The sequence below is a fragment of the Loxodonta africana genome, chromosome 14 (assembly GCF_030014295.1).
Source record: "Loxodonta africana isolate mLoxAfr1 chromosome 14, mLoxAfr1.hap2, whole genome shotgun sequence".
In the NCBI taxonomy this organism is placed as follows: Eukaryota; Metazoa; Chordata; class Mammalia; order Proboscidea; family Elephantidae; genus Loxodonta; species Loxodonta africana.
In genome coordinates this window covers 44,765,548-44,909,726 of record NC_087355.1, presented here as the reverse complement: position 1 = coordinate 44,909,726, position 144,179 = coordinate 44,765,548, and the positions used below count along the sequence as shown (strand labels likewise).

General features: G+C 41.5%; 1 protein-coding gene across 1 annotated transcript; it reads left to right on the top strand.

The window, feature by feature from the left end:
* Positions 1 to 36,724: 36,724 nt before the first annotated feature.
* CDH17 (cadherin 17) lies at positions 36,725 to 106,939 on the top strand. Its single transcript, XM_064267665.1, is given in 19 exon segments — positions 36,725 to 36,952; positions 55,580 to 55,612; positions 57,224 to 57,322; positions 68,676 to 68,810; positions 71,042 to 71,180; positions 73,560 to 73,718; positions 73,823 to 74,022; positions 75,420 to 75,563; positions 75,565 to 75,609; positions 75,824 to 75,974; positions 79,829 to 80,044; positions 84,162 to 84,238; positions 86,248 to 86,439; positions 95,097 to 95,341; positions 100,261 to 100,391; positions 102,138 to 102,377; positions 103,787 to 103,903; positions 104,039 to 104,152; positions 106,329 to 106,939. Coding segments are annotated over 19 exon segments (2,766 nt in total). The 3' UTR covers positions 106,430 to 106,939.
* The last annotated feature ends 37,240 nt before the right edge of the window (positions 106,940 to 144,179 follow it).

Here is a 144,179-nt window from a genome sequence, read left to right as displayed (position 1 = left end):
TCTTTTGTGAGTTTAAGACTTCATGCCTTTTTATCTTTTGTTGCCAGCACCATCCCTTCCTGCTTCTCCAGATTGCAGGCAGGCATCAGTACCATTTCATAAATTCCAGTGTGCGAAAAAGAGGGCAGTCGTGGTTCAGTGGTGTCATGGTTTGAATTGTGTCCCTCCCCCCCAAAATCTGTCAACTTGGCTAGGTCATTACTGATTCCCAGTGTTCTATGATTGCCTACCATTTTGTTATCTGATGTGATTTCCCTGTGTGTTGTAAATCCTATCACTATGATGTTAAAGAGATGGATTATTGGCAGTTTCACTGATGAGATCTACAAGATTAGACAGCGTCTTAAGCCAACCTCTTTTGAGATACAGCGAGCCGAGAGGCATGGGGACCTCATACCACCAAGAAAGCAGTGCCAGGAGCAGAGCGTGTCCTTTGGACCTGAGGTTTCTGCACAGAGAATCTCCTTGACCAGGGAAAGATTGATGACAAGGACCTTCCTCTAGAGCCGACAGAGAAAGCCTTCCTCTGGAGCTGATGCCCTGAATTTGGACTTGTAGCCTACTAAAACCCAGTAGACTGAGAGAATAAATTTCTCTTTGTCAAAGCCATTCTCTTGTGGTATTTCTGTTATAGCAGCACTAAATAAGTAAGACAAGTGGTAAAACTCATCTTCCACGCGGGAGACCTCGGTTCAACTCCCAGCCAATGGATCTCACCCACAGCTACCACCTGTCTGTTAGTAGTGGTTTACATGCTGCTATGATTGGGTGACGCTAGGACAACTAACCACAAGTATGCAAGAAAGCAACGGCTGCCCACCAGGACCCACCAGGGCCACGGCTCTTCTCAGCACCCCCACCAGCTCCAGATAGAGGGCGTGAATGACTGACAAGAGCTCCCTCTGTGTTTTCATTCCAAAACATTGTGCATGTCTACAGGGTGATTTGGGGCCCTCTGAAGACCAGATTTGGGACGGCACAAGTAGAGCTTTGCTGGGAGCCTTTCAATGTTTGAAGGCAGCTTTCTAATCCTCTAACCTCAAAGACTTGCTCTGCTTCCCAGGAGGTCAGGTTTCGGGGTTAATGACCCGCATGCTGAGGGCAATAAGCTTCGGCCAATGGAAATGGGCAGCGGGAATGCCCCTGGTACAGAGGGTGGTACTTTCTGGAATTCAAACCAACAGGCAGGAAACTGGAGACCTAGGGCCCAGCCTCAGCTCCTCCACAAATGTCTCGTCACCTCTGTGCTTCAGGGTTTTTTCTTCTATAAAGTGAAAGGGGTGGGGCTAAGCCAATTAATGCAAAAACAAACATTTACTGGGCTTTGGTTATGCAACCGGCTCTGTTCTAGAGGGAGGTGACATTATATAAGACATGATCTGTACCCTTGAGAAAAGAATTTCTGAGGCCTTTTACCTGGTAAGATAGTGGTTAAGAGCTATGGCTGCTAACCAAAAGGTCATCAATTTGAATCCACCGGCTGCTCCTTGGAAACCCTATGGGGCAGTTCTCTTTTGCCCTATAGGATCGCTGTGAGTCATAACTGACTCGATGGCAATGGGTTTGGTTTTTTTGGTTTTGCTGCTCTAACATTCTATGAGCTTATAACTTGGTGCAAATGGTTAAAGTGCTAGGCTGCTAACTCAAAGGCTGGCAGTTCTAATCCACCCAGAGGCACCTCAGAAGAAAGGCCTGGCAGTCTACTTCTGAAAAATCAGCCATCGAAACCCTGTGGAGCAGTTCTACTCTGACACACATGGGGTTGCCATGAGTTGGAATTGGCTTGACGGCAACTGGTTAGCTTGTGGTAGCTGGTGAACATGCACAGTGTGCTTTCACATTATTACCTTGCTTAGTCCTATGCCCATGTTGAGAGATGTGTTGTTATTCCCACCATGTGTGGGTCAAGTGACTTGTTTAAGGACACATGCTGTTTAGAAGCAAGACCCCAGTAGGCTTGTTGTGGAGAGATCTCATTTACACAGGTAGTAGTGTCTCCATTTTATATATGAGAAGCCTAATGCTTAGAGAGGTTAAATGCCTTGCCCAATGCCACCAGGCAGAGAGTGACAGGGGCAGGATTCAAATCAAGTCCTTCTGGCTCGAAAGCCCGGTCATCCCACTGTCTGCCTTCTCTTCCTGCCTTGTGATTTTCCAGACTTGTAAGGTTCAAAGGGAGGTTGACAGTTCACTGGGTGTGACTGGGTCCAGGTTGCTACTTAGGGTAGGTGGCTAGAAATTGGGGTCTTAACTGCCCCCTACATGTTGACCTCCAGGCCCTGGTTTTTAATTGTCTTGCAAGCAGCCGTGATAAGCTTAGTCTCATCAGTTAGCAACAGAAGTGTGTGGGCTGATCAGAGGCTCTGAAGGGACCTTTTAAGGTAGCCAGCAGCTTGGGAACAGTGACAGGTGGAGTCCGCAGAGCACTGGGATGAATCCGCAAGCTGTTGGGGGTCCAAGTCCTGTAGGCCCCAGCTGGTGAAGTCACCCCCAGTGACAGAAATTAATGGATGAAGGTCACCGCCTCCGCAGAGATGGGCTTGAGGCAGGCGTGTGAGTCACCACAGTGGCAGAGACTCAGAGACCTGCCCCTGAAACCTGAAAGCCGGGACCAAGCTGTCTCCAAAGCCGCCCTCCCATAAAATACATGATTCATGACCATAAAAGCTCTTCACAGATGTGAGGCACAAAACTGGTTCAGGGTGTGGTTCAGTCTGACCTGCCTAATGCCCTGAGAGAAGGCCTCTGCTCAGCTGTAAGGATGACGTTCTCTGCCAGAGCGGGAGGGAACCACAGCCTGGGGTCCTTCCAGATGCCATTTGTGAGATGTGCAGATATTAAAAAAAAAAAAAAAATTTATAATAGATAGCAAAAAAACCCGGAACAGATAAGGGAATAATGAGCTTAGTTGTCCTCTTTCCCTGCCCCCTGGAGACCTGGGGAGAAAAAAAACCAAGTCTGTTCTCTTGGAATTTGAATGGGAAATCAGGTGGTAGAGCCTATCTTTTTCTATCCCCTTCGAGTAAGTACAGGAGTCCCTGGGTGGTGCAAACGGTTAATGTGCTTGGCTGCTAACTGAAAGGTTGGAGGTTCAAATCCACCCAGAGGCTCCTCAGAAGACAGTCCTGGTGATCAAGTTCCAAAAAATCAGCCACCGAAAACCCTGGGTGTCTCCATGAGTCACGTTGCTGTCAGCTTGGCCGGAAACTGGGTTAACTGGTTCAAGGAAGCAGGATTTTTTAAGGGGGATAGTTCCAGTTTACATAGACTACCGTGGGGCAGTTCCATAGTGTCCTATAGGGTCGCTGTGAGTCGGAATCGCCTCGAGGGCACTGGGTATTGTGACCCTGCAATGGCAGAGAGGGAAGGCAGGGTTGGCCTCTTCTCTGTTCCTGATGTAAACTGGTTCGTTGGGATCCCAGCCTTTAGTGTGTCCGTGCCTTGGTTTCCCCTCCTGTACAACACAGAGATGCGGGCAGTGGTGATTCTGTGGTAGACTTCCTGCCTTCCATGTGGGAGGCCCCGTTCATTCCCAGCCAACGTACCTCATGCCCAGCCACCACCCAGCTGTCACTGGAGGCTTGTGTGCTGCTATGATGCTGAACAGGTTTCAGGGGAGCTTCCAGACTAAGATGGACTAGGAAGAAAGGCCTGGTGAGCTACTTCTGAAAATCAGCCAGTGAAAACCCTAAGGATCACAATAGTTCCATCCACTACTGGTCATAGGGATTGCTCAATTTTGTTGTGCATGGGGTCACCATGAGTTGGGGTCCAACTCAATGGCAGCTAACAACAACAACAAAATAGAGTCAGCTGAACATACCGCTGTGTGTGAGGCTTGTTCTGAGCTTCTGAGCCAAGCACAAGCTCTGGGGAGGAGCCTTTGCCTTCTTCTCTCTCTCTTTTTTTTTAATTGTAATGATAAACATGCACCAAAACATACAGCAATTCATAAATTTCTATGTGGAGAATTCAGTGACTCTGATTACATTTTTTAAGTTGTGCAACAATTCTCACTATTTTTTCCAAATTATCCCACTACCGTTAACGTACATGGAGCCCTGGGGGTGCAGTGGTTAAGAGCTCAGCTGCTAACCAAAAGGTCAGCAGTCGGAATCCACCAGCTGCTCCTTGGAAACCCGATGGGGCAGTTCTACCCTGTCGTATAGTGTTGCTATGAGTCAGAATTGAATAGACAGCAACGGTTTTTGGCTTTTGGTTTACTAACATACATACATGCAATGCACTCTAAGCAAAAATGCCCTGCTTCTCCCTACCTCCCGCCCCTGGTAAACACTCATTACTTATGGTTTATATATATTTGCTTATGTAACATAAGTGATATTGAAGAGTATTTCTCCTTTTTTGACTGACTGATTTCATTCAGCATAATGTCTTCTTGGCTGTGGCATGCATCAGAACTTCATTCCTCTTTCTGGCTGAGTAATACTCCATTGTATGAATATACAGCATTTTCTCTCTCCATTCATCACTTGATAGACGTTTCGGTTGTTTCTACCTTTTGACAATTGTGAATAGTGCTACAATGAACATTGGTGTACGTATGTCTGTTTGTGTCACTGCTTTCAGGTCTTTTGGGTATATACTTAAGAGTAGAAATGCTGGGTCATATGGTAGTTTTACGTTCAGCTTTTCTAAGGAATCTCCAAACTTTTCCACAGTGGCTGCACCAGTTTACATTCCCATCAGCAATGGGTGTGTGTTCTTGCTTCTTCACAGCCTCACCCACAAACACCTAATTATTTGCCACTTTTTTGATTGTTGCCATTCTACATTCTGTGCTAAATTTGATTACTAGAGGGGTAGGGAGGGTTAATGTGACCCTGGGCTGGTTTTCAGCTTCTGACCTGAGGGCCGTGACCTACCCGGTAAGGAACGGCAGCGTGGCTAGAGGAACGTGAAAGTGTGGGCTCCTGTGGAAAACAGTATGGAGGAACTGGGGGAAGCCAGTGCGTTAGTACATTGAAGTGGAAAGTCCCAAATGGCTGGTTGGGATAGGGGTATTTGGATCCTGGGATTTCAGGTCATTTTCCCAAGGCTTCACATAAGGTCAAAGTGAAGTGGAGCACCCATCCCAGGAAGCCTTGGGGTTTGGAGTTTCAGGAATAAGTGTTCAGAACTCTGACCACTTAATTATATGTATTCAGAGAGCTCAAGTCAGACAGACCTGGTTCCACCCTTATCTGATGAGTCATCTTGGGAAAACTGTTAACTTTCTAATCTTCAGTTTTCTCTTTTATAAAATGAGGGTAATAAATATTTCCCTGGAAATGAAGTTCTAATACATGGATGAACCTTGAAAACATGCTGAGTGAAGTAAATCAGTCTCAAAAGGACAAATATTGAATCATCCCATTTATATGAAATATCTAGAAGAGGTAAAAATACAGAGCCCAACGTTTATTGGTGGGAGAGAGGACTCAAGGCTTAGGGGACACTGAGCTTCTGTTAAGGGTGACGGTATAATTTGGGAGCAGATAAGGGTCATGGTTGAACAACATGAGGAATATAATTAATGTCACTGAACTGTACAGGTGAAGATTGTTGAAATGTCGAATGGTTTGCCACAAAAACAAAAAACCCTACCTTTTAGGGTTGATGTGGGTGGAGATCAAATGGAATAATACCAGCATACTCAAAGGTCTACTGTGGTATGTTTCTGAGTCCTCGAGCCTAATACTGTTATCTTTCCTTTTAATGTCCCACAGGCTTACTCTAGACCCATTCCACATTGTATGGGGTGTCTGGATCTTCCCTCTTTCACAGCTATCAGAATTCTTGGGGAGATTTTTTTTTTCCTGATGACTCCTCACTCACTTCTACAGAATGTTCCACTCCTCTCTGCATCTCTCTGGCTGTGACTGCCGTCCTCTCACTCACCCTGCCCATAAACACAGTCCCTTTTTTATTCACTGGGAAAAGCATCTTTAACTAGGGTGTTGTGTTTACTCAAGATCTGGGACAAATGGAGGGTGGTTCCACGAGTTTTATAGCACAGACAAGGCAATAGCTTAAAACTGAGTATTACACATTGCCTTTCTAATATCTCCCAGCCAGTCCACTGGTCACCTCACTAGCAATCTGTATCAGTTAGCTATTGCTACATAACAAATTGCCTCCAAACTTAGCAGTCACAATTCTGTGTATTAGCAATTTAGGATTAGCTGGGTGGTTCTTCTGGTTTTAGCTGGACTCTCCTCTAGGTCTTCAGTTAGCTGTGGGTTGGCTTTGCTGATCTTGGCTGAACTCTCACATGTCTGGGGACTTTGCTGGGACACTTAGCTCTGGTCCACGTGGTCTCTTTACCTGCCAGACATTCTAGGTTTGTTCACATGGAAAATGAGTGGAAACATCAAGGTCTTGGAGGCCTAGACTTGGAACTCACCCTCTGTCACTTACCACTGCGTTCTCTTCATCAAAGCAAGTCACAAAATTAGCCCAGATTTGAAGGGAGGGGAAACAGGTTCCACCTTTTTATTGGAGGAGCTGCAAAGTCATATTGCAAAGGGTGTGGATACAGGAAGGAGGAAGCCATTTTTTATGAGCAATTTCTCCCTTCCTATTACACTTAGGAAGTGCCCAGTACGTTGTAGGTATTCACCAGATATTAGCTATCATTATTGCTACTGTTGCTGTCATAGTGTCGTGATGAGCAGCTTGGGCTCTGATATCAGAGCACGTGACCTCTCTCTGCCTCAGGTTTCTCATCTATAAAATGAGAATACTTAACATTTCTACTTCCTAAGTATATACCTACCTCATAGAATTGTCATGAGGGTGAATGAGTAAACAATTGTACTTAGACACGTAGTAAGGCTGCTATAAACTATGGTTCACATGTAATTTGAAGTCCCTGGTGGTACACGTGGTTAACGGGCTCAGCTGCTAACCGAAAGGTCGAAGGGTCAAGTCCTCTCAGAGGTGCCTCAGAAAAAAAGCTTGGCAATCTACTTCAGAAAAATCAGCCATTGAAAGCCCTATGGAGCAGAGTTTTACTCTGACACACATGTGATCAATACGAGTCAGAATCTACTCGACAGCAACTGGTTTTTGACATGTAGTTATTGTTTTATTCATTTACATCCCACGATTTACTAACCAGGTGGTATTCACCCCCAGTGAGCATTCACTTTGGTCCAGCTTCCAAAGCAAATGTGAAGACAACAGATAAAGAGAGATGGTGGCTCAGCTCTTCCCAGCCGGGGCATGCCAGTGTTGGAAAAATGCAGAGGGATGATTCCATGGCTTGGGGGAAACCTCAGCTCTGCCAACCCTAGGTTATAAAGAAAATTCTCTGGCAAACTTGGGCATTCCTTTTTTTTTCCAAGTTGAGTTTTCTTTAGCCCAAACATTTATTATAATGGAGGCAGCCTTGAACTTGTGCAATTACTTGAGAAGTGCGCAGTTGGCACATATAGCTCAGCTCAGGTGTCCCAGAGACAATAGATGTGAACAAGGATGCAAAAACCTGCTGTCAGAGGCCTGGGCCAGGTCCGACCGAGTGCCAGCCCAGGGAATAGTCAGCAGCATGTGAGAGGGTAGGGGCAGAGGACACCAGGGCATCATAGACAGTCAGAGTCAGCAGGAAACAGAATCTTAGAAGAACTGAGCACATCCAAAGCCATACAACTGGTGATGGGTAAAACTCAGACTAGGGGCATTCAAGGGACTAAAACTGTCATTGTGTCCTCCCCTGTGCCAGGCTTTGCGTTGGGTCTTTATCATTACTTAGTTATTTGACATAACTCTAAGAAGTAGGCATTATTAGCTCCATTTTGTAGTTGGGAGAACTGAAGTTTAGAGATTATGATATCACAGCAAGTAAGCAAAGAGTAGCTGCAACAATGACCTTGAGCATACCAATGATCGTGAAGAAATGGCACAGGAGCAGGCAACGTTTTCTGCTGTTACAACATGAGGTTGCCATGAATTGGAGCCAATTCCACTGCAACAATCAACACAAAAACAAGAGTCAAACTACAGCACAGCATATACCATAAGACACTATAAGGAATATTTAAGACACTGGAACGACATTTTTAAAAAACCTCTGTAACATTTCTGTTTGCCTTGGAGCAGACTACTTATCTACCTGCAGAAGCTGAATGAGATTTATCTTCATGGTTTAAAGAAAAAAATCCCTCAGAAAACTAAATAGCACTTCAATTTCCTCTTACCTTATTCATTGATATGGGGAATTAAATTAGAGCTTAATTTAAGGTTTTAATTTCTGATAGAGTGGAAAAATTCCTGAAAGAAGCTAAAACTTGATGTGACCTAAAAGAAGCAACACAGTGTAGGGGAATGAGCGGTGGTTAAGAGTCTACTAGGTTAGTGGTTCAAATCCCCCCAGAGGCACCTTGGAAGACAAACCTGGAGATCTGCTTCTAAAAGGTCACAGCCTTGAAAACCCTGTGGAGCAGTTCTACTCTGCACATATCAGGCTGCCATGAGTCACAATGGACTCAACGGCAACTAACAATGACAACACGTGATCTAACATTTTAAGTAACATCCTTGGGTTAAAACTTGGCCAGTTCAGTAAAAGCCACATATTGGGAAAATCATAGAGGAAAGATATGGCCGATGAAAAATTCTAAATTATAAAATATTTAGAAAACGTGCAATTTTACTATGGTCTCTATTATAAACCAAAGTATGTGATACTATTATGTAAAATAAAATGGAGGAATAAAAAATTATAAATCTCAATGGGCCTAATAATGTCTCATAAGCACACAGAAATTATGCAATTAAATGCAGTGTAACAAAGTAGTTAAGTTTTTAGACTTGAGAGTCAAACTTCCTGGGTTCAAATCCTGGTAGTACCACTTTACTAGCTGTGCTACCTTGTGTAAGTTGACTTAACCTCTCTGGCCTCAGTTTCCTTATCTAGAAAATCGTGATCTGACAGTATCTATCTCATAGGATTGCTCTGAGGCCTGAACGAGTTAATATGCTACTATCTTCTTCCCAGTGTAGGATCCTCTTTGCAGGAATTCTTGTAAGGTTATCTTATTGCTAGTGAGATGTGTTTTGAAATTAAGGGAACCACTTTCCTAGTTTCCACTCATTGTCTTTGTATTGAGCTGCCTTGGGTTACCCCTCGGCATCTTTAATTTAGTACTTGCATGTAGTTAATTTGGCTTAGACTGACTAATTCTGCATTGTTTTTCAGACTAGCCATGATTTTTAGAGCTCTGGCAAATGTGCATTGGCTGACTGTTCGCAGCAAAAGGCACTTAGGAGGGGAAAGCAGGTCGATCTGTGCCACTTTCACAAGTATAGGTACAGAAGGTGGCCATAGCAGATGGCTCACCCTGGATGTCCCAGTTGGGTCACATTCCATGGATTGGTGTGTGACTTTCAATCATGTCTACATTTGGAATGCCTGTGGCCCTGTCATGCAGTCAGCCCCTCACCCACACGGCAGGTACTGTACTTAAGTTCTGTATAGTTTAGTCACTGGACTTAAACAGAAATAGGATTTTCTTTGCTGGCTTCAATGTACGGAGGCTGAGGGCGCAGGGAAAAGAAAAGACAGACCACTTTCCCAACCCGAATCTCTGTATAAACTTTAAAAACAAACAAACAGCACCGGTGCTTCTATTACAACCATCTTCGTGTGTTATCTCCACCCCAATGTTTCCACCCTCTGAACGCTTAGCCATAAACAAAGGCGGTTCTGAACATGAGCCAAGGACAGGGCTTTCCAAGGGGGCCCCAGAGTGGGTTACCCAGGGAGCTATAAGGGGCCGCTGGGGATCAAAGAGCAGCCTTGCCAATAGCTGCCTGCTTATCAGCAGCTCTTTGGAATAGCTCTGCCACAGACTACTAGCAACCGTTAGTCTAAGCTTGGGGTTGGCAGAGAAAAGGGACCAGATCATCTGTAGTGAACAATTTCACATTTTTTTCAGCACACCAAAGGTTCTGCTTCTAGGTATGGCTGGCATCTGCCTGTCGCCCAGCCCCACAGCACCTTCCTGTAGAATCGAAGCTTCTTTTCAAATTTATAATCCCTGACAGGGGCAAATAACCCAGTAAGCACAGGCTTACTTGTGCTTACTTACCAATCTGTCCTTTCACTACAGATGATCTGGTAAGTAAGGTAAGCACTGTACTTACCTTGTCTATTGGATAATCTGCCTCTGCCTGCTTGAGAGCCTTTCTAGGGCCCCAGTAAGAATCTCCAACAAGAGAAGATTGTCAAGGGGGTGTGGAGGATTGTGAACTGTGGGCTTTTGTCTTGCTAGCAAAAGCACCTCCAAGCCTGTTTAAGGAGACCTGGTGGTGCAGTAGTTAAAGCAATTGACTGCTAACTGAAAGGTTGGTGGTTTGAAACCACAAGCAGCTCCACGGGAGAAAGATGTGGCAGTCTGCTTCCATAGAGACTTACAACCCTGGAAACCCTATGGGGTTGCTAAGAGTTGGAATTGACTCCATGGCAGTTTTTTTTTTTTTTTTTTTTAAGCCTCTTTAGAAGGTGGGGTTGTGGAACCTTGCTTTGCAGTCTATACCCTTGGGTGTATATCTGTGTGAGTCCTCTCTTCATGGCTCCTCTAACCAGAGAGAACTAATCATGGAACAACATGTAATATAACACTCTCACTGTCACCTGCAAATCTCAAAGGTTAGTGCCAGCTTCTGGAATAGGTTTCTTCTGTTACAAATATTTTCTGACCTTCTTGTTTCCCTTACTGTGGGGAAGCATAAATAGAAATCAAAAGGGATATGGAAGTCAAGAACTGGTGTTCAAATTTAGATCCTGTGATCTATCAGTTGATGGATGCTGGGGTAATTCACTTAATTGAAAAGGTTTTCTTCATTTGTGAAATGGGGATATAGCAATATCTACCTCAGAGTTCTGGCACAGTAGATCATGTGATTGTAGGATTCAAAATGGTGGATGCTGGTCCATTCAGGTCACTAATGCTTGCCTGTTGCTATCATGCTGATCAGGTTTAAGTGGAGTTTCCAGACTAAGACAGACTAGGAAGAAAATCCTGTTCATCTCCCTTAGAAAATTAGCCAGTGAAAACACTGTGGCTCACAACAGATTGCTGTCTAATACAGGGCTGGAAGATGAGTACCCTAGGTTGGAAGGCACTCAAAATACAGTGTTTTCAACAATGGACTCATGCCTAACAATGAATGTGAAGATGATGCAAGACCAGTAACCATGCATTCTGTTGTTCATGGGGTTCCCTTGTGTCAGAGCCAACTTGATGGCAACTAACAACAACAAATATGGTAGATATTTCACCTATTTTATTAATATCTCTAAAGGTTTACATAGCTGCATTGGCTCAAAAAACTTAAGAAAACAAAACAAACAAATGAGAAAAACCTCTTATCATTAAGGTAATGGAAGAGTGGCCCTACATTTGAAGGAAACATATTCAGACATAGGCCATAAATGAGAGAATGAGAGTAAAAAGCTGACGGGCAGAACACATTCAGTTTAGGCTTGCTTAGCATGTTTGTAGTATGTTTTGAGACCAGTCATTGGCTGAGAATATTTGTAGTATTTGTTGAGACCATTCATTTGCTGAGAGTTTGCAGCATTCATCGAGATGACTCATTGGCTGATAGCATACGGTTTAGTCAGCCATGCTTGCCTTCATTGGCTGAGGACCTACAATAGCATTCAGAATGTGAGAAAAAAGTATATGTATATAATACATAAACAGTATATTGTAATATGAACCTGTAGCTTTAGGTCCAAAGAGTATTATGATGAATCAGCAGTGAGTAGGCCAACATAAAAAAAAATATGTATGATGGAGGTCTGGAGAACCAAGAACTTACCTTAGACTGGTTTTTTTCAAAGTGTCTTGTGCAGGAAGAAAATATTAGAACTTTTATTCATATTTTTTGTATTATCCTTTTGTAATTTTTATATTTGTGTATGCTTTATAATATATAGAGTATATTTGTAGAATAATATATATGTGTATATTAAAAAATTTTTTTTTTTGTGGAGTCAATTCCGACTCGTGGGGACCCTACCTATTACAGAATAGAACTGCTCCATAGAGTTTTCTTGGCTGGAACTTTACAGAAGCAGATCACCTTCTGCAACACTGCCGGGTGGGTTCGAAGCGCCAAACTTTAGGTTAGTAGTCTAGCACGAACCATTTGCATCACCCAGGGCAAATATGTGTGTGTGTGTGTGTGTGTATGGTGGCACAGTGGTTATATGCCCAGCTGCTAACCGAAAGGTTGACATTTCAAACCCACAGGACGCACCGCAGGAGAAAAGACCTGGCAATCTGCTCCTGTGAAGATTATAGTCTAAGAAACCCTATGGGGAAGTTCTACTCTCCTATGGTGTCACTAGGAGTCAGAATCGACTTGATGGCACACAACAACCATATATATATAAAATTAAAAAGATAGATTTTTCAGGGGGTATACTAAAAATTTTTAATTGTTAGTGGTGTGCAATAAAAAAAGTATAGACCTCTGTGTTGGCAGTTATTGATAAAAATTCTTCTACAGTTGCATGTTGGGAAACACTGATTCCTTCTGGACATTCCACTCAGCAATCACAAACCTCCCTGGAGCTCAGGGTGGCATGTCACTCAGGGCAAGGTGTGGCTGATAGATGACAGAGGACTCACCAAATGTGCCAGGGACTCACTAAATTCCTCCCCAGAAATGGATTGTTTGAAAGGCCTGTCACCAGATCATTTTCTACCGTATTCTTTCTAGTTCAGTTTAAGTCTATCCTCTCCGAAATCTTCAGTGATGAAGTAAGTATGTATGATGGAGGAACTGTTGTTTGTGGCAGAAAAGCCAGCATGGTCAGAGGCTGTGTTATGCTGGGTAGACAAGTGTTTTGGTTATATAGATTCCACATAACCACATGGGACTGAACGATTGTCAGGTAAAATTAATTCAATACGATATATTCAATGCTCTTCCTCTTTGGAATATAATTGCATCTTTGATGAGTCATAAATCTCTGCGGTCATCAGTGCTCATTGTATTGTGTTTTCTAATCAATAGGATGCTAAATAAACGAGCTTTTTTGAGTTACTTGCCACAGGGGAAAAGAACTGCATTTGTCTGTAAAAATACTGTACGGGATTATTTGAAAGTAATATAAGGTGATGGAAAAAAGGAGCTGTGAAATATACTTCCTCTTAACTCATTGCTCCAGCATCTCTGAATGCTTTTGTCCTGGATTCGCTCCCAGCATAAATGACTAAGGCGAGAGTTGTCTTCTGAACTCACTTGCCTCCCCTAACAAGGAAGGGTGTTCATTGTTTCCTGGATGGTGCTGTTGCTTTTATTTTCAGGGTTAGAATTTTTGCCCAGGAAATGCAATTTGCATACCCCCTACAGTGACTTCAACCATTGGTAGGCACAAACTGCTGCCTGTGGCCTGCAAAGCCCAGAGAGCAGAGAAAGCTTGTTTAAAAAAAAAAATTGTGGTAAAATATATTTAACAGAACATTTGCCATTTCAACATTTTTTATATGTACAATTCAGTGGCACTAACCAATGCTCACCATGGAAGGAGCCCTGGTGGTGCAATGGTTTAGCGCTCAGCTGCTATCAGAAAGATTGGTGGTTTGAATGCACCGAGCAGCTCCGTGGGAGAAAGACCTGTCAATCTGCTCCTGTAAAGGTTACAGCCTAGGACACCCTATGGGGTAGTTCTACATGAAGTCACTGTGAATTGGAATCGACTTGACGGCACCCAACAACAACAACATTATGCTGTGCAACCACCCATTTCCAAATTTTTTCATCCCCCCAACAGAAGCTCAGTGAATACTAAGCAGTGACTCCTTCTTTCCGCCTCCCTCCTATCCCTGATAACCACGAATATACTTTGTTCTCTATACATTTGCCTACTCTAGATATTTCATGTAAGTGAGATCATACATATTTGTCCTTTTGTGACTAATTGCACTCAGTATAACATTTTCAAGGTTCATCCATGTTGTAGCATGTATCAGGAAAGAAAGGGTATTGTAGGCATACTGACCTACATTAGAGGACAAGGTTAGCTGTGTGACCTTGAGCAAGTTATTTAACCTCTCTGAGCCTCCTTCCTCTTATCCGGAAAATTGTAATAATACCTATGTCCTGGTGGTGGAGGTTGTGAAGATTTAATGAGGTAAGTAATATAAAATGCTGAGTACGTGGTCTGGAAAGATAATTCACAAATGGCAGTGAATGTAATTACAATACAGTCATGGGCTCAGATTTCCCTACCATTGGAAACTCAGGTAGAACTCTCTAGAACCCATAATCATACTGTGAATGGCTAATGAATCACCATAATTTGTGTGATTTCTGAAGCAAGTCTCAAGTGGACCATCCTTCCTCCTCCATGCACCTAGGGCCCTTCCCCCAGGTCATCTGCCCCTCTGTCCGCATGTGCTATTCCTGTTTCACTCTGCATCACCTGGGCATGAAACCCAGCTCAGATGAGAGGTTTTAAATTATTTAGATACTAACAAGGTAGAACAGCTCCCATGTTTCAATATCCACATTTTAATACTTTTCCTTCCAGGTCAGGAGTCTTCATTTACATTTCTTTACCCATGAGCATAGCCAAGGCCATGGAGAGGTGGGGAGTGCATTCAGCTCTTCAGGTGAATTAACAACCCTCATACGTGCATCAGGCTAGGCACCTAAGCTTGTGAGGTGCTTTGCTAAGCACCAAGGGGCGTCAGAAAAAGTTCCTTCCAACTTTGCCTACAGTCTAAGATGGTCAGCTGTCTGAGTACCCAGGCAATATGACCAGAAGGAAACAATAAGACTAGCTAACACTTGTGGCATCATGGTAAAGGGAGAAAGATTGAAGTCGTCAAGGATTTCATTTTACTTGGACCCAAAATCAACACCCATGGAAGCAGCAGTCACGAAATCAAATGACATGTTGCACTGAGCAAAGCTGCTGCAAAAGGCCTTTTTAAAATGTTAAAAAGCAAAGATGTCACTTTGAGGACTAAGGTACGCCTGACCCAAGCCATGGAGTTTTTAATCACCTCATATGCACGTGAAAGCTGGGCAATGAGTAAAGAAGACCAAAGAAGAATCGATGCCTTTGAATTATGGCATTGGCAAAGAATATTGAATATACCATGAAATGCCATGGACTGCCAGAAGAATGAACAAATCCGTAGCGGAAGAGGTACAGTCAGAATGATCCTTAGAAGTGCGAATGTTTGGAGATGTTATCAAGAGGGACCAGTCCCTGGAGAAGGACATAATGCTTGGTAAGATGGAAGGGCAGTGAAAGAGGGGAAGACCCTAAATGAGATGGACTGACATAGTGGCTGCTACAATGAGCTCAAGCATAGCACTGATTGTGAGGATGGTGCAGGACTGAGCATTGTCTCCTTCTGTTGTAGATAGGGTCACTATGAGTCACAACCAATGCAATGGCACCTAACAACAACATTTGTGGAGTGTTTGCATAGGCAGGCACTGTGCTAAGTGCTTCATATGGATCTTAAAATTTTAATCCTGGCAACAATCTTGTGAGATAGATAGTAATACTATTCTCATTTTGTAAATGAGGGGATTGAGCACATAGTGGTTAAGTACCTTGCTCATGGTCATACAGGTAGGAAGTGGAGGAACGAGTCATCTCTACACCTCACATGTTAACGCTGTGCTATGCTGCCTGTCCTCTAGGGACCCTGTCCCTACAGGAGAAGAAGATGTAAATTAATACATACATGGAAAATCAGGTAATTATCACATAAGAGGGACAAAGAGGTCAATTTTATTTATTTATACATTATTATATTTTACCTATTTCCAAAAGGATTTGAACTGGCTTATAAGGCAAGCCAAGTGTGTAAACAATAGCGTCTCCCAAACAGGGCATAGTCTTTTATGTCTTCTTACTATTGAAAACATGATTTTACTTTGAAATGATCTCTTTCTTTTCCATTTGGCAAATTCCTTCTCAGCCTCCAAGGCTCAGCTCAAAAGTCACAACTCAGGCAAGCTCCTTTTGCCCCTTGACAGAACTGCCCCTTGCTGCAAGACCCTGTGGCAATGTCCCTTAATCTCTTACTTGCTGTGTAGCCTTGTGATGGTGGCTATCACACTGGCCACCACCTGGAACCTCCTCCGGCATGTGGGCAATCTTTTATGGAACTCCCCCTGTGCATAGGACAGGGCCTGTGGTGATGTAAGCTCTCAATATACATGAGTTGAATGGCTAAGAGAATTCGGAAGTTTCTAAAAGGGATTTATTACAGGAACATTGAGCAATGCAAGAGGCAGTATCACTGCAATGATTGTATGGAAGATGCAGAAACACTTTCTGGAGGGCCATTTTTTATGTCTACCCTGGATAAAAGCAAGAGAGGTAACATTCGAAGGTAACTTAGTAAAGACTCTTCCACCAGGATCTAAGTTAATGAGGCCCATCCAGGACATAGCTTTCTGGTGATTAATTTGATTCAAGGATAGATGTACAAAGCCCAAAGGAGTATCTTTAGTCAGATACCAAATGTCTCAACCAGACTATGTGTGAGACTTGGATTTTCTCAATTTAATGTTTTTTAAAAGAATATTTCAAATATAAGCAAAGTAGAATACCCGAATGAGCTCCTATGTACCATCATCACCCATCTTCTGCAGTTATCAATTGGTGCCCAATCCTGTTTCTTTTATGCTTCCCCTGAACCACACTACCCACCTCCCAAGACAAATCCAAGATAGCAAACTACTTCATCCATAAGTATTTCTATATGTATCTCTAAATGACAAGGACTCTTTTTTTAAAAAAACTGAAACCACAGTCACTATCATACATAAAATTTGACAATATTAGAATTCCATAATTATGTCATTTTTCCTTTTGTTTTTAAGAGTTGCTTCTATCAGGGCCCAAAGAAGGTCCAAAGATTCTCTTAAATTTCTTTTAATCCATAGGTTCCTTCTATTTCTTTTTTTTTCCATTTCAGTTTATATTATACAGTAAAGAAACTGAGTCACTTGTCCTGGAGAGTTTTTCACATTTTCTATTTTGCTCATTGCAACCTCAATGTATCATTTCACCTGTAACCTGTTCCACTGACTAATGTTTTCTGTAAATTAGTTGTTAGAGCTAGATTCCAGAATCAAAGGCTTGATCTGATTAAGGCATAATTTTTCAGTTCTAATCCTGCACCAGTAATATTACATATTTCTATCAGGATGCACGTACTGGCCAGTTCTTTCTTTTTTTGTGATGTAGCAGCCGTTGCTCCATTATTTCAGTAGGTGTTTGCAAAATGGCAATCGTCTTAGTTACCTAGAGCTGCTGTAACAAAAAATACCACCAGTGAGCGGTTTTAAAGAAAAGGAATTTATTGTACCACAGTCCTGGAAACAACAAATCCAAATCAAGGCATGCCTCTAGGGAAGGACCTTTCCTTGTTATAGCTCAGGCACTCCTTGGCTTGGCCTCTTCCGCTGTGTGTTTCTCTCCGCGTCTGTTTTCCTCTTTTTTTTTTAATATTTTTCTACAATGCTCTTGCTCATCTATATTCTTTCTTTTTTTCAATTGTACTTTAGATGAAGGTTTACAGAACAAACTAAGTTCTTAATGAACAGTTAGTATACATATTGTTTTATGACATTGGTTAACAACACTATGACACGTCAACACTTTCCCTTCTCGAACTTGTGTTCCCCATTACCAGCTTTCCTGTCCCCTTCTGCCTTCTAGTCCTTGCCCCTGGGCTGGTGTGCCCCTTTAGCATCATTTTGTTTTACGGGCCTGTCTAATCTTTGGCTGAAGGGTGAACCTCAGGAGTGACTTCATTACTGAGGTAAAAGGGTGTGGGGGGCCTATTTTCTTTTTTTTTTTCCTCGGAAGGGAGTGACCTCATTAAGGTAACATAAGAGAAATTCTATTGCCAAACAGGGTAGTGGCTGCCTTGTTTTCCGGGTCTTACAAGTTTACAACTGTTCTACCACTTGTTTTAGTGGAAATACTTGAGTTTTTCTTCTCTGACAGGTTTCTGCCTTACATAGGTTCTGGCTTCCGAAGGTTTTACTATACATTTCCCACCCCAGACCAGACCTGGAATCAGCAATTAGTCCAAGCAGGCTTGGTTCCTTTGTGGAAAATAATATTTACAGATCAGAAGGCGGCTTTAGGGAGCCCCCGTGGCGCAGTGATTAAGAGCTTGGCTTCTAACAAAAAGGTCAGCAGTTTGAATTCACCAGCCGCTCCCTGGAAACCCTATGGGGCACTTCTACTCTGTCCTATAGGGTCTCTATGAGTCGGAATCAGCTCAACAGCAAACAGGTTTTGGTTTGGGCTACTAAAGACATAGTTGTTATTTCTAGGCTTTTTTCAGTGGAGGGAACTGGAGAAAAAATTTAAGTGAAAATACATCATGTGTTCACATTAATTTAGTATTGCAGAATTTTTAATTAAAAACTTCATTGAATTTATATTTATCTTCTTTCGTCTGCCTAAAATCTTGGTTCCAAACAATATGTATTAACATCATTACTTATTTGCTTTTCTATGTATGTCTCAGAGTAACAATATCAATAACACTGCTAACACTATGATTTCTGAAGATAGTTTAAGCCTTTTTGGATTTCTTTTTGTCCCTAAGATCTACTTCTCTAGGGATCTGCAGTCAAATTACTGTTTTAAAATTACTTGGTTTAATTCCTCTCAGTGGTTATACTACCAAAGTTCAATTGTTTCATTTTGCTTTCAATTTTTAGGAATTGCTTTATTTTTATTTAATGTTGCTTTACAATTATACATAGTATTTACATGGTTCCAATGTCAAATCTACAAAATAAATTATATTCAGAGAAGTTCTAACTTCTGTTCCTATTGTCTAGTTTGTTCCCTCCCTTCCTTTACGGTAACTATTTAAACAAATGTGATTGATCCTTCTATTTTTTAAAGTATAAGCAAATACATACACACATATATATTTGTATGTGAATATAATTTATATACATACAAACATAAATATTTGCATCCCCCTTTCTTTGGTACTTTGGTAATGTATATGCTTCTTTTAGTACCTTGCCTTTTTCACTTAACACATATCGTGAAGGTTGTTCCATAACGGAATAATTCTCATTCCTTTCTAGAGCTTTGCACTGTTGATTGAGTGGAGGTACCACATTTTATTCAGCCAGAACACTATTGGTGGGTACATTGGTTGTTTCCACTTTTTTGATAATATAACTAGTGCTGAAATAAATAACCTGGTACATACATACATCTTTTGGTAATTTTTTCCAGCATATCTATGGAATATATTCTTAAATGCAGGATTTCTAAGACAAGGCATAAATAGAGTTTTGCTAATATTGCCAAATTTCTCTCCATGGGATTGTATTATTTTATGTCCCCATTAGCAATGTATGAGAGTAACTGGTTTCCACAGACTCTCTAACAGGGCATATAGTTTGAATTTTTGTTAACCTGATAAGTGAGAAATATAAAGTTTTTGGTTTACGTCTTTCTTTTCATTAGTGAGGTACAACATTTTTTCCACATGGTTAGGGGCCATTTGTATTTCTTCCCTGTAACCGCTGTTAATATTTCTTGTCTACTAGTCTGTAATTTTTTCTTTTTTGTTTCTATTTTTAGAAGCCCTTATTTATTAAGGATATGAACCCTTTCTCTGTTATATGTTGCATACAGTTTTTCCCATTTTATCAGTTCTTTTTTATTTTTCTCTTGGGGTTACTTTCCATAAAACATTTTTTAAATGAAATATTATTGTTTATCAGTATTTTCATTGTTGCATCTGGATTTGGAGTTGTAGTTAAAAATTTTCTCATCTCCTGGCTGTGGAGGAATTCACCAATGTTTTCTTCTAGTACTTGAATGACTCCCTTTTTTCCACACTTAAATCTCTGATTTATTTGAAATTGATCCTGCTGTGCAGTGTGGGGAATGGATCTTCCTCCACATTAATTCAGGTTTTGCTCAGAAATGAGTGGCATCAGCCAGGCAAAGACTCAGCTATTTGGATAGAAACTGCAGTGCAATTATTTTGAAGAGCTGATTGAAGCGGGCAGCCATAGACACAATCTCTTCAACTTGCAAACTTCCATGATTAAGAGGCAGAAGCAAAAGTTCCTTAAAATTATTTACCACAAACAGATGATACTAGAAGTAACTTGGAAGGTGATACTTCAAACTTGTGCACAAATGGACTTGGAAAAAGTCTCCTAAACCCAACCTATTCATCAGTAGAAAAACTTTGAATGCCAGTCAGACAGAGAGCAAAGCTGACATTCTTGTTTATGAATTGGCCAGTCTGACCTTTATTCCAGGTGGAGGAAAAACCATGCCACCTCTACCAGAGTTGACCAGAATTCCAAATAAGAACACTTTTTTTTTCTAAGACCCTAATTTAGATACTGGGGATGGGTGGGTAGTGTGGTTCAGGGGAAGCATAGATGAAACAAGATTGGACATGAGCTGATAACGCTGAAGCTGGGTGATGATTACATGAACTCATAGATTATTCTCTGTAATTTTGCTGAAGTTTGAAATTTTCTATTAAAAATACTAAAATGAGAAAATTCAAGTCTCTCACACAGACATAGTCTGGCTGGGACATTTGGTATCTGACTCAAGATACTCTTCTGGGCTTTCTGCATCAATCCTTGAGTCAAATTAATCACCAAAGCTTTATCCTGGATGGACCTCATTAACTTAGATCCCTGTGGAAAAGTCTTTATTCTGTTACCTTTGAATATTACATCCTTTGCTTTTATCTGGAGTGACATAAAAAATGGCCTCACAGAGAATGTTTCTGCATTTTTTACACGTTCACTGCAAAGGGATTACCTCTTACATTCTTAGATTTACACACTAAGATTGGAGGCTTGATCTGTTTCAAGTGCAATGTTTTCAGCAAAAGCCCTTCATGAGTAGTATCAAAAAATTCTATCAAGAAGTACATAGTGACTTTTTGCCTCTCTTTTTGTGATGTGGCACCATTAATGATCTGCCCAGATCCATTATTTCAGGAGGGGTTTGTAAAATGACAATATTCTAAGTCTATCATTTCTTCTTTTATTAGCTGGAAGCCTTCCATAAGAGAAGTCTTCCCTAGTAACCCTAGAGTTTCTCTCCAGGGAGCATGACAGACATGATTTAAACCTGGAAAATGCCAAGGAAAGCTAGCCTTACCAGTTGCCTTGCTCAACCTCACAAGCACCTCAGTGACTCTAGGTGGCTTCTGAAATGCAGAGGACTGCCTTTGGACGATACCATTTGGACGAATTTCTATAAATATGCCCCTGAGAGCATAGGAGAATACGAGTAAATAGGGCTGTCTACTTAAGCATTCGAGTTTTCTCATAGCAACAATGCTAGTTTGGGCATACGTTTTTGAGTTGTTTTTTTAATTTTCATTTTTGTACAACAGAATTGGTTGTATACTGAAGCCACTTTTTGTTGTTGGCAGTAAAGCTACTGCAAGGCCAAGTGATGAGAGAAAGATTGTGGCTATGGTGTTCAGGGTAGAAGCTGTGACCAGGACATTCTAACACACCAGGGGTAGTATACACAGTGGAAAGGTCTTGAGTCAGCACATCTGAATTCAAATCCTGGTTCTGCCTTGAGCAAGACATTTGACTTCTCTGATCCCCAGTTTCTTCAACTGTAAAATAGGGTTGGAAATTGTGACCTACCTTTCAGGCTTGTGCACATTTGAGGTAACAGAAGCCAAGTGCTTTGTCAGAGCTGGGCACAGAATAGATAGATATTAGGTAAATAGAGGTCATCAGAGTAACTATTCAACCATTAGAGTAAACAGTTAAGTGAGAATTGGTGCCTATCCCCAAATCCTGTACTGTATCAGTCAGGGTTCTCCAGAGGATATACGTGTGTGTGTGCACAGAGAGAGAGAGAGAGATGGGTTTATTTTAAGAAATTGACTCATGTGATTGTGAGGCTGGAAAGCCTGAAATCTATAGAGTAGACTAGAAACTCAGGCAGAATTTCTATGTTACAGTCTTGAAGCAGAATTCTTTCTTCTCCTGGGAACCTCTTTTTTGTTCTTCAGGCCTTCAACTGGTTAAATGAGGCCCACCCATATTATTGAGGGTAATTTCCTTTACTTAAAGTCAACTGACTATTACTGGTAATCACACGATACCTTCACAGCAACATCTAGACTACTGTTTGACCAAACAACTGGGCATAATAGCCTAGCTAAGTTGACACATAAAATTAACCATCACAACTACATAATCACTTCCGGTGGCAAAATAACTTCTGGGACCTTCACTACTTCTGGAGCAATCAGATAGGCTACATTTGAAAAGTGTGCAAGCTCTGCAAAACATGAAGGCAACTAGCTAGGCAACCATCTAGTCAGCTGCCAGCAGAAGTTGGAGTTCCCACCATGCTCCCAGAAGCCATTTGGTGAGAAACTATATGTCTAAATTGTGTTTTTCTTGGTGTCTAAAAGCTAGTCTCAAGGTCTCTCACTGAACTTAACTGCATTTTAGTTCTTTAAATAGAAACATATAAAGATATTTGAGCTTAAACTTTCTGTGGCTTCCTTTGTAATAATGTGTTAGCAACACCAGGTTTTAATTTTAGTTTTCTAGCAGTCTTCGTAATACCACAAAATAGGGTGATCAGCCTTCTAGTTACTCAGGCTCGTGACAGGCTAACTGCTGTCACTTCCTCGTCTGAGCATGGATGGAAGAGGGATGGGAAAATGCTCTTAAGGCAGGTGCAGTAGAGCTGGAAAGCTCTTTAGAAAAGTAATTTATAAGAAATGTTGGGAACTCCACTTCCCACCTTCAATCTATAAGTAGCTTAGGTAGCTTGGTACCATTTTCAGACAAATGGGGTTCACAGCTCCCTAACAAGGACCCCTAATCCATCTTAGCTTTTTTGTTCCCTTGATTGGGCAATGGCAGGTATGAGCACAGAGTACGGGTTGTGATATTGAGGGCCTAGTCTAAGATTTCCAAGTCCATGTTGGTGACAAATATGAAGGTCACAGAATTGTGGTGGGATTTGGATTCAGACTCCAGTTTGCCAGATTCAGAAGTCAGTGGTCGTAAATATTGTATCTTAAAGAATACCAGACTAATCTTGTTAGGGAGCTGAATAACAATGGGGAGAAATAAGTTCTCCCCTCCTGTGTCAGGCTTAAGAAATGTGCCACTGATACTGAGACCCGTGGGACAGACTTCCTGGTGGTTCTCCCTACGTTCCTTTGCTTCATTACCAAAAAAGAAAAGAATTCTGTATTCCAAAAATATAAGAAAATTAATTTTCAAAAGTCCAAGGCCCTTGTAGATCAATGTTAAATTCCGGAACGAAGATCAGCAAGTCAGCATTCTTGTACTGGGAGCCCCATCCGACCCGCATCCTGGAGAAGAATTTAGTCACTGAAGGGAGGGTAAATTTTAGTAAACCCACAGTCAGGCATAATTCAGTTATGGCTGGGTCAAACAATATTGGTTGGCTAGGTCTGGCTTGTCTGAGCTGAGCTATAGTAAAGCTGTTGTTGTCAGTTGCCATCGAGTTAGCTTTTTCTCATGGTGACTCCATGTACAATGGAATGAAATGTTGCCCATCCTGTGCCATCTTCACAATCATTGGCATGCTCAAGTCTATTGTTGTGGCCACTGTGTAATTTGAGTGCATTCCAACCTAGGGGGCTCATCTTCCAGCACTATATTGGACAATATTCTGTTGTGACCCATAGGTTTCATTGGCTAATTTTTGGAAGGCAATAACTAGACCTTTCTTCCTAGTCTGTCTTAGTCTGGAAGTTCTGCTGAAACCTTCCACCATGGGTTATCCTGTTGGTATCTGAAATATTGGTGAAATAACATCCAGCATCATAGCAACACATAAACCACCACAGTTCGACAAACTGACAGACGGGTTGTGGACAGTAAAGCTAACCACTTCCTTATTAGCTTGGGAGAGTATGAACTTCCTCCAGACCAACTTAAAGAAAGCGACTGGATACAAGTCCAGTCAAGTGATGTTACTGCTCTGTGACAAGGACGATCAAGAGGTAATATAAGAGGATATTAACTGGAGAAGAGATTTGGGTAGAAAACACTCTCTGGGATAAAGTGGCTGGTGTTATCAGTTAATGGAAATGCCACCTGAGCAGGTTTCTTAGCTGGCACAGGATTCCCAGTGACGGAAAGTTCAGAAAAGATAGAGTTGGAGGTACATCTGGCAAGAATGTCATTAGAGTGGAAGTATTGATATTTTGGCTGTGGACCTGTGAGTTGATCAATTTACTTAGCAGACTCAAACCAGCCCTCTCTGGTGTCTGTTCCTTCTAGGTAAGTGAAGTGGGGCAGGATACATGTTCAGCAAGCTTTTACCGGAGCTCAGCCTAGGTTAACAGGTAAGCACTTTGATTTTTTTTTTTCCTTTTAGTCAGAGTTGGATTCTGGATTCCAAACTTGAAGAGTCTATTTATATCTTCTTTGTTCTTCAGCTTCCTTACTATAAGTAATAAGAATAACAACCTCATGGGATTGTTGTGAAGATTAAATGAGATAATATATGCAGAGCAATTAGCAAAGTGTCTGGCAGAGGGTAGCCATAAGTCAGCAGTTCTCAACCTAGGCTGCACACTGGAAGCAAGGGGAACTTTAAAAAATTATTGCCATCAGGCTCCTCTGAAGACCAATCAAATAAAAATCCCCATGATTCTATGCAGCCAAGGTTGAGATCCACTATACTAAAAAATTATTATTATTTTTTGCCCAGAAAACTCTTTCAGGAGACAGAAAAGTTAATATAATTAGAACACTTTGGTGGATTCTGGTTAACTTCTAGACAAGTTCTGCATTGTTAAGTACTGTTGACTTCCTTTTGTATAAAGAAGTAACTTAGAAAAGGCACAGCCACCTCTGTCTTATAATTCCTGTTGGATATAATCTTAGTTCTAGACAATTTCCCTTGTTTCTCATGCTTGGAAACAGAAATGGGAAGATATGGGTCTAAAAATCCTCATGAAGCTCTTCCTTATTGGGATGCTGGCCCATCAAACCATGTACAGGTGAGTAAGTGGGACTCCAGCGATTCGATTAAGGATCCTGTGCTGGGCCTCCTTCTGAGCCTTGTGACAAGGGAGACTTGGAGGTGCCTGATCAGTCATTGGTAAACCTATAGACCTCTCCTAGCATAGGGCCTCCATCCTTCCCTCCTTCTTCCTCTGCATAGTAGGCTTCTCCTGTGTACTGGCTGAGGCCGGGGAAGTAAGTGGACTGCAGCTGTGAGATTTCAGTTCTTGTGTTTCCTCAAATAGCAGTGGGAAAATTCCAGTTATAAGATAACAGGGATTTTCCAGCAATTCTCCTGGGTTGTTACTGGGACAAGGCTTAATGTTATCCTGAGTGGGAAGACCAAAAGGAGGAAAGTGGCCTCTTGGTCTCCTGAGTGATTAGATTTAGTCCTGTAGAGAGAAAATAGTCTCCCCTTTTGGGTGGGTGATGAGGTCAATGGGTTTATTTAGTATCGAACTGGATGAGCTGAAACCCTGTGTGAGAGACTGAGGGGCCATTATGGTCACATTGTCCTTTGTTCTTCCTTCTTTGCTCAGGGCAAAGGTAATCTTCATGTACTGAAATATTCTTATTCACATTTTAAAAAGTAAAACAAAAGAGGAGATCAAATAATAAATATAGTAAGTAAAAACACATATTTAAAGGAAAAGGAATAAAACAATTTAAAAACAAAACAAAACAAACACCTTTGATAATAAAACAAATGATCTGACCTGGAGTGACTGGATTAAAGTGACTGAAAATGTTTAGCTTATGTCTTGTGCAGTCATATCAGGGTGGGATTGGTTGCATGGAATAATAATTTTTCATTTTCTTTTTGGTAACAGCTTTATTGAGATATAATTTGCATTCCAAACAATTTACCCATTTAAATGTACAATCTAACGTTCTTCAGTATACTCACAGAGTGGTGTAACCTATCGTGCAATTTTAGAAAAATTTTATCATATCACCCAAAAAACAAATTCTGTACCCTTTAGCTATTATCTCAATAACTCCATCATTCCCAGCCCTTAAAAAAAAAAAAAAAATCCCTTAGCAACCATTAATCTACCTTCTGCCTTTATGAGTTTGCCACTCTCTGACATTTCATATAAACGGAATCATATAGCATTTCACCCTGTGGGTCTGGTTTCTTTCACTTAATATAATGTTTTCAGGGTTCATCCATGTTGTAGCATGCATCAGTACTTCATTCCTTTCTATGACAGAATAATATTCCATTGTGAGTGCTAACTACATTTTGTTTATCTGTTCATCAGTTGATGGACGTTTGGGTTGTTTCCACATTTTGGCTATGAAGAATAATGCTGCAATGAACATTCACATACAAGTTTTTGTGTGTACATACGCTTTCATTTCTCATGAGTGGATACCTAGGAATAGAATTGCTGGATCAAATGCTAATGCTAGTGAACTAGATGTAAGCAAAGACTCATGTTGGTGAAACCTGATAACAAATTAAAGGAGACAGACAGGTCTCAGAAAGCTGCAAGATTACTGTAGTTTCTTGGAATTTAAAGAAAACCCAAGGTCAAACAAAAAGTTCAATGGACTGTGAGAAAATATCTAAGGGAAGAAGAGCATTTTGTTTGTGCCACATCCAGGCTTCATGTACAAAATCAAGCCAACTTCATCGTTGTCTGGGACATTCCTGCAGAAATGAATTCTCCATGGTGGGGAAAAAATTAACTTCCATTGCTGAAGAACATTTACTGGCAGATAAAGCACAGGATCCCAAGTCAGTGTTTTTCATAGAAGAGTCCATGTGATTACCTGTATCAGAAACGTGGATCCCTGGGATGCACCCCAGACTGACATACTGAGCCAGAATCTCATGGTGTAAGGGTAAGGCCCAGTTTTAATAAACTCTCCTGGTTTAGAAAACTCTAGAAGGCGTTTGGCTAATATACGGCTGATGATGTAGAAACTTACTAAACCATCCCATCTGTGAGATTCTTTAGCAGTTACACGGCCTGGTTAACCAAAGTCAGATCAAGGGTCTTGCCTCCTGGGAAGTTGCCTGGAGGAGCCATTGATGGATAGAGTTAAAATACTACCAGAATAAACAACTGAAAACTGCAATCACTTCTATCCAAGTAATGGAAATTAAAAAAAAAAAAAAACTTTACTAGCCTCAAATTGTCTTTGTTGGCTACTCTTAGGAAGAACACATGAGGCTATCAGCTAAGATTTTGAAACAGCATTATATATGGCTCAGTGTTCTTACCTGGAAGCAGTGATTTATTTTGTTATCTAAACTTTGAACCCTTTTACGATTCCTCTGAAGTGTTCTAGCCTGGAAAACTGCAAAGACAAAAGAACAAGTAAAAAAACAAAAAACAGAAACAAATATAAGAGCTACAGAAAAGTGGGAGCTGGTTTGCTTAAATTTGTCAGAAAATGGACACTGTCCTGGCTAAAGAAGTAATTAGGGAAGATTCTGCTTCAGCTTAAAACATCCACTAAGAGGAAATTAGTTTCACCTCATTCTATTAAATAAATATGGGACAAAAAATATAAAATATTGGTATGTTGTTGTGTGCTATCAAGCTGATTCATAGTGACCCTGTAGGACAGAGTAGAACTGCACCCTAGGGTTTCCTAGGCTGTTTTATATATATGTATAATCCTATTTTGTTGTTGTTGAGAATACACACAGCAAAGCATATACCAATTCAACTGTTTCTACATGTATAATTCAGTGATATTGATTATATTCTTTGAGTTGTACAACCATTCTCACCCTCCTTTTCTGAGTTGTTTCTGCCCCATTAACATAAACTCATTGCCCTCTAAGGTTCTTATCTAATCTTTCCAGCTGCTGTTGTCACTTTGAACCAACATAAACCAAAAATAAAAAATAAAAACCATTGCTGCCGAGTCGATTCCCACTCATAGCGACACTATAGGACAGAACAGAACTGCCCAGTAGGGTTTCCAAGGAGTGGCTGGTGGATTTGAACTGTTAACCTTTTGGCTAGTAGCCATAGCTCTTAACCACTGTGCCACCAAGGCTTTGAGCCAATATAGACAGTTCTTAAAAGAGCACAATATTTAAGGCAGATTTTTTTTTTACTAGTTAAGCTTAACTATTACTTGGTTTTAAGAAGACCTCAGAGGATATTTTTGGTTTAAGTTTTAAAGAGTTTCTCAGGGCAATAGTTTCAGGGGCTCATCCAACCCCCATGGCTCCAGAAAGTCTGGAGTCGGTGAGAATTTGAAATTCTGTTTTGCATTTCCCCTGTTTTGATCAGGATTACTCTATAAAATCTTTGATCAAAACATTCAGTGGTACCTAGGCTGTGATCTTTATACTAGCAGATTGCCAGGTCTTTTTTCCTGCAGAGAGGCTGGTGGGTTTGAACCACCAACTTTTTGGTCAGCAGCTGAGTGCTTAACCATTGCTCCACCAGGACTCTTTGTGCAAAATCACTCATTTGTCTGGGTTCCCATTACCCTGGGTTGAGCCCGCAGGTAATCCTGATTATTTGAAAACTTGGAATGAAAATAGTTGAAAGGAGTTCAATTCTAAAAAGTATTTGCTGAATACCCATAACAATGTTTCCGTCCTCATTAACAAGAGCAAGACAGACAGTAAATGAGCAATTCAGAAATATTATTAGGTGAAGCTAGCATGTTGATGGAAGACTCATGGTAAAATGTTCCTCAAATACATGATATACAACACACAGATTAAATACATATTAAAATGCAAATCCTTGTGATCTGCTTTTGAAAAGTCACAGCCTTGAAAAACCCATGGAGCAGTTCGACTCTACTCTGCACACACGGGGTCTCCAGGAGTTGGGTTTGACCTGACTGTAAATAACAGCAGCAACAACAAAATGCAAGTACATGGTAAATGGAAAAGTTTAGCACTTACAGATCCCATTTACCTTAAGCATTAAAAGTGAAAATACTGAAAATGTAACATTTTTAATTTTAAGAAAAATTCCAAGTTTTTATAAAATTTCTGTTTGGGAGGCTATCCAGACTTTATCCCTTGCTAAGTCATATTGCCCATAAATTAAACATTAGTGATATATTTTCTAGGGTTAATGTTGGAGAAATGGTCATAAAATTTTTATAGACAAAAGTGCTGAAATGTTTACAATGTCATGAAGCTCTTAGAAACATTTGCCCAAACCCTTTTAACTGTTTGCTTATTTCCATCACATAAATCATCGATGCCTTCTTTTGTCTGAAAAAGGGAACCAGTAATTTTTACCATTTATGTTTTCCCTGTTATTCATATTTTGGAAACCCTGGTGGCATAGTGGTTAAGAGCTACAGCTGCTAACCAAAAGGTTGGCAGTTCAAATCTGCCAGGTGCTTGTTGGAAACTCTATGGGGCATTTCTACTCTGTCCTATAGGGTCGCTATAAGGTCGGAATCGACTCAATGGCAACGTTTTTTTTTTTTTTTTGTTTGTTATTATTCATATTATTACATTAGTACTGAACTATTGGACTTGAAATATCTCATTTTTGCATGAAAATGCATTCCTAAAGTGCAGAGAGGGCAGAACATACCTGTTCTCGATCTTTGGGTTTAATCAGGAAGAGTATATAAAAGATGAAACACGTAACTTTGCCAAGTTTCAGAACCATGCCAACCTGTTATCCCAGAGAGTGCAGAAAAAGCTTCTGTAATTCAGAGAAGTAATCACCTATTGAGGCCGTGGTGGTGCAGCAGTTAAGCGTTTGGTTGCTAACCAAAATGTCGGCAGTTCGAATCCACCAGCTGCTTCTTGGAAATCCTATGGGACATTCTACTCTGTCCTACAGGGTGGCTATGAGTCAGAATCGACTCGACGGCAAGGGAGGAATCACCTATTAATTTCTCTGATAGGTGGTTTTGGCCTTTTCAAAATTTAATCAACCTGATTCTCTGGCTTGGACACAATGGCATAAAATGTATGAGGGCATCCCAATTTAGAAACTCGGCTCCATCTACCATCTTCCAATAAGAATGGTGTTCACACAGAGGATTTTCATCCTATGGATTTTTTATCCACATGAAGCTGGAAGGGAAATAACCGAGCAGATCCTATAGTTGTGGCAAATAGATTGGGCTTTGAATTTGACAGATTAGGGTTGGAGTCCTGATTCTGTGGTCATAGGCTATGTGATTTAGGCAGGAGGTGAAAACTCTCTGTGACTTCATTTTCTTATCTATAAGTTGGAATCTACCTCACAAACATGTTGTAAAGATTAAATGAGAAAACATAAATTTTTAACTGATATGCCAATATGCCATGAACATAGTTGTACAACATGGCTAAAAATCAATAACATGATTAAAAATAATGCATACATGCACTTTTTTTTTTTTACTTTATAAATTTAAAAGTACTTTTTACACATGTTATTAAAAAGTTTCCAAAGAAGACGCAAACTCCTTTCGGGGAAATGCGGTGAGATACTTGCCATTGATTCCAGGAAGTGAAACACTCGGCAAATGGAAGCGATTTGATTTTGTAGAACAAGGTACATTAAAAAAAAAAAAAAAAAAGGAAGGACAGAGGTGCAAGAATTTGAGAAGTGCTTAGAGTCACTGACCTTATTTCCATAAACATAGAGATGTTGGCTGTGAGACAAAGGAAGGAGGACCCTTCGTGGACCTGCTGGTTTACCAAGTGTGCTAACCACCAGCATGCGATTAGGCAGTGGCGTAGTGGCTATGAACTCTGCTGCTAACCAAAAGGTCAGCAGTTCTGATCTACCAGCCACTCCTTGGAAACTCTAAGGGGCAGTTCTACTCTGTCTTATAGGGTTGCTATGAGTCAGAATTGACTAGATAGCAATGGATTTGGGTTTGGTTTTCAGCTATGCTTAGGTTATAGGGGAGCCCTGGTGGTGCAGTGCTTAAGAACTTGGCCGCTAACTAAAAAGCCAGCAGTTCGAACCCACCAGCTGCTCCTTGGAAAACCTACGGAGCGGCTTTACCCTCTTACAGAGTTGGTATGAGTAGGAATCGACTCAACAGCAATGATAAAGTAAATGAGGTCTATTCCCACCACTGGCTTACAGCCATTATGAAGGCTTCTTATGGGATCTGGGAAGGAGGGAGCCCACCTAGAGAGTGGGTTGCACTCTTGTGCTTTTACTGTGCTACATTCATAACAAGGGGACAAATGGAAAATACCACCCAGCTCTGGAGGAGCCCAGAAATGAACGTCAGAGGGGTGACAGAAACAGTACATTTGACACAAAAGACGCTAAAATGACATTGATTCTCAGTTTGGTGTGGATTCCCAGAGTCACTGAAATTTGGGAATTAGGCTTAGTTGTCTAAAGGAGACCTGGACTTAAGAAATCTGCAGGTACTGGCTTTTATTTAACCAGAAACCTCATTTTGAATGAAAAGAACAATACGTTGCTCTTAGATGAATCCATTCTCTGAATTATGAAAAAATAAAGAGATTTGGTTTGTCTTTGGGGAAAGGTAACTGTTGTTTGTTTCCTGTTGACTTTGAAGGGGACGCTTGAGTTTCAGAAGCAGGTACAGCCAGATTGTGTCTTTGGTTGTACCTTCTGAGTCATTTACGATGTCCCTGTGGCAGGTTATCAGTGAACTGCGTCATTACTCAGACTTGATGCCCTGTGCTCTGCCTTTTGTGTCTGAGGTAGTGGTATCTACACCAATATTTGTCAATTGTATTTTCCGTGCAGACACTACGCTAAGTTTCGGGGGTGCAAAATGTGAATAAAACTGTCTTTGATATCATGGCACTTGAACTCCAGATAGAAATACTTGAAGACACAGAAAATTTTCCACTTTAACTTCTTCTTGTCTTCTGATTTTCTTATCTACGTTCAAAAATTTTAAAGCCTGCTTTGAGATGTCCTGGATGTGAATTAACTTCCTTTGGTACAAACCCATTTCTTTCCTGGGATGAATGTAGTGATACTTTTTATGACTTCTGATGGTTGCTGAAAATCCATAAAGCACAATTGTGGTTAATGTTTGACTGAATGTGAAGGGAGAGGCCAGGGAAGCAGAGTGGCGCCGAGGGAGCAACCCCCGGGAGACACTCAAGTCTCAGCCAGAGCCTCAGCAACCGAACGGAAGAAAAGAACTTTTAACAACCGTTTTGCCATTTACTTACAGAAAGGTAAGGGTTGACATGTCTTAACTCTGTCGATAACATTTTTCTTCAAGAACAACAAAATAGATGGTGTGCATGTGTGATGCGGAGCAGTGTTACATAGCAGTGCTGGGAAGGGTAGTTTACTCTTGGTGTGACCAGTTTTGCTGACAGGGCACAATTTCTTCACCTTAAAAAAATTTTTTTTTTTTTTATTAATCTATGTATTGACTCGACGGCATTAGTTTTTTTTATTTTATAAATTGATTTGACGAAGTGGATTTGGTTGAATCAACTTTGGTCATGGAATTAAAGGGAAGACTGATTCCTCTGGTGTTTAACACATATTAGACCCCTTCTTTGTGACTGCAATTTCCAAGAGTCTAGCCATCAACGGCACTGGGAAAGAAAGAAAGCCATAGGATGATCTGGGGCTCTTGCTATTCTAGGAATCGGGGTTGGAATCTCATTCTCACAAAGTGTGTCATCTTTCACATGTGGTCTTTAAAGACTGGGAGTTCTATGTACTTCTCAGATCTTAAGAGTCTGGGGACTAAAAGTATTGTTTGGGACACCACTGGGGAAAGGAAGCATATAGGAGAATAGGAGCCCCCTTTTTAAAGTACTAAGTTAAGAACTGAAGACAGAGAGAGAGAGAGAGAGAGACAGAGAGAGAAAAGAAGGGTAGATGTGTGTTGGTCAGCTTTTGGTGCTCTTGTGACCTCGTTGATGGATATACCATTTGCTACTGAGTGCTTATCTTTAAAATATTAAGTCATATGTATTTCATTTGTGCCTTGGGTCTAAACGCTTGTTAGAATATGGAGAGAGAGCACCATGATTGTCAGAGGAAAGATGGTAAATGTCCCAGGAGCAAGCGGACCAAAGTTTCAGTCTCTGCCTCTGTCTCCGTTCTTTCTTTATTCCGGATGACTTTTTGGGGATAGTCAATCTCTATGATGCGGGATACAGTGAAGAAGATTGGAAGGGCAATGCAGTCTCTGATATTTTCTTGTTTTTATTTCTCTTCAAAAATTTACACAGCAAGTGAGGCATAGTTTGAAAGAAGAAAGCATTTAATTTAGAGGACAAGGAACATGGACATTCAGCTCTCACCAGGAAACAAAACGAGTGCTTTACTGAGTGAGGGTTTAGAGTGGAAAGAAGTTTTGGGTTGGGCAGATGGGTTAGGTCAGTTTTATTATATACCAGCCAGCAGGCACTGAGCAGATTGATCAAATCCCCTGGACCTTAATTTTTTCTTCTAGAAAATGGAGATACTTGCCTAACTGGGTAGTTGTAGGAAGTAAATAAAGAACTCAGTACATTGTTCGGCATGTGGTAGACACTCAACTGATGTTAGCTCTCTTTTCCACAAGAAGGTTTCAAGTAGTGATTCAGGTCATTGCTGAGACATTGCTGTTTCATTATCTAGGGAAAAAAACAAAACGCAAAACAAGCCCAGCAATGTTACAATAACTACATCTTCCATTGCATAAGAGAGCAACTAATTTTATATAAAGGAAGTGGAATTCAACAATATAAAAAGAGAATGATAAAACTATTGGATTTTGCCTTTTTTATATAAGAGGCATTTAAAAGCCCCTCTAAACAAAAAACCAGTTGTCCTCAAGTTGGTTTTGACTCGTGGTGACCCCATGGGTGTCAGAGTAGAACTTTGATCCATAGGGTTTTCAATGACTGATTTTTCGGAAGTAGGTGGCCAGACGTTTCTTCCGAGGTGTCTCTGGGTGAACTTGAACCTTCAGTCTTTCAGTTAGCAGCAGAATGAATTAACTGTTTACACTACCCAGGGACTCCAAGGCCCCTCTAGTGTTTCCCATAGAAGCCTTCAGGTTAGGTGTGGGGGTGGCATTCTTTGAAACTGTCGAAGATGACCCCTAAGAAAAGTCAACGTTGTTCAAGGTGAAGGTTGTATTTCCCGTACTTTGTCCCTTGTCTTATAAAAGGCAGATTATTTGCTGGCAGCAATGCAAACTCTTGTTCTGTTGTCAAAGGTGCTTTCTAGAGAGTCCCCACTTTTCTTCATGCCAAGAGAGAAAACTCTGAGAAGGAAAACTGGGGCAGGTCATGCTCCTTTCTCTGAAGGCCCACAAATAAGTGCTTTTACAGGTGCTATTTTACATGGGAGGAGCCCTGGTCGCGCAGTGGTTAAGAGCTTGGCCGCTAACCAAAAGGTCAGCAGTTCAAATCTACCAACTGCTCCTCGCAAACCCTATGGGGCAGTTCTACTCTGTCCTATAGGGTCACTATGAGTCGGAATTGACTTGTTGGCAACAGGCTTGGTTTATTTTATTTTATTTTACATGGATGGATGTGTATAGATTTATTTGTTGGGATAAAACCACATTCACTCGGACATCCCTGGTGTCAAATTTGTAATGGGACTAGTTGTTCTGTATGCTATCCATTAATTACCTAAGCAAGGAAAGCAGGGCTGGGGAATATCTATTATGAGAACAAACATGAATGTTTACTTACATTCATTAATTGGCTAAAGCATTGATTATACTAAAGTTGACTGTTCACTAAAGTAACAGACAAGTTACACTTGTTGGTTGTGTATGTGGTTCAAATAAAACTTAATTTCTCTTAAAATATATTATAAATCTGACATATTGAGTTCTCTCATCCATGATATTCTGAATCAGTAATCTCTTACCCTATCTTAATTATTTAAAAAATTAGGACTTGTAGTTCCTGAGTAAGGAGTAAAAAAAAAAAAGAGTAAGGCAGAATCAAAGTGGTAGATTTGTGCTCTTAATGAAGGCTTAAAATAGGTTGCACAACATGATTAATGTAATTGATATCATTAAATTATACCCCTGAAAAATGTCAAATTGGCAAATGTCATGTTATGTATATTTTTACAACAATAAAAAAAAAAGAATACTTAAAGATGAAAACATCTTGCCCATATGGAGGCCATCTAGCCTACTGGTTCCATGCTTGGTCTCTGCAGACAGACGGACACCTGTTTGTTAGCTTCTCTAAGCTTAGTTTCCTGCCCTGTAGGATGACAACAGGACCCATCTTATATGATTGCTGTGATGTTTAATGAAATAAGTTGTCCACGGTGCTTAATTTAGCAAGCATTCAATAAATGTCAGTCTTTGAAAGTTTCAGTTATCAAAACCTAACTCATGAGTGAGATTTCAGAATTTATTATTTTTTTTTACCTTTCTCTTCTACCCTTCCCAGTTGTTGGTCATGATTAATGACAGGAATCAGAAGGGTAACCTGCCATACTTGAGGATAACTTAAAATATTTGTCATTAGAATCCTTTCCTCAGGGCCATTTTATAAATGAGGTAGTATTACAGTAAGTTTTTTTTTTTTTTTTTTTTTTTTTAAGTCCTTCAGTGTGTAAACTCTATGGGATGTGATCTAAGTTAGTCTTGCCTCATATGGAATTTCTTAGGCCACTATGTGTGATTTTATTATCTTTGACAAAATGCTCATCTGTAATTTATCATACCTGAAGAAATGCTTTTCCAAAGATAATTAAGCCAACCTTTGACTAGAAATAGTGATTCTCATCCTCTTCTTTAGCTAGGGAAGCCCCTTGTGACGTTGTTCTGATAAATACGGAGGACAGTTACCTTTCAGCCAAATAATAGATTGGCCTATAAAATAAACAATAACACTTGTAAGGAATGTGTTCCTTTAAACAATCAACTATACAAGCCCAAATGGTCAACATTTACACAAAAGCAAGGATGAAAAGACAATGAGGGGTAGGGAAACTGGATGGAAATGGTGAGAGTGCTGACACATTACGGAGATTGTAACCAATGTTTCTGAACAATTCGTGTATGAACTGTTGAGTGGGAATCTAATTTGCTGTGTAAACTTTCAGCTAAAGCACAATAAAATGTTTACATATATATATGTGTATACATATATGGAGGACAGCCCTTCCCCTGCTGCCCTTCTGGGGTTTCTGAGGTATAAACCTACACACCTCAGGGACCTGCTTGAGACATCAGGTGGGACAGCCATCCACTTGTCCCCATGTCTGTGCCTTCCTTCCCTTTGACCTACTCTGGACCATCCTTCCATTCAGGCCTGGGATGATGTGTGAGACTCTGAGGAGAGAGCTGTTCTCTCACTGACGCTTTCCTTGTTCACTTTGGGGGAGTGCTGGGTGGAACAAACCTGTTGCCATCTAGTTGATTCTGACTTATAGCGACCCTACAGGACAGAGTAGAACTGCCTCATAGGGTTTTCAAGGAGTGGCTGGTGGACTCGAACTGCCCACCTATTGGTTAACCGCCAAGCTGTTAACCACTGTGCCAAAAGCCAACCAGAAATGCGTATGAGCACATCTCTCAAAATATTCCTGAGAGCTTATCATTCTTTCCTTTAGTAAGAAGAATTATGCTAATACGGTCATGCACCACACTACGTCTGTTCCAGCAACATCCGGCTGCATTTACATCCGTGGTCCCGTAAGGTTACCTTTCGTTTTATTCCGAGAATAACAAAATAATATGGTGAAAAATATGGGTCTTGCTCCTCTTCCCCATCCTCATTCATTCCAGCTCTCAGGTCCCTTAAGTAATGTGCGAGGGGGAAATTGCCACCTACCCCGGGCATGGTTTTGGTCTCTACCCGCCCCCGCCCCATCCCCGGGGCCGAAGGGAAAGGCCCTGGCTCCAGCAGGTAAATAAGCCAGCGGGACGCGGTGAGCTCCAGGCACTGCAGGACAATTCCTGGTGTGACGCTTCCGGGCGCAGGAGAGGCGAGCCCAATTACTTTGTTATTAATTCTCATTCCGAGAATAACAAAGTATGCGGGGTTCGCACAACGTCCAAATCACATAAACGTCCTATTTCACAGACTGTATAGTGGAAGCTCTAAGGGGGCAGTTCTACTCTGTCCTGTAGGGTCACTATGAATCGGAATAGACTGGACCGCAACAGGTTTTTTTGTTTTGGTATAGTGGTTGCTAAGCCACGCATGACTGTAATTTGTATTTAAATAAATCCTATAAATTTTAAGTTCTCTAGGGGAGTCATCTATCCTCCCATGAACCCATTTACCCTACCACGAACTTATTAATTAAAAAAAAAACAAAAAATAAGAAACCCAGTTACCAGTGAAGTCCATTAGCATTCACAGCGACCCTACGTGTGTCAGAGTAGAACTGCGCTCCGTAGGGTTTTCGGTAGCTGATTTTCCAGAAGTAGGTCATCAGGCCTTTGGTCTAAGCTGTCTGGATGGACTCCAACCGCCAACGTTTGGTTAGCAGCTAAGAGCACCAACTGCTTGCGCCACCTACTTGCGTGTTGCCTTCGAGTTGATTCCAACTCATGGTGATCCTGTGTGCACCATCCAAGGACTCCTGGAAAAAAGAAAAAAAGAAAAATTAGCTCCAATTTTGCGTATGTATAAATCCAAATTTTCATATGCTGAAAGACTGGCATATCTCTATTGCTAAGTTTAGGGAGAGAAAGCAAAAGTGTTTATTACATTTATGCGTATGTTGGAGGTGGGTCCACATCCGGCTCTGCTCCCTCCCTTCTTCTCACAACTCTAAAAACAAACCCTGCACCTGCCCGTCCGCTCCTCAGGTGGGGTAATCAGTTTGAAGCAGTCGGGCAGCAGCCATGTGTTTACGGCTGCACGTTTGTTTCTAGCTTATTAATGGCCACTTTAATTGGATCTCTAATTTGTCAAGAGAGCAATTTGGTCAGATCCTCCTGTGATTTTCTAAACCTTAAGTTATGTAATTGGCACCAGACATTTTTGAGCCAGTCAGAAAACACGGCATGATTTATCTGAACAATTCTTAATCAACAATGTGTGACGGAGCTTGTAGTCTGATCTTTATTCATATCTGGCCTTACTTTATAATTTATGCTGCTCTGAGCAATATACAATGCAGGGGTAAAATAAATGGTACCCAGGGTATTTGGCGCTGTTTGGTTCTGGTGATGCTACGAATTCTGGTCACGTCCTCTCCCGCCCACACCATCTATGGGTATTTTAAAACAAATTTTGCAGTCTTCTGCTTCCTGGCCTCCCTTATTCTTTGGAGATGAAACGTTCTACCTTAGTGCTGGGTGAATTATTTTGTGTTTAATTCAAAGCCTGTAATGCTTGTTCTTTTACAAAGAGGACGAGATGACGCACTTTACCTAAGATTTGCCTAACACTTAGCTTCCTTTTGCAAGGAGAAAAATCAACGGTTGTGTGTAGGGGCTTAGCTAGGGTAACTGAGTGCCCAGGGGGATCTCTAAACGGCACCCCCCCCCCATTCGACCGCCCAGAAGCAGTCTCTAAGTTGCACACACTCCCCACCCCCCCCCCACCAATTCAAGAGCCCAGGGGCAATTTCCAATTTTGCTCCCTCCTTCCAGTCAGTTTCAGGTTGAACAGACATGGTTGATTGATAGCGGCAATGTGTCAGCAGAAACGCCTTCCCCGGTTGTCTTGTCTCACTGCCTCTGTCAGGTGCCTTTTCATATTTGTGACACTGCTGATTATCATTCTGTGCCTCATCTGGTGCCCCCTTGGACTGGTGCCTGGGGGCAAGTGCTCCCCCCTTTGCCCCCACCCCCTTGCTACGCCTTGCTTGTGTGTTGAGTTACTTGCAGGCTTGGAGACCTGGGACCCAGAGATTCCCATTCTTTACTCAGATAAATGGGGAAATAACTAGAGTGTCTAAAAATTTCTTGTACACTGTTGGAAGCATTGGGATCCAGCAGGAGAATCAATCAGCTTTTGAGGGATGCCTGGGGCACTGCATGCATAATAATTGAATAAAGCTCCAGCTGTGCCACCCCTGTACTGGGATAGCAGTGCCTTCCACAAATCAAAAGTAGAGTTTCTAGGCTTGATTAAAAAATGGGCTGCAGCTGAGAAGCAGCTCAGGGTGAAATGAGAGGGTAGAGTGGAGCAACACAGAGGGCATGCGCTGTAGTAAGTAATCCTGACTGACACAGCCTTTCCCTCAGCAAAGGGAGAGTCATGTCACCATCTGAAGAAGACAAGCAGCCATGGAGTGAAATAAAACTTCTTAGAATTTCTGGAATGATGTATAATGGATTAAGTAATTGTTGTTGTGTGCTGTCAAGTCAATTCTGACACATAGTGACCCTATAGGACACAATATAATTGCGCCACAGGGGGATTTCCAAGGCTGAAATCTTTATGGGAGCAGATCACCAGGTCTTTTCTTCCATGGAGTGACTGGTGGGTTCTGGTTGCTGACCTTTCAGTTAGCAGCCCAGCACTTAACCACTGTGCCACCAGGGCTCTTGTAGATTAAGTAATACTTGAATCTTATTACAGGATGTTTTTGCTTTGGGAGGGAGAATAATGTATAATCAAGAGCATAGGCTTAGAAGTTAACAAGGTGGTGTGACCTTGGTCGAGTCTCTTAACCTCTTTGTCCCTCACTTTCTTTTTTTAATCTTTAAGAGCTAGATTATAGTAGTACCTACTTCATAGGGTTCTTGTAAGAAATCAATAACATAATTCTTATAAAGGTCTCAGTATGGTGCATGGCAAATTATGTTTTCAATAAATATTAGCAGTCTTTGCTTTTGTTATCCTGGTTGGACCCAGATTTCATGGTGTGAGGGATTCCAGTGTTTTCCGCGCTGTGGTGAATTAAATGAGGACACCTCCCTAGATAGCAAGGCCAACAGCCTTTGTCTCCACAGTCAGAGTACATGGCGGTGATGTCTGCTAGGTGAGGTTCATCCCACATTCGGGGGACTGAGGTCTCCTTTTCAAACACTCCCCTGCTTTTCTTTCTAAAACCTTTGACCTGTGACACTAAGATGATTGCCATGGAAACTGTCTGGATTTAGTCCTTGTACCTGAAAGAAAAGGAATTCTGGTGGCGCAGTGATTAAGAGCTCTGCTGCTAAACAAAATGTCCGTTTGAACTCACTGGCATCTCCACGGACGAAAAGACCTGGTGATCTGCTCCCATAAACATTAACCTCCGCCACGAAAAATCAAACCCATTGCATCAATGTCAACTCATAGCAACCCTAAACGACAGAGTAGAACTGCCCCATAGGGTTTCCAAGGAGCGTCTGGTGGTTTTGAGCTGCTGACTTTTATGGTTAGCAGCTGTAGCTCTTAACCATTATGCCACCAGGGTTTCCCACATAAACATTACAGCCTAGGAAATTTTGGGGGCACTTCTAATTTGTCCCATAGGGCCACTATGAGTCAGAATTGACCTGTCAGCAGGGGGTTTGTTTTGGGTTTACCCGAGGGAAACCTGACAAATAGCAGAAGTTCCAAGTAGATGGTCGGTTGGATCAACTATTTCAGGTAGTTCAGATAAAATATCACAGAATTATCTGGAAATCTACCCTAATTCTTTTTCAAGTAGTGTTTGTAAGGAAATCTCTCATATGTGTATGGCTTGATGGTTTTAGGCAATGTCAGTTATAAACTATGATTTCCCCTAAGTAGTGAATTGTGTCCATGCAAAGAGGAAATATATTGAAGACTTGTTTGAGAGGCCAAAGTCCTTTTCTGCCATAGTCCTAGCATTAGTGCAGTTTGCTATGAATCATTCAATACAAGCTTTGCCTTGCAGCTTCGTCTGGCCTTGGGGGATGTTCCTGTGGAGACTAATTTCTGAGTATTCTCATTAACAGGGCCACTGAGAGCCGGAAATTATAAACTTGGGTGGCAGAACGAATTTTTTTTATTTGACAAACGCTGTTCTAAATATTAACTCATTGAATCCTATAACTCTCAAAGGTAAATGGCCCTGCTTTACAGATGAGTAAATGGCAGCCCAGGGTCACCCAGCTAGTCAGTGGAGGAGCAGGATTCCAGCCAGCCAGTTTTACTCCAAGGTCCCTCTTCCTAACAAGAGCATTGTGTGGTCAATTTGTTTTCAAATATATAACAGAATCCTAGGCGTGGGAGTAGAAAAGAATTATTTATTTTTCCTGCTGGAAATCATTCTGTAAGAGATAAGACTTTTTTTTGCTTTTTATCGTTCAACCTAAATTTCTATGGAAGTAAAAGTGCTAAAAAAAAAAAAAAAAAAAAAGAGTTCAAGGAAAGGTGATATATTTCAGCCAGTTCTTAATGTACTTACTGAGCAAAAATCTGTTAGTGTATTTAAAAGAGAAAAAACCCTTTTTGTCTTTACTAAAAATATATCACTTTGTATCAAAATAAATCTTTACATCTCAAATTAGTATTCTTAACATTTTGTGTTTATTCTGAAAGCTCTTATAGTTGAGGTGAAATTAACAGTACGTCAATGTTAAAACTAGCTGCCATCGAGTCGTGTGTGTCAGAGGAGAACTGTGCTCCACAGGGTTTTCAGTGGCTGATTTTTCAGAAGTAGCTCTCCAGGCCTTTTTTCTGAGTTGCCTCTGGGTGGACTCAAACCTCCAATTTTTCAGCTGCTGAGCGAGCACATTAACAGTTTGCAGTACTCCGGGACTCCAGTTACTGTTAAAAACGTTAGACAATTGTATATCTGTGTGTGTGTGTGGGTGGGTGGGTGGAGGCGGTGCTGTCAAGCCAATTCCAACTCGTAGCAACCCCTCGTGACAGGGTAGAACTGTCCCTTAGGGTATTTGTCCAGCAGAGCCACTGGGTGAGTTCAAACTACCAACCTCTCAGTTAGCAGTCCAGTGCTTAGCCATTTGCACACCAGGGCTCCTTCACAAATATTTTAGAGTTTAACAAACATCTATTAAGAGCTTATTATATGCAAGGTATAGTGTAAAGAGCTGTAAGAGATTTAAAAAAAAAAAATTAAAATAAGGTCCTTGCCTGAAGGATTTTATTTTCCAGTAGAAGTGGTACCACAGACAGGTAAATAAATGATAAAAAATAAAACCTGGAGAAGGATAGTGTTATTTAGAGGCACTGATTGAGAGCAGGAGAGGTTTAAGAGGGAGATACTTCTGACTGGAAATCAGGGAAGATTTTATGAAGAAGGTGGGATTTAGATCCTAGTTCCACAAGGACAAAACACTGTGCCCCATTTTGGTATCTGAGTGCTTAGTACACTATCTGGCACACAACAGAAACTTAAGCCAAAGCTCTTTAAATAAAATGAATAATATGGTAAGATATGAGCATAGAAGTTGAGGTGAGGAAGGACAATCTCAATCCAACTTAATTAAGCAAATATTAATTGACCATTTACTTGGGGCCAAGCTTCGTGCCAGGTGGGGAACAGTGGCACCACAAGGGGGTATGGGAGGTGCAGACCATACCAGGTGACACTGTCAGAGGGGTTGATACCAAAATACTGTGTATAAAATTTCTGTGCAGTGTTTTATCAGAAATTTATTATTTTTTTAAGAAAAATATCCCTGTAGTTAGTTATATGGAGCCCTGGTGGCGCAGAGGTTAAGACCTTGGCTGCTAACCAAAAGGTCAGCACTTTGAATTCACCAGCCACTCCTTGGAAACCCTAAGGCGCACTTATACTCTGTCCTATAGGATCACTATGAGTCAGAATCAACTCGACGACAATGGGTTTGGGTTTGGTTTTTAGTTAGTTATAACAACGAAAACATTTTCTGTAAGCCCTGCTTACATGAACCAATATACCTATTGTTGTTAGGTGGTGTGGAGTTGATTCCAACTCAGGGTGACCCCGTGTAGAGCAGAATGAAACACTGACCAGTCCTGCACCATCCTCACAATCATTGCTATGTTTAATCCCATCATTGCTGTTATATGTCAATCCATTTCATTGGGGGTCTTCCTCTCTTTCACTGACCTTCTACTTTACCAAGGATGATGTCCTTCTCCAGGGACTGGTCCTTCCTGATAACATGTCTAAAGTGGGTGAGACGAAGTCTTGCCATCCTTGCTTCTAAGGAGGATTCTGGCTGTGCTTCTTCCCAGACAGATTTGTTCATTCAGTATACCTACAAGGCTAAAACTCTATGCTAATTTATTTTTGAACCTTCTAAGGTGCTCCAGTCAGAGCTGTCATTATTACCCAATTACAATGATGCTTTGAATCATGTGGTTTTGTCTGCACATGCTACAAACACATGCTATTGTTTTCATTGCTGCTGTTTTTATAGCTGTTGATTTTGTCATATTTTCTGGCGTTTTAGCTACATATTGTGGTAACTAATATTTGTGAACTTATATCACTAACTTTGTGAGAATAAAGTAGTAATTAAAGGAAAAGAAGGAGTGATATATAGGAATTAGAATTTATGAGTAACATTAGTACAAAAACATTACTAAGCATTCTGTATGGTCTGGCATGGGAGGAGGTCCATGCGGGGCAGGGGTGATGCCATGAGTTAACACACTGGAGGGCACCAACCCTAGTGACACCACTGGTGGGGAGATCAGCAAATGCAAAAACTTGGAGACAGAAAGGCTCAGGGTGCAAAGTCCATCTGGACAGCACTAGAGGGTATGGAAGGAAGTAGGAGATAAGGCTGGGAGAGTAGGTTGGCACCAGCATTTGAAGGATCTTCACTACTAAGGAATTTGAGGAGAAACTTCCTCAAAAGTGTCATTGCTGTCTATATTTTTACTTCTGCTAAGCATAAATATTGGTTGATGTGCATTTTGCTAATAAGGTTGGTGATTCAAAACCACCAGATGCTCTGGGGGAGAAAGACGTGGCAGTCTCCTTCCATAAAGATTACAGCCTTGGAAACCCTATGGGGGCAGTTCTACTCTGTCCTATAGGGTCGGTATAGGTCGTCAGAATCCACTAGACAGCAATGGGTACGGAGACTTAAAAATACCAAATTATTCATTTATATATATATAAAACCTTGCAATAACCTGGAATTGTTACCAGTTTCTGTGTGCTTCTTTGACATTTATATGTCATTCAAAGGATGTGAAAACCCCAAACCAAATACGTTAAAAAAAAGCAGTAGAAAAATGTCTCATTTATGTTTAATATAATGAGCCAATTTCAAAATGTTGTCCGGATGTATCAACCAAATTAATTCTGTTGTAAAAGTAAATTTTTAAATGTTCAAGAAATTTATAGATCTAAGAGATCTGAAGAATTCTAGTCCTAAATCTTCCTTAAAATATCTGTGAAATCTTGGGGCAAGTTACTTAGTTTATATAGCAAAACCAAACCTATTGCCGTTGAGTTCATTCTGATCACAGTCATCCGTGTATTACAGAATAGAACTGCAGGGTAGGGTTTTCTTGACCATAATCTTTACTGAAGCAGATCACTAGGGCTTTCTTCTGCTGTACTGCTGGGTGGATTCAAACCACTAACCTTTGAGTTAGAAGAGAGCAAACCATTTGTGCCAACCAAGGACCTTTATATATATATATATATATATATATATATACACATATATATATGTATATCTCAGAAACCCATTGCCATCTCAACCGTTGAGTCGATCCTGACTCGTAGTGACCCTATAGGTCAGAGTAGAACTTCTCCATAGGGTTTCCAAGGCTGCAAATCTTTACAGAAGCAGACTGCCACGTTTTTCTCCTGTGAAGTGGCTGGTGGGTTCAAACTGCAGACCTTGCAGTTAGCAGCTGGGCATTTAACCACTGCGCCACCAATGCTCCTCTATATCTATACTTACGTCCATACCTACATCTACGTTTTTGCATATATATGTAGATATCACACAATATAGGGTATAGTAGAAAGCATAGAAAGAGGCTTTTGGCTTTAGAATATGGAATTATGGAGATATCACTTCCTAGCTGTGGTCTTTAGGCAAATTGATTAACTTTAAACCTCAATTTCCTTATCTATAAAATGGGAATAGCAATTCCTAACTCATTATGTTTGTGAGAAAATAGTAAGAGCACATATTTACTATTGAGCAATTGTTATGTATTTTCCATTTGAGGCAACTGAGGCACAGAGACCTTGAGTCCGTGGGCACACAGCTAGTAAAATGCGAAGCAAGGATTCCAGCCCATGCTCTGCACCATTCTGTTATTCTCCTTTTAAAGGCCCCTCCACAAATCTGGCACATAAGTGATATTTAATAAATGCTCTTTCTTTCTTTATCTCCCAGGGTATTTGTGAGGTTAAGATAGGAAAGCAATTTTGCCTTTTTAAAGTTCAAATACAAGCTATCCAAATGCAAGGCATCTACAGTTTTCAGAGTCTAAGTTTTTAGGGTCCTTATTCATATGCAAGTGAAAGCTGGACAATGAATAAGGAAGACTGAAGAAGAATTGATGCACCTGAAAGATGGTGTTGGCAAATATTGAATATGCCAGAAGAATGAACACATCCGTCTTGGAAGAAGTACAGCCAGAATGCTCTTCAGAAGCAAGGATGGCGAGACTTCATCTCATGTACTTTGGACATGTTATCAGGAGGGACCAGTCACTGGAGAAGGTCATTATGCTTAGCACAGTAGAGGGTCAGCAAAAAAGAGGAAGACTCTCAACGAGATGGATTGACACAGTGGCTGCAACAACGGGCTCAAACATAGCAACGATTGTGAGGATGGCACAGGACTAGGTAGCATTTTGTTCTGTTGTACATAGGGTCAGTACGAATTGGAACCGACTTGATGGCACCTAATAACAGCAACAAATTTGGTTAGAATGTGGTTAGAATTAATAATAATAACCTTTCCCCGCTGATAATATTAGTGATATATGTCAGTGTAGAGAAACCTAAAAGAAAATAAAGAAAAACATGAAATAAGCCAAGCTCATCTGTGATCCCTAGAGATAATACCGTGATTGGAATTTTAGTGAAATAAATGCACTTTTCATTCCTTTGCCTTTTTTTTTTTTTCTTGTGGTCCATTATTATGATAAGCAGCAGCCCTGCAGGCAATGTAGAAAATTTACCTCAGGTCTTAAAATCCCTTAGTCACCATGTATCTCAGGGTGAAAATTATAATTTCTGTGAAATGTGAAGCTACAAGGAGGAAAGGAAAAAAATGATAGTGAACGGGAGAGAACAAGCTCAAAGTTGGGGTTCTGTTTATCTCCTTTTAGAATAACAAGAGCTGGGATTTTTCCTTAGCTCTATTGCATAGATGACGGCAATGTTTAAAAGACTAACGAGGCAGCTGATAGTGTTGGAATGAAGGATTGTGAAAATTCTTGGGTTCTTTCTTCTTCAGGAAATCCATATATTTGCAGTTGGTAAATCAGAACTACCAAAATTTTAGTACCTAATTAAAATAGTTAAAATAGGAGTTTTTTTTTTGGGGGGGTGCCACAAATGGTTAAGTGTTTGGCTACTAACCGAAAGGTTAGTGATTTGAATTCACCCAGAGGTGTCTCAGAAAAAAGGCCTGAGCAATCTACTTTGGAAAAATTAAACCAAACCCCTTGCCATTGAGTAAATTCTGACTCATATAGACCCTGTAGGACAAAGAAGAACTGCCCCAGAGGGTTTCCAAGGAGCAGCTTGTAGATTCAAACTGCTGACCTCTTGTTTAGCAGCTGAGCTTTTAACCACTTCACGACCTACTCTGACATGTGGGGTGGCTATGAGTTGAAATTGACTCGATGGTAACTGGTTTGGTTTTGGTTTTTATCCTGGCATGTAACAAAATATATCTTTCCCATCCATAAATTTACACTTATTGTCTATCATTTAAGACCCTTAAATAAACAGAATTATAATAAAGTGAAGAAATGGAATTACTGAGAGCTTGTTGTTTTAGGATGTTGACTTGTGAGTTGCTATGGAAGAGGTATCGTGAAGCTTCTGAAAGCCAGGGCTTTCCTTTTAGGATCCCATCCTACTAGGTTTATAACTGGAAATTGTACAATGAGCCTTCCTAGTTGGGAAGGCATGATTTTAATACATATCTCTGATTCAATACTTTTAATACTTCTCTCCGATTTATTCACAGGACTTTGGATAAAGAAAAACATGATCATTCAAGCCCACCTTTACTCCCTGTTTCTCCTGACACTTCATTTGGTAAGATCAGAGGGTATTTGTCTGCATTTACTAGAACGTTTTCTGCCATCTTTCTACCCCAAACCATGGAAACAGTGGTTATCAAAAATAAATCGGTGTACAGGAAGGCCACGTAGTTTGCCCTCATGTGGTGTTTTAGATGAGTGGTTACAAATCACATTCATAACTCTGTCCTTCAACCAGTGGAGGTTCTTTCTTCTCAGCTCTTAAAAGCCAGCACCACTTCATGGACAAGGTTCAAAACAAATCTACTTGTTTAGGGTTAGACCTCCACAGAGAACTCTGGCAACCTGGAAAGAAAAGCATACTGACAGGTGTATTTGTCTAGTCCCTTAATCTTGATTTATTTTATTTTATTTTTTACTTTGACCATGCTCTGCTCTGTAATTTTTCCCTGTATATGATTTGCTTTTCTTGGTTTGTACTTTTCTGGTTCAATTCGTCTTTAGACATTTGTTGAGTCAACCCCATCAACTGATAGGCTTCTAGGGCTTTGGCTGGAAGGGATCTGGAGAGATCCAGGCCTCAGCCTTACAGAGGTAGTGAAGTGCCATCCCTGTTTTACTTAGAGGCTTCTGAGGCCCATAAAGGTTATAGACTTGTCAAAAAAAATTGTTGTGTCATGAAACAAATTTGTGGAGAAGCATTTGCTTTCTCCTTAGAAGAAAGCTACCAGACCCTCACTACCTCAAGTCTTGGTTCCTTTCTTCTGGAACCTAAAAATAACAACACCAAATTTTAGGTACCAGAGAGCTCCCTAGAGCCCATCCAGTTCAAAATATTTCCTGAGTGAAATAGAGTCAACCTTGTAAACCGCCAGAGCCTTCCTCCTGGAATGAAAAACTGCAGTTCAAACTTTATGAGCGGTGTGCATTCTTACAGACTGGGCACTGAAGACTTGTCCCCAGGCCTGTGAAAGGCCTGGGTCAAACGTCTCCACTTGCCTTCTCTCCTCTTCCTGCCCTCTCAGATGTCCTTTGCTAACTACATTATCAAAGGGTGGTGGTGAAATCAGACCTGGTTTCAGACTTGGCATTGCCATTTACCAGTGATAGGAACTTCGGTGAATTACTTAAGCTTTGAACCTCAGTTTTCTACCCTGTGAAATGGGACTAATAATAGTACTTGCCTTATGGATTGGTGTAGCAATTAAATGAGAAAATGCATTTATAAAGCCCTTAGGTCAGTGACTTCCACGGTCTAAGGATTTAATAAATGGCAGCTATTATTGTTACTACAGCATCTAAAATATTCAGCGTCTATGCCCATATGAACCCTGACTTCCATGAGGAAGGGACAACATTTTAGCCATCTTTGCAGCCTTAATACCTAACATGGTATCAGGAGTGGGGTAGAAAAACACATGATTGTGCACATGCATTATGCATATTAGGAAACAACAATTAGGCCTGAGAGAGATTCTATCACAATATTTTGATATTTGTAGGCTCATTTGCTTCTTGTCTGAGGAGGGGACATACAGTTCTCTTCCTGGATGAAAGCTGAAAACAAGTTTTCCTTCTGTCTTCTCTCACCCCCAGTGGGGTTTCTACCAAGAATAGGAAATATCGCTTAAACCACTGCCTGCTACAAGCACCTTGTCCAGGAGACCACCACAAACAAAGCTGCTTCTGGTGAAGGCAGGGAGGTAGCTCCGTGTGCAGTGGGATTGAAGGTGTATTGGGTTAGAACCATTTCTCTCTCCTGCCTCCATCTCTCTACTCCCAAACCTTCTTCTATGAAGACTGAAAGTTAAGGTGGAGCTTCTTGCCTTCAGCACAAGATTTTATTCAGCAGAGGCAGTAATTTAAAATGATTACCTGTCATTTATTCCACACTGTGAGTGGATTTCCTGTTCCTTTCTGAGAGCTGGTTCTCATAAAAGGGGTGGAAAAACAGCATGAATATATTGCTTGGGCCCTGAAGAGAAAGTGAGAGTGAGAGATATGTGATATGACCGGATGCTGAACAAGGAGGCAGGGGAAACCAAGCAGAAACCACCTACTTTAGAGTTTTGCCTGGGATGACACGAGGACCAGAAAGGAGAAGAGTTTGGCACAATTATCATATAATTCATGTGGAGAACTCCTGCTGGGTATAATGAAGGCTGCTGCCAGACAGGTAGACCTGGCAATTGCACACATCCTATGCTGTGCAGCAACGTGCTCAAGAGTTGGGCTTGGCAAAGATTAGTCAGGCCCATAAAACAAAACAAGACTAAAGGGGCACACCAGCCCAGGGGCAAGGACAAGAAGGCAGGAGGGGACAGGAAAGAGAATGTTGACATGTCATGGGGTTGGCAACCCATGTCACAAAACAATATGTGTATTAATTGTTTAATGAGAAACTAGTTTGCTCTGTAAACCTTCATCTCAAGTACAATAAAAAAAAATTAAAAGACAAATAGAGTTGGGGCTTGATGGCCAACCAAAGTGGGTTCCATTCTCACTGTAGCACTACCTGTGAGTGTTTTGTCTCTGCTCTGGGGTTTCACTGGAGATATTTTCCTGCTAGTATTGTAGTAAGGGTCAGAAGAAATAATGTGTACAGGGTCTAGTCCCTCTAGTAGCTGCCACACAGGAGACACTCACAAATGTCAATTCCATTCTCTCCCTTTCTTTCACCTCTATGTGCAAGATGGTGGGTGTTTTTCTATCCAGTTCCTACATAAACCTACCATCTTTCCCTTTCCCAAGTTTCTACCACACCATTCTTCCTGGCTGTGACAGTATGGCTTGATGACTCATAGCACACACATGCGTTTTGAAAACTTTATAGTTTTAATAGCCATGTTAGAGGGCAGGAAGTGATGTGTTGTCCTGATATGAGAATTCAACTTTGAACTCTGCAAACAAGACCAAAATCCTCCAGTCATCACCCTTTCCTGATAGGTGAGCCAGTTTGTCCATGTAGGAAATAGGTAAGCTTGTTTATGAGGTTGGCTTGACTACTGAAGTTTTCTTCTGGTGTGACAAATGGAAAGGCTGATGTTTGCTGAGGTAAGCAGAAAGTTGACCAAGGCAGTTTGCTGTTAAGCAGTAGCCCCATGAAAGCACTACCCTTCTCTTGAGCCAACCACGGAGGCACCTGGCTATCTGCACCCAGTTCTTGTGCCACGCCTTCCAGAAGAGTTAATGGAGCTAGAGAAGATGTGGGAAAGATGTGGGAGGGAGAAAGATGTGGCAGAGCAAGATAAACTTAGAAATGAAGAGATGGGTAGAAGCCTATAAAATTATACTGTAAGTTAAGAATGCCTTAAAAAAAAAAAAAAGAGCCCATTGCCGTCAAGTCGATTCCAACTCATAGTGACCCTTTAGGACAGAGTAGAACTACCCATGGAGTTTCCAAGGAGCAGATGGTGGATTTGAACTGCTGACCTTTTGGTTAGCAGCCGAACACTTAACCACTATGCCTCCAAGAATGCCTTTAGGTACGAGCAGTGGAAAGTCTGACTTAGAGGATCTTAAATAAATAAGGGTTTATTTTTCTCAGCAAAAAGCCAAGGCAGGTTTGGCAGCTCTGTGATGTTATCAGAGACTCCAGCTTCTTCTATCTCTTTGTCCCACCATCTTTTGAGCTGGTTTGTCCCTGTGTGGTTTCACGGTGGCTGCCACAGCTGGAGACACAAGGTTCACTGTCAAAGCAAAGAGAATGGGAGAGGAAGGAAGGAAGATTCCAGCCCTATCTGTCTTTTTTCATCAGGAAAACAGAAACTAGAGCCCTCTAGCCTACTTCCCTTTTTTTTTTCACCAGCTAGAACTGGGTCACTTGACCACATTCCTAGCAGCAAGGGATTCTGGGAAAGAGACTGCTAGGCTTCCCAGCCTCTGTGGTGGAAAGCAGTGAGGGGAAGGGGTTGGACAGCTTGCCACAGCTTTGAGGGAGGGAAGACCAAATTTCAAAGTCCTTAAACTTGGGAAATCTTTTGAAACTTTAGAGGTGGCATCTTAAATATACTTAAAATGATAACATATACCCAAGCGATACATTATCATTGTAGAAATTCTATAAGTAAGGGGAAATTTTACATTTCCTGTGATCCTATCGCCTGAGGAAATAAACATTAATATCTTGTACAACCCCAGAACCCGGTGCCGTCGAGTCAATCCCGACTCATAACGACCCTATAGGACAGAGTAGAACTGCCCCAACAACATTAAGTTTTTAGTTTATATGAATATATATGCAGGGTTGATATGCAGACAGTGTGCTAGGTTGAAAGCTGATGTTCGGTAGTAATAGTTGGGTATCCATTAAATATGCTGAATATCATCCCAGAGAATATATAAATATATGTTCAAAAATGGAGTAATAGTATACGTAATTTTTGAACTCCATAATATATGAATAATATGGAGAATAATGTAATAAAAAGAAATACTTTTAACCATACCTCCTTTTATCCCCCAAATATTTATTGGGTGACTAGGATGTTCCAGAAACCCTGGTGGCGCAGTGGTTAAGAGCTACAGCTGCTAACCAAAAGGTTGGCAGTTCGAATCCAGCAGCTGCTCCTTGGAAACTGTGTGGGGCAGTTCTACTCTGTCTTACAGGGTTGCTATGAGTTGGAATCACCATGATGGCAACAGGTTATCATGTTCCAGATATTTTTCATAAACTGTTAAACAAGAAAAATTAGATCCTAGCGCACATATAGAAGCCGTGATGGTGCAATGGTTAAGTACTCGGCTGCTAACTAAAAGGTTGGTGGTTCAAATCCACTCAGAGGTTCCATGGGAGAAAGACTGGCAATCTGCTCCCAGAAAGATTACAGCCAGAAGACTCTATGGGGCAGTTCTACTCTGTCACAGGGGTCACTATGAGTTGAAAAACAACAGTGCACATAGTGGGAGATAATGACAAAAATCAGGTAAACATAAATACAAATTGCAATTAATGCTATGAGGGAAACTAATAATGCCTGGAAGGATAAAATATTTAGATATCAGATTCAGGGAACAACTTTCTGATGAGGCAACATGTGAACTGAGACCTGAGAATGAAAAGATATTTCCTGAGGAGTGGGAGGAAGAGCATTCCAGGGAGAGGGAACAGCAAGTGTAAAGTCCCAGAGGCAGGGAATACCTTGGCAGGGTTGAGGAACTGAAAGGAAGGCTGTGAGTGCTGGGGAGGGAAGCTTACACTGAGGAGCTGGGTATTGGGCTAAGCACAGTGACATGCCACTGAAGGTTTAATGCAGCTGGTGCTACTATGAAATTACCCCAAGAAGTGGCCACAGGCATAAAATCTAAATAGAGCCCAAAATATTTTAGATAAACAAAGAGACACTTGGATCAAAAGAGTTAAAATGTGAAACAGAGTTTTAAATTCTTATGGAAACCAAACTTCCTGGAGCCGCTGAGGCTGAATGAACTTACAAAACTATTGCCCTGAGAGAACCTTTAAACCTTCAACAAAAAATACTCCCTGCTATCTTCTTTAAATCCAACCGTAAAAAAAAAAAAAAAGTAGTTTAGCTTAATTAGTAAAGAATATCTGCCTTGAGCCTTGTGCTCTTTTAAAGAACTGTCTCTATGGGCTCAAACTGACAACAGCAACTTCAAAGGTTAGACAGGAAGCTTAGGGGGTAGTGAGTTTATGTTACCAGGGGAGGAATGACTTGGGAAAGGAGGGTGAGAATGGTAGCGCAACTTGAAGAATGCAATCAACGTCGTTCAGTTGTACATGTAGAAGAAACGTTGAATTGGTGTATGTTTTGCTGTGTATATTTTCAACACCACCACCACCTCCCCCACCACCAAAAAAAAGGCTGTAGCTCTAATAGTGTGTAAAACATAGAACTCTAACAGAGTGTTCAGGCCCTGTGTTTCTGCTCTGAGAAGCAACTGTGTTGAGGAAGGTTTGAGTGATCACCCTGGGACCCTGGCTACACCACTTAACAGCTGTGAGGCTTTGCTTGCGTTTCCTACCTTCCCTATGCCTCCATTAGCATTTATTTCAGTGGGTTGTTGTGAGGACTAGATGCATTAATAGATGTAAAGCACAGGCATAGTGCCTGCTGGGCACATAGTAAGCACCCAAAATCTTAGCCAATCCTGTGTTTCCCTGTGACCTGCTCCTTGGGGCCACTGTCAGAGAACGTAGGCTTGCATGGGCAGGCACCTAGAAAGGATCATTCGTATGTCACATAGAAGCATATGCTGCAAACACACCCAGAAAAGTTGGCTTGCTTTTTCTGGGGACAGAGTTTTACATTCAATCAAAATGTCTACTTGTAATCCAAACAGTCAGCTCCTAATTTTGAAGAGAAACAGAAATCATTTTGTGTGATAACCCAAAAAAAAACCCAGTGCCGTCAAGTCGATTCTGACACATAACGACCCTATAGGACAGAGTAGAACTGCCCCATAGAGTTTCCAAGGAGCGCCTGGCAGATAAAAAAAAATTAGAGGGGGAAAAAAAAGGCAGAGAAAACTTCACGCTTTTATTTTAAAAGCATTCTAGACAAGAGTGAAATAATGGTTCTCCTCCATTGGGCTGGAACTAACTGGTTTTAATGAAGATATATTTTTCTGATGTTCATAAAAAAATTCTCTAACTTTTTATCTTGCTAATGGGTTTTTATTAATGAAAGTGCAATAATTTACGTAATCACCTCTTTCTCTCGGTGGAAATCAGTAAGTGAGCACTGCGGGTGGGGGATGGCCAGGCGGGCCCCACTCCTGTCTGCCTCCTCTCTCCCCTCGGTAGAAATCCCATTTGTGTTTACAAAGCAGAACTCACTTAAAACATTAAAAAAAAAAATCCATTAGCCTTCTGAGTTTATAAAATTTCAAAATTGGATTTAAAAACCACTTTCTAAAGATTGATATGTTTTGTGATTTTAAACCAATCTTGGCGAAAGGGTAGGAGTGAGTGGGGAAGTTTTCAAATAGCTTGTTGTTGACTGGTAGATTGTCCAAAATTCTTGAGAGTTTGGCTTTCTATAGGCATAAATGTTCTCCAATAAATCCCCATTAAAGGAGAACAGATACAGTACTGGCTCAAAGTATAGAGGGAAATCTTTTTTATTGAACCCCACATGGGAAGATGAGATACGTAATTCACAAACAAGCCCAGCACCTCAGGGTGTTACCTGCTGTATTTGTTTCAGGTAGTATCTGCTGCACGGAATTATGAAAATTTAGAGTTGAACCTATTTTAAAGATCAGCTACTATCTTAGTCATCTAGTGCTGCTATAACAGAAATACCACAAGTGAATGGCTTTAACAAAGAGAAATGTATTTTCTCACAGCCTAGTTAGTACGTTAGAAGTCCAAATTCAGGGTGTCAGCTCCAAGGGAAGGCATTCTCTGTCAGCTCTGGAGGAAGGTCCTTGTCATCAATCTTCTCCTGGACTAGGATCTTCTCCACGTAGGAACCCTGGGTCCAAAGGGCACACTCTACTCCTGGCACTGCTTTCTTGGTGGTAAGAGGTCCCCCAACTCTCTGCTTGCTTCACTTTCCTTTTATCTCTTATAAGATAAAAGGTGATGCAGGCTACCGCCCAGGGAAACTCCCTTTACATTGAATCAGGGTTGTGACCTGAGCAAGGGTGTTACATCCCACCCTAATCCTCTTTAACCACAGGCAGAGATTATGATTTATGACACACAGGAAAATCACAAAATGGAGGACAACCACATGATATTGGGAATCACGGCCTAACTAAGTTGACACAAAATTTTTGGGGACACAGTTCAATCCATGACAGCTACCTCTTTGTTTTATAGATTAGACCATTAGGACAGACGGGCAGGTGACTTGACCAAGTTCACATAGCTTGGGAGTGGCAGAGAGGGGCCCTGAGGCCGGCTTCCTGCAGCAGCGTTTTCTCCACTACCTCACAGCGCCATTTTCTCTCTTGTGTTTCTTGGGCCATGGGGTTTGTCCTCAAACCACTGTGAACCAGTCAGCTTTACAGCTAAAGGGCTGATAATATAGAATGCATCTTCTGTTTTGCTTGAATATCTTAGTAAGTGAAGTTTGATAGTGTGAGAACCCATTGCCCTCAAGTCAATTCCAACTCACAGTGACCATACAGGACAGAGTAGAACTGTCCCATAGGGTTTCCAAGACTGTATTCTTCATGGAAACAGACTGTCACATATTTCTTTCACCGAGCGTCTGGTGGGTTCGCACTGCCGACCTTTCAGTTAGCAGCCAGGAACGTTCCGACTGTGCCACCAGGTCTGTGTGAAAGTTACTCCTAGTATATTCCCTTTGTCCTCATTTGTTTTTGTTCTCTTAGTAGACAACCAATATCAGCTTAGTCAAGAATCAATAAACCCAGGGATGTAGTGTAAGACTTCTTTCCCTATCGCTCTCATACTGATTGTTTTTAGGTTATCCCAGCAGGCAGTAATTTCCTGGCAAGAGGGTATTTGCTCTCCCTAGAGAAGTGGAAAACAAATTCTCTTCCCCTGTCCAGTTCTTCCTATTCTCTTGGTTTTACCTGTGCAACTCCAGAAAACCATGGACTTGCCATATCATGCTTCTGATTTTAACCTATCCCACCCCTGATTTCCACCCCAAATAGGAGACTGGAAGAACCTCTCAGGAAGGAGAGGAGGTAAGTATTGTGTTGTTGTCCTTGTTAGGTTTATGGGGCGCTAAATGTCTTATTCCTTGTCTTAGAGAGCTTCTCTATGCAGGTTTATGGCTGGCTGCTGCTTCTTGTGGAGTCCCTGGGTTGTGTAAATGGTTAACAAGCTCGGCTGCTAATCAAAAGGTTAGAGGTTCAAGTACACCCAGACGCTCCTTTTAAAAAAGGCCTGGTGATCTTCTTCTGAAAGATCAGCCATTGAAAATTCTGTGGAGCACAGTTCTACTCTGACACACACAGAGTAACCATGAGTTGGAGTCAACTTTTTGGCCACTGGCTTGGTTGCTTCCTACGTGCTCTCTCCTCTGCTCTGCCTTGCATTTCCCTTTAGTGGTGCAGTGCTGGTCAGTGATGTTGGTGATGTCAGGGGCTGTTTTTAAATTCTCCTCACTTTCCCTGGTAGGGGATGGGGATGGTGGGATTCATGACCTCACAAACATACCTGGTGTGCAAGATTGGGGTCAGCTTTTCTGAATGATTGTTTTGGCCACATTTGGTCTCTCTGGTGCATAGTGGTACATAGTGGCTGAGAGGGCAAGTTCTGGAGTCAGAAGTTCGAATCTTGCTTCCAGTTACTACCTGGGCAAATTACTTAACCTTCATCACCGTAAAACAGGGTAATAGTAGTAACTTACCTCTGTAGGGTCGTGAGGAAAAATGCACTTAGAACCTGTTGTGAGGATTAATTGTGCTTAGAACCTAGCTCAGCACATAGAAACTTAGCAAGTGTGAGTTGTTCTGGTTACTGTTCCAGCCAAAATCTACTACTATTCCAACCTGGATTTGGGTGTCTGCAGAAGCTGCTTGACTTTCAAGTTTAGAGAGTTTAGATTTTGGAACATTTGTGGGACTACTGCTTGAAGTAAACGCCTTATGATTTTCTTTTTCCTAAACGAGTCTCTAATTGCAAATCAAACAATAAAATAATATGCTTTTCTTCATATTTCAGTTTAAAGTCATATTCAGTTTTGACTAAAATTTTACCCTGTAACTATGTGCCAAGCATTGTACTTAGCATATCTCCATATACTTTTTTTCCCTATAAATGCAATTGTCCTTGAAGAGTCCATGAACTCCAGAGCACTGCGAATCTGCCATTCATCTCCTTATAAAATAATAGGAGCGGCAGGAGACATTTTAAAAAACTGGTGTAAAACCAGATAGAAGTTAGAAAGCAGAATGGCCTTGTGGGACGAGCGCGAGCTTCCGCTCAGTCAGACCTGAGTGCATGCACCACATCAACCACTTAATGTATTTCACTCTGGGCCACTAGCTTAACCTCTCTAAGCCTCGTTTGTAACATGCGGATGTTAATACTCTCCCACAGGGAGATTACCCAGGTGGTTAAATGAGAAAAGGAGTGCAAAGCACAGAACAAATCACCTTGACATGGTAGAGCTTCAACAAACATCAGACCCATTTCTGCCTGTTTGGGCTGGATCCCACCTTGCTTTGTGGCAGGATAGAATCCTGTGTTTTATATATCAGTTTTGAAAGCCCTAGTACAATCAGCAAGACTCATACATTCGTAATGAATGGTGATACTAGTGTTCTGTTTTTGTTTTTTTTTTTTAACAGATAACTGTAAATAGCCAAGATGGGAAGTTTAGCGGACCCCTGAAGCCCATGACATTTCCCATTCGTGAAGGCCAAGAACCGAGCCAACTTATCTTCCAGGTAACAGATACCCTTCAACACTGTTGACTTAATTACGCATACTTTCTCGATGGACTTTGCTCCTTACCTAACTGTAAAGCAGGAAATAAAAGAGGCATGGCATATCTCCTTATCAAGGATGATTGCAGAAGCCAAGTTAAAGAGAGAGATGGGTGACCTCAGCTGTGTAAGGAGCTGGGTTTGGCATCCCTCGTGCAGAATGTCCTTCACTGTCTCCTGAACAGGGAGCTTGGTACCTGTAGGCTTCACCTCTCCACCGTACATCATATCATTGTTTCTTCAGTTGCTTCATAATTTAGAGAAAATATATTTTAATGATTAATATGATTAATAATTTACCAAGTCTATTTTTCACCCTCCTCATTTTTTGACCATTTAGGAATTTTCAGTATTACCAGTATTATAAATAATGCTGCCTATACTTCAAGCATGTGGTTTATTGTTTAGAAAAAATCTCGTTAGGGTAAATTCTGTGGAAGAATGCTTGTTATCAATGGCTACAAACATTTTATATCTCAAGTTATTTCCAAAAGTATTGCACTAATTTACATTTCCATCAAAATATGTGTGTTTCCTTATATCCTTACCAACACTGGCTGTAACTGTTTTAAATTGTTAATTAAAAAAAAAAAAAAGGTAAGATATTGTTGTTCTAATTTTCTCTTTATTATTAATGAGATTAAAGAATTTTTATGTCTGCTTTTTTGTCAATAGTCTATTCTTGTGGTCTTAAAAGTACTGTAACTATCCCATAAATAGTAGCTGTTATTTACTTTTGAAAACATAGTTAGAGATGATCATATAATGTCTTATCAAGTTGAAGCCACTTTTAAATTGCTTTTGTTAACATTAAAATATCTGTTAATCTTGTCACACTGTTTAGAAGTGCTAAATGACATTTTTTTTTTTTAATCCTAGTAATAAATCTACCCTTATTATGTTTGTTGTTGTTGTTAGGTGCCGTTAAGTTAGTTCAGGCTCATAGCAACCCTATGTACAACAGAACGAAACACCACCCAGTAGTGCACCATCCTCACAACCTTTGCTATGTTGGAGCCTATGGTTGCAGCCACTGTGACAATCCATCTCATTCATGGTCCTCTTCTTTTTCACTGACCCTCTACTTTACCAAGCATGATGTCCTTCTCCAGGGTCTGGTTCCTCCTAATGACGTGTTCAAAGTATGTGAGACAAAGTCTCACCATCCTTGCTTCTAAGGAGCATTCTGGTTGTATGTCTTCCCAGATACATTCGTTCATTCTTCTGGCAGTCCATGGTATATTCAATATTCTTTGCCAATTCTGTAATTCAAATGCATCATTTCTTCTTCATCCTTCCTTATTCATTGTCCAGCTTTTGTGTGCATATGAAGTGAAAATACCAGGGCTTGGGTCAGGTACACCTTTAGTTCTCAAGGTGACAAAGGGGAGGATTACCCAAAAAGCAAGGTAAGCATAGGCTTACTTACTAATCAGTAGTGAAAATTTTCACATTTGTTCACCTCGCCAAAGATTCTGTTTCTAGGTATGGCTGGCATCTGTCTCTCTCCCAAACCCATGGTACCTTCCTATAGAATCAAACCTCTTTTCAAATTTATAATCCCTGAGGGGGATGGATTACTCAGTAAACAAGGTAAGCATGGCCTTACTTGTGCTTACGTACTAATCTGTAGCAGTTTCACCTTTTTTTTTTTTACCACATCACCATGTGAAACTGTTCATTACAGATCAGTAAGCAAACACAAGGAAGGCCATGCTTACCGTGTTTACTGGGTATTCCGTCCCTGAGGTGACATATTTGCTTTTTAACACTTTAAAGATGCCTTTTGCAGCAGATTTGCCCAGTGCAACATGTCATTTGATTTCTTGACTATTGCCTGTATGGGTATTGATTATGGATCCAAGTAAAATGATATCCTGGACAACTTCAATATTTTCTCTGTTTATCATGATGTGGCTTATTGATTCAGTTTTTTTTTTTTTTTTTTTTTTAAATTTTTATTAATCTTCAAGTGAACATTTACCATTCCAATCAGTCTGTCACATGTAGGTTTACATACATCTTACTCCCTTCTCCCACTTGCTCTCCCCCTATTGAGTCAGCCCTTACAGTCTCTCGTTTCGTGCCAATTTTACCTTCTTCCCTCTCTCTCTATCTTCCCATCCCCCCTCCAGTCAAGAGTTGCCAACACACTCTCCCGTGTCCACCTGATTTAATTAGCTCGCTCTTCATCAGTATCTCTCTCCCCCCCACTGACCAGTCCTTTTCATGCCTGATGATTTGTCTTCGGGGTTGGTTCCTGTCCTGTGCCATCAGAAGTTCTGGGGAGCATTGTCTCTGGGATTCCTCTAGTCGGAATCATACCATTAGGTGTGGTCTTTTAATGAGAATTTGGGGTCTGTATCCCATTGGTCTCCTGCTCCCTCAGGAGTTGTCTCTTGTGCTCCCTGACAGGGCAGACATCGATTGTGGCCGGGCACCAACTTGTTCTTCTGGTCTCAGGATATTGTAGGTCTCTGGTTCAAGTGGCCCTTTCTGTCTCTTGGGTTCTTAGTTGTCGTGTGACCTTGGTGTTCTTCCTTTGCCTTTGCTCCCGGTGGGTTGAGACCAATTAATGTATTTTAGATGGCTGCTTGTTGGCATTTAGGACCCCAGGTGCCACAATTCAAAGTGGGATGCAGAGTGTTTTCATAATAGAATTGTTTTGCCCATTGATTTAGAAGTCCTCTCAAACCAAGTTCCCCAGACCCCAGCCCCTGCTTCGCTATCCTTTGAAGCTTTCATTTTATCTCGGAAACCTCTTTACTTTTAATCCTGTCCAATTAGGCTGACCTTCCTTGTTTTGAGTGTTGTCTTTCCCTTCACCCAAAGCAGTTCCCATCTACAGATTGATCAATAAAAAGCCCTCTCCCTCCCTCCCTCCCTCCCTCCCCCCTTTGTAACCACAAAAGTATGTGTTCTTTTCCGTTTTTTCTATTCCTCAAGATCTTATAATAGTGGTCTTATACAATATTTGTCCTTTTGCAACTGACTCATTTCGCTCAGCATAATGCCTTCCAGATTCCTCCATGTTATGAAATGTTTCAGAGATTCGTCACTGTTCTTTATGGATGCGTAGTATTCCATTGTGTGAATATACCACAATTTATTTACCCATTCGTCCGTTGATGGACATCTTGGTTGCTTCCAGCTTTTTGCTATTGTAAACAGAGCTGCAATAAACATGGGTGTGCATATATCTGTTTGTGTGAAGGGTCTTGTATTTTTAGGGTATATTCCGAGGAGTGGGATTTCTGGTTTGTATGGTAGTTCTATTTCTAACTGTTTAAGATAACGCCAGATGGATTTCCACAGTGGTTGTACCATTTTACAATCCCACCAGCAGTGTATGAGAGTTCCAGTCTCTCCGCAGCCTCTCCAACATTTATTATTTTGTGATTTTTGAATTAATGCCAGTCTAGTTGGTGTCAGATGGAATCTCATCGTAGTTTTAATTTGCATTTCTCTAATGACTAATGATCGAGAGCATTTTCTCATGTATCTGTTGGCTGCCTGAATATCTTCTTTAGTGAAATGTGTGTTCATATCCTTTGCCCACTTCTTGATTGGGTTGTTTGTCTTTTTGTGGTTGAGTTTTGACAGAATCATGTAGATTTTAGAGATCAGGCGCTGGTCTGAGATGTCATAGCTGAATATTCTTTCCCAGTCTGTAGGTGGTCTTTTTACTCTTTTGGTGAAGTCTTTAGATGAGCATAGGTGTTTGATTTTTAGGAGCTCCCAGTTATCGGGTTTCTCTTCATCATTTTTGGTAATGTTTTGTATTCTGTTTATGCCCTGTATTAGGGCTCCTAGGGTAGATCCTATTTTTTCTTCCAAGATTTTTATCGTTTTAGTCTTTATGTTTAGGTCTTTGATCCACTTGGAGTTAGTTTTTGTGCATGGTGTGAGGTATGGGTCCTGTTTCATTCTTTTGCAAATGGATATCCAGGTATGCCAGCACCATTTGTTAAAAAGACTATTATTTCCCCAATTGACTGACACTGGTCCTTTGTCAAATATCAGCTGCTCATACGTGGATGGATTTATATCTGGATTCTCAATTCTGTTCCATTGGTCTATGTGCCTGTTGTTGTACCAGTACCAGGCTGTTTTGACTACTGTAGCTATATAATAGGTTCTGAAATCAGGTAGGGTGAGGCCTCCCACTTTCTTCTTCTTTTTCAGTAATGTTTTGCTTATCCGGGGATTCTTTCCTTTCCATATGAAATTAGTGATTTGTTTCTCTATTCCCTTAAAGTATGACATTGGTATTTGGATTGGAAGTGCGTTGTATGTATAAATGGCTTTTGGTAGAACAGACATTTTTACTATGTTGAGTCTTCCTATCCATGAGCAGGGTATGTTTTTCCATTTGAGCGTGTCCTTTTGAATTTCTTGTAGCAGAGTTTTATAGTTTTCTTTGTATAGGTCTTTTACTTCCTTGGTAAGATTTATTCCTAAGTATTTTATCTTCTTGGGGGCTACTGTGAATGGTATTGATTTGGTTATTTCCTCTTCGGTGTTCTTTTTGTTGATGTAGAGGAATCCAAGTGATTTTTGTATGTTTATTTTATATCCTGAGACTCTTCCAAACTCTTCTATTAGTTTCAGTAGTTTTCTGGAGGATTTCTTAGGGTTTTCCATGTATACGATCATGTCATCTGCAAATAGTGATAGCTTTACTTCCTCCTTACCAATCTGAATACCCTTTATTTCTTTGTCTAGCCTAATTGCCCTGGCTAGGACTTCAAGTACGATGTTGAATAAGAGCGGTGATAAAGGGCATCCTTGTCTGGTTCCCGTTCTCAAGGGAAATGCTTTCAGGTTCTCTCCATTTAGAGTGATATTGGCCGTTGGCTTTGCATATATGCCCTTTATTATGTTGAGGAATTTTCCTTCAATTCCTATTTTGGTGAGAGTTTTTATCATAAATGGGTGTTGGACTTTGTCAAATGCCTTTTCTGCATCAATTGATAAGATCATGTGGTTTTTGTCTTTTGTTTTATTTATGTGATGGATTACATTAATGGTTTTTCTGATATTAAACCAGCCTTGCATACCTGGTATAAATCCCACTTGATCAGGGTGAATTATTTTTTTGATGTGTTGTTGGATTCTATTGGCTAGAATTTTATTAAGGATTTTTGCATCTATGTTCATGAGGGATATAGGTCTAAAATTTTCTTTTTTTGTAATGTCTTTACCTGGTTTTGGTATCAGGGAGATGGTGGCTTCATAGAATGAGTTGAGTAGTATTCCGTCTTTTTCTATACTTTGAAATACCTTCAATAGTAATGGTGTTAAGTCTTCTCTGAAGGTTTGGTAGAACTCTGCAGTGAAGCCATCTGGGCCAGGACTTTTTTTTGTTGGGAGTTTTTTGATTACCATTTCAATCTCTTTTTTTGTTATGGGTCTATTTAGTTGTTCTACTTCTGTATGTGTTAGTTTAGGTAAGTAGTGTTGTTCCAAGAATTTATCCATTTCTTCTAGGTTTTCAAATTTGTTAGAGTACAATTTTATGTAGTAATCTGATATGATTCTTTTGATTTCATTTGGTTCTGTTGTGATGTGGTCCTTCTCGTTTCTTATTCGGGTTATTTGTTTCCTTTCCTGTTTTTCTTTAGTCAGTCTAGCCAATGGTTGATCAATTTTGTTAATTTTTTCAAAGAACCAGCTTTTGGCTTTGTTAATTCTTTCAATTGTTTTTCTGTTCTCTAATTCATTTAGTTCAGCTCTAATTTTTATTATTTGTTTTCTTCGGGTGCCTGATGGATTCTTTTGTTGCTCACTTTCTATTTGCTCAAGTTGTCGGGACAGTTCTCTGATTTTGTCTCTTTCTTCTTTTTGTATGTGTGCATTTATCGATATAAATTGGCCTCTGAGCACTGCTTTTGCTGTGTCCCAGAGGTTTTGATAGGAAGTATTTTCATTCTCGTTGCTTTCTAAGAATTTCCTTATTCCCTCCTTGATGTCTTCTATAACCCAGTCTTTTTTCAGGAGGGTATTGTTCATTTTCCAAGTATTTGATTTCTTTTCCCTAGTTTTTCTGTTATTGATTTCTAGCTTCATTGCCTTGTGGTCTGAGAAGATGCTTTGTAATATTTCGATGTTTTGGATTCTGCAAAGATTTGTTTTATGCCCTAATATGTGGTCTATTCTAGAGAATGTTCCATGTGCGCTAGAAAAAAAAGTATATTTTGCAGCAGTTGGGTGGAGAGTTCTGTATAAGTCAATGAGGTCAAGTTGGTTGATTATTGTAAGTAGGTCTTCCGTGTCTCTATTGAGCTTCTTACTGGATGTCCTGTCCTTCTCCGAAAGTGGTGTGTTGAAGTCTCCTACTATATATGTGGAGGTGTCTATCTCACTTTTCAATTCTGTTAAAATTTGATTTATGTATCTTGCAGCCCTGTCATTAGGTGCGTAAATATTTAATATGGTTATGTCTTCCTGATCAATTGTCCCTTTTATCATTATATAGTGTCCTTCTTTATCCTTTGTGGCGGATTTAAGTCTAAAGTCTATTTTGTCAGAAATTAATATTGCTACTCCTCTTCTTTTTTGCTTATTGTTTGCTTGATATACTTTTTTCCATCCTTTGAGTTTTAGTTTGTTTGTGTCTCTAAGTCTAAGGTGTGTCTCTTGTAGGCAGCATATAGATGGATCGTGTTTTTTTATCCAGTCCGTGACTCTCTGTCTCTTTATTGGTGCATTTAGTCCATTTACATTCAGCGTAATTATAGATAAGTAAGTTTTTAGTGCTGTCATTTTGATGCCTTTTTATGTGTGTTGTTGGCCATTTCATTTTTCCACATGCTTTTTTGTGCTGAGACGTTTTTCTTAGTAGCTTGTGAGATCCTCATTTTCATAATGTTTAACTTTGTGTTTATTGAGTCGTTACGTTTTTCTTGGCTTTTTTCTTGAGTTATGGAATTGATATTCCTTTTTGTGGTTACCTTTTTATTTACCCCTATTTTTCTAAGTAAAACCCTAACTTGTATCCTTCTATTTCGCCTTGTATCACTCTCCATCTGGCAGTTCAATGCCTCCTATATTTAGTCCCTCTTTTTGATTATTTTGATCGTTTAGCTATTGATTTCCATGATTTCCTGTTGTGTGTATTATTTTGTTTATTTATTTATTTTTTAGAATTAGTCTTAATTTGTTTGTTTTTGTGCTTTCCCTGTTTGAGTTGCGTTGATATCAGGACGTTCTGTTTTGTGACCTTGTATTGTGCTGGTACCTGATATTATTGGTCATCAGGCCAAACAATCTCCTTTAGCATTTCTTGCAGTCTTGGTTTAGTTTTTGCAAATTCTCTAAACTTGTGTTTATCTGTAAATATCTTAATTTCGCCTTCATATTTCAGAGAGAGTTTTGCTGGATATATGATCCTTGGTTGGCAGTTTTTCTCGTTTAGTGCTCTGTATATGTCGTCCCATTCCCTTCTTGCCTGCATAGTTTCTGCTGAGTAGTCTGAACTTATTCTTATTGATTCTCCCTTGAAGGAAACCTTTCTTTTCTCCCTGGCTGCTTTTAAAATTTTCTGTTTGTCTTTGGTTTTGGCAAGTTTGATGATGATATGTCTTGGTGTTTTTCTTTTTGGATCAATCTTAAATGGGGTTCGATGAGCATCTTGGATAGATATCCTTTCGTCTTTCATGATGTCAGGGAAGTTTTGTGTCAGGAGTTCTTCAACTATTTTCTCTGTGTTTTCTGTCCCCCCTCCCTGTTCTGGGACTCCAATCACTCGCAAGTTATCCTTCTTGATAGAGTCCCACATGATTCTTAGGGTTTCTTCATTTTTTTTAATTCTTTTATCTGATTTTTTTCCAGCTATGTTGGTGTTGTTTCCCTGGTCCTCCAGAAGTCCCAGTCTACATTCTAATTGCTCGAGTCTGCTCCTCTGACTTTCTATTGCGTTGTCAAATTCTGTAATTTTATTGTTAATCTTTTGGATTTCTACATGCTGTCTCTCTATGGATTCTTGCAACTTGTTAATTTTTCCACTATGTTCTTGAATAATCTTTTTGAGTTCTTCAACAGTTTTATCAGTGTGTTCCTTGGCTTTTTCTGCATTTATCCTAATTTCATTCGTGATATCTTTAAGCATTTTGTAAATTAGTTTTTTATATTCTGTATCTGATAATTCCAGGATTGTATCTTCATTTGGGAAAGATTTTGATTCTTTTGTTTGGGGGGTTGAAGAAGCTGTCATGGTCTGTTTCTTTATGTGGTTTGATATGGACTGCTGTCTCCGAGCCATCACTGGGAAACTAGATTTTCCAAGTAGTCAGCTAAAAAAAAATGCAGTCAGATCCCTATCTAAATTCTCTCTCTGGCTCCGGGTATTCGGATGTTAATGGGGTCGCCTGGGGAGGGTGGGGGAGGGATCTGAGAGCTAGGAGTGTAGCACCACAGAATATAGAGCTGAACACCACGTTCACGCTCCGCCCCCGTTTGCCAAAATCCGGGCTGGACGGGTCCCTGGCTAGGACACTGCTTTCCTTGCTCGGAAACCAGTCCCTTCCTCCTGGGGACTTCCTCCGGTGCGCGGCACCGCTCGTGGGCACTGGGTGGGCGTTTCCCGCACGAACGGGTGGGCCCGCCCCCAGGGTCTATTCAGGCGATTATAGTTAGATCCCGCGGTCACGCCCCGCCTGTGCGCGCGCCCAAATCCCAGCGGGATGACTTCCGGGTTGAGACGCTGCTTTCCCTGTTCGGGAACCAGTCACTTCCTCCCCGGGACTTCTCCTTCCGGAGCGCCACACCTCTCGCGCGAACTGGGTTGGCGTCACCTGCACGGCCAGGTGGGCCCGCCCCCTGGGTCAATTCAGGGCAATAAAAATGGACTCCGTGCTCACACCCCGCTCGTGCGCGCGCCCAAGCCCCAGCAGGACGGAACCCCGTCTGGGACGCTACTTTCTGCGCTTCGGGCCCAATCAGTTCCTCCGCACGGCCAGGTGGGCCCGCCCCCTGGGTCAATTCAGGGCGATAAAAATGGACTCCGCGCTCACGCCCCGCCCGCGCGCGCCCAAGCCCCAGCAGGGTGGCACTCTGTCTGGGATGCTACTTTCTGCGCTTTGGGACCAATCAGTTCCTCCGCACGGCCAGGTGGGCCCGCCCCCTGGGTCAATTCAGGGCAATAAAAATGGACTCCGCGCTCACGGCCCGCTCGTGCGCGCGCCCAAGCCCCAGCAGGGCGGTACTTTGTCTGGGATGCTACTTTCTGCGCTTTGGGACCAATCAGTTCCTCCCGGGGACTTCTCCTTCCAGTGTGCCGCACCTCTCACGCAAACTGGGAGGGCGTCACTCGCACGACCAGGTGTTCCCGCCCTCTGGGTCAATTCAGGATAATAAAAATGGACCCCGCGCTCATGCCCCGCCCGCGCGCGCGCGCATGCCCAGATCGCAGCGGAATGGCTCCCCGTCTGGGATGCTGCTTTCCCTGTTTTGAGACCAGACACCTCCGGGGATTTCTCCCTCTGGTGTGCCGTGCCACACGCGCGGACTGGGTGCGCGTCCTCCCGCACGAACGCGTGGGCCTCGCCCTGGGGTGACTCCAGGGAAACACAGCTGACCCCCCCCCCCCGCGCGCGCCCCGTCGGCTTCTCGCCTAACTCCCGGCGGACAGCAGGGCACCCCAGCTGGGACGCTGTTCTCCCCCCTCTCAGATCAGTCACTGCCTCCCGGGTGTTTCTCCCTCCGGCTGCACCCCTACGCCGCCCGCGCCAACCTGCTAGGCTTCCTCCCGGGATGGGTTCGGGGGGGAAGGGGTGGGCCCCCTTTCTGTGCCGTCTGCCCCCCTGGGCTCTGCCCCAGATCGAGCTCCGAAGGTCACCTGCCTGGTGCGTTGGCTCCTAGTTCTGAAAACAGTCGCTGTCTGCCCGTATTTGTTCGTCCTCCGTCTCTAAGTCTGTGCTTGTTGTTCAGAGTTCATAGATTGTTATGTATGTGATCGATTCCCTTGTTTTTCCGAGTCTTTGTTGCAAGAGGGATCCGCGGGAGCGTCCACCTAGTCCGCCATCTTGGCCCCCCTCCCCGAAAGATCTTGATTCAGTTTTGAGGATTTTTTTTTTTTTCTTTATGTTGAGGTGTAATTCATCCTGAGTGAGTATGGTGAAAGGATACAACCCTGATGCACACCTTTCCTGAAATTAAACCATGCAGTATCCCCTTGTTCTGTTTGAACGACTGCCCCTTGGTCTCTGTACAGGTTCCTCATGAACACAAATGTTCTGGAATTCTCATTCTTCTTAATGTTATTCATAATTTGATATGATCCACACAGTTGAATGCCTTTGCATAGTCAATAAAACACAGGTAAATGTCTTTCTGGTATTCTCTGCTTTCAGCCAAGATTCATCTGACATCAGCAATGATATCCCTCATTCCATGTCCTCTTCAGAATCAGGCTTGAATTTCTTGCAGTTCCCTGTCAACGTGCTGCCGCAACCGTTTTTTAATTATCTTTAGCATAAGTTTTCTTGAGTGTGATATTAATGATATTGTTCAATAATGTCCACATTTCGTTGGGTCAACTTTATTTGGAATGGGCATGATTATGAATCTCTTCCAGTCTGTTGGCCAGGCAGCTGTCTTCTAAATTTCTCGGTGTAGACGAATGAGCACTTCCAGCATTGCACCTGTCTGTTGAAACATCTCAATTCTGTCAGTTCCTAGAACCTTGTTTTTTGCCAATGCCTTCAGTGCAGCTTGGGCTTCTTCCTTCAGTACCATCAGTTCTTGATCACGTGCTAGCTCCTTAAATAGTTGAATGTTGACCAATGCTTTTTGGTACAGTGGCTCTGTGTATTCCTTCCATCTTCTTTTGAGGCTTCCTGTGTCATTTAGTTTTTTGCCCATAGAATCCTTCAGTATTGTGACTCGAGGGTTGAATTTTTTTTTTCAGTTCTTTCAGCTTGAGAAATGCCGGGCATGTTTCTTCCCTTTTGATTTTCTAACTCCAGATCTTTGCCCATTTCATTATAATCAGTGTTTCTTAAAAGTTAGTGATTTCATGGCTTTCAGATCTTCCCAGAAAACCTCATAAATGCCAGCTACAATTTAAAGCATCATTTGGCTTTTGTCAATGTTTTGAGCTACATTATACATGGTTTCTTTTAAAAAAAAAATGTATTTTGAATGTTAAATAGTTAACTTGCAAGTAAACTTTTAGAATGTATCACTTTAACAGCTGAGGATTTCTTACTTATAGATTGTGCAAATGAAAACTTTACCTGAAATGGGTAGCTGTCTACAAATTCCGCAACTTTGTTTTTCCTTATATTCTAATCTATTGTTTGCTTTTTCTCAGTTTAAGGCCAGTCCTCCTGCTGTGGATTTCAGACTAACTGGGGAGACAGATGGAATCTTTGAGATACAACCAGATGGATTTCTGATTCTTACCAAAGCGCTGGACAGGGAAACAAGAGCTGTTCACAGACTCCAGGTGAGTTGAGACAAAGGGATCCACCTCTCTGAGCCCCCGCTTTGTCCTAGAAGCTTCAGTGGCACCTTCAGTGCGGAATTCTATCACGGCTCTCCTGACTTTGATAGCGCTCATTGCAAACCCCCATGTCCATTTTTTTTACCAACGACAGAGAGGCATAGCCTTAGCCTTTTTGACCAAAGTAACTCAATTCACACTGCCAAGACCCTCAGATAGTGCTGGGAATCCAAGTATGGCTGTACTCAGGGTCCTAGGTCAAAGCCAGGGCAACATTTCTTTGATGCTGCACAGGTGTGTTCTTGTGGCTATTGTGGAGACTCTGTGCCCCGAGAGAAGGTAGTATCAGTGCTGGGAGGGCGCTGTTTTATGCCTTGAAAGAGGCCGAAGGAACCAATGGTCAGAGACTGACTGAAAGGGACCATTTGCCTCTTTCCGCCTTAGTTTTCATGGTTTGGTATCTGAACACCCAGGGATGGTAGAAAGCTAACTGTGAGAAAGAAGAGCATGCCAACAGCTTCCTTTCTGGTACCTGCTGCTATTGGCCCTGCAGTCTGACCACCATAATGGTTCTGTAAGAGGACATGCACTCCCATAACCTCAGGATCAAAGTGCTCTCATTTCACTGACTGTATCCACTTAGAACAGAAGGATGTCCAGTGTCCATCATACCACACTGCTGGAAAATCACAGTCATTGTTAGCTCAGCTTAACTGATAGGGCCTCTATTATAGCAGCTCCCATTTTTTAAAATTTTAACTTTATTACAGTAAAAAACTATATAGGAGCCCTGGTGGTGCAGTGGTTAAGCACTCAGCTGCTCACTGAAAGATCAGCTGTTCAAACCTACCAGCCACTCCATGGGAGAAAGATGTGGCAGTCTGCTTCTGCAAAGATTACAGCCTTGGAAACCCCATGGGCAGTCCTAGTCTGCCTTATAGAGTCACTATGAGTTGGTGTTGGCTTGACGTCAATGGGTTTTTGGGGTTTAAAAAATATATATGTGTCTTAGTTTTTCAGTGCTGCTATAGCAGAAATACCACAGGTGGGTGGCTTTAACAAACAGAAATTTATTTTCTCACAGTTCAGGAGGCTAGATTTCCAAACTCAGAGGCCTGGCTCTAGGGGAAGGCTTTCTCCCTCCATCGGCTTGGAGGAAGGTCCTTGTCTCTTCAGCTTCTGCTTCCTGGTTCCTTGGAGATTTCCATGTGTCTTGGAATCTCTCTTCCCCCTTCTCTGTTCCACTCACTTGTTTAATCTCTTTTATATCTCAGAAGAGATTGACTCAAGATACACTCTACACTAATCCTGCCTCTTTAACATAACAAAGACAACTCTTTCCCAAATGGGACTATAACCACAAGCATAGAGGTTAGAATTTATAACACATGTTTTGGGGGAACATTATTCAATCCATAATAATACACATAACAAAAAGTTTGCTTTTTTAACTATTTTTAAGTGTACAATTCAGCGGCATTAATTACATTCACTATGTTGTTTGTTTTGGTTTTTATGTTGTTCTACCATCACCACTATGCATTTCCAGAAGTTTTACATCACCCCAAACAGAATCACAGTACCCCTTCCTACCCCCAGCCTCTGGTAACCACTAGTAAACTTTGGTCTCCATGCATTTGCCTATTTTAAATATTTCATGTAAGTGGGATCAAACAATATTTGTCCTTTTGTGTCTGATTTATTTCACTCAATGTTTTCAAGGTTCATCTATGTCATAGCGAGTGCCAGAATTTTGTTTCTCTTCATGACTGAATAATATTCCATTGCATGAATATACCATTTTTGTTTTTTCCGTTCTTCTGTTGGACACTTGGGGTGTTTCCATCTTTTGGTTGTTTGATTCCCTACTTTCAATATTTTGGGTATATACCTATGAGTGGAATTGCTGGATTATACAATAAATCAATGTTTAACTTTTTGAGGAAACACCAAACTGTTTTCCACAGTGACTGTACCATTTTATATTCCCACCAGCAGTGCACCAAGTTCCAATTTCTCCATATCCTTGCCAAAATTTATTTTCCATTTTTGTGATAATAGTCATCTTAGTGGGTATGGGGCTAGCAGCTCTCATTTTGGGCTTTTGAGAGGTGTCTTTCTCCCCTACAGTCAGACCATTGGTTCTTCGAGCACTAATTTCTTTCAAGTGACTTTTGAGCATGTGCTATGAAGTCCACTCTCACCAGTATGGTTTCCTTTTCCTTCAACATCAGGTTGCAGCCGTGGATGCTCATGGAGCTACAGTGGAGGGCCCAGTCCCCATCACGATAGAAGTGAAGGACATCAATGACAACCGACCCATGTTTCTCCAGCCAAGATATGAAGGCTCAGTGAGGCAGAATTCTCGTCCAGGTAATACACAGGAGCCTGGAGATGTTTATGGAGGGGTGGAAGGGTATCAGGTAGAAGGGGCAGATTTGTGTGAATAACAGCTGCTCTTACCACTTATTAAGCACTTAATTTTGTTTTATCTTATTTAAGGAGTCCCTGGGTGGTGCAAACAGTTAATGCATTTGTTGCTAACTGAAATGTTGGAGGTTCAAGTCCACCCAGGGGCACCTTGGAAGAAAGGCCTAGTGATCCACTTTCGAAAATCAACCACTGAAAACTTTATGGAGCATAGCTCTACTCTGACACACAAGGGGTTGTCATGAGTTAGAATCGACTCCACAGCAACTGGTTTGGTTGATCCTATTTAAACTTCCCAGCGATCCTCTGGGAGTTGTTTTATAACCCCCGTTGCCCTAGGCCAGGGTTTCTCAAGCTTGGCACTATTGACTTTTTGGTCCTGATAATTCTTTTTTTTTTTTGGTCAGTGCTCTACTGTGCATTGTAGGATGTTAAGCAGTGTCCCTGACCTCTACCCACCCGATGCCAGTGTCTGCACCCCCCCCAATCATGACAACAAAAATGTCTCCAAACATTGCCAAATGTCCCTTGGGTGGAGGGTGAGGGTGGGGCAAAGCCACCCCTAGTTGAGAGCTACTGTTTTAGGATAGAACCGGGATTGATGGGAAAAGGAAGAGTAAGCTCACTAGCCCATATCCTCCCAGGAACCTACATTCTCATGATCACCTCTGGCTTCCAGTTCTTTCTCTCTTCTCAAGTCTAGCTCCCAGCTATGGCTCATCTCTTCTTTATGCTGCATTGACCTTTTTCCTTCATTTCCATATCAGACCGTCACCAAGGCATACGTGTGTGCAGTTGGCTTGAATGAAGATTTGGGTAGATGAAGAAATGTCACATCATATCAGTGCACAAAATAAAAATGAGTATTAGATTTCTTGAGTTCTCGGAAGGACTCTTGACCATTTCCATCAACTCACTGTCAAGCTTTCCTCTATGTTATACTTAATCTTCTCTTTCTCTCGTTCTTCAATGCCCAATTCCAAGAATTTAGAGAAAAACTTGTTTTCACTTTACTATGCAGAGCAATTTCACTGTCCCTGTCCCTGAGGTTGCATATCAAAGATTCACTAATGAACTCTGCTAAATGAGAATCCTTCTCAAGGTCTTATCCCTTTTCTCTTCACCAATAGGATCTTTTAGAGCAGTGACTCTCAAACTTTTTGGTCTTAGTACAGCTTAACTCTCTTAAAAACTATTGAGAACTTCAAAGAACTTTTGGATGTGTGGGTTATATTCAGTGGTATGCTAATCAATGTCTAATAACTGCCTCTGAGGGGAAAAGCCTTGATTCGTAGCATTTGCCAGTTTCCACGGTATAAATACTCCCACCATAGCCCATTTCAAGCTACCAATGGTTTAAAAACTGGCTTGCAAAATTTCTGAATATTTAACAACTGACTCTCATGGGCTGGCTCCAGAACATCATTGGTTGTATCTCTCAACATTTACCATATTAGAAACTAAAATGTAAAATATTTATTAATTTAAAATAATAATAGTAAACATGTTTTATGAAAAAATAACTACATTTTCTGAAACAAAAAATTTAGTGAGAAAAATGGCATTGTTTTAATTTTTAAAAATATCTTTACTGTCGGGATTAATAGAAAGCACAACATTCATTCTGTTATATGCTCTTTTAGTTGAAGTATATGAAGAAATGTTAGTCTTACACCTGTATAAAGTTGGAAAAGGGAGGAGTGTTTTAATAGCAGTATCAGATAAATTTGAATATTCTTTGATATTGTATCAAAACTTGACAGGTAGTGATTTCTTAAAGGTTAGTTGCAATGTGGAATCTAAGACCATATTATCGACATGTTTTGTATTCCTTTACACCAAAATCCATTGGATTACTTTGTTCTTTGAGTCAGTCTTTTATGCATGGATTTTTTTTGACTCCATAGACCCCTTAAAACAGTCTCAGGGACCCCTAGAGTTCCCTAGACCACATTTCGAGAACCCTGTTTTAGAGGAAGAGAGCAGAATAAAGACTTATTTCCCCACTGATATGAATTAAGGCACCTTCCCCCATTCTAGGGAGCCCTGGTGGTGCAGTGGTTAAAGTGATTGCCTGCTAACCAAAAGGTTGGCAGTTCGAAACCACCAGCGGTTCTGAGGGAGAAAGATGTGACAATCTGCTTCTGTTGATATGTATAGCCTTGGAAACCCTATTGGGTTACTATGAGTTGGAATCAATTCAACGGCAAGGGGCTTGGTTTTTGGTTTGGTTTCCCTCATTCTGTCTCTACCCCTTAGAAGGCAACAGTTGGTTTGGGTTTTAATTAACTTTTTTTTGACTGGGTGCATTTTGTTAAACAGGGAAGCCCTTCATGTATGTCAATGCTACAGACCTGGACGATCCAGCCACTCCCAATGGCCAGCTTGTTTATCAAATTATCATCCAGCTTCCCAGTGTCAACAACGTTATGTACTTTCAGATCAACAACAAAACGGGGGCAATCTCACTTACCCCAGAAGGTAAGTCAAAGGCTGTCCTTATAGGACCATCTGAGTCAGAAAAAGGGATCTAGGTCTGTATAATCTTCAGAGACATCTTTTTTCTTTTCCCCTACTTCCCACAGGCTCTCAAGAATTGGACCCTGTTAAGAATCCTTCCTACAATCTGATGGTCTTAGTGAAGGACATGGAAGGTCAGAATGAGAATTCCTTCAGTGACACCACATCTGTGGATATTTTTGTGAAGGAGAATATTTGGAAAGCCCCAGAACCTGTGGAAATTGAAGAAAACTCAACTGAGCCTCACCCCATCAAAATCACTCAGGTAGTTCCCAAGAGCCAACTAGATAAATGCCCTCACTTTGTAGACACCCATACTCATGGCCTTTACTAACATATTTATTAGGTACGTTTTTACGTAAAATAATTACAAGGCAAATTAAGCAGACAAAGGCTCTGCCCCAAAGTCTCTGGAGTTTACCACTGTGGACAGAAAACTCGGATTCAGATTTATACTTGAACTTCAAAAGAGAACTTCTCTGACTTTCACCTTCAAAGTCAATACTACTGATGTTTGTCGCTCCTTGTCGGCGGTATGGGGCATGTCTTCCCTAGAGTGAGTTTTTAGTGGTGCATCTATCAAATGCATGGTTTAAATCTGAGGTTGTAAATGTTTTTGAAAGGATGCTGTTTATTCTTGTGGGCAAAAATCTTGCTCCAATAAACTCATCCCATCAGAGGCTGAGGGCAGAGATGGGACTAGCCAAGGGTGAAAGGGTTCAACCGGCAATCTTCCGCTTTGGAGGTCCTCTACCTACCCCGACCCCATCTCCTATGTGTGCCTGTCCTCTCCACTCAAGCATTGCTCCACAATCCTCTCCCCACTCCTGCCCCACTCCCCACCTTCCAACCCCAGTGCCACCCACCTTAGCTCTTGGAAATCCACTCTGGGCTCCACCAGGCCTGTTCGCCTTCGAGTTTATGTTAAAGTTACAGATAATAGAGAATACTCATAGGATTGTTTGAGTATTATATAATACATAAAAGCATTTAGAATTGTGTCTGGCATGGCATAAATCTTCAATCAACATTACCATTAGTACATCAGACAGGATAGGCTCTGTCTATAGCAAAGACTCGTCTTGCTATTGAGTTTATGTATTTTTGCCGGATTATTTGCAAAATAGCTCCAGGAGTTGACAGTTATTCTTATCCTTGAAGTCCTTAAGACTAAGTATTTAGGAGCAGAATGTGCCTTATTTATGTATCATTTGTCTTACTTAAAGTGTCTCTTTGTCCTGTCATTCATCTTCATTGGTGAGTCTTAGAAGCTTGCCATAAACCTTGGCTTAGTTCCTCAGATAATGCAAACCACAAAGCACAATTAGTTTCTTATATTGAAGTTTCATGAATATGAAGGCTTCATAATCAGAATTGGAAAAGAAAACCACCCACAGACTCTTTGGAGGGTTCACATAGCATTGCTTTAGTGAAGAAAAATACCCTGATGTGCTGTTTTGAACAATATGATTTCACTAGAAAAAAAAAAAAGCTTGTTTTTGGTTGAAAGTGAAAAATGTAACTCACTTGTTATAAGAAACCGCAGACGTACAAACAAGTTTGTCAGGAATTTTCTACCGAGAATCAGAAAATTATTTATTATCTTTTCAGTTCTTTCCATCCAGATGTATCTTTCCTCACAATTCTCTTTGGACCCTGTAGGTGCGGTGGAATGAACCAGGTGCACAATATTCCTTAGCTGGTGTGTCAAGGCTGCCAAAATTTCCATTTTCAATTGACCAGGAAGGAGATATTTATGTGACCGAGCCCTTGGACAGAGAAAAAAATGATTCAGTGAGTAAAATGGGGAGAGTGTCATGGATGACAAGAAAAATTCCTGTGCCCACCTACAGCCGAGTGCAAAATTGATTTTACTAAAAATAATAATAGTAATTGTGTTCTGAATGCCAGCACATCACTGGCTCTTAAAAGACTTGATGATTTCCCAGTTCCAAGCAAATGGAAAATAAGGGAGTAAATGAAATAAAAATGAAACAGTTATTTTCTTTGGCTTCTTAAGGGGATGGTGAGAGAGCCATGGCTTAATTGTGACCTTCCTGTTGTAGTATGTTTTTTATGCAGTTGCAAAGGATGAGCAAGGAAAACCTCTTGCAAGGCCACTGAAAATTAGTGTTAAAGTTACAGACGTTAATGATAATCCACCTACATGTCCATCTACAAAGACTGTATTTGAGGTCCAGGAAAATGAAATAATAGGTAAGCAATGGTAGCTGTTTAAATGCTGTGCTAACTACCCTCCCCGTATTAAACCTGTAATCCCTTTTCCTCTCTGTCTGGTAAAAGGTGGGCAGGCGGATCTGATCAGGGATTGATTGCCCCTGTCTAACTGTTGAATGCACTTTGGTTGGGAGTCACACAGGTACAGTAATTCAGTTCAAACAATATCTGGGTCCAGTTGTGCTCAAGTTGATTCTGATTCATGGTGACCCCATGTGTTGCAGAGTAGAATTATGCTCCACAGGATTTTAAAGACTGAGACCTTTTGGAAGAAGATCACAAGGCCTTTCTTCTGAGTTGCCTCTGGGTGGGTTTGAACTATCTGCCTTTTGGGTATTGTGCCAAATATCTGGGTAGTGTTCTTAAATTGGAGATTTTATAATCACTGTCATCACTACTACCACTATTACTACCATGACTATTACTATTACCAATATTACTACAACTACTCTCACTCTCAATACTACTGCTAGGACAATAACCACCTATGCTGGTATCCTATATACATAAAAAAAAAAAACATACACAGGGATATTTAATTTCCAAGGTTTTACCATAAATTCTCTTATTTTGCCCTCTAATAAAACCATTGCCAAAGATAAAATCATCAAATTTACTGAATAATTCAAATAAATATACACGCCCAGTGTCAATAAGTAAGCAATACAAATGTAAGTTGAATTTTCACTCTCCATCCTCCTCCCCTAAAAAAATGGAGAATTCAAGAGCCTGGTAGATGATGCTCACATCTCACCTGTTTTGTCCTTTTGGTGTTGACTTTTTTTTTTTTTAACCGTGTCTCCATGATACCTTTAGCTTTAAGAGGGACAACGGCTATAAGAACATTATGACTTCTGGGAGTTTTATGACTTCCCTGAATTTGGGACATCCTCTATTTCCCCTTGGTGTTGATACCATTGACTGAGAAGGCTGGTGTTTCTTGAAATATTTTGACCTGTTGTTCGATGAAAATTTCTGATGCTTACAAGCTCCGCCAGTCCAGTTGCCATCAAACTGATTCCAATTCATGGTGACCCCATGTGTATCAGAGTAGAACTGTGTTCCATAGAGTTTTCAATGGCTGATTTTTCAGAAATAGATTCTTGTTTTTTTTTTTCTGAGGTGGTTCTAGGTAGACTTGCCCCTCCAACCTTTCCACTGGCAGCTAAGTGTGTTAACCGTTTGTACCACCCAGCGACTCCATTGACAAGCTCAGTAGCCTCTTATTACTACCATTTCTAGGGCTTTGCTGCCCTTGTGAGCAGATCTTTATATACTTTGTGTTCATTCCTCATTATTTTCTTTTGCACTCTATGCTCTTCCTGCTATTCACTTTGACACAGTGGGTGCTGGTCCAGGGATTTGCTTGCTCGATGCTCAGTCTTCTTCTAGCAGTCAGGAGCCATACATAGGCTACTTGTCAGTGTGTTCTGCTCATGTCCCCTCTGTTTCATTTATTCAGTCTGTTGCCACTACAGAGAGTTCAATGACAGTTTGGAGGATTTTAGTTAATTATAAGGAAAAATCTCTTAACAATGACAATAGTGTACCAATGGATTGAATAGCCAAAAAAAATAAAAGCTTGTGGAATCATCCTTTCTGGAAATCTGGTGTTGTCGGTGTGTGATGCTGAGTAAAGGCTGAAGAACTTTGAAGACATTTCTAGACGATACCTCAAAGTCTTTTTTGCGTCGGACCTAACATTTAGAGTGTGCTAGTAACCTATTGCTGCATATTGCCTCTGATTCAGAGTGAGAGCTGAGGGAAAAGTAACGAGCTAGACAGAAGCCAGGCTTTATATAAGCTAATTTCTGAAGTGACATCCCATTGCTTTTGCCATATTCTATTCATGCTTGGTAAAGTAGAGCACGCTTGGTAAAGTAGAGGGTCAGCAAAAAAGAGGAAGACCCTCAACGAGATGGATTGACACAGTGGCTGTGACAATAGGCTCAAACATAGCAACAATTGTGAGGCTGGCACAGGACTGGGCAATGTTTCATTCTGTTGTACATAGGATCATTATGAGATGGAACCGACTTGATGGCACCTAACATGAACACTCATTAGAAGCCAGTCATTAGGCCAAGCTCACACTCAAAATGATGGGGTGATGCAGAGATGAGAAGAGGGGATCATTGGAAGCCATTTTACAGGCTGTCTACCTTATTTGGGAAGAGGACAGTGCTAGTTTCTGTAGGTGAGAGGAAGTCATCGTTGTTAGAATAAATTGTTCCAGGGGCTCAGTATGCTATTTGCCTTTCTAAAAATATGATTTTTCTTTGCAAAAATATTTCACAAAGTCTTGCACGATGAACTTAATGGATCAGAAATTCTTATAAATCAACGTATATTAATTGAGTATATTCTATATACTTAACCTAAAAGAGGTGAAAGACAAGACCCTGCCCAGTGAAGGCTTAACTTCTGGCTGAGTAGACAAGACATGCATAGATGGAAACATAAGTAAATAAAACCTCAACCCAATTCTAAGTTATTCCTCAATATGTTTACATTCTCCTTTTGGGTGTCTTGTATTAGAATCTTGTAGGACTCATGTCCCCAAGTTTTAGCAATACTAACATCAATTCTTGAATTCCATTTGTTACCAAGTCTTACATGTTCAATGGGAAATCGAGCCTCTTATAAAAGCCCCACCTCCCTAAAATATTTCTAGGTATGTCCCTGAATCAATCTGGGCTGCCATTTGTTCTTGGTCTCTGTCATTCAGAGGCAGGGTGCTCCTGTCACTTCTGGCATGACTGATCCACAAAGTCATTTGCCCCCACTGAAGGGCATCTCTGACTAGAATTTCCCTGGCTGCTGATGTCAACAGTCCTCATGGTGCATCTGTTGGCTAGAAATTTCCCCTGGAGTGAAAGGAGGACGTTGTCCTCTGTGTTATGCTCACTTACTTGGGGAGCACGGGAGTCTAAAGGACCCAGACACCAAAGGATCACAGAATTCAGTAAGGCACTCTTTCATCCCCCTACACAGATAGTTTTCTCACAAGAGCACACGCATGCTACAAAGGTAACTTGGTCACGATGGATTCAGAAAGAGCAGTTGCCATTACACTCTTCTCTGCTCCTATTGCTCGTGATGGCTCCCAGGCCACTCATGATGGCTCCCAGGCCATGACACACATCTGTATGTGTTCAGCTCCATTATAGACATATCACAGGTCCTTCTCTTCTCCCTCAACTCCCCCAACTCTTAATTTTTATATGAATCAGTGGATGCAAGGAGATATGGGGGAGGGTAACCTAACTCCACAAATAGGATGTATTGAAGTTTTAGCTCCAAGGTAGGATTCTTGCTGCATGTAAAACACAACCCAAACCATAAGTCAATTTTGACTCATAGCAACCCTACAGGACAGAGTAGAGAGATCTACAGATCAGAGGAATATGATCTGGAACCTACTGAAGCTCACCCAGAGCTGGGTGGGGCACTGAGTCATAGCCACTGTCTTCTGTTGGAACTCCTTGGACTGGAACGCTCACAGGAACAAAATACTCAGGACCATAAACTGCAGCATGGCAGAGAGGCTACACACTTGTTCTTTGCCCTGTGTTATCTTTGGGGTGGAGTCAGTCCCTGTGATTGTTCCTTAAAGTTGCATAGAAACAACATCAGGGACTTGGTTTCTCCTCATTTAACCATACAATGTGCCATGGAAAGGGTTAGAAGAAACAAAATAAATCTAAGAACCTTCATCTGCTACCCAAATTTACTTACAGTATTTTCTAGGAATCTGCTTATCCAGTGAAACCATTTTTAATAGGTTGGTTAGACCCTGTAGTGGATTGATTTTCTTCTTTCCTTCTCCACAGGTAGCAATATTGGGACTTTAATTGCTCATGACATGGATCAAAAAAGCACTGCCAACAGTATTTTACAGTACAAAATTGTGGAGCAAATCCCCACAATTCCTAAAGATGGACTTTTCCTGGTTCAAACCTATAGTGGAGTATTCCAGTTAGCTCAGCAATCCTTGAAGAAGCAATATGCTCCCCAGTACAACTTAACAGTAGAGGTGTCCGACAAAGGTTAGTATTACACACACTGTTGTGAGTAAAAAGAATTGTTTTCCTTTTAGTTTTGATTTATTAAACTGCTTTAATTCCTGGGTATATTATAGGATGATGTCATTTGACAGTTCTTTGGTTCCTATGCAAAACGTACACACAACGTGGAAGAAATGCTATTTCAACATTATAAAGGCCAGTGTTGCAGCTTAGGCAACATTGTTGTGTTGGTTCCAGCCTTCCAAGAAGAAGGTGTTAAGAGGGGATTAAATATGCAAGGATTTTATTAGAGGACATGGGTGTGAGAGAAAATGAGGAGGGAGACAAGGAAATCTGGGAAAGCCATCAGACCCCAATACAAGCCTGACCCTGAAGGAGGGAGACAGGGAAGGAAGGAAGCTTGGGTGGTAATATTCCAGACCACTATGCAATCTGAGGAAGCCTCAGCAAGCCCTTGAGCCACGGTCAGTCATCAGAGGAGCCCAGTATCTCCAGGAATGAGTTTACCTTAGCATCCCTGCAGTGCTTGGTCTCTGGCTGGAAACAACCCACCAGAAGGGAGATCGGGATGCAAATAGGGCAATGCATTTCAGACGTAGCAGTGGGACCATCTATCAAGTAAGATTCCTCTCGTAGGAGGTATTCAGGGCACACTATTAGGGCCACCACAGTCAAGACCAAGAAAATTAATTGTATTCCCAACTCTCCCTTTCAGACTCAGAGGTGCTCTGCGGTAGTAAAGTGGAGGAGAAATGCACCTCTTGGGAAGTTCCATCTTCTCCTATAGCTTCTATCTGGCCATTTCACAATATCAGGAGACATTTCCCTCTCCTCTGAAAATTTCAGAGCAAGTGCCTATTAACCTTTGTGGATCACAACAGTCTTTGAGAATTTGATGAAAGCTGTGCATTCTCAGGCGAACACACACATGCACAGACACACAAAAATGCACTTACTCAGAGATGACTCATGCCCGCTATACTCCTAGAAGGTAGAGAATTCGTCCTTGGATTAACTAGCATTGAATCTTAAGTTACCAAATTTGTTGCCATCGAGTCGGTTCCAACTCATAGAGAACCTACAGGACAGAGTAGAACTGCCCCATAGGGTTTCCAAGGCTGTAAATCTTTACGGAAGCAGGCTGCTACATCTTTATTCCACAGAGTGGCTGGTGGGTTCTAACCACTGCAGCAGAATGCTTAACCACTGCACCACTAGGGCTCCTTTTGCTCCGTTAGGTTACCAAACGATTCAGTAATTGTCATGCTAGGAGACTCAGGGTATGGAGAAGAAAAGAGCATTATTGTGCCCTGTGCTTGAGATTTCTCTCTGTTATACAGACATTAATATAGTGGGGAGACTGGGGGTTTAGTGGGCCCCCAACGCAGAAAGTTTGAAACCCAGTAATTAGGCAGATATTGAGGGCCTGCTATTTGTCTACTATTATGTTATGAGGTACAACAGAAGTGAGTATAATGAATCATCTGCACCCATGATGTACTAACAATTTCACACTACCGGCCACCCATTCTTTCAGCAAACATTTATTGAGCATTTATCTTGTTTGAGGCACCATGCAAGATATTAGGGATAAAGAGATGAATAAGACCCAGTGTCTGTCCTCAAAGGGACACTCATTCTGGTAGAGGAGATAGATATGAGCCTAAGTAAATTGCAAGAAACTTGTACAAGGTAGCCCATGATAGTAACTAGTGTCTTAGTGGAGAGAGAGAAAGTATGGCTTTTTGTGATGGTGTCACTGAGGTGGATTTTGAGAGATGCCTATGACAAGTTACGAAATGGTGTAGGGCCTACGTTGGTGTGGGAAGTCCACGTGCAAAGGCATGGGGAACTGAAGCAGTTAGAGCATAAAGTGAAAATCAGGATATAAATTATTTATGTGCATGAGTGTATCTACAGAAAACACGGACCAGATTATAAAATATATTTACACATAAATAACATACAGTCCGTGTGTGTTTTGATGAAATTAAATTCAATTATTGCACTTCAGAAAACGAGAGCAGAGGCTGTAATTATCATAAACCAAAAAACCAAACCCAGTGCCATTGAGTCAATTCCGACTCATAGTGACCCTATAGGACAGAGTAGAACTGCCCCATAGAGTTTCCAAGGAGCTCCTGGCAGATTCAAACTGCCAACCATTTGGTTAGCAGCCGTAGAACTTAACCACTACGCCATCAGGGTTTCCTAGTTTCACGTAAAACCAGCAAGAGCCTTTTACTAAGGAGGCCTACTTGTGGCCCAAGTGAGAATCAGGCAGACCAGTGAGCCAGTGAGTTTAGATCCTAGGACCTCCCCAATCTTCAGCCACTCATGCTGTCCTCAAATGTTCTGGCGACTAGCCCCAGCCTTAATCAACATTTGTTTACTTAAATTATGATTTTTTTATGTGCCTGGTATTGAACACAGGCTTTGAAGTTGGACTACCTGGCTATATTCATCAGGATCCCAGTGGGGAAACAGATGGGCCCCTCCAAAGGGGTAACTGAAAAGAGTTTAATGAAGGGATTATATGTAAAGGTTGTGGCCAGGGTTAAGGGAAACCAACAGAAGGTGTGAAGCACAATGGGTGAGGGGAGCTTTATGACCCTAAGGCCTGAAGAGAAAGGAGGGGGGAGCATACCCTGAACCAGCAAGACCTGAGACAGCAGCAATAGAAGATAGCTGCTGGGAGAGGGGAGGAGGACGGTAGGAGGTAAGGGGAACATCACCCCTGAACTCTCTCCTCCTGTCCCCCTCCCATGTCCTGCTGGTGTCTCCCAGTGGCAGAGCCCAGCTCTTACCCAGAGGCAAGGACACCTGCTGCTGCAGTGCAGGTCAGCCTCCCTGGTGCAGAGCAGAGTGGAGGGCAGATCTAGAGGGCAAAGGGAGAAGAGCCAGCTCGTGGGATTGAACCCTGGTTCAAACACTGATTAGTTCTGTGACTTTTGTCAGGTTATCTAGCTTCTCTGTGCCCTGGCTTCCTCATTTGTAAAATGGGAAATGATAGTATCTACATCATGAAGTTATTGTGATGATTAACGTGGGTAAAACACTTAATATAGTGTCTGGTACATACGAAGCACTGACCATTTGTATTATGACAAGAACCTAGGTTCTATTCCTATCCACAGAGGCACAGAGACACTGAGTGGGAAACACAAGCTCTCATACATCTGATAAGTGGCAGAGGCAGAATTCCAGCGGGATTCCAGAACCCAGTCTAGTGAAACTTACATAGTCTTCAAAGCCCAGTGCAAATTCATCCTTCCAGAAAGCCTTCCCTGACCACCTCAGCCTAGTGTCTTTCCTTCTCTGAACACTTCCAGCACATATGGCTCTACAGCTCTTCTGTCTGGCATTATAGGACACAGTGTATCATGGTTAGAATAATGACCACCCCAAGAAAGCCTGCCATTTCTATTTTCTTTTCCTCTCTGCTTCTTGTTCTGGATACCTGTCCTATTGCCCTCATTCAAAATCTCAACACCCACATCTCCACCCTACTCCATACTTATCTCAGACCTTGATTGAACCTGCTGCCTCTGACTTGGTCTTTAAATTGTCAAACCCACCCCTTCAAAGCCTTCACCCTGTGCTGTTTTCCATGGTCCCATGAGTGGGGTGGTCACCCAGGTGCTTTGGGTGGGACTACTTGTAGCGTTTCCTCCCTCACTCGGAGAGGAAAGAGTAGATACTCGTAAACCTCCCTGCCCTAATGTGGGGCAGAGGAGCTATAGGGCAGTATGTGCTAGAAGTGTTCAGAGAAGGAAGCACAGTAGGCTGAGATGGTCAGGGAAGGCTTTCTGGAAGGATAGATTTGCACTGGGCTTCAAAGGCTACGTAAGTTTCGGTAGTTAAAAACAGGAACTGTCCTGCTCAGGAACAGCCCTTACCTATGTTGGGGACAGGCAGAGGGCAACATTGTCCAGAAACTGCCTCCCGTTGGTGAACTGCCTCAATGCTTATGTGTGCAGGTGGTGGTGGGGGGCGGGGAATCCTCTCTTCACATAAATTGCATGTCAACTGCAAAACTGTGGCTGTGACTGTCACCTCACTTACCAATGTTTTTCTTGCAGAGCTCTAATTTTAATGCAGAATTTTCAGTGAAATTTTCTATGGCTTTGATTTTCAGATTTCAAGACCCTCTGTTCTGTGGACATCAATGTTATTGATATCAATAATCAGATCCCCATCTTTGAAAAATCAAATGTGAGTAGTTGCCACCTTTTCTTTTTTTCTTACTTTTTCATATTACCTGATCCCTACTTACTGCTTGACAAAGACCCAGACAGTAATTAGGAAAAATACCAAGGTTCACAAGTAGCCTTGCTAAACGTACCCAGTAACAAATCCAGATACCATCTTCTGTGGAAATCTTCAGGGAACAGTAACATTCATTGTTATTGTACTTGGGAATGTCTGTTTATAAACTTCAGCCAACAGCCCATCTGTACCAAGAATTGCTTAAAAGCCGCAACCACAATTTTTGTCAAATTGAAAGGATTTGTATGGCGGCTTGTGGTTTGTTGCTCTAAGTTTTGTGTGTATCAGGGCAGTAAATAGGCTACTAAACCCAACCCACTGCCATCGAGTCTGGTAGGTCTCAAATAAGCATTTTTAGTAAAAAACAAAAACAAGAAAAACAAACAAACCTTAATTTGGAATACTGAAAATTTAAGCTCATTTTGGGTAAGGGAAAAAGAAAAGAAAAAAACAAATCTCTAGCTTAAACCAAAGAAAACCATGCTCAAGACATTTGCAAGAATTAGGAGAATTGGTCAGTAGGAGTCTGAGAAAAAGATCAGTTTACAACATCAAGAAAAATGGGAATTGCTGTTCGTTTATTATTTACGTGGGCTTTAGACTTGGTGGTAGTTTTATCAGTGCTTCTCTTTACAGCAATGTCTCTATTTGTTTATTCTGAAGCTGAGAGAAGCCCATTTAACTAAATTGTTGTCATGTTTGAAGTCAGTTGTGAGGCAGTCCAGAGCGCTGGGATGACATTCATAAATCAAAATAGAGACAAGGCCATGGCAAAGAAAGGGCATTGACTTATGAGGGGGCTTGGGGCAATAAGAGGTGTGACTGAACGTAATTTGTCTAACAGGCACTGAGATTAAGCAAGCATGAAATGGAGTACATTGCTTCTCAGCCTCCGTTCTCTTGGGTCTTTTATTCTTTCTTTGTGTCATGATTTTCTTGCATTACAGCTAAATAGTATTTCTTAGATTGAGGGTAAGAATCCTCTTTTGGGGGTTTTCTGAAGAGAAGGTAGTCTCAGAGCTTAGAGATCAGATCTGGGCTATAGGGGCAAAGTGAGCCTGCTTCTTTCATTGCCATGGTCCTCTCCTGGACCCCATCTGTTACCATCTTTGAGATCCTGATGCCAAGAGAGATGACCTGGGGGATGTTCAGTGAGGAGTGGGAGATGGTCCAGGCCAGTGATTAGGAGCACAGGCTTTGGAGTTCAAACAAACATGCATTTAAATCCCAATTGAGTGACTCATTTGCTATGTGATCCTGGGTGGGTTTAACCTCTCCAATCCTGGTAAAATGGGCATGTAATATAGCTACTGTGCAGGGAGTATTGTTTTGCTTATCTTTATTGAGCACTTACTGTGTGCCAGGCATTCAGGGGCTTTACATGCATCATCTCTTAATCTTCATAACAAACATGAAGTAGATTCTATTAGCATTATTCTCTCCGTTAGATAGACGATGAAACTGAGACTTAAACAAGTAACTTGCTTCAAGTCCCCAACTAATAAAAGGCTAACGTAGGATTCATACCCAAGCTGTTTGGCCCCAAAGTCCAAGTGTTTCACTACTATGCCTTGGTTGATTTAAGAATTAATTAAAATAATGTATGTAAAAAGTGCCTGCCACATTGTAGGTACTCAAAACATAGTGGCTATTTATTTATGTCTTTACTATTATAATAATCCTTCACATGTATTGAATGTGGGAAGGGGAAATCTTTTTCAGAATCCTGACAGTAGCTCTCTGAGATGTTGTGTTCCTTTGTCAAATGGATACCAGTCCAATGTATATGATATGAAGTGCAACGTATTCATCAATAGGAAAAGCATGCTTGATAAATATTGATACAAACCATGACATATTTTCATTCCAGAACCAAAGAGACGAGTTTGTCCTTTGACAATTTTGCTTGATGACAATAGGCATTCTCATTGTTTTCTTCCCTGTTTTCTCCTTAGTATGGAAACCTGACTCTTGCTGAAGACACAAATGTTGGGTCTACCATCTTAACCATCCAGGCCACCGATGCTGATGAGCCATTTACTGGGAGTTCTAAAATCCTGTATCGTATTACAGAGGGTGACAGTGAGGGACGATTGGAGATTGACACAGATCCCCACACCAATGCTGGATATGTCAAGATTAAAAAGGTAAATAGCCCACCTGATGGAATTTGTCTCTTTGTGTGTTAGTTTACTTACGATAGCGTGAGAGCCTATAAGCGGAGGTGATGTATTAGCAGTGGTGTCTCAAGTGTGGCAATGGCTCTGGAAACATGCTTAGTCATCCTGTCCTCCTGAAAGATAGAAAGCCAGGATTCTAGTCCGGGTCTTCACTAACTGACCAAGTAACCTTTGCAGTGGGAGGTAGGGTTGCCACATAAGATGCAAAACACTCAGTTAAATTAGATTTCAAATAAACAATTTTTTTAGTATATGTATGTCCCTAATGTTGCATGGGACGTATGCTTATTAAAAAATTGTTCATTGTTTATCTGAAATTCAAATTTAACTGGGGGTTCTGTAGCCTTATTTACTAAATCTGCCAATCCTGGAGGGGGTTACTTGACCTTTCAGGGTTTCACTTCCCCCTTTGCAAATGTGGGGAATAAGGCTAGATGAGCCCTATGGCTCAAAACCAAAACAAACAAAAAACTTTATTTTAATGATCCTAAAACATAATCTTCTATAAACTCCTCTTGAATAATGACTAAAAAATTTGTGGGTCTCTTTTCAATGTTTAAAGGCAAGTTTATCGTTTTATTTCACCTGTTTCCCCAAACCTTGATTTTTGATGGTATTGCTAGACCCTCTGGCTCTTTCTTTTGTCTCTTCCACTGTAAGGACTGGGTAGTATAGAGGCAAAGTCTTATATGCCATTTCCATGCTTCCTTATACAGGATGGCCCCAATCCCTTCATCTGCTCCTATTTCCCCCACCATGTACCCCTGAATTATTGACCCTTTTCTCCATGGCTGCCTCATCTGTGCCTTAGGGTATGTAGAGGGTTTACCATATGACTCAATGGGAAGCAGCACTCAATCCCGTTCAATATACTAATGCTTTCCTAGGAAACAAAGTGAAGTCTCCCTAGAAAAATGGGTCAAAGTGACAGCAGTAGAGGGTCTGTAAGTGTGGTTAGTGCTGAAGCTTTGCAGCGCAGCGTGCTAGAGGCTGGCAGAGAAGACTCTGGAGGACAGTTTTCAGCTGGAAGGAAGGAAAGCTGAAAGTTGTTGTTGTTTGGTGCCGTCGAGTTCATTCTGACTCATAGCGACCCTATGTACCGCAGAATGAAACACCGCCCGGTCCTGCGCCATGCTCAAAATCGTTGTTATGCTTGATCCAGTTGTTGCAGCCACTGTGTCATTCTATCTCATTGAGGGTCTTCCTTTTCTTCGCCCACTCTGTACTTTACTAAGTACAATGTCCTTCTCCAGGGACTGATCCCTTCTGATAACACATCCAAAGTATGTAAGACATAGTCTTACATCCTTACTTCCAAGGAGCATTCCGGTTGTACCACTTCCAAGATAGATTTGTGTGTTCTTTTGGCAGTCCACGGTATATTCAGTATTCTTCGCCAGCACCACAATTCAAAGGCATCAATTCTTCTTTGGTCTTCCTTGTTCCTTGTGCTGCTTTCTCATGGATATGATGCAATTGAAAATACCATGGCTTGGGTCAGGTGCACCTTAGTCTTCAAGATGACCTCTTTGCTTTATAACACTTTAAAGAGGTCTTTTGCAGCAGATTCGCTCCAATGCAAGGAATCTTTTGATTTCTTTACTGCTGCATCCATGGGTGTCGATTGTGGGTTCAAGTAAAATGAAATCCTTGACAACGTCAATCTTTTCTACATTTATTATGATGTTGCTTATTGGTCCAGTTGTGAGGAAGCTGAAAGTAGTGGTTAAAAATGAAGACAAGATAGAATAATGTCAGTCTCAGAATTCTGATCTCATCGTTACCATATTACCATATTACCTCTGACAAAGACCCTTACTAAGTTTTAGCAGCAAGAGGATCCCAGCCTGTTCCCACTGGGGGTTAGCAGTAGGTCAACTCAAGCTACTGGCATTCTTTATGAGCCTAGCATTTGGGGAAGGTGCCATTTCAACTTTGCTCTCAGCTCACGGCTGTCTTTATGGAGGGAAGGGAGCCCAGAAGGAAAGGATAAAGGAAAGGGCTGTTTTTGGAGTTTGCAGTGAGTGGCCAGGCAGCATACTGGTATGATACTTTTGTGGAATAGAGGTGGGGTGGAGGGGGAGGCAGCTGCCTCCCATCCTCCCCGGAGACCAGAGCTCTCTAGAGACCTAAGGTAAAACAGAGGCTATCCCCGTGTGAAAGACACCCACACGTCAATAATTAGTGGCTTGCTGTGAACTCATCTAAGCTGATTTGGCCATATGTGGCTTATGTGCACTTTTGGGGAAATGTTGGTAGCCCAATGATCAGTAGTAGGTAGCCTCCCACACAATCTTGACACCAGGAGGCTATTACAACAGAGCAGGCCTCTGACCAAACTCTTCATCAGATCCTTATTTTGTACATGATTGTTTTCCAAGTGTCTAGAATCTTGCCTGACACATAGTAGAAGTTCAAGGAATATTGATTGACTGAATAAATAATTGAATTATTTCCCATATACAATTATTAACAAGCAGGCACCAAAAAAAAAAAAGAAGAAAAAAAGCCACCATCCCACCTATTCTTTAGACCCGTGAAGTCCCACCTCTCTGTCTTGCAGGTTCTGTGGTAACAATATTCTAGTGAGAGGATTTATCCAGCCTTCCAGAGGGAGGTGATCCTAGACAGAATCTGGAGCCCTGGGACTCTGAATGGCATAGGTTGCTGGGCTATCCAGATGCTTATACCTCTTCATGCAGTGGCCAAGAGAGATGAACTGTATTTTTAACCAAACTACTTATCTTGAGCACCACTTCTTGAGCACCATTTATGTCACCCAGAAAAGTTATTTTTCATGGTCCTTTTGCTACTTAATAAACCCCGTAGTGCTGATAGAGATAGTACTAGCTAAAGACCTGCAGTAGTTACCTCTGGCGTGTAGATCCCTGATTAGAACCTTACAAATACCGAACAACCATCAACGCTGGAGTGTGGAACTGAATTAGTGTTGTTGTTGTGTGCCATGGAGTTAATTCCAAAGCACAGTGGCCCTATAGGACAGAGGAGAACTGCCCCAGAGGGGTTCCTAGGCCGTAAACCTTTACAAGAGTAGATTGCCAGGTTTTTCTCCTGCAGAGCTGCTGGTGGGTTCGAACTGCCGACATTTCTTTGGCTGGCAGCCAAGCATTTAACCATTGTACCAGTAAGGCTCCTTGGGTTCTGGCTCAGAGTACACCAAATGTTAGCCAGCTGCCCATAGGATGTAGTGTAAAACTACGACAGATGTATGTATTTGCGCTGTTTTTATTGAAGTGTTTTAAAGAAATTATAGACTCTAATGTGGTCTCTTGTGTATGACTTAGCCTTAATTCTAAGGCCCTGCCCTTTAAGCCATCAGGGTACTATCATTGCTTTGGAACCATTCTGTCAATCACTAATTTTAAGAATTTAAATTAAATTTCTTAATCATAATTCTATCAGCAGCTGTTCATCCAATTTGCAAATTTGCTAACCTCTGGTAAAATTCGCTAAGGAACCCAGGCCACAGAACCTCAGCCCACCCCATTCCACGAACCACTTCTGCATACGTCCTACCTCTGAGGGAGGCACAGCAGAAAGATGCCCTGCTTTACAGAAGAGGTTCAGGCCCACAGGGAGGCTCAGTCAGGTACCCCTGCGAGCTGATGGCAGAGCTGGGAACTTGACTCCAGCTCTGACTCCTCTCAAGGCTGGTGGGGCCACTTATGGCTTCTATGACCTTGGACAAATGATGTAATCTCTCAGGCCTCAGTTTTTCAGTCTGTAAAAAATGGGTAAAATGGTAGCACCTTCTTAAAAATAAAGAGATACTGGAGGATTGAATGTAGATGATTAAAAGCAGATGATAATCAACAGGGATTAGTCAAGGATAATCCTCTTGAGGTGGGGATTCACCTTTGAAGCCAAGTCAACAGAGCAATTTCATAGCGACCCTATGTACAACAGGACAAAACACTGCCCGGTCCTGCGTCATCCCCACAATGGTTGCTATGTTTAAGCCCATTGTTGCAGATAGTAAAACTCAATAAATGTTAGGCAGTATCTTAATTCTGATTAAAGAAAGGATTAGAAGCCAGGCTTTCTGCTTCTGGGACCAATGTGCTTTCCCCTATTGCCTAAGGGGGCCAAACTTGCCAAATCCAGGGGTAAACGGTGCACAAGTGGTACATCTGACTCCGGATCTCTCTGAGTGCTTTACCACGTGCCCCGAGTGATATCTCACCAGGCCCCAGTTGCTGTGCTGCCGACTCCGACTCACAGTGACCCTGAGTATCAGAGTAGGACTGTGCTCCATAGGGTTTTCAATGGCTGATGTTTTCTGAAAGTAGATTGTCAGGCCTTTCTTCTGAGGTGCTTCTGGGTGGATTCAAACCAAAAACCTTTCAGTTAGCAACCAAGTGCGTTAATGGTTTGCACCACCCAGGGATTCCTAGTGATGTTTAGGATGGAGTAAATTTTGGAAATGCTATATAGTCTATATTTACTGCTGCCCAGAGCTCTGACCTGTGCTGTGGTAGATAGATCCTCATACCCGCTGTGGGGGTGTCAGCAGCAGGAAGGCTATTTTTTTGAGGCCTGCCTGACTCACCTATAATTCTCCTGGGACCTCCTTTCCTGCCACCATTGACATGGTTTCATTCTTTTTTAATTTTAAAACATTTTCTTGCTGCTCCGGTACGGCTGGTCCTTTTGGGTTCTCAGTTCATGACTTGTTTTCAGTCAGCCCGGGAGTCATCTGGAAAATGACTGTGCATGCGTCTTCCTCATCCTTGATCATTGGTGAAAATGCTAAATACCCCAAGTCTCAACCACTCTCTCAGCACTTCATCTCTGCCTCCAGGTGGCATCTAAATCGCTGCGGTTGGCCTTTCAAGCAGTGTGTGCAGGAGAGGAATTGCGGCACAAACATGTTTTTGTTTTTCAGTTTATTAGATGAATTTTTTTGTGCCAGACAGGACCCAAGGCCGTCCCGAGAGGCCGAGATGGCTCTCTGGACTTGGCTTTGCGGTGCGTCCCTATCTCCGGGAAGAAGACGCCCATGGCTTGCCAAAGATCCCCCCGATTAAGCTCTGCCGATTACCACCTATGATTTAACACTTTCCACCTCTAATTCTTCCCTTGGAAGATTTGGTTCAGTATTCTTCCGGGTGTGGAAGTGGACAGACTGATCAACTGCAGGCTGCTCTTTTTTTTTTCACATGTTCTTCCATTCAGTAAGGTCCCGGGGTGGCACGAATGGTGTGCACTTGACTACTAACCTAAAGGTTGGCGGTTCAAACTCACTTAGCAGCACTGCGGAAAAAAGTCCTGGTGATCTGCTTCCGTAAAGATTACAGCCAAGAAGGAGTCCTACGGAGCAGTTCTACTCTGTAACACACGGGGTTACCATGAGTCGGAATTGACTCCATTGCAACGGGCTTGGTTTTTTTTTTTTTTTCCCCTAGTCAGTAAACATTTGATAAGCACTGACACACACTCCTAACTGGTCTTCCTGCCCTGGTCCCCATCTCCCCAAATCTATCCTTCACATGGCAGAGCTATCTTCGTAAAACACAAATCCGACCTTGCCAGCCTGTGCTTAAACACCTTGCTCTGCTCGTCAAGGATCAAGTCCAGACTCCTTAGCTTGGCATACACAGTCTTCTCCCATCTCCTTCCGCTCTCGGCCTCACATGTTCAGTTCCGGTAACACAAGCTGCGGCTGGTTCACAGACACGCCCTCATTTCCTTACGCCAGGTCTTGCTTGTGCCCTCTGGCTGCCTTAAATGCCCTTCTCTCCCCATCAACTCCCTGAGGGGTAGGCTCTTGGTAGGAGCAGCAACAAGGATCTCCGTGGAGTCATCTGTATGTTTTCATCTTAGTTCTATCTCTGGTAACTAAACCTGACCACCCTTCCTTGTCAAGCAGTTGGAAACCAAGCTAGATATGGCGGCAAGATTAGGGAAGCATCATCCCCACACGCTTCTCCACTAAGGACCACAGCCAGAGGAAGGGGAAGCATAGGAGGGCACTTAGGACCTCATTGGTGGTAAGGATAGAGTGTGAGGCCTCCACTGCCTAAGCCATACAGATAACTGTGCTGCCTCTGAGCCTGGGCTTGGATGGACAGGCTTAAAGATAGAGCCACATCCTTTGTCCACGTCGCAGGCTTATTTGGGGCTGCTGCCTACCTGTTCTGTCTGCCAGGCTTTTATCTCAAGTTGATGCCACTGTTGTCATCATTTGATATAAGCAGTGAGTCCCTGAGAGGCAGAAGCTCCAGCTTGGGCTCCCTCCCCAGGGGAAGAGCTCTATCAGGCCATGTGGCAGTGATCAAGGGGTCATCTGGTGGCCATGTCTTACAAGACGGTGTTTATCGCTATGGAAACCTCTCCTTTCACATCTTAGCTGGCTTACAAAAATGATTTTGAATTTTATGTCCTGCATATTTTAACCAGTGTCAACTGCTTCTAATTTGCTATCTCAAATGACCTTGAGTCTTTACATGGGATTCTCTGTCTTCCACATGAACGATCTTTCCATGGCATTTATGAACTAGAGTTTGGGTCGTGATTTTGTGTGTGTTTGTGTGTGCACTGGGGAGAGGGGTTTCTGGTGAGAGGGTTTTCTCCAGAATCTCTTCTTCACTGTAGCCCTCAAAGGTTAAGTCTTCCCAGTTTTATGTTTTCTGACTGGCAAGGTCTGAGTACTGCATGTCAGGGGGCAGTGAGAAGCAAAGATGAATGTGGTGCAGTTCCTCCTCTCAGGAGCTTATAGTCAGTGAGTATGTAAAACGGGTGACCAAACACTTAAAATACTGGTCTAGGCACTACGAGATTACAGAAGTTGTAGAGCTTGTCCACGTGGGGGTAGCGGGTGGGCATCAGGGAGGCAGATCTGGGGAAGATGGCGCTGAGGAGAGAACTTCAGATGGGGGGGGGGGATGGGCAGGCCGAGCCAAGGCTGTCAGGGATGGATTTTTCTCCGCACGAATGGATATCGTCATTTCTGTTTAGCAGATGAGGAACTGACATAAACTAAAGGACTGACTGAGCTACTGAGAGGTCCCGGGTCCTCTTGCTTGGAAGAGTGAATAAAACAGTGCAGTTTCCATAATCCATAATATACCTTTTGGGCTTTGCTTTGGTTACTTCATCTTTTGGGGAACCTGGGTCCCTTTGAGAATCTGACAAAAGCTACGTGGCTTCTCCCCAGGAAAAAAATCCACATATGTATATGTGCACAATATTTAGATTTTAGTTCCCTGGGGTTCACAGATCTCTCTCCCTAAAGCCCTTTAATCCCAGTTAGGAGCCCTGGTGGCACAAACAGTTAAGTGTTCAGCTGCTAACCAAAAGGTTGGTGGTTCAAACCTACCTGGCACCTCCTCAGGAGAAAGATTGGCAGTCAGCTGCAGTAAAGATGACAGCCAAGAAAACCCTATAAGGCAGTTCTACTCTGTTCCATGGGGTCACTGTGAGTTAGAATCGACTTAACGACACCCAACAACAACAGGAAGCCCTTCTGTAGGGGCCGTTCCATTATTCAGGAGGTCTTTGTGTTTAGGGTTTTTCCCCCATAAGAATCATGGACTCTATGACTTGGGCCGGATCTTAAAAGCTTTGTAAAACCAACTACTTCGATGATATTTAAATCTGTTCTATGCTTGCTGGCCACGTGTTCTTTAAGACTATGTTGCAACCTTCCCACGTTGGGAATTTATTGCTTTTTGAGGCAACTCTTTCCATCTTGAGTACCCCTAACTGCTAAATTCCTCCTCATACTAAACCAATACTGGCTGTTTGATTCGCATTCCTGGTTGTGTCCAGCGTGGTCTGGAACAAAAACAGATCATTTTTTTTTTTTTTTTCTGTCTCTGCTCGCCAATTCCACCTTCTCTGTGAATTTAAAGTCTTCTATTTTGTGGCCTAAGTTCTGAGGTCCCCAGGAAATCATTCTCCGTATAATGTGGAAATCTCTATATCAGCATTTCCCAAACTGTTTTCGGAGAACTATCTTGGGAGAATCCTGATCAGGGTTATGTCTACAGGCACGCCAGGAAAAACGAGGCTAAATCTTGTTGCTCACTAATAAAAAAATCAGTTGCCATCTAGTTGATTCTGACTCATGGTAACCTCATATGTGTCAGAGTAGAACTGTGTTTCATAGCGTTTTCAATTTTCGGAAGTAGGTTACCAGGCTTTTCTTCCAAGGCACCTTTGGGTGGACTCCGACCTCTAACCTTTTGGTTAGCAACCGAGCGCATTAACCTTTTGCACCACCCAGAGACTCCTCACTAATATACCTAAATGTTATTCCCAGCATCTCAGTAAGTGCCTGTCATATTGCAGGGGCTCAATAAATTTCAGCTGAATGAATGACATGTCCCACTGTTAAGTAAATTTGAAGAGTGCTGCATCCTGCTTCCTCTTCTTGGAGAGTCACAAAGTACATTAGCATATTAAAAGCTCTGACAAGTCCTACAATGAAGACTTCAGTTCATGCCTCTGTTATTATTATTCCAAAAAGCAGGTTTTTGCTGACACTGGATTGAGAACTGTTGCTCTGAATGAGAGTTTTTAAAAAAGCATAGGGAATGAATCTTTTAAAAGACCTTATCATCCAAAATTAATTTTTCCTCTTTTTTTTTTTTTGTACACAGCCTCTTGATTTTGAAACAACACCTCTTCACAACATTGTGTTCAAGGCGGAAAATCCTGAGCCTCTGGTGTCTGGTGTTGAGTACAATGCAAGCTCTTTTGCCACATTCAGGCTTTTTGTGACAAATGTGAATGAACCACCCCTATTTTCCCAACAAGTATTCCAAGCAAAAGTCTATGAGAATGCAACGATAGGCACTAAACTGGGCAATGTGACTGCCAAGGATCCGGAAGGTCTGAATATAAGGTAAAGGAGAACAGTGCTGGGCAAGTCTGGTTGCATGCTGCAACCAAGGTCACCGGGGAGGAAGAGGGGGCTGAGAGGGGCAGAAAAGCTGGCCCGACTCCAAGTCTGTCCCTTAATGGAACAGCCAGCAATCTGAAGTGCAGTGTCCCAGTGCACATGGCATTTGGCCTTGGTTCAGGCAGGTGTCAGTACCCTGGCAGAGCATTCCAAGGAGTGATGGTTCATCCATGAGAATCCAGGCTCAGACAGGTGGGAAGCAGCATCTTGCTTCCATTTCAGCCCACTCATGGCAGGGTCCCAGCTGAGAGGTGAAGAGTTCAGGAGGCGGGATTCACCTTCCAGGGATGGGCTAGTCAGTGCCAGGCTTTGTGTATGAACCAGTCATGTGGGCTGGGATTGGGGAAGGGTTTTAGTCCCCTAAGTTGGACCAGAGTTCTAGACAGAGAAAATAAGACAAAAGCTCAACTAGAGAGGCCAAGCTACCTGACGAGGTGAAGGGAATCTTCTGGATGTAGAGTACACAGGTGCCCCAGTTTTTCAGAGAGCAGGTCTGGGGCAGCAGGAGTCATTTCATACCCAACCCTGGAGATGCTAATGCTGAGACTGCAGACCTTCTTTGTGCTTGGGTGAGAGTTGAGCCTGTTGGGGTAGGTGGGGGCATCAGGGATCCAGCAGGGAAGGCATAGAAAGGCAGCCTGGTTCTTCTGGTGATCTTCATTTACTGGGTTTATTCAACAAATATCGAGCCACTGGGCTCATTTTGGAAGAAAGCAATGGATAAATATTTCATTTCCCCTCAACAGAGCTTATAGTCTAGTAGTGGGTAAAGATGAATAAAGAGGCAATCATAATTCGGTACTAAATACCATGACAGAGCTATGAAGGCACTTGGAGGAGGTGACTTCTGATCTGGATTTGCAGTGTCAGGGAAGGCTCATGGAAGAAGTAACATCTAAACTAAGACCCAAAGGATTCAGAGGAGTTGAGCAATAGAGATACGTGTAGGGAGAGGAAGGGAAGAATGATGCTTCAGGCAAACAAATGTGCAAAGGTCAGAGGTGAAAGAGCATGGGAAATCCTCAGGACTTCCAGAACTCTGGGAGGCCCATGGAAGGACAATGGTTGCGTTCTAGTGACGGTTCCACTACTAACTCAAAGATGACTATGTGCAAGTCTTTTGACCTTGCTGTGCCTCAGTGTCTTCACTTATTAAAAATGTGATAGTTAAACAAAATGTGTAAATCATTCCATCTTAGAAATTCTCAATTATTTTCCCTAAAAATGTATAATAATAATAAATTTTCCCAGGATATATCTGTGTATGAGTATATCCATATCAATAGCTATAACATATTTAAGATCATGTAATTAGTAAGTGCACAGGTAGAACTTGAATCCAGGTCTTTTGCTGCTTTTGTATAACATTAGCTCTACTGTCTCTGGCATACCAAACATTGTAGCATGACTTAAACCAAAGCATGTGTTTCCCGAAGTTTCTCTAAACATTTAAGGGAAGTCTTGTCTTCCTCTGAGCTATCACTTAGGTACTTGGAATGAGTTCTAAGGCCTTTTTCTGATTGTCCATCAAGGAGTAAGGTTCCCACCTGTTTTATTCTTTAACCTTTTCTCTAGTTTCATAAAGACAAACATAAAAGTGGAAGAAGAGTAGGGTCTACATTGTATAGCTTAGTGTAGATATGACTGCATGTATCAAGAGTCACAAATTATGATGTGGGGCAAATGCTTAAACTTTTACAACCATTTCTTATTTAACAAATGCATCTACCTACATCATAAGAGTGCTATAAAAATCAATGGTCAAAGACAATGAATAAAAATTTGAATTTATGAGTGAGGAAAACAAAAATGCAATTTGTTATGAACACTTAAGAAAATTCCTGTGATGGGTGAAGGCAAAGGTATGACATATATTCCGTGAAGGTGAGGTCAGGAAGCAGAGGAAGAACCAGCGAGGGGACATGGGAAGGGGCATACTGTACGCTGTAGTCCTGGGCAGCAAATAAAAAAAATGTTTCAGGAATGAGGAGTAATCAATAGCTCTTGTGCTACTGATAGATCAATTAAGAATTGAAGATGAATTGGCATAAAAAAATTTATAAAGAAAATGTTCCACATTCTACTTTGGTGATTAGCACCTGGGGACTTAAAAGCCTGTGAGTGGCCATCTAAGATACATCTATTTGTTCCATCCCACCCGGAGTAAAGGAGAATGAAGAAAACAAAACAAAAGACCCAAGAAAAATGCTAGCCTCCAACAACTGCCCTGACAAGAATCACAAAGAGGGTCCTGAACAGAGCAGAAGAAAAACATGGAACAGAATTCAAATTCATGTAATAAGACCAGGCTTACTGGTCTGACAGACACTGGAGGAACCCCCGATACTATGGCCCCTGGACACTCTGCTAACCCAGAATTGAAACCATTCCCGAAGCCCACTTTTCAGACAAAGATTAGACAGGCCTATGGAACAAAAAATAGCATATGTGAAGAATGTGCTTCTTAGTTCAATCAAGTATGCGAAACCACACGGGCAGCTCCTGTCCAAAAGCAGGACGAGAAGGCAGAAAGGAACAGGAACTGGATGAGTGGACACAGGGAATCCCGGGCAGAAAGGGGGAGTGTGCTGTCACAATGTGGGGATTGCAACCAACGTCACAAAACAATATGTATATAAAATTTTGAATGAGAAGTTAACTTGAGCTGTAAACTTCTACCTAAAACACAATTAAAAAAAAGAACTGAAGATGAAGGCTAAAAAAGAAAAAAGTATTAGGGGGTGAAAGGGCAACAAGTCAGCCATTTATTCTCAAGTAATTCAGAAAAAAAATTCTTTGTACTGTATTTGCAATGGTTAAGCCCTTGGCTGTTGATCAAAAAGTCAGAGGTTTGAACCCACCAGCAGCTCCTCTGGAGAAAACACCTGAGAATCTGCTCCCATAAAGAGGACAGCTTAGGAAATCTTATGGGCAGTTCTACTCTGTCCTATAGGGTTGCTGTCTGTTGGAATCGACTTGATGACACTCAACAACAGCAACACTATGTTTGCAACTTTACTATAAATTTGAGATTGTTTCAAATAAAAATTGGGGTGAAAAGGAATTAAAGATGACTCCAATGTTTTTAGCCTGAGAAATTTAATTCATCTCTTTCTCTTGGCCCCACAAACTTTGAGTCCATCAGCATCCTGTGGATCCTAATCCAACCCATCAGCAAATACTACAGACACTTTTGCTGGAATACATCCAGAATGCACATACTTCTCCCTACATCTGCCATGGCCCAAGCCACCGTCACCTTTCTTCTGGATCCATCTTTGCTCCTGTTATGCTCCCACCCCACTCTAAGTCTATTTGCATATTTGCAAAGCTGTGGGCAGAGAGATGCTTTTAAAAAGAAAATGTGATCATTTGATTCCTGTCTCGAAACCCTAGAAGATTTCCCATCCTGAGTACAGAGGATTTCTTGTTCATCACTATGAACACAGCTTAATACATGCAGTACTTGGCACATAGAATATACTTTCCAAAAAACTGGAAAAAATTAACTTAATTATCTAACATGCCATAACTTTTCAATCATTTTCTTGTTCTTGGAGACAGGTTATTTCCAGTATTTTATTATTATAGAAATTTTTTTCCATAACCATTCTATGTCATTCTTTCTTAACTTCTGTTAATTTTTTTTTTAAGGAAAACTTTCCAGAAGGGTGATTATTCAGTCTAAGAATATGGACATCCTCATGGCTATTATGTGTTGGTTTCCAAAGGAAACCAATTGGTTTTCCTTGGGTTTTTGTGTTGTCCTTCTCAAATTTATCTTTCACTCAGCCACATTGAGTTCCATTGAAAACACAAATCTACTGGTCACCTTCCTGCTTAACACCTTTAGATGGCTGCCCATTGCTTTCCATGACCTGGTTCTCTTCAATTTCTTCCGCCTCATCTTTTGCCATCCATTGCTTCCCGTACATATCTCAACACTACTGAAATGCCTGATTTCACAATACCCACCAAGCTATTTTTTACCTCCTCTGCCTTAGTTCAGGAAATCCCATCTGCTTAAAGTGTCCATTCTTCTTGCTTTAAAAAAAAGAAAAAAGAAAGAAACCCAAACCAGTTGCCTTCAAGTCAATTCCAACTCACGACAAACCCAGGTGTTTCAGAGCAGAATTGCACTGCATAGGGTTTTCAATGGCTGTGATCTTTCAGAATTAGGTTGCCAGGCCTTTCTTCTAAGTCTTTTTGCTTTAGTTAGCATTTATTCCTTCAGAAAGACATCTCTGATTTTCATAAACTTGGACTCTGATTTCCATAAACATTTTTGAGATTCCATAGGGCTCCTTACTTTGTATTTATCACATTTAATTGAAATTATCTGGCTAGGTTACATATCTGTCTTCTCTGAGATCCCCCTTTGTAATCTCCTCCCTTGGTCCACTGCCTGATATTTACTAAGCCCTCAATGGGTCTTTGTAAAATGATGGAATTCACTGTGCCACCAGCAGCCTGTGTGTATCCACCAATTTCACGCCACGTCTCCAGCATTGAGTGTTCAAGTTTTCTCATTTGCTTGTTCGTTTTGGAGGAAATGGCTTGCTAATAGATTTTAAAAGATATCTCCAGTTTGCTTTAATTTGAATTCTTCGGTTACTAGATTTTTTCCAGTGTTTGTGACAATACCTTTCCCCATAAAACAAGCACAACCACCACCTCATAAGGACGAATAAACCCTCCTTTGACATTAGGCGTTACTGGTATTAGATTATTTTCCCTTACCTATATTATAAATAATATATAAATGATAATGCTTACCTGATAGTATAATGATGTATAATATATTTTCACGTTTTCATGCGGAGTAATATAAGTTTTCTTTTTGCTCTCTTCACTTTATGAAGTTATTCCCTGAGAGAAGACAAGAGAGGTTGGCTCAAAATTAACCCTGTCACTGGTGAGATCTTTAGTGCGGGGAAACTGGACAGGGAAACTGAGAGTCTATATCGGGTACAAGTTGTGGCCACTGAAATAGGTGAGTAAAAAAATAGAGATGGGGGGCAGATGGAAAACTTGAGTGGGCTGATTGCCACAATATTAGTACCTTGAAGTGGAAGAATACAAAAGTGAAGAAAGTGCTCACCCCTCTTTGTTTTGTTAAAGATATGACCCACCCGTGTACTTGAGAACGCCTTCTTTCGGGTAGGTAGTATCTAGAGGCCGGCCAGGCTTTTGGGGTGCTGCTCACTCTCATGGTTTTCTAGGGACTACAGCTTCTTCTAGGATGGTTCTCCAGTCCCTGGATAAACTCTCCCCTCTCCCTTCTTCTGAAGTGGTTGTGGTGTTTCTCCAGGGAGTGGGTAAGTGGGGCCAGTGGTGCCCTGCTAACTGAGACCATTATTTTCTCCTTCAGCCTTAAATCGCAGTCCCTCGGGCCTCATCGTGTTTGAAATGGAAATGCTTTAATTCAGTATTCTTACATTTCCATGTGTGTCAGAAACACCTGAGGAGCTTGCTAGATAGAGAGACTGGGAGTCTAACCCCCGAGATTCTGATCCAGGTGGCCTTGGGTGGACTTGGCTCTCTGTGTTTTGGTGGAATGGGGTGAATTTTTGAGAAGAAAGGGTATTACATAGATAAGCCAAGGATGTTTGAACAATCCTCATGTAATCTTTGCATCTTGTTCAGTTCAGTCATGGTGATATATATTGCCTACCAGTTCCAAATATAGAGTTCTAGGGAGTTTCCAATATTAAAAACAAAAAAGCCTCGCGGAAACATCATACTTACCAGTTATAAGGCTGGAAAGTAAAACATTGAGTTTCTTCTCATTTAAGTGGATTTGAGTCAACTTAGAATGGGAGTTCTGTTGATCTTATGATGATCAGAGGCTATAAATAGTTGGTAGATACATCTGCTTGGTTCACAAAATTAAAAAAGAGAGAATTGAATGAATTATTACTAGATAAATATAATTTTAGATGCAAAAATAAGCTCAAAATGTGAATTCCAGGGTTGGGAGCTGGAAAGAACAGAGAAAGGAATCCTAAAAATGAGTTCTGCATACAAAAAGATTAAGAAAAACGAAAGCGTGGTAAAGTTAAACCAAAAAGGGTAGGAAGAAAAACCACGCGCCAGTTTTGGAACGAGGATGTGTGAGCTGGGTGGGCCTTGCTTTGGACCAGGCTCTCTTTCTCCCTTGCTTGCTTGCAGTTAAGCACATTCCACTTCCATGTTGTATACGTTTAACTCTTGATTTAAACCTCCCAATTAACCAGCAGGAAGTTTCTGGCTGAGCCTGTAAATATGTATCAGGGACGTTTTGAAGTAATGTGCGTAAAATATGAGTGCAGCTTTTGGCACATAAATCTTAATTATTATTATTATCATTGAGGTGTTTTAAGCAGTAATGAAACCAGGTCTTTTGATTTCAAAAGCACGTCTTCTTTCTACCACCTCGCTGCTTGAATTGTAATTTTTTTTTTTTTAAGAAAGGGAAATGTCCTTTCTTATTAAAAACGAGTTTTGTCATGGTGCAAATGGTTAACACACTTGGGTGCTAACCAAAAGGATAGGGGTTTGAGTCCACTCAGAGGTTCCTTGGAGGAAAGATGTGGTGATCTACTACTTCTGAAAGTCGGCTATTGAAAACCCTATGGAGCCGTTCTACTGTGCACACAGGCGGTTGCCATGAGCTGGAGTTGACTTCGACAGCAGCTGGTTTTTCATTTTATTAAAAAGAAAAAGGAAAGAGTTGATAAGTGTTTCAATCCATCCTCAGGTCACTCCTCCTTGGCATCTGTGGCGAGTTTCCACCTGACCCTAATGGATGTGAATGATAATGCCCCACGGCTGGCCAAGGACTACACAGGCTTGTTCTTCTGCCATCCCCTCAAAGCACCTGAAAGTTTAATTTTTGAAGCCACTGATGATGATCAGCGATCATTTCGAGGCCCACAGTTTACGTTTGCCCTTGGCAGTGAGAGCTTACAAAAGGACTGGGAAGTTTCCAGAATCAATGGTGAGTTGTCACAAAGTACATCGAGAAAAACACGGATGGATGATGGGATTAGGTTTCATTTCCTATGTGGGCTTGCAATACTGATCACAGAGCTTCCTTCTATGTTCTAGGAAAGAAGCTTGTGTTGTGAAACCCGCTCAGGGAAGCTCTCCAGAGGGAAGAATGCCTTGAGCTTTGGAGGCAGGAAAGAGTGTTACCACACAGCATCCCCCTGAGTGTAGATGGAGAGCCGGACAATCTGAGCAGCATTTGCTAATTTCCCAATGAGAAACAGATGTCATAATAATTTTTAAAAACAGCTTTAGTGAAATATAATTAATATACAGTAAATGGCCCATGTTTAAAATGTACTTTGTAAGAGTTGATATATGTATACCCCACTGAAGCCATTACCACAATCACGATAGTATTTCCATCACCCCCCAAAGTTTTTTCATGCCCTGCTGGAACCCCTCCTTCCCAAGGCTCCCTGCCCATCCTCCAGGCAACCACCAATGTGTTTTCTGCGACTATAGATGAGTTTGCATTTTCAAGAATTTTAGCTAAATGGAGTAATACAGTATGTACTCTTTTTATGTCTGGCTTCTTTCACTTAGCATAATTATTTTGAGATTTAGCCATGTTGTTGGTGTTGGTGGCATAGTGGTTAAGTGCTATAGCTGCTAACCAAAATGTCAGCAGTTTGAATCCACCAGGCGCTCCTTGGAAACTCTATGGGGCAGTTCTACTCCGTCCTATAGGGTCGCTATGAGTCAGAATCGACTAGACGGCAGTGGGTTACGGGGCTAATTATGGAAGTGTGGGCCGTAATAATTTTTAAGTATAAAAGCATTTCTCCAAATTCTGGACAAAAATCTAGGCAGATATACGAACAGGGGGAGGGTATAAGAGGAATGAATTACAACAAGACCAAAGCCATCTTTAGAAATTTGAGGCTTCGTGTTGTTTTTTACTCTTAATTTTCTGTAAGAGAAGGAAAAAATAATAAATACTGTGAAAATCAAGTAGAATATCATTCATCCCCTTATTTCAGGACTTGATGGGATTCTGAGGCCTACAGATGTTATGGCTTATCCAGTGGCACATACCTAATGAGTGGCAGATTTGAAACTCAGGATCAAGTCTACAGAAGCTCCGTTAGGTAGTCTCCAATAACCGTGCTATATATTTTGTATCTCATTTCTATACAGCAACGATGAATTGACGATTTATAGGATGCCTTAGCTCTTTTTTTTACATTATGAGAAAGTACAAGTACAGTGACAGAACTTTGGATGCCTTCACTCCACAGCATACCTAACCAATTCCCAGTCAGCCTTATTCTATGACGCAAAGACAAGTTTTATTCCTGGTGATCCAGGGTCTGAAGTTGTGTTTTCATGTCATTCACTTTTTTCTTGTTCTGACAGGCACTCATGCCAGACTTTCCACCAGGCACACACACTTCGAAGAGAGAGTTTACGACATCTCAGTCCGCATCAACGATATGGGTCGGCCACCCACGGAAGGGACTGTCTCTTTACCAAGTAGGTATTGCAGGCAACTTAGGATGGTGTCTGTCACTATGGGTAGTTTGAGGGAATTCTTTTTTTTTTTTTGATGTAGAATTATGCAAATATTCACTTAGAAAAGTATACTACAAATACTCTTCTGCTTTCCAGTTACTTTCTGCACATGTGTGGAAGGAAGGTGTTTCCGGCCAGTAGATTACCAGCGTGGGAAGCCCACTGTGGGCATGGCAGTTGGTATACTCCTGACCGTTTTCTTGGTCATTGGTGAGTATAATTTCTCAGATTGAAGGGCTCCTTTCCTGAGCCTCAGAAACATGAGCTTACTTCAGGGTCTGTCTTCCTGGGCTGGTCTGTATGGCAAATGGCAATGTAAGCAATAGCCAAGGATATAGATCACCAGTAAACCATATCAAATGTTCTTGGTTGGGAGATACTGCTTTAATACTGCCCTTTACGCATCATCACCTTACTGATTAGTTGGGAAATATAACATAAGATGCTTTAAAGCATAAATTGTTGTATGTTATGCCTAGTTGCCAAGCTTTCATGACGAAGGAACAGGAAATGCAGCATCTGCTCCCTTGCTGTGTGTCAGCCATGGTGCTTGATAACGGGGTTACAGGGATGGGCAAGATGTACACAGACCCTACAGTCACCGTTAAATATTCTAGTCTGCCATTGTTTGAAGAGGTAGATGTTAGCCTTACAGTGAAGACACCTACATACCTGAAATGTCGTGGAGTTTCCCTTTCTGTATTTTCATAGCTGTGAACTCTGATTTTTTATAGCCCCAGATTAACTCCATTGTATCACAGCCCTGACTCTGCCTTGGCCTCCAGCTTGGGAAGACAGCAAAGTCCTCTGTTCTAGCTGTTTCATTTTTTGTGAACAGCTCAGTGTCTACCATAGTAATTACTCTCTCTTTACTGTTGTCCTCAACACCAGTTAAAGACTGGAAATAGATACTTCATCAACTCATGTGCTCTCAAGTGAAGGGTTTGGGATACATAGGAATAGAACTAAAGGGGTTTACACAGCTTCACATCTTTTCTCTTTGAAAAGAACTGTGGGGTTTTTCTAAATAGTCTTAATTGTTCTTGCAGAATCTGATCTTTTCTCATACCATCCATCCTATAACATTAGACTCTGTTTCATGGATCTAAAAGGGATCTCATTCCCGTATACCTGTCAGTCCAAACTCCTTATTATGACCTGGAAGGCCCTTCATGGCATGGCCTCTACCCATCTAAACATGTGCATGGCAGTCATCATGTCTGCCTGAGAAAAATTGCCTGGTTCTATCAAGGAATGGAAACCCTGGTGGCGTAGTGGTTAAGTGCTACGGCTGCTAACCAAAAGGTCAGCAGTTCAAATCCACCAGGCGCTCCTTGGAAACTCTATGGGCCAGTTCTACTCTGTCCTATAGGGTCGCTATGAGTCGGAATCGACTCGACGGCACTGGGTTTGGCTTTTTTTTCTTTTAATCAAGGAATATATGACCTCTGTAACTTTTCTTACCTAATTTGCTTTCTAGCCTTGAAAGAATGTTTCAGTTTATACACCAAGTAGCATTTTCTAACACAGCCATTTAATCTCATAATTTTACCACAAGTTAAAAGTTGGAAGAGTTTGGGGATATATAGAGATAGAAGTAGTGAGATCTTACCGTTTCATATCCTTACCCTTTTAAAATTAGGGTTGGGATTCTTCAAAGATTCTTAACGAGCCTTTGAGCTACTAGTCTTTTCTGTCCTGATTCCTCCTGTAAAGTTACTACCAGGTTAATTTTCTTAAAACAACTTCCCTTTTTCATATCAGTCTCTGATTTATAGTATACATTTAGTGTTAACATATACAATCTAATTTTATAGGCGTTCAGAAGTGGAAGAAACCAGAAGCTTTAGGTAGTCTACTCAAGGTCTCTCAACAACATAGGCAGGAGTCATGGAGAAGATACAAAAGAAAATATGATACTTGCTGTGGACCCATGGAAAGTAGGCTTTTGGTAGGTGAATAGTCACCTACGCCTGGCTGTTCTGATTAGACTGCTCCTTCTAGGGAAAGGGGAAGAAGAACTGGAATCGGTATTTATTGAGTGCATACAAAGTTTAGGAACTCTGTCATATGCCTACGTACTTATTTTATTTAGTCAGTAGAGTAGGTGGGACATTAGGTCATATATTCCTTGGTAGAGAACCAGGTTAGCCATGTTTTGGAGCTTGGTACATACTTACTGAAAAAAGATAAGTGATAAGCTTGCTTGTTCAAGATAGCAAATACTTGGGGTTCCTTATTCACCAGGGCAATGAAACTTTGTTGAATCACAAACAAGAATGAAATTACATGAGTTATTTTTTCCTACGATGATAATACTTTATAAATGAATGTGACCGTACATTTTTAAGATTCCATCTATTTGACCATGAACTTTCTCTTTTAGGTATAATTTTAGCAGTTGTGTTTATCCGTATGAAGAAGGATAAAGGCAAGGCTAAGACTGAGAATGTTCAGCCATCTGAAGTCAGACCTCTGAGCAGTTGAATTTGAAAAGGAATGTTCGAATTTATGTACCAAGTAACATTTCAATAACACAACCATTTAGTCCCCTAATTTTACCTTTCATCCAATGTGTGTATAATTTTTTACAGCTATTCCCCCTTGCCTTCTATTATTTTACTACTCTTAGGTATTTCATGTGCTATAGATGCTAGAGTTATTTTCCATTTTCCCATGACATTTTTCCCCTCTGCAAAACTCTTAGCTACTTATCCCCAAACAAAAATGTATCTATTTTCCCCCGTAGGAAAAGATAGGCTGATTAAATGTTTTGTACATTTTTTCTTCGTAAGGAGCTTGGTTTATCAGTTTTCCACCACAGAACTTCTCAGATCCCATTTATGCTTTTTCCAATTCCATTCTTTGTCCCACTCATTGATGTCTTCTTGGTATTTCATTAATTTAAAAACATTTGTCAAGGGAAAAGAACAAAGTGGGGTCTCAGAGAAAAAGAAATAAGCAGCCTTCTCCCTTAGTGTGAACAAAAACTCTTCTGTGTTGTTATTAGTCCTCTTTTACCCAGCGTGGTTTTACCACGCCACTCTTTTACTGAGTTTTTTTTTTTTTTTAACTCGGGGACGACACAGACCCACAGGAGGTATTCAGACAAGCTGCTGTGTTTTCACAGAGGCCAGCCCCATTTCATAAACCTTGGTACAGAAACCCAAAAACTTACCAGGTTTACTCACTACCTGTCATGCTGTGCATGTTTTCTTTATGTGTATATTAGTAAAGTTTTGGTTATTACTTATTTAATGGGTAGGGGAAAATAAGGACTCATGAAAGAAGTATGGAAAAAAAATCAAGAATAAAGGTTGGATCTCTTTGGCTCTGGTTCCTTGTTCCTTATATTTGTTGAAAGGAAGGACCAGCTAACAATGGTTATCTATTATTTGTCAAAATTGCCTCCCATGTATAATTTTCCCAAGAAGACGAGTCTAAAATAAAATAAAAATTCACTGCTAACATGACTGTGGATTGAGGTGTTCAAGATAGATACACTAGGAATTTTAAATTTTTAAGTAAGAGAACCTTGGAGATTTGGAAGCATTTCTAGGCCTGGAGCTGTTGTCTGGCACCTCATTTAAGCCTTGGTAGCATTCAACATTACATAACCTCCCAGAATTTTCAACCATGAAAAAGAGCTCATATGTGAAAAGGTGCCTACGATGACTGCTGAAGTAAGCCATGGGTTGTGATTTCTATAAATAACCCTTTTCGTAGGGTTCTATTATATTTTTAAAGGTAAAAATGTAAAACAAAAGAAAATACCCTAAGTCTATATTTAAGACCCCAGTATAGCTTTCTTAAGAAGCCCTAGTGATGCTAACTGAAATGTTAGTGGTTGGAACCCAGCAGCTGTTCTGCGGGAGAAGGATGTGGCAGTCTGCTTCCATAAAGATTACAGCCTTGGAAACCCTATGGGGCAGTTCTATTCTGTCATATAGTGTCACTGTGAGTTGGGATAGACTTGATGGCAACAGGTTTGGATATAGTAGTTTTTTATGTGTAATACTATACTGTGCCTCAAACTATTCTACCTGTCCTTTCACATGGGACTCATTGGGAGCCTCATAATGTGTAAGGTTCTGTCCTGATTCACCTAACATGGAGAGGCAAAACAATTATACACACCCTCTCCTCACTTATCAACATGGTTAGTTTCCAAAGACCAGGTCATTATGCAAAATTGGAGTTATGCAAAAAGGAAGGATTGACCACATTCAGATCACAAAATGGAGGATGACTACATCATTACATAACTACGAAATTACATCTTTTATGTAACTGCCAAACCACTGAGAATCATGGCTTAGCCAAGTTGACACATAACCTTAACCATCATAGCCAGGGTTATTCTTGCCTTGTACCTCGGAGTTCATTACTGCCAAATGTACATCATTAATGTGCAAAATGGTCAGATAGTAGATTTGTTACTATTGTCATAAATGTGAAGTGTTGGATAACGAGATAGTCGATAAGTGAGAAGGTATATATATATATGTATATATACATATGTGTGTGTACGTGTATACATATATATAAAACAAATTTACTTCACAAACTATATCCCAAGCTGCAGAATATTTCAACTTTCTCAGCAGCTTATATAGATATTTAACTTGTGTGGTTTTTATCAAGGAGTGACTATGATGTGACATTAAGTTCACTTTAAATTGCTTGTCCTGCTTATTTTCAGGAAATCATATCATTGTTCCTGAACCACTGAGGCAGTCCCCAGGCAGGTCTGCTAAGGTGAAGTCAGGGAGTTTCTCCTACCTGAACTCGATGTTACTTCTCAGGACCGCTGTTGTCCACCTGATCACATGGAGCTTTCTTATCCAAAAATGTTCATTAGTAGTCACACTGCTCTTGGGTTTCTTCTCCCTGTGGGCTCTCTCCTTCACCCCACTCATCGTCCAATGAAGAGATCCTACCCATTTTTGAAGTACCAGTTTACATACGGTGCCTCTGGGAAGCCTTCTCTGATTTCCTGAAGGAAACTTGACCACAGCCTCATCAGACCTTCCATACTGTGGTGAGAAAAACTGTTTATCTAGTCAGGATCCATTCCTTCTTTTACAGGTAAGAATGGCTTGAATTCCTACTGAGCAACATCCCTCCTACTCCCCCTGCCCAACTGCATTCTATATAGTTTGGGTAAGACAACCCCATGGTTTTCCCAATTCCCCCAGCTCTAGAGATGGAGACTTCATCTCAGTGAGACTCAGTTCTAGAATTTTAGCTCAAGCCCTTAGAAAAGAGCTCTCTCTTCAGGGAATTTGCTAAACTAGTAGGAAGTAAGCTCAGAGAAGCCTAACACCACAAGAGAAAGGTGAGCCAGCCTGAGAATGAGAACAACAGAGACTCAAGAGATGGGAGGAGAAATTTTTCAACATGTGGAGTATCTGGATCCAGCTGTGTCTGAAGGCAACCTGGCCCTGAACTTTTTCATCCTGTGAGCCAATACATTCCTTTTTTCTTCAAGCTTATTGGATTTCTGCCCCTTGCAACCAAAAAATGTGGCTATTTGTGCCTTGCTTATGGCCCCTTTTATGTTCTACTATTAGAGCCATTTGATATTCTCTACTAGTCTGGGACTTCTCAGAAGACAAGAATCTCTTTCAGCGCTACTGTGGCTCATAGTGACTCCTCTGTAATTTTTTGCTGAAGAGTAAATGACATAGCTAATTTGTTTTGACCACTTATGCTATTGCTTTTTAAGTGCCATGTTTTTGACAAAATCTGAACTAAAAGAAATGGTGTAACTCTGATCCTTTTCATTTACAGTATCTTCAAAGACCCCTTAAACTCCCATCTCACCACCCCCCTTCTCCCTACACACAGGCCCAAATGTCCCATTCAAGCATCCCAGGTCTCAGAGCTGGCTGTAATGCTCAATGAGGTCTGTCAATGACAACGCATTCAAGAACTTCTGAATGGTTAAAAAATAGCTGTGAGACCGAGGAGACTTGGGAGCATGGGGGACGGGCAGCAGATTTTGTGAGAAGCTCTGTAGAAAGTCTCAGGGGCTTCTGGGAAGTAAATCAAGAGTGGAGATCTCAGGGTGTTGGGTATAGACAATCCAGAGGCAGGAAGCTGAGATTGCCTAGGAAGTATCAAGTACAAAAGGGAATAATTGCTGCCAGTGCTATATGCATCACGGAAGCTTGTTAAACTTGGGACCTTAAAAACACCAGTGTTTTGGAGCTCTCTTGGTGCAGTGGGTAAGAACTACACCTGCGAACCAAAAGGTCGGCAGTTCAAATCCACCTTGGAAACCCTATGGGGCAGTTCTACTCTGTCCTATAGGGTCGCTATGAGTCGGAATTGACTTGGCAGCAACGGGTTTGGTTTGGTTACTCAAAAAAACAATTATCTTGCAATATCGATGTTTTAAAAGAGATTTTAAAATAATAACTAAGAGAAAGTAGCATTCAGTTGTAGAATTTATGTAAGTGAGGAGAATATCTCAGGGCTAGTGCTATTTCTGCCTTCACATGCATTCTTACGTGTCACATATATTGTACATGTTAATGTACATGTTATGTGTGTGAAAATGTCCACACACAGCATATACATAATACACACGTGCCCCCGAAACACCCCCAAACATGCATACTGCTCCCAAATGTCCCCTCACAAAAGCCAACCTTACGCAGTGTGCTCAAGTGTTAAAGGGTCAACTTCTAATATAGGGGTTCTCAGTGGGCGCAGGTTAGAATCATCTGGGGGAGCCTTTAGAAAATATTGTCCCAGAGTCCCACTCCCAATTGAATTATATATCTGGGGATGGGGTCCTAACCTTTTTATAAAATCTACCCAAAAGATTCTAATGTGCAATCATAGCTAAGAACCCCTGTTTCAGAAAATCCCTGGGGGGCCAAATTAGTTCCAGATCTGTGTGGAATCTGATCCTTTTTTGAGCCTGAATCAGGATCCTTCTTCATAACATGGACTTCCCAAACCTCTCAACTTCCTGGGCATCTTTACACCACACCTGTCCTGCCCTCACCCTTTCCCAGGCTGGCACAGACAGAAACTGTGACCCGGAGCTCAGAGCAAAGTAGGAGACATCCCTTCTTAAAGAGTTATTCCTCTCCACACTCCACTCCCTTTTGCAGAGATGCTTCCACCCTCTAACAAGAGCAGCCCAGGGGCTGCAGACCTGGGAACCTGAAAATGTCAACCCAGAAGCTGACTCTCACTTGCAGGTGGGCAGCCCCCCTTTGTACCCCAGAGCTGAGCAATAAGCAACAATACCTCACTTTTCGCCACAGACACATGTCTAAAAAGTGACTCTAAAAATACACATTTGTTTATAGTGAACCTCTTGTGCACTTTTGGAGAATTGGCCATTGAAAGGAATCTTATAGACAATGTAAAAAAAAAAAAAGTATTTTTTTGTGGTTCAAACAATTATTTCTCACTTTATTGCTTTTCATTTTGCGTATTCATATTTTATTTGCATGTGGATCATATTCCACAGAGGCCTGGAACAAAATATACCAGCATGGTGCAAGCTCCATTCAACTTTTCAAAGTTATTTCCTGAGTATCTGCTATGTGTTAGTCATTTGTAAGCCATCTCGGCCCTCAAGACAAGGTGGACAGCCTCTGAAGACGGTTGGTAATCCTGAAGGGGAAGACATTTTTATGGATGGAATTTTGCTCCCCAAAAAGATATGTTGAAGTCTTAATTTCCTGCTACCTGTGAACATGACTTTGTTTGGAAACAGGATCTTTGAAGACATTAGTAGTTAACATGAAGTTATACTGGAGTAGGGTGGGTCCTAACCTGACCTGAGTTTTAAAAAAGAAAGCAAAAAATTGCTGTTGACTCAATTCCAACTCACAGTGACCCTATAGGACAGAATAGAACTGTCCCATGGGGTTTCCAAGGAGCAGCTGGTAGATTCGACCTTTTGGTTAGCAGCCAAACTTTCAACCACTGGGCCGCCAGGGCTCCACCCAACCTGAGTGGTGTCCTTATAAAAGAGAAGAGATGAAGAGATAGGCAGAGGAAGAAGGGCCATGTAAAGAAGCATCTACAAGTGAAGAAATGTCTGGGGGGTACCAGAAACTGGGAGAAACAAGAAAGGACCATCCCCTAAAGACTTCAGGAGGGAGCGTGGCCTGGCCAACACATTAATTTGGTCTTCTAACTTCCTAAACAGTGATAAATTTCTGTTCTTATAAGCCACTCGCTTTGTGGTATTATTCTGGCAGCCCTAGTAATTAATACAGATTCTCCTCTGGAATTCTGGCCTAATAATGTTGATGGCTAAAACACAGGGTTTCCATACATTATTTAGTCTCCAAATATTGATTGGTTTCCTTGGACAGAATCCAAAGTCTCTTCTTACATGTTGTTGTCCTGGGAGAGTTGGCTGGGTGGGTAGTGAGGTAGGGAGGGCAGATAACGGAGAGATGGGATTAGAAAAACAAGTGTTCATCAGATTGAGGAAAAAAGTTTTCATTTTTTCCATTGCAACAACTGGGCTAATGTGTAAATCCAGGATTTGAAAGCCTAATTTTGGAAGAGGAAGTGGGTGTGCACATAGAGGTGGGAATAAAAATAGCATGTGTGTTTACCCAACGTTTTTAGTTAATCTCTTGAATTAAGCACAGAACTGGAAGCGAATGGAATATATTCTTGGTAACAGAAGACAAAACTAGGCCTCTTTGGCTGCTGGCCAAGGAAAGATCTCAAATGCGGAATTGCCTGTGCTCAGGCACAGCTAGTCAGATATTGCCTTGTTTCACGGAGGACACAAAGAACCAGGGCAAGGGTCTCCAAGTGGCCAGGGGTCCGCTGTGGGCTTGTGGAGAAAGACACAGGCTGCTGAGGGTTGCCAGCTGAGTTCTGTCTTTTGTGGTAAGACCTGGGACAGGTTTTCTGAGGCCTACAAAGGGGAGGGCAGAGATTTCCCTGTGTAAGCAAATGCCTGTTGGCCCCAGGGTCCTGTGGCCTGGTGCATAGCCAAAGTCCTGGCACAGTTTGTGCCAAATGTTGGCACTGTGTGTACTAGTTTCCTAGGACTGCCATAAAAAGTACCACCAAGTGGCTGGCTTATCGGAATGGAAATTTATTCTCTCACAGTTCTGGAGGCTAGGAGTCTAAAACCAGGGTTGATCCCTTCCGAGGGCTCTGAGAGAATCTGTTCCATGCCTCCCTCCTAGCTTCTGGTGGATCTCGGCAGTCCTTGACATTCATTGGCTTACAGCTCTGCCTCCTACAGACTCTGCCTTTGTCTTAACATGGCTGTCTTCCCTCTGTCTCTCTGTGAATCTTCTCTTTCATAGGGTAACCAGTCATATTGGATTAGGACCCACCCTAGTCCAGAAAGACCACACGCTAACTTAAAGACCCTATTTCCAAACAAATTCCCATTCACAGGTACCAGGGGTTAGGACTTCAATATAACATTTGGGGACACAATTCAATATATATAACACTGGGGCAAGTCCCCCACAGGGTTAAATTCTTCCTCTGGTCCTACTTTCTCTGAGCTCAGCTTCTCTGGCAGCACCATACTTGTACAGTCAAGAATCTTGGAAGGTGTTGCTTTGGCCCAGGCAGGGTCCAGGGCGTTCTCTAATAGGTTCACAAATAGGTCAGTTTGAGGCCTCTAAGAGACAGAACCCCAGATAGAATTAGACACGCGAGAGATTCATGGGTGGAAAGGGCTGAGAAGGATAAAGGGGAGGGAGCAGCAAGAGGTAGGGAGACCCTCAAACCACGATGGAAGTTCCCTTTGGAGCAGTTCTGCTCTGCACACGTGGCGTTGCCTTGAGTTGGAACTTGCTCCACAGGAACTCAACACAACAACAACAAAACAAAGAGAGGGATAGGGATTGGTGGGAAGAGCCCCAGGCCACAGCACAGTTCTGAGAAAGTCTGGGCCAGGCCAATGTGCAGAGCCAAGATTGTCCTTTGGAGGAGCCTGTGTTTGACAGAAAGGACCCCACTCTAGGACCCCTGCTGTGCTTGGTCACCGGCTGGGAGCTCCCTGAACTCAGCTAGCTTTCCAGCAGCAGAGTCTTTAAAAAGAAATTGTGGTGAAAGATATATAACAAAATATTTGTTAATTCAACAATTTTTACATGAGCCATTTAGTGCCATCAATTATGTTCCCTGTGTTGTACAGCCATCACCACTATCCATTTCCAAAAGCAGGGTCCTCTTAAAGGAGTATCTGAGCATGTGCCCCCATCACTGTCATGCTTAGTTGTCTCTTTTATTTATCCATCAGTTATTTATTGAGTCCCACTATGGCCAGATGCTGAGCTGGTCACTGGGAATGCAAATAACAGTAGCTGACACTTAGATAGCATTTTCAGTGTGCCAGGCACTGGTCTAAATGTTTTGCAATATATTAAGTCATGTAATACTTAAGTCATGAGGTAGATACAATTATTATATCTAATGCTCAGACGAGAAACTGAGGTACAAAAAGTCACATGCCAAATAAGTGGCGATGCTGGTATTTGACCCTAGCTGTGGAGTCGCTGGATGATGCGAATGGTTAACATGCTCAGTTAGACCAAAAGGTTGGAGGTTTGAGCCCACCCAGAGGCACCTTGGAAGAAAGGCCTGACCATCTACGTTTGAAAAATCAGCCATTGCAAACCCCATGGAGTACGTTCTACTCTGACACATATGGAATCGCCTTGAGTTGATTCAGACTCAAAGGCAACTTTTTTTTTTTAGTCCTAGTCTAAATCTTGAGCTGGTAACTACCATATTTCATCTAATTCTAGGGTGTCATTGACTGAAAGACGCATTGTTATGTTAGGTGCCACTAAGAAAGAGAAGAGCTCTGTCAACTCACTTTGACCAGCCATTATTAGTAAGATGAAGCCATGATTTCAGAGATGTTAAAAAGCAAAAAAAAAAAAAAAAAAAAATGTGAGTCTTAGAATTGATGATTATTACACAGAAGTACTGTCCCTGCTCTCAAGGACTTCACAGTTGAGTAGAGAAGGATAACTAAAACAATCGTCATGCCATGTGGTAAGCATCAAGTATCATCAAAGTGGTACATACTAATTGCTGCAGGGGCAGAGAAGAGGGAATTGTCACTCCTGCCTGGGTCCATCTAGAAACCCTTACAGAGGAAGTGGCACCCAGATGAGCCTTAGGTTTCTCCAAATAGAGAAGGGAAAAATGGAATTGGGAAATTTTGAGTATTTCAGGGGCCTGGCTGATAGTGCTGATGCTAATAGTAATACAACAATAATTAACAATAGCTAATAATTTATTGAGTGCCCACCATGTGCCAGGGACTGTGTTGAGAGCTTTTCATGAATCATCCCTCTTAATTCTCACAGAAACCCTATGAGAAACACTCTTATTAGACCCATTTCACAGGAAAGGAACTGGAGGCTCAGGAGGTTAGCTGATTTACCCGCTAGTGCACACCTGTGGATAATGGAGATAGGATAAGAATCTCTAGCAGCCTGGATCCAAAGTTCAGACCTTAACCATTCTACTGGATGCCTCTTAGAGTGAAGGAGTGATGAGACGTGCTCCCCAAAGTCACTGTCACCCACTGAACTCTCCAATTCCTGGAAGAAGTCTGAGTAAGGGTCAGACATCATCAAAAACAAGGGTGGAGGAGAGGCCTTTGAGAACCCTGACTCTTGTTGAAGTCAGGCAGAGGAAGGCTGATGGACAATGTCAAGGATTGAATTGTGTTCCCCCAAAAATATGTGTCAGCTTAGCTGGGCAGTGATTCCAATATTGTGTGACTGTCCACTACTTTGTCATCTGACATGATTTTCATGTGTGTTGTAAATCCTACCTGTGTGACATTAATGAGGGAGAATTATAGGCAGTTATGTTAATGAGATTGAGTACTGCCTCATTAACATACCAAAGCCCCAAACCCCATTGCTGTCTAGTTGATTCAGACTTACAGGATCACTTTGAGTAGGAATCAACTCTACAGCAATGGGGTTTGAGGTTTTGGTATGTTAATGAGGCAGGACTCAGTCTACAAGATTATGTTGGGTCTTAAATCAATATCTTTTCAGATATAAAAGAGAAAAGCAAGCAGACAGACATGGAGAGCCTCATACTACCACGAAAGCAGCACCAGGAGCAGAGCATGTCCTTTGGACCTGGGGTTCCAGCACTGAGAAGCTCCTGGACCAGGGGAAGATTGATGAACAGAATGGACAGAAAGAGAAAGTCTTCCCCTAGAGCTAGCACCCTGAATTTGGACTTCTAGCCTCCTAAACTGTGAAAGAGTAAATTTCTCTTTGTTAGAGCCATCCACCTGTGGTATTTCTGTTATAGCAGCACCAGATAACTAAGACAGATGGAGAGGTTCTGGAAGTGCTGGTGCAAGACTGGGACCTCTGAGTGAGTTCAACTGTCAGAGTATTTGCTGAACATTGACTCCCAGCAAAGGTCTGTGTTGGTCACCTAGGGGACTACTGAAGGAAGCCCTGGACCTAGCACCACATGTTACATGAATAGAGTGTAACCTTGGGTCCCATCACAGATCTGCTAATCTGGCCCTGACCTCATATCTTCACTCCGCCCCCTCGCGCACCATGCTTTACTCACACTGGCCATCTGCCACTTGAGGTGAAGCTCCTTCCATTTCAGTTCCTTTACACAAGCTTCTGCCTGGAACGTTCTCCCACCCACTTCTGGCTGGCTGGCTTTTACTCATCCTTTAGGTCTCAGTGTAGAGGTTGACTCCTCAGAGATGTTCTGCTTGTTGTTTTCCATCATAGCACCTTGTTAATTTCCTTTCCCTGCCCTTTTAACAATGTGTAATGATGTATGTCCTTTATTAGCTTGCATCTTTAGGGGCAGGGACCTTGTTTGCTGTTGTATCCCAGCACAGAGCATGGAGTCCTCCATAGAGTAGGATCTCCATAATTGAATGAACAAATGGCTCAGTTTAGAATCTAATTAGGGAGTCAAGAAGTTCATCTATGACACAGAAAGTAATTAAGTGCTGAAATGCTCAAAGAATAGAGAGATTGCTATGTGCTGAAACCATTAAGGAAAAGTGAGAGTTGAACAGGGTGGGCAGAATTCAGAGCATTACTGGTGACTAAAATCCATTGGCATTGAGTCAATTCCAACTCATAGTGCCCCTACAGGATACAGTAAAACTGCACCATAGAGTTTCCAAGGAGCACCTGGTAGATTCAAACTGCCAACCTTTTGGTTAGCAGTGGTAGCTCTTAACCCGCACCCCACCAGCTGGGGGAGAATTATGGTAGTCTATGGGGGACTCAAAAAATAGTTTTCTGTTCTCTGCAGGTTTCAGGTTTGAATCACCTTTGTTTTCAGCTTCTGAAGTCACTCTAGTTTTCTTTACCTTCTGGACCCCTCCTTCTACCCACTGGAACATGGGGCTAAGGCCATAATGGTCAGATGTCCAGGCTTTTCTCCCCAGAGTGCTTTGTTAGGCTTCTGTAGGGGATCAAACACAATATTGAGACTGAACTCTCGTTTGGGTCCTCAGCCTAGGCATGTGGATGCTTTGGGGAAATGATACGAATGGCGTCCCGACTGTGATTCTCCCAGTGTCCAGAAAGGCTCTCAGATGGCAATATTTTAGAATTCCTTCAAGATTTCTAGAAGCAGAGTTGGATTTCACAGTGTGTTCTCAATTGCAGTGTGTTCAGTCTTCTGTTCCTTTTTTTTTCCCCTTCACACAGATATTTAATAGGGCACATCATTTGATTCACTCACTGAATTATGTACTTGTACAACTTTGAATTTCACAAATCTCCATTGAATGTGAATAAAGGCCAACTGTTGTTGCCATTTTATACATCTCCTGACTGGTATTCAATAGGTATTTATCTTACTTGTCTAAGGAGACATCTGTCCATAGAGCATCAAGTCTTATTTTTGCTACTTATTCATGTGTTTGTTTTCCCCCCACAGCTACCCGCATCAAGCACTTACTCTAAGCTTTCTTCTACCAGCAAAGAATCTTCCAATAAAACACATCCTTGGTAAATGTCAAATTAAATCGAAGAGTTCCAAGACCTTCTAGAAGTTGTTTACTGCTCTTTTTTAGCAGAGCAAGTTGGCTCAATTCACCTGAGCCCAAAGTTATTGCATGCTAACCATACAATCTAAAACCTGTGTCCTCCATGTGAAGGACTACTTAAGAACAGAAATCTCATTTTAGCCTTAACTGATCTGTGACTTAATTTGGGTAGCCTCTTTCTACCCACGATTAGACATGACTGAACAAGAATAAAGAAGAATGAACTAAAAATAACTTTCCGCTACAGTGGAACAATAATTTAAAAATCTAAGCAAAAGTCCTTTGCCACAAGTCCCACCCCTTTAAGAAGCTTCTAGCTATTTTAGAGTTTGAAGGGAAATATTAATCGCCACGTTTTGGCCAAGGACAACACCATGCGCCTGAGCTAGGAATGAAGTCATTTGGCTATGTGTTTTCTGGAATCTTGCCTTGAATGGTTTTCTCTCTGACATATGTCCAACTTTAATACAGTTTAACATTAGGAATGCTCACAGCCTTTTTATAAAATCATGTTTAAATATAAAGGAAGCATGGAAAGACGCTCAGGGCAAACAGAGAGAAAAAAAGGAAGCGTTTGTTGAGAAGTGAGCATTTACCTTGATAGTGTGTGGTGAAATATTGTCTGTCAATGAAAGCCTTATCCAAAGAGTCATCTCAATGGTTAGATGACATTTACTCTGTGCCTTAGGGTACTCTGAATTTAACTCGGGATCATCTTTAGGTTCATGCATTACTTTCTTAACCCACAAATTATTATTTATTACTTTTTCATCCCAGATAACCAGGCAGAAGAGGTCGTTGGCGGCTCACTGGTAGAATTTTTGCCTTCCATGTGGAAGACCCGGGTTTGGCTCCTGGCCAACGCATCTCATGCGCAGCCACCACCTGCCTGTCAGTGGAGGCTTGTGTGTTACAATGGTGTTGAACAGGTTTCAGCAGAGCTTTCAGAATAAGAAGGGCTAGCAAGAAAGGCCTGGTGATCTACTCCTGAAAAATCAGCCAGTGAAAACCCTATTGATCACAATCATTTGATCTACAACTAATTAAGGGGATGGTGCAGGACCAGGTATGGGGCCACCACAAGCTGGGGTCCAACTTGACAGCAGCTAACAACAATGACAAGGAGGCAGAAGGTAGTGGTAAGAACCATGACAGCCTTTGTTCTTACAGTTTTTGTTCCCATTCCTTTGATCTCCCTGCTGAACAGAATGTTGTCAGGTATTGAGAAGGAATTTTGAGTGTCCCCAGACTCCAGGCTCAAGGACTCTTTCACCAAAAAATTAGTAAATAAATGTTTACAGTAAAACTTGCCTACCTTGGATTGTTCTTCTCTCTGGTATTTCACCAGAATCACAGCCTGACCTTAAGATCAACTAGAAAATATTTTAAGGAAATGAAAGGTATGAAAATCCCTCTCTGGAAGGCCACATCTGTGGCCTTGCAGAGAGAGTTGGTAAAGCCTCTCCAACAGCTGGGAACAGTCAGTAAGAGAGTGCTGCAGGATTCATAAACCATGTTGAATTTTGGTGCCCTGGAAAAAGCTCTGAAATGTTCCAATCGTTAAACTACCCAACTTAAATCACTTTCACATGAGTAAATTCAGGACAAACATTACCAACTTTTTCAACTCCACTGTGTGTTCCAAGAGCAAAATGAAAAGCAATAAAACGGAATGGTTGATTCTTATTCCACCTGCCTGGACAAGTGGTTTCAAATTTACTACAGGGGGAGTAGAGTCAAACAGTCTCTAGTATGTCTGCCCTGGTGGCACAGTGGTTAAGAGCTATGGCTGCTAACTAAAAGGTCGGCAGTTTGAATACACCAGCAGTTCTCTGGAAACCCTATGGGGCAGTTCTACTCTGTCCTGTAGGGTTGTTATGAACGATGGCAATGGGTTTCATTTTTTTTTTGTTTTATTTTTGCCCTTGGAGGCAATAACGTGAATATAAAAACCTTGGACCACTGATTCAAAGGGATTTAGTCTTAAAATGGTTCTATCAATTAATGCCAGGGTACCTGATACACGGTAGATGCTTGGCAAATGTTCACTTCATTGATACATGAGTAAACAACACCTGATGAAGGGAAGAAGATGAAAAATAAAGTACTTTGAAAACTCTACTCTTAAGGTTTGACAGAGTAAGAAGGCCCTATGAAAGAGAATAAAATATGGTGGCCAAAACAGTAAGGCAAAGCTTGCAGCCTGAAGTGTTGCCAAAAGCTAAAGGAGAAAATCGTAAGGAGTGAGTGATTGACAAGATCAAATACGGCAGAGAGGCCTAGGAAACACAACTGATAAGTGTCAAGTGGATTTAACAACAAAGTGGCAGACTGGGTCATAATAGTTGCAAGACTAATTCATTTGCAGTCTCTGAGATTGCCCCCTCTCCTGGCATTCATGCCCTTGTGTAACCCCCCACCATGAGTGTGGGCACGATTTACTGACGCAGTTCTAGGGAATAAAATTTGGCAGAAACAATGAGATGTCACTTCAGATATTAAGTAACAAATAAACTGTGGCTTCTGTCTTGATCTGCCCTCTTTTTCTCTCCTGCTTTCTCATTTGCTTGCTCTGGGGGAAGCCAGCTGCCATTTTGTGAGCTGCCCTATGTAGAGGCCAATGCAGCAAGGAACTAATGTTCTGGCCAACAGCCAGCTAGGACCCGAGGCCTGCCAACAGCCATGTGTATCCAAGTACATTCCTGCAGTCATTTCCTATGTTAGAAATATGCATTAATAGACATGGATTCTTTTCCTATGTCTCAAGAAGTGTTGCTATGTTATGGTTAAAGAGCACACGTAGCCATTCTCTCACATAACAGTAATAATGAGTGGTGGCCCTATGGACTAAAGGGTGAACACAGAAGACAGCCTTGCCTAAATGACTGGGGTGAGAAGATGAATGCCTTCTCACACTCTGTTTACTCTTTGGTCTCCTAGTTCATGGAGATAAAATGGAATACTAAAAAATAATCCACGAAAAGAGAGAAAAAGGAATACATATGGGACAAATAGAAAACAAATTACAAGATGGTAGATTTAAACCGAACTACATTCATAGTTAAATTAAAATAAATAGTCTAAACGGAACAATTGAAAAAGATCATCATACTGAATTAAAATATAAGACTCACCTTAGCATGATCTAACAGCCTCCTAAATTTCTTCTCTAACCTTTCAAGTTACTGTTGTCAGTTTGATCCCATATAACTCTACATGCTTATATTAGAAAAGAGAAAGAATGGCCTCAAATCAACAATTTACGAGCACATTGCTCAAGGCAGACATTCTTTACTAATGAAGCTAAAATATTGTTTAGTTTAAAGAAGACTTCAGGGAATATTTTGGTTTAAGGTTTAAAGATTATTTCAGGGTGGAGGAATAATTCAAAAAGGAGGGTAAGAATGGTTGTACAACTTGAAGAATGTAATTAATGTCACTGAACTGTACATAGCAACCTATGTACAACAGAATGAAACACTGCCCAGTCCTGAGCCTTCCTCACAGTCTTTGCTCTGTTTGAGCCCATTGTTGCAGCCACCGTGTCAATCCATCTTGTTGAGGGTCTTCCTCTTTTGCACTGACCCTCTACTTTACCAAGCATGATGTCCTTCTCCAGGGACTGATCTCTCCTGATAACATGTCCATGTGAGAAGAAGTCTCACCATCCTTGCTTCTAAGGAGCATTCTGGTTGTACTTTTTCCAAGACAAATTTGTTCATTCTTTTGGCGGTCTACAGTATATTCAGTATTCTTCGCCAATATCACAATTCAAAGGCGTCAATTCTTCTTTGATCTTCCTTGTTTGTAGTCCAGCTTTCACACTGCATATGATGAGATTGAAAATACCATGGCCTGGTCAGGCACACCTTAGTCTTCAAGGTGACATCTTTGCTTTTCAACACTTTAAAGAGGTCCTTTGCAGTGGATTTGCCCAATGCAATGCGTCTTTCGATTTCTTGACTGTTGCTTCCATGGGTGTTGATTGTGAATCCAAGTAAAATGAAATCCTTGACAACTTCAGTCTTTTGTCCGTTTATCATGATTTTGCTCATTGGTCCAGTTGTGAGGATTTTTGTTTTCTTTATGTTGAGATGTAATCCATACTGAAGGCTGTGGTCTTGCACATGAGAATGTTTAAATCCGGGCTATGATTCTCCAGGTAGCACAATACCGTTTCATTAAGCATGAGTCTTAGTGTCAATATTGAGACTTTTTTTTTAGAGTCACATACACTAAGATGGAGCCAACTCCTAAGAGGAGCTGAAGAAGTAAATTAAGCACATTCAATTTTTGTTCAACAGAAGTCTGTAACAATATATCATGTGAAGGAATCTTGGCCTTTGTGGTTCACTTTGCAAATCTCATTACCCATGTTTCTTTTTACACAATGAACCACCATGCCTCCCCAGGAGAACTCCTTGTTCAGCGGAGATTTGTGGTCAAGGTTCAGAAAAGAATTTTGCCCATAAATGGCCTGTGCTCTATCCAGTTGGGGGAAAAAAGGAGCACACAGAATTTCAAAGGTTATCTAATGCTCAGGCAAAACCAGGCAAACCAGCCGGGCAGGTATGTAAATGAGGCAAAACCCAGATCACTCATTACTTCTAGTTGAAGCAGAGGGGGCAGTGGGATTGGAATCCATTCAACAATGTTTCCTTCCCTCCCTTTCATGAAGCATGCAGCTCTGTTAGGGCCCCATTCTAGCTGGTTTATTGTATAAAAAGAAGGACTCTGGTTTCACCCAGCCTCATTGCTTACTAGCTGGCTGTGTTGACATTGGGGCAGAAACTTGAACATTCTGGACCTCAAGTTCTTCATATGTAAAATAAAGATAATAAAGGCCCCTCCCTAATAGTAACGGTAATAAAAATGATGGAAATAATAAACATGTGTTGAGAGCTTACAGCATACCAGACACTATTTTAAACATTTTACATGTGTTAAACTCATTTAATCTTAACAACAACTTTATGGTATAGACTCTACGATTACTGCATTTTAAGGTGAAGGAGAGAGACAGAACCTTGCCTCAGTTTACACAACTGATGAGTGACAGAGATAGAGGGCTGCTGTCAGAATTGAAAGAATGAATGTATGTAAAGCCCTGCCTGGCACATAGTAAATATGTGACATAATAAATGATAAAAAAAAAAAAAGAAAAAAACTTTAATGATAGTTATTATTTTTTCTAGGTCATTTTCTGCCTATGATGTTCTTACCTAAGAAACAATTACAAAAATCTATTGGAGGCTGTCTTGGTCATCTAGTGCTGCTATAACAGAAACACCACAAGTGAATGGCTTTAACAAAGAGAAATTTATTTTCTCACAGCCTAGTAGCTAGAAGCCCAAATTCAGGGCATCAGTTCCAGGGGAAGGCTTTCTCTGGGCCCTGGAGAAAAGTCCTTGTCATCAATCTTCCCCTAGGCTAGGAGCTGCTCCTCTCAGGAAACCCAGGTCCAAAGGGTGTGCTCTGGTCCCAGCACTGCTTTCTTAGTGGTATGAGGTCCCCAACTCTCTGCTTGCTTTCCTTTCCTTTTCTATCTCTTCGGAGGTAAGTAAGTGTGTTACAATCCCACCCTAATCCCCTTTAACATAAAATTACAATCACAAAATGGAGGACAAGCACAGAATACTGGGAATCATGGCCTAAACAAGTTAACACACACATTTGGGGGGGGGCATAATTCAATCCACGACAGAGGCCATGCACCACCCCACCGTTAGTTCGTGGTGCTGTGGTTGCTTGTGTGATGCTGTGATACTGGGAGCTGTGCCATCAGTATTTCAAATACCATCAAGGTCACTCATGGTGGACAGGTTTCAGTGGAGCTTTCAGACTAAGACAGGCTAGGAAGAAAGGGCTGGCCATCTACTTATGAAAATTAGCCAGTGAAACATTATGGATCACAACACAACATTGTCTGACTTGCTTGCCTTGGACACGTCATCAGGAGGGATCAAGCACTAGAGGAGGACATCATGTTTGGTGAAGTAAAGGGCCAACGAGTGCATGGGAGACCCTCGGTGAGATGAATTGGCACAATAGCCACAAGGAGGGACTTAAACATGTTGGTGATTATGAGGTAACACAGGACCAGGTAAGGTTTTGTTCAGTTGTACATGGGGTCACTATGAATCAGAATCGACTCAACAGCAGCTAACCACAACAACATTGGAAGTCACGAGTGGGGAAAGTAGCACCACATTAAAGCACTGAAACTTTCTACTGAAAATCAAGCTAGTGGGATAGTAACATGCCAGGGTGATGCAGTTACAGGTGTTTCCTGAAAAGTTTTGAGGAGAAACAGCCAGTAAAAGCCAGGTATGGAGCCAGTGTAAATGAAGAACTAAAGCTAAGCTCAGAATAGGAATCTATGCTGAATTCTCTCCCTGGCAGTTATAAGATAATGTGAAGGGGATAATTGCAACAGATACTTTCCCAATCCTTCCTAAAATTATCTTTTTTTAAAATCTTTTTGTTTTTCTGCCTCATAACTAGAAAGTCATTGGGTCTCCTTCTGCCCTGCAGATAACCCTGCTCTATTAATATGGACTCTTAGAACATTTTCTCCATTCCCAAGATACACTTAATGTTAATTCCACTTTTGATTTCATCTTTAGCCAAGCTGAATTCTAGGAGCCTTTACTTAAATTGCCTACAATCCAATTTAACACTTTTCACTGAGTTCCCATTTTTTCAGAGATATTTCCTGCAATCAAAAAGATTTATTCTTCAAATGAACTTCCATGAAAATAGTTTTAAGGGTTTTTCTTCTTCTTTTCTTTGTTTTTTATGGCTTTCCAGCACAGATTTCTGTTCTGATGTTGTTTTAAAAATGAGCCCATTAGGGGCTGCCTTGGGATTTGTTGTGTTCTCAGAGACACTCTTTCCAGAGACCTCCGTCCTCAGACCAAGGCTAAACCCCCTACCACTCCCCTACCGATACCCTTAGCTCCATCCTTTCCTTTTTCTTCCTTGACTCTGCTCTTCCCCTTCTTCTCCAGCAACATCCATCTCTCTGTCCTACATTCGATTTTCTTTTTCCACAAACTCACAGATTTCATCTCTTTTGGTCTTGCCAGTCCCTCCAGCTCTCTTCCTATCTGCTTCCTGCAATAGTCGTTCTCTCCAATAAGTGGTATCATTTGTAGTTTCAGCTTTGCCACCACTTTGGTCCATTACCTTCTAAAAATCCCCTTTCCTTGATGATCTCTGACTTCTTAATTGTCAAGGTCCATGACCTTTCTCTGGTTTTGTCTTCCTGAATCTCTAGGTAACATTGGATACTACTCACCCACCATTCCCTTCCTGAGATTCTTGTAACTTCTTTTGGCCTCTCTTGTTTGGAGGAGGCACTTCTTTCAGAAAGCTGTCCCTGATTTCCTGCAAACAGATGTGACTTCCTCTTCCCTGCAATTACATGTGCCTATGTCTAATCTGCCCTCATAGATTATAAATTCCTTAAGGGCAGCTACCTTGTTTTTAATACCCTCACCACACACACACTGTATATATCAAAAAAACCAAATCAAAACCAGTTGCCATTGGTCAACTCCGACTCATGGTGACCCCATGTGTTTCAGAGTAGAGCTTCTCTCTGTAGGGTTTTCAGTGGCTGTGATCTTTCAGAAGTAAATCTCCAGGTCTTTCTTCCAAGGTACCTCTGGGTGGATTCGAGCTACCAAGTACTTAACTGTTTGCACCACCCAAAACTCATTGCCGTCAAGTTGATTTCAGCTCATAATGACCCTATAGGACAGAGCGGAAGTGCCCCACAGGGCTTCCAAGGCTGTAAATCTTTATGAAAGGAGACTGCCACATCTTTCTCCCGTGGAGTAGCTGGTGAGTTCGAATCATTGACCTTATGGCTAGCAGCAGACTGCTTAACCGCTGCACCACTAGGGCTTCTTTGCACCACCCAGAGACTCCTATATAAATATACGTCCTAGAACTAATACGGTGCCCTGCTCATAGCAAGTATTCAGTAAATATTGAGTACAGAAATGAATACGGTCTCAAAATATCAGGGTGCAGGCTGAATGTGGCCCAAAGATGAGTTTATTTTGTCCCACCTAGTTTTTAAAATATTTGAATTCATTATCAGCATTTAAAAATTGGGATATTTCACATAAAAAAATGTAATAGTTTTGTTTGTTTTCCTTAACAAATCTGATCTGCATGGCAACCATTAGTAGGGTCTGAGCACCTACTGACCCCTGGGTGGGACGTGTGTCCCCAATTTTCTACTTCACTCATTGATATTTCCAATATGGACCCTGTAGTCATTTCAAATTCGTGAACCCTTGAAAAACGAGCCCAGACAATTTGTAAAGGAAGGATGCACTCTTCAATTTGTCCATCAGTTTTCCTGTCAGCTCTGTCACCTGGTTACCTGTTAAGAGTTTGAAGGAAATGGAAAGTTTGCAGTCTTTCCTGAGTTCCCTGTGACTAGCCCATATCTGGATATAACACTTCCCCCATGAAGCCTTCCATGGTTTCTCCTGTTTGTGAAACTCTCCCTCTTCTATGCCCTCACAGTAGTGGTATACCTAGGGTACTCTACTGGCCCTGGGTGTGTGGTACCACTGAGCAATTTCTATTAACCCAGTAAGGCTCAACATTCTTCCTCAAGCATGGTAAGGTGTTAATTCAAAGAATTACTGAATTTGGCTTGTGTTTTTGAGCTGATATTATGGTAAAGTTATATAAAAGAGGGTGTCAGATATTTGGATAGGGGTGCAATTTCAGTGCTTGCCATAGGTGCCGTTTTCTGTAGATATACCACTGGCCGTACTGGATTATTAGAAACTGCTCATTGGTGCCACATACCCAAGGCCGGTACAATACCTGTTATACCTGCCATATCCTAGTTACGTCTCTGCCGGTGGCCCACAGCACCTCGTATCACTGATATAGGACCGTTCCCTTCTGTCCCAATATACACACAGCAGTATGCTCTGGCTGAATGTATGGTTCAGCTCTGGCTGGTTACTGCCAGTGTACCCCTATACACCCGCAATGTATCTTGGAGTCTGTTTACCTTTGTTCATACTCATGTGAGTTTTGGGTGAGAAAACAGTGGAGAAAGAGGACCTTTGTTGAAGGTAGGAGGAGAAGGGCAGAAGGGATGGTTCGATATCTGTTCCCAAGGGGTGACTCTATGGTCTAAGTTGAGCCCATTTTGAAGAGAGGGGGCCTAAAGCCAACAGCAGGGTCTGGAGGGGTTCTTGGTAGAACTTTTCTGATGTCCCAGTAGACAAAGAGTGACCAGAGCTGCAAAAGAGTTCCTTCTGGCCTTTACAAAGAACTTTAGCACCTCTCTTCACCTAGAAACCTGGAGTGTTTGGAAGTGGGGAACACAGGACCCTTGGCCTGGGTGGTGAATGTGGTAAGGCTTGCCAAATGGCTTTTCGGGCAGTGTGGATAAGAGGGATCAGGAAAGGAAGAACAGAATAAACGTACAGAGTAAGAAACTGGTTGTAGGCATTTGTGAATCACCCTCTGGAGGCTTCCAAAAGTAAATGGGGACACTTTGCTTCAGTCCTCCTATTACTACAAAGTCATTAGATGTTGATGTATGGGTATTCGCATTCACATCTCTATTCGTTGGGATATAAAATTGGCTTATTTAACAGAAAGACCTAAATAACAAGTTGATTCATATGAAAAGTTGATTTCTCTCTCAGGTAAAAGTCCAGGGAGATGGCCCAGAACTGGTATGGCAGTCCATAATCATCAGAGACCCAGCTTCTCCTATCTGACTGCTCTTCCATCGATAGGTAGCTTCCACCTCATGGTTCTAGATGGTTCCTCCAGCTCCTTCCATCAAGTCTGCATTCCAAGGAGCAGGAAGGAAGAGAAAAGGAAGAGGCAGGAGACAACACTTTTTTTTAAAGGCGTAGCATAGGAGTTGCACTCCCTTTTATATCCCATTAGCCAGAACTTTGATACCGGGGCACCCCTAGCTACAAGGGAAGCTGGGAAATATAGCCTTTAGCTTGGCAATAATGTAATCACCTAAAAGTTCTATCACATTAGAAAAAGGGGAGCATGAACACTGGAGTTCAACTAGAAATCGCTCCCACACTTCTGTCTCCACTAGACTGGAAATTCATGGAAGTCTGGATCTCTGGCCAACCACAATTAGACCAACTATTAGGGTAACGTGTACGCATAGTCAATGGGACATAAACCAGAACTGTATGAAATCCTGCTCTTGCCACTCTGGCCACTATGGGCTGGCCACTGTAGTCAGTGGACAGACCTGTGGTAGAAGCAGACCCTCACAGAATCACTCTCTTCTGTACAATTTACTAGCTGTGTGTCTGAGTAAGTCTGTCTAGACCTGTTTCTTCATCTATTTAGTGTGAATCATGATACCTACAGTCACAGGGCTATGAGGATTAAAGGTATGCATAGTGTCTGGTGCACAGTTAGTGCTCAGAATATGTTTTTAAAAACTAGATCTGTGAGTAGTCCCCAAGGCAACATCAGGGAGGAGTTCCACAGAAAACCTCAGTCTCTCTTGGCAATGCACACAGCTGCTTGTGAGGAAACCAGAATAGTCTGGGGTGGATGACTGCTAGCTTGAGGCAACCCAATTTATTATCCTCTTTGTAAACAACTAAAGAGAAATCTCAGCTAGTAAAATCAGGAGATCACCCACCTGGATGTCCTCACTGATTTATGACAGAGTTCTAAGCATGGACTCTTTGCCAGGGCCCAGGAGAGATACTGGGAATTGTCTTTTCTCATGGCCTAAGGGAACTGGTGGAAAGCAAAGAGCTTTTCAATTAAAGGTCTGCCTGCTCTGCAGAATTCTAATTTTGCAGGAGGTTTGGCCAAGAGGCTCAATGCCTTGGGCTTGCCAGCCTGGGCTAAGGGGTTCTCCAGTTCCAGAGAATAAAGATTCTTGACTCTAGAGCTGTGCTTAGCATGTAGATCCTCAAGGCAGTGGGTTTCTCTCTCTCCCATCTAAATCACTTAGTGTCTTAGCATCGAACATGCAAGCCACCATCCTCCAAGATGTTGTAAAAAAAAAAAATTTTTTTTTTAAGTATGTGGCTTTGAGCATGTCATTTGCAGGAACAAGGGCCATATGGGTAAACACAGTGATATGGGAAGAGCACAGGATTTAAAATCAGACAGATTCTGAACCAAGCCCCATCTCCACAACTTATATGAGAGACTTTGGGCAAGCCTATAACCTCTCAGAAAGCAGAGAATACCAGAAAGATGTTTACCTGTATTTTATTAACTATACAAGTGCATTCGACTCTGTGGATCATAACAAATTATGGACAACATTGCGAAGAATGGGAATTCTAGAACACTTAATTGTGCTCCTGAGGAACCTGTACATAAACCAAGAGGAAGTCATTCAAACAGGACAAAGGGATAGTGCACAGTTTAAACTCAAGAAAGGTGTGCGTCAGGGTTATATCCTTTCACAATACCTATTCAGTCTGTATGCTGAGCAAATAATCCAAGAAGCTGGACTATATGAAGAAGAATCTGGCATCGGGATTGGAGGAAAACTCATTAACAACCTTTGATGTGCAGATGACACAACCTTGCTTGCTGAAAGTGAAGAGGACTTGAAGCACTAACTGATGAAGATCAAAGATCAGTATGAGTTACACCTCAACATAAAGAAAACAAAAACCCTCACAACTGGAGCAATAAGCAACATCATGATAAACAGAGAAAAGATTGAAGTTGTCCAAGATTTCATTTTACTTGGGAAGACAATCAACATCGATGGAAGCAGCAGTCAAGAAATCAAATGATGTATTGTATTGGGCAAATCTGCTGCAAAAGACATCTTTAAAGTGTTCAAAAGCGAAGATGTCACCTTGAGAACCAAGGTGTGCCTGACCCAAGCCATGGTGTTTTCAATCGCCTCATAAGTATGTGAAAAATGGACAATGAATAAGGAAGACAGAAGAATTTACTCCTTTGAATCATGGTATTTGTGAAGAATATTTGAGCCCTGCTCTCCTGCTTACTTGCTGGGGACCTTAAACAAGTTACTCATCTGTCTTAGCCTCAGTTTTCATGTGGGAAAAACAATAGTGTATCAGTTAGCATGCTTTGAGCTGCAAGTAACAAAACAATCCAACTCAAACTTGGTTAAGCAGTAAGGGCATCGATTATCTTATATAGCAGTAAGTCCAGAAAGATTCAGGTTTCAGGGCTGTTTGATTCAGTAGCTCAACCATGCCATTGAGGAAGCTGTTTTTTTCTCTGCCTGCTCTTCATCCACGACTCTGCCCACAGGCCTTAGCGTGGCTTTAGCCATTCCAGGCATCAAAGATGGAGGAAACATTTCTCAGCAGTTCCTCAGGAGACTTCTACTTTCATCTCATTTCCCAGATGAGAGGTACACGTGCCCATCCCTGAACCAACCATGGGGAAGGGGATGGAATCACCCTGAGGTGAATCAAGCCCATTGCTACAGCTGGGAATGGGTTGGAATTCCTGAGGCTACACAGGGGGAACAAACCTCAGGTTCACTTAGGAAAAGTAAGGGCAAAATGGATGCTGGGTGGACAACCAAGAGATTCCTCTGCCAGTACTCCACCGGGGTGGTTGTGAGGGTTAAAGGAAATAAGATAGTGGATGTTTGATAAAAGGTACCTGTTAGTATTACTGTTCTTTTATTTATTTATTTTTCTTTTCTCTTCAAGCTTTCTCTGTCCTGGATTCCCAGGACTCAGATATGTGATCACGGGGACATTCCAAAAATGTGGCAGTTTGTATTCAAGCAGAACTGTGAGGACAAGACCTTTAAGCAGAGCGGATATAAAATCCTTCATGTCACAACCTTATAGAACTCTCCTCTGGATCAACATGGGTCACGGGTGTCCATGCAGTACCCTGTGGGCCTCCTGTCATGGTTGCTGTGTTTGGGAGTGCAAGGCCTGGCAGAAGTCCTCAGAGGTTAGTCTATGGCTGGAAGACTGTGGCCAAGCAGCTGCCTAGCTCTCTGCCTTCATCACTACCACCCAATATGCCCACTTCACTTTATTTGCTATCTCTCTCCAGCAAATGAAGCCAAGTGCATATGGTCTCACTAGCATTTTTGCCAGAGTTATACAGAGCAAAACTGTGAGTGCAGCAAGATACTATTTTGGAAATATTAATCTGATATTGTTTTCATTTGCCTCTAGTCCTTGAATCACATTAGGCTTATTACCCAGAGAAAGAGAAGGTAGTTGCTTCCAAAAAATAGCGAAGATATTGTTTTTCATAATCCATTCTTGGATATTGGGTTCCACATTTGAACATACCAAAGTTTAGAATGCATTATTGCTTACAAGTCCACCTGGTTCAAATGCCTGCTCTTAAGAAGACACATTTCTTATGTTCCCTGTTGGGGGTAAAGGAAAACAGCACCATGTTTTCTCTCCCTGATGAGAAAAGTAATGACGAGTTGCGGTAGCCCTCTCCACCTCCACTAGATTCCTTCACTTCTTTCTCTGGTCTCACTGCTTTTGTTATATTATTCTCTTCACCTGCAAAAGAGTCCTTACTTTCTCTTTGCTTACCATTTTTTCATCCCTTCTTTCAAGACACAGCACAAAATTCACCTTCAGGAAATCTTTCTTGGATAGCCTTGGATTATACAGTCATTTTAGGTACCATTTCAGATTTAGAGGGAAGTTCAAAGGAAGATGTTAGTCTTATAGTTGTTTAGTTCTGCTATATGTATCTACTCCAGGGACAACGTTATTAATTAGTTACTGTCATATGTCTATCAGTTTGTCATACTGTGGTGGCTTGTGTGTTGCTATGATGCTGAAAGCTATGCCACTGGTATTTCAAATACCAGCAGGGTCACCCATGGTGGACAGGTTTCATCAAAGGTGCTAGAATAAGAAAAACTTAGGAAGAAATGGCTGACAATCTACTTCTGCAAATTAGCCAGTGAAACCCTTATGGATCACAACAGAGCATTGATTGACATGTCTTCAGGAGGGATCAGTAGCTAGAGGAGATATCATGTTTGGCGTGGGAGACCCTCAGTGAGATAGATTGCCCTAATAGCCACAATGATGGACTTGGACTTGTCGGTGATCATGAGGAATACACAGGACTGAGCAATGTTTCCTTCTGTTGCTTATGGAGTTGCCAAGAGTCAGAGTGGAGTCAACTGCAGCAATCAATCAATCATCTATCCATCATCTAATTAGACATGCCACTGATATTCAATGGATGTAATTCTACTGGGTACAGAAATGTCGGGTGACTGAAATACAGGTGGTCAGAAATTTGTTGCTTCCTTTTGAAAAGTAGCAAAACCAATCTAGCAACAAACAAAAATTCTATTGACAGGAGGCACTTCCAATCTTTCTCCTGTTGGCAAGTCACTCTGGGAGGATAACCTTTGAAGTTGGTCAACATGGTGATATCACATTTTTCATCTGTATTCTGAACTTGCATGACACTAGTATGTACCATTGGTTATGGTCCACGTTGGTCTAGTTCTATGGTTTAGAGCAAAACCTAACACTTGTGGGGGAGAAAAAGCAGCATTGGTGAAGGCAAGGCTATATGCAGAACACATTCTTTTGTTGGTCCCAAAAGCCCCTGTCACAGATTTATTAGCTTCTTATTGGGGCCTCCAGTTAGACAAAGTTAAGGAATATTTGTTACTCAACAAATAATCCCCAAAATCAAACCTACGTGGTTGAGTCAATTCTGACTCATGGTGCCTCAGTGTGTTATAGAGTAGAACTGTTCCACAGGATTTTCTTGGCTATAATCTTTAAGGAAGTACATTGCCATACCTTTTTTCTGCAGTACCGTTGAGTGGGTTTGAACCATCAACTTTTAGGTTAGTAGTCCAGCACAAACCGTTTGCATCACCCAGGGTCCTACTCAATAAATAACTGCTATCTTATAAATGAAGGAGCCCTGGTAGCACAGTGGTTAAGCTCCTAGCTGCTAACTAAAAGGTTGATGGTTTGAGCCCATCAGCCACTGTGGGAGAAAGATGTGGCAGCCTGCTTCTGTAAAGATTTACACCATTGAAAACCCTATAGGGCAGTTCTATTCTGTGGCACAGGGTAGCTATGAGTGGGGTTTGGTGTTTTTTTTTTTTTTAGTTTATCGTATAAATTTGACTTAGCCAAGTCTCTAGATCTTTTCTGTATTCTCAAAAATAGACAAAGATTCCATAAAAATTGAAACAAGAGAGGCAGGGCCAAGACGGCGGAATAGACAGACACTTCTGGAGAGCCTTCTTCCAACAAAGACCCCAAAAAACAAGTGAAACGAGTATGTTTATAACAAGCTAGGAGCCCTGAACAATCAGAGGCAAAGTTAGAAAAAGAACTGAGGGGCGGGGGAGAAGGAGACGATTCAGAAGCAGAGAGGGGTTACCAGACCTGAATCGCCAGGAGCCTTCAGGAACCATTCCTGGGAGCGGTTACAGTGGGCTGGTACTAGCATTCAGCTGCAGTTTCCTCAGGGACAAGCAGCCATCCGCACAACCTACTCACACCTCTGGAACCAGAAAAGAATGGCGCTCTCCACAAAAGCTAAGTACTTGTGTATATTTTACAGTGCCCCCCACCCCCAAACTGGCTTCACTGGCTGTTGATTTCCCTGGGCCAGAGATAGACCCTGTTGAGCACCTAGAGTCATCCTCCCAGCCTTGGAGAAGGAATAAATTCACAATTGGGGGAAAAGAAAATTTGCCTGCTCCACTGACCAGGGGAGCTCAGGACGGAAGTGTCCCCTGTCAAGGCATAAATGGTCTGTGGAATATGAGTGCCTTTCCTCCTACATGGACCTGTGTGGTCCTATTTCAGGAGAACAGGCCCTTGTTTGCAGAGTACAACTGTTTCAGCTGTGTGGTGGAGAGGTGGGTGTTTGATGTTTGACATCACTTTGCCTAAACAAGGTCCTCACCTATCCACATCAGGGGCCTAAGGACTGGTGGCTCCGCTCAGGCCACTCAGCCACCCACAACAGAGGTCCAAAGATAACTGGTACCTCCCAGTCCTTACAACCAAAAACATTGGGTGCCTATGGTCAGTCTGCAGAACCCACCCACCTGTATGCTCTAGGGAAGAGGGACATGCTTTCCTCAGAGACACTTGGAGGACAATTTTCAGCCCCCAGCCTTGTTCAGAGCATGACTCTCCTGCTGCAACCAGATACTGGTACCTACACCAATCACCCCTGCCCATTTAAACTGTAGGACAGAGCCCGTATCACACACTTGATGATCAGCTACCTGGACACCTGAACTGAATTCATACAAGAAAAGTGAATAGACTTCTAGACTGATACACTGGATAATAGCTCCAGCCATCTGTGGACAGGACGTCAGAGCTCCGAAGGTGAAAATAATTAAGCTAGCTCATTCAAGCAACCCATTTGGGCATATCAAAACAAAACAAAGCAAGAAGCTACAATACAGTAAGCAAACATGAAATAAACTAATACAATAACTTATAGATGGCTCAGAGACAACTGTCAATACCAAGTTACATAAAGAAACAGACCATGATTGCCTCAACAAGCTCTCAAAACAAAGAATCAAGGGATCTTCTAGATGAAAGTGCCTTCCTGGAATTACCGGATGCAGAATCCAAAAGATTAATATACAGAACTCTTCAAAACATCAGGAAGGAAATCAGGCAATACGCAGAACAAGCCGAGGAACATACAGATAAAGCAGTTGAAGAAATTAAAAAGATTATTCAAGAACATAATGAAAAATTTAATAAGCTAGAAAAATCCATAGACAGACAGTAATCAGAAATTCAAAAGATTAACAATAAAATTACAGAATTAGACAACTCCATCGAAAGTCAAAGAAGCAGAATTGAGCAAGTGGAAAGCAGAATTTTTGAACTTGAAGGTAAAGCACTTGGCACCAGTATATTTGAAGAAAAATCAAATAAAAGAATTAAAAAAATGAAGAAACCTTAAGAATCATGTGGGTCTGTACCAAGAGAAATAACCTACAAGTGATTGGAACACTACAACAGGGAGGGATAACAGAAAATACAGAGAGAATTGTTGAAGATTTGTTGGCAGAAAACTTCCAAGAAATCATAAAAGATGAGAAGATATCTATCCAAGATTCTTATCAAACTCCACATAAGGTAGATTTTAAAAGAAAGTCACCAAGACATATTATAATCATTCTTGCCAAAATCAAAGATAAAGAGAGAATTTTAAGAGCAGCTAGGGATAAACGAAGAGTCACCTACAAAGGAGAGTCAATAAGAATAAGCTCAGACTACTTGGCAGAAACCGTGCAGGCAAGAAGGCAATGAGATGACTTATATAAAGCATTAAAGGAAAAATATTGGCAGCCAAGAATCATATATCCAGCAAAACTGTCTCACAAATATGAAGGTGAAGTTAGGATATTTCCAGATAAACAGAAGTTTAAGGAATTTGTAAAAACCAAACCAAAACTACAAGAAATACTAAAGGCAGTTCTTTGGTTAGAAAATCAATAATATCAGGCATCAGCCCAAGACTAGAACGCAGGACAGAGCAATCAGATATCAACTCAGACAGACAGGGAGATCACAAAAATAAATCAAGATAAAAAAATGCTCAAAACAGGGAAACGGTGATATTACTATGTAAAAGAAGATAACATTAAAACAATAAAGAGGGACTAAGAAATGTAGTCATAGATTTTTCATATGGAGAGGAAGACAAGGCGATACAAAGAAATAAAAGTTAGGTTTAAATTTAGAAAAATATGGGTAAATATTAAGGTAACCACAAAAGAGACAAACTATCCTACACATCAAAATAAAATGCAAGAAAAAAATAGAGACTCAGCAGAAACAAAATCAACATCAATGAATATGAGGAAAAGACAATATATAAACTACTCAGCACAAAAAATTAAGTGGGAAAAAGAAACTGTTAACAACACACACAAACAGACATCAAAATGATAGCACTAAATTCATACCTATCCATAATTACCCTGAATGTAAATGGACTAAATGCACCAATAAAGAGACACAGAGTGGCAGAATGGATAAGAAAACACAATCTGTCTATATGCTGCCTACAAGAGACACACCTTAGGCTTAGAGACACAAACAAACTAAAACTCAAAAGATGGAAAGAAATATATCAAGCAAACAACAACAACAAAAAAAGCAGGAGTGGCAATGTTAATTTCTGACAAAATAGAATTTAAAGTTAAATCCATCCTAAAGGATAAGGAAGGACACTATATAATGATTAAAGGGACAATATACCAGGAGAATATAACCATATTAATTATTTATGCACCCAATGACAGGGCTGCAAGAAACATAAAACAAACGCTAACAGCACTGAAAAGTGAGATAGACAGCTCTGCAATAATAGTAGGAGACTTCAACACACCACTTTCGGTGAAGGACAGGACATCCAGAAGAAGCTCAGTAAAGACACAGAAGATCTAAGTGCCACAATTAACTAACTTGACCTCATGGACATATACAGAACACTCTACCCAACAGCAGCCAAGTGTACTTTCTTTTCCAACACACATGGAACATTCTCTAGAACAGAACACATATTACATCATAAAGCAACCCTTAGCAGAGTCTAAAACGTTGACATATTACATAGCATCTTCTATGACCATAGCCCATAAAAGTAGAAATCAGTAAAAGGAAAAGCAGGGAAAAGAAATCAAACGCTTGGAAACTGAACAATACTCTGCTCAAAAATGACTGGATTATAGAAGACATTAAGGATGGAATAAAGAAATTCATAGAATCCAATGAGAATGAAAACACTTCCTGTCAGAACCTTTTGGACACATCAAAAGTAGTGCTCAGAGGTCAATTTACATCAATAAATGCACACATCCAAAAAGAAGATAGGGCCAAAATCAAAGAATTATCCTTACAGCTTGAACAAATAGAAAGAGAGCAACAAAAGAAACCTTCAGGCACCAGAAGAAAGCAAATAATAAAAATTAGAGCAGAAATAAATGAAATAGAAAACAGAAAAACAATGGAAAGAATTAACAAGACCAAAAGCTGGCTCTTTGAAAAAATTAACAAAATTAATAAACCATTGGCCAAACTGACAAAAGAAAAACAGGAAATGAAGCAAATAATCCATACAAGAAATAAGATGGGCAATATTACAACAGACCCAACTGAAATTAAAAGGATCATATCAGATTACTGGAAACCTGGTGACGTAGTGGTTAAGTGCTATGGCTGCTAATCAAAGGGTCAGCAGTTTGAATCCACCAGGAGCTCCTTGGAAACTCTATGGGGCAGTTCTACTCTGTCCTATAGGGTCGCTATGAGTCAGAATCGACTCGATGGCACTCGGTTTGTTTTGGTTATATCATATTACTATAAAAAATTGTACTCTAACAAATTTGAGAACCTAGAAGAAATGTGAATTCCTAGAAACACATTACCTACCTAAACTAACACAAACAGGCAGAACAACTAAATAGGCTCATAATGAAGGTAGAAATTGAAAAGGTAATCAAAAAACTCCCCACAAAAAAAGAGCCCTGGCCCAGACATATTCTCTGCAGAGTTCTACCAAACTTTCAGAGAAGAGTTACCACCACTACTACTAAAGATATTTCAGAGCATAGAAAAGGACAGAACATTCCCAAACTCATTCTATGAAGCCAGCATATCCGTGATACCAAAACCAGGTAAAGACACCACAAAAAAAGAAAATCACACACCTATATCCCTCATGAACTTAGATGTAAAAATCCTCAACAAAATTCTAGCCAACAGAATTCAACAACATACCAAAAAAAGAATTCACCGTGACCAAGTGGATTTATACCAGGTATGCAGGGATGGTTCAACATTAGAAAAAACAATTAACGTAATCTGTCATATAAACAAAACAAAAGAATCACATGATTTTATTAGTTGATGCAGAAAAGGCTTTTGACAGAGTTCAACACTCATTCATGACAAAACTCTCAGCAAAATAGGAACAGAAGGAATATTCCTCAGCATAGTAAAGGGCATTTATATAAAGCCAAGAGCCAACATCATCCTAAATGGAGACAGTCTGAAAGCATTCCCCTTGAGAACAGGAACCAGACAAGGATGCCCTTTATCACCATTCTTATTCAACATTATGCTGGAGATCCTAGCCAGAGCAATTAGGCTACATAAAGAAATAAAATGTATCCAGATTGGCAAGGAAGAAGTAAAAGTATCTCTGTTTGCAGATGACATGATCTTATACACAGAAAACTCTAAGGAATCCTCAAGAAAACTACTGAAACTAATAGAAGAGTTCAGCAGAGGATCAGGATACAAGATAAACACACAAAAATCAGTTGGATTCCTCAAGAGACCTACATAAGTGGAAAAACATACCTTGCTCATGGATAGGAAGACTTAATATTGTAAAAATGTCTATTCTACCAAAAGCGATCTATAGATTTAAGGCAATTTCGATCCAAATTCCAACAACATTTTCTAATGAGATGGAGAAAGGGAGAGAGGTCCCGGATAAGTAAAGCATTACTGAAAAAGAAGAACAAAGTGGGAGGCCTCACTCTACCTGATTTTAGAACCTATTATACCGCCACAGTAGTCAAAACAGCCTCCGGTGGCGTAGTGGTTAAGTGCTATGGCTGCTAACCAAAGGGTCAGCAGTTTGAATCCACCAGGCGCTCCTTGGAAACTCTGTGGGGCAGTTCTACTCCGTCCTATAGAGTCGCTATGAGTCAGAATCGACTTGAGGGCACTGGGTTGGGACCGGTACAACAACAGATACATATACCAATGGAACAGAATTGAGAGTCCAGACATAAATCCATCCACATATGAGCAGTTGGTATTTGACGAAGGCCCCAAATCAGATAAATGGAGAAAAGACAATCTTTTTAACAAATGTTGCTGGCATAACTGGATATCCACCTGCAAAAAAAAAAAAATATGAAACAAGGCCCATTCCTCACACCATGCACAAAAACTAACTCAAAATGGATCAAAGACCTAAATATAAAATCTAAAACGATAAAGATCATGGAAGAAAAAATAGGGACAACATTAGGAGCCCTAATACATGCCATAAACAGCATACAAAACATTACTAACAATGTGGAAGAAGAATTAGATAACTGGGAGCTCCTAAAAATCAAACGCCTATGCTCATCCAAAGACTTCACCAAAAGAGTAAAAACACTACCTACGGACTGGGAAAAAGTTTTTAGCTATGACATTTCCGATCAGAATCTGATCTCTAAAATCTACATGATACTGCAAAAACTCAACAACAAAAAGACAAATAACCCAATTTAGAAATGGGCAAAAGATATGAACAGACACTTCACTAGACATTCAGGTAGCCTACAGATACATGAGGAAATGCTCACGATCATTAGCCATTAGAGAAATGCAAATCAAAACCACAATGAGATTCCATTTCACGCCAACAAGGCTGGCATAAATCCACAAAATACAAAATAATAAATGTTGGAGAGGTTGCAGAGAGACTGAAACACTTACACACTGCTGGTGGGAATGTAAATTGGTATAACCACTTTGGAAATTGATTTGGTGCTTCCTCAAAAAGTTAGAAATAGAACTACCACACGATCCAGCAATCCCACTTCTTGGAATATATCCTAGACAAATAAGAGCCTTTACACGAACAGATATATGCACACCCAAGTTCATTGCAGCACTGTTTACAATAGCAAAAAGGTGGAAGCAACCAAGTTTCCTGCCAATAAATGAATGGATAAATAAATTATGGTATATTCACACGATGGAATACTACACATCGATAAAGAGCAGTGGTGAGTCTGTGAAACATTTCATAACATGGAGGAATCTGGAAAACATTATGTTGAGTGAAATTAGTCAGTTGCAAAAGGGCAAATATTGTAAAAGACCACTATTATAAGAACTCGAGAAATAGTTTAAACAAAGAAAATATTCTTTGATGGTTACAAGGGGGGAGGGAGGGAGAGAGGAAGAATGGTATTCACTAATTAGATAGTAGATAAGAACTACTTTAGGTGAGGGGAAAGACAACACACAATACAGGAGAAGTCAGCACAACTGGACTAAACGAAAACCAAAGAAGTTTTCTGAATAAACTGAATGCTTGGAAGGCCAGCGTAGCAGGGGCAGGGGTTTAGGGACCATGGTTTTAGGGGACATCAAAGTCAATTGGCATAATAAACTCTATTAAGGAAACATTCTGCACCCCACTGTGGAGAGTGGCTAGCAAGCGGAGATCTAAGATGCATCAGTTGGTCTCAACCCACCTGGAGCAAAGGAGAATGAAGAACACCAAAGACACAGGGTAATTATGAGCCCAAGAGACAGAAATGGCCACATAAACCAGAGACTACATCAGTCTGAGACCAGAACTAGATGGTGTCGGGCTATAACCGATGACTGCCCTGACAGAGAACACAACAGAGAACCCCTGAGGGAGCAGGAAAGCAGTGGGATGCAGACCCTAAATTCTCATAAGACCAAACTTAATGGTCTGACTGAGACTAGAAGGACGCCGGTGGTCATGGTCCCCAGACCTTCTGTTGGCCCAGGACAGGAACCATTCCCGAAGCCAACTCTTCAGACATGGATTGGACTGGACAATGGGTTGGAGAGGGATGCTGGTGAGGAGTGCGCTTCTTGGATTAGGTGGATACCTGAGACTATGTTGGCATCTCCTATCTGGAGGGGAGATAAGAGGGCAGAGGGGGTCAGAAGCTGGCAGAATAGACACAAAAGGAGAGAGTGGAGGGAAGGAGTAGGCTATCTCATTGAGGGGAGAGCAATTAGGAGGATATAGCAAGGTGTTTATAAATTTTTGTATGAGAGAATGCCTTGAAATGTAAACTTTCACTTAAAGCACAATAAAAATTAAAAAAAAAAATTGAAACAAGTCACCACCCATTTCTAAACCTTGTATCAAATATACATTACATTAATTTGATTAATTCACAGGGTTTACTCCCCAAATCCAAAGGGGCAGAGAACTCATCTTAGAACAGCTGAAATCGTGAGACCCTGAAGTTACGGACTTTTGACTGAGGGCTTCTCCCCAAAACTTTAGTAACCAGGCTAGGAATTTTGGATTGAGTCCCCTCTTTTAAAAAGACTTCATTTGTCATGCCTGCAGGATTTTCCAAACCTTCACCCATCTGCTGGGATTTTTCTATTTAAAGTATTTTAAGGTTAGTTTTCTACTAGTCAAACCACTTATAGGGATGTGTCTTTTTCAAATTTCAGCCTTTTAGGTTTCTTTTTCTGTATACCTTTTACAAAGAAGTACCCTTTTTCAGAAGTCCCTAGGTGTACAAATGGTTAACACACTTGGCTGCTAACTGAAAAGTTGGTGGTTTGAGTCTACCCAGAGGAGCCTCGGAAGAAAGGCTTGGTGATCGATTCCTGAAAAATCAGCCATTGAAAACGTCGTGAAGCACTGCTCTTCTCTGGCATACACAGGGTCGCCTCGAGTCGGAAACAACTTGACGTTTGCGTTTTTTAAATTTCAATTCTGTGATCATTGCCAGTTCCTTACTGAAGCATTTTACTTAATTAATAATCACTATCTTTCTGTCACGTGGGTAGTAACCATTTTATCATCTCCAATATGGACAGTCTTGGAAGTAGTTAAGTCTTAAAATACTGCTTCATGAATAATTCAACAGAACTTGATTCTTTTATTGAGTATAGATCAGCATACTTTACAAGAGAATAATATAAATTATTTCTTGCAGTCTCTTCTAAAGGTGCACATCAGGGCCCTCAATCAAGTGACCTTTTCCTCTTATCCAACCGCTGCTAAGGGAGAGGAAATGGGCCATGACAACTAGTATAAGGTTTTCATTTGCAAGTTTCTCTTACTGGAGTGAAATGCTGACTCATTGTTAAAAATAATCGTGTATTTTCGGTATAGAGATTCTGGGATTCAGTGCTCTGTTGAAATGCCAGAAAACAGGCAGGAATCAACTGGATTTCAACAACTACCTGGTAGGCCTGTATGTTGAACTGAGACCATCTTAAATTGCAGAAGAAACATGAGAAATAGTATAATAAGAAAAAACATGGTGTCATTTGGAAAATAATTCTCCCCATCTAAATTATATTATTCTTTCTCAAAGCACACTATTTTTCTCTATCAGAGCATTAATAAGCATTTTAATGATGTAACCATCAGGAAAGGAGCCCTGGTGGGTCGAAGGATAATAGCACTCTCCCGCTAACTGATAGTTTGGGTGTTAGAACACACCTAGTGTCTCGTTGGGAGAAAGACCTGGTGATCTGCTCCCTGCAAGATTACAGTTTAGGAAACCCTATGGAGCAGTTCTACTCTGTCACATGGGGCCGCTATGAGTTGAAATTGACTTGACAGCACCTAACAACAACAACCATTAGGAAGCTATAAGAGTGTTTTATTTATCTAGTGCTGCTGTAACAGGAATACCATGACTGGGTAGTTTTAACAAACAAATTTATTTTCTCACAGTTTAGGAGGCTAGAAGTCCAAATTCATAGTGCCAGCTCTAAGGGAAGGCTTTTTTTTCTGTTGGCTCTGAAGGAAGGCCCTGACCTCTTCTGCTTCTGGGTGATCTTCATGTGTCTCGGTATGTATCCTCCCCGTCTCCCCTTGTTTTCTTGTATTTAATCTTTTTTATACCTCAAAAGAGGCTGACTCAAGACACACCCAACACTAATTCTGTCTCATCAACATAATAAGGGCATCCCATTCCAGAATGAGATTATAGCCATAGGCGTAGAGGTTAAAGATTTATAACACATAGTTTTGGGCAACACAGTTCAATCCATACATTCCATCCTTTGGCCTCCCAAAATTCATGTCCTCACCACATGTAAACCACATTCACTCCATCACATCATCCCAAAAGTCTTAAATCAACTCCAAATCTGAAATCTCATCCTCTGAATCATGTAAATGAAATATGGGTATATTCCATCTTGGGCAAAATTCCTCTTCATCTGTGAACCTGTGAAAGCTAGAGTAAAAGTTATCTGTTTCCAAAGTACAAGGGTGGAATAAGCACAGGCAGACATTTCCATTACAAATGGGAGAAACTGGAGGGAAAAAAGGGATAACAGGAACCAAACAATGCCAACACCCAGCAGAACAGTATACATTAGCTCTAAAGTCCTGAAAATAATCCTGTATTCTCTGAGACCATCTGGGCACTGGCCCTGCCCTCCAGACTATGGGTGTTGATCATGCCCTCTGAATTCTGGGTGGAGGCCCCTTGGCCCTAGGATTCAGCTCTGCTTTCCAGGCTCACTGGGATGGCAACACTTATCTCTTGGCTTTGGGCAGCCCCATTCTCCTAGTCCATCTGAGTGGCAACCCCACCTTCTCAGCCCTAGCAGACCCTGTTCTTCTGCCCCTTGGGCATGGCAACCACATCCGCTCAACTTTGGGCAGCAGCCTCATCCCCTTGGCATACCTTAATGGCAGCCCACACTCCAGTACTGAGTTGGCAAAGTTCCAACTCTTTGAAACCTAGAAGGCCATGGCCCACCCTTTGAGATCCAGGAGAACATGGTCCCACCCTTTGAAGCTGGGAAGGCCCTGCTTCCTGTGGTGCTCTTTCCAACAGTTCTGTTGATCTCCAAGCTGCTCCAGGGTGCTCCTTTTCTCTTCTTGAAGGACAACAGATGCAGCTCTTTTGGCCTGTTTCCTGCCTGTAGAATTCCAAGAGGCAGACAGTGTTCTTTCCTTTTGTTCTTTCTCTGTCCCCTTCAGTCTAAGCTGAGGGGTTATCTGCTGTGGTAGTTGGTTAGACCCATCAGTGACAGGCTTAATCTCTTTAACAAAAGATTTTGTAGTCATGTCCTTGGTGAATATTCTAGGACATGTGTCCTTAGTTGTACAACAGAATTTTCCAAATATTTAAGTTCTTTTTTGTTTGCACAGTTCATTTTTAAGTCCATCTCTTTCCTCTCGCATTTTACTATGAGCAACAAGGAAAAACCATGTGGCCCCTTTAAGATCTTGCTTAGAAATCTCATCAGCCAGATATCCAAGTTCATCACTTACAAGTTCTACCATTCACCAAAATTTGAACATAATTCAGACAAGTTTTTTCTGCTGCATAAAAAGCATCACCCTTCTTCCATTGTCCAATCACATTCATCATTTTCTTTTGAAGTCTCACCAGAAGCACATGTAATACCCACATTTCTAGCAACACTCTGTATTCTCTAA